The sequence below is a fragment of the Falco rusticolus genome, chromosome 5, assembly GCF_015220075.1.
Source record: "Falco rusticolus isolate bFalRus1 chromosome 5, bFalRus1.pri, whole genome shotgun sequence".
Lineage (NCBI taxonomy): Eukaryota > Metazoa > Chordata > Aves > Falconiformes > Falconidae > Falco > Falco rusticolus.
In genome coordinates this window covers 2,002,048-2,123,943 of record NC_051191.1, presented here as the reverse complement: position 1 = coordinate 2,123,943, position 121,896 = coordinate 2,002,048, and the positions used below count along the sequence as shown (strand labels likewise).

At 41.9% G+C, this 121,896-nt stretch overlaps 1 protein-coding gene and 1 long non-coding RNA gene across 5 annotated transcripts; one reads left to right on the top strand and one right to left on the bottom strand.

Moving 5' to 3' along the window:
• Window positions 1–19,696: 19,696 nt before the first annotated feature.
• CERK (ceramide kinase) lies at window positions 19,697–59,197 on the top strand. 4 transcript variants are annotated; one of them, XM_037388705.1, is made up of 14 exons: window positions 19,863–19,976; window positions 21,243–21,374; window positions 29,230–29,343; window positions 30,510–30,632; window positions 32,621–32,746; window positions 33,277–33,340; window positions 37,157–37,302; window positions 44,449–44,523; window positions 44,604–44,756; window positions 45,565–45,670; window positions 48,275–48,345; window positions 52,819–53,024; window positions 55,341–55,549; window positions 56,482–56,601. In XM_037388705.1, the coding sequence occupies exons 2-14, from the start codon at window positions 21,359–21,361 to the stop codon at window positions 56,579–56,581; spliced, it is 1,509 nt and encodes a 502-aa protein (XP_037244602.1). In that variant the 5' UTR covers window positions 19,863–19,976; window positions 21,243–21,358; the 3' UTR covers window positions 56,582–56,601. The 4 variants fall into 4 exon arrangements, with proteins under 4 accessions (XP_037244601.1, XP_037244600.1, XP_037244602.1 ...); XM_037388704.1 differs by lacking the exon at window positions 21,243–21,374 and having other exon boundaries at window positions 19,697–19,976; window positions 52,822–53,024; window positions 56,482–59,197; XM_037388703.1 differs by lacking the exon at window positions 21,243–21,374 and having other exon boundaries at window positions 19,835–19,976; window positions 56,482–59,197.
• On the bottom strand, window positions 36,741–55,333 carry LOC119148484. The gene is made up of 4 exons (XR_005104400.1): window positions 54,769–55,333; window positions 52,267–52,276; window positions 37,538–37,543; window positions 36,741–36,751 (listed from the first exon to the last, which is right to left on the bottom strand). It is a non-coding gene; the product is annotated as an uncharacterized LOC119148484 (long non-coding RNA).
• Window positions 59,198–121,896: the final 62,699 nt, after the last annotated feature.

The window sequence follows — 121,896 nt, the reverse complement described above, 5'->3', positions numbered from 1 at the left end:
ATGATCACAACAGTCCCTTGGGCTGTGCAACCTATGAATTACTCTCAAAGCTATTCCCTTTTGAATTTCTTCTTATTACTCATCTCTTTTTTGGCTTGTGTTAAAATCTCTATGACAGAGAAAGAGTTACATTAAACTGTTTTAGACATGGCATATGTATATATATATATGAATGCACATTAGATACAGACGCTTAATATTATAAAGAAATAAAACTGTAATGTGATATTGTTCCTACATCACCAAGAGTAGTGGGCTTTTCTTCTTTGTCACAAGAGGAATTTTAATGGAACAAATTTATTTACATTGCTGTGTCTAAAAATGAACTTTCCTGTGTTTGTGCAGGTGAAAAAAGGGGGCCACGTCTGCACGGTCTTTAGTCCAGCTGAGATCCTAACTACTGTCTGGAAATGTGCTCTGTCTGTCTTCACTGAGAAGTCAGGAGAGCTGCCTCCTTCTGTAACATGGCTCATGAGAGGGGGTCTGTATCGAGGCCTTTTCCTTAGGAAAAAGTAACACAAGCAATTTCTTCATAGCTCGTTAAATAATTAGCCAGTTGAAGTGTGAACATAGAAGTGCAGTGAAGGAATAAATCACAACAGCAGCAGCTATATCAGTTTTTTATAGTATTCCAATTTTCTGTCTGTTACACACTGCACAACAGAAGAAAATGTCCATTTTATTTCAGTGCTAATAGTTGGCAGTATGCTCAAACCAAGTAAAATTAATGAGAAAATTATTATGGAAGAGAAATAGCAGTCAGTTTTCATCTAGTGCTTAGAAATTATAGATCTAGGATTAAACTGCCTATGGTAGGCTTTGTGTTTGGCCGTGATGTTTTTCATAGCACCCTTGTTGTTCAGTAACCTTTCGGTATCTAACTTATCTTAGGAAATCTGTTGTGTTTTATAAGCCATGTTGAAGCTTATGTGCTTTTGTTTTCATGCATCTCAAAATGTGAAAGAAGCATTTATATTAACAAGTCCTTGTTTGCATTCAGGTTCTCCTTTCTTGGAAGCAAAGGACTATTCATCAGTACTCTGCATCTCATTGCTCTTTTCAGTGTGCTCAAGTGTGTCTGGAGAGGGGCTGAGGTGCCCTTGGCTCCACTGGAAACATCATGTCATCATCTCAACGAGATATTGTAATGCCAGAAAAGGATCAATACTTTGATAAGGAGCTGCTGGCTCAAAACCACATTGTTATTTGAAAAAGGACCACTTGGAACACTCTCCAAAGCATTTCCCATGGTATGAAGCTCTAGGGAATTGATTTGTCTCTCTGCCTAGGAAATTGTGTTGATTCATCTGCAAATATGTGCCTGCCAACCTCAGATAACAAGAAAAATTGTACCTTCTGCCCACGTTAGGCTTCAGCCTTTCAGCCATTTCAACAGTATACTGTCTTTGTGAAGGAAGTACTTCACTTTCCAACATTCAGTGGGGAAGGGAGGAAAAGGTTTCAGCCTTTTTCCTGCTGCTGGCGCCGGATGAGTCTGGCCTTTAGTCCCTATGCCCGCACAGCCGCAGGAGCACTGCATTGCGTGGGGTGCAAGGTCTGGCAGGCCCACAGGAGCTTGACTGGGAGAGGGTGCTGTGCTGCAGTCCAGCCACCTGCCCCTATAGCCAGCTTCCCTGCCAGGCTGCAGTGCCAGCTGCTGTCAACCACGTCCACCTCAGGATCTCCAGCTGAGACAAACTAGGGCAGCTGCATGCCTCTGGGTCAACGTGTTGTGAAAGGCAGGACAGCTAGAGCCAGAGGGCTCTCTATTGAAACAAGCTCAGTTCTCTGCCAAGAAACAAGTCTCAAAAGAGATTAGAGTTGTTCAGGGTGCTAAACCAACATCACTTTGTGTAATATCACTGGTATACAATGATCAAGGATTATGCAACTGGTGAGTGAAATGGACTGAAAAACTTTTGGTTTCTGTATCTTCTTCATGAAATCAGTGTTGGCTTTAGCAGAAAGGCTGCATGGAAGTCCTGTAGCTCCGCATGAATAGTCAGTCATCTGAGGGGAAAACACTACCTCGTTAGATATTACAGCTTCATTTAACCCTCCTGTTGGCTCAGGTCCTAAGTAACTCAATTTGAGGATTTAGATGCCCAAAGACATGGAATTATTTTGTGAAGGTTTTTTTTTCTCTTCTTTTTTTCGTTGTAGCGGGAAGTAATGACTCCAATAACCTTAAGAAATATGAAAGGGGAAAAAGGGAGAACTCAGCATGTTCTCAGTTTATATAGATGTACATATTGCTTTTTATGTTAATTGTTTATACTGTGGTTGATAAAAGCTCAGTGCAGCTTTAAATGAATTTGAATTGTTTTAATAGGGAGAAATTGCTCATTGGTGTTATCATAGTAAACAGATATTTACCTGGACAGAGGGCAAGCTTTACAGTGTCAAATCACTTCTATCATACTTGTTCGTGTCTAATTTGCCAAAAATGCTCCCTGGTTCTTCCTTGTGTTCTGTGGTGCTGAAAATCTTGAAGTATTCATGTCCATTCTAGCTCAATTTAACTGTTACATATCACTATTGAAACACTGATTATAACATTGGGATTGTAAGAGCTTCAGAATTATTGACAAAACCATTGCTTCATCTTATTTTATGCAAACCTAAACAATGCAGAACCTGTTTTTCATACAGAAACATTGGGATTCTCTACATCTGGAAGGCAAGTGCAGCCTGAATATGTATTTCACCTTAAAAGAATTGCTCAGTGTTTATTCACTGTTTTGTTTCTTTCTGTGGTGAAGCCCTATGATCTTTTCCTCTGGCAGAAGAAACAGGCAAGCAACTTTGTCAGTGCTGTTATGAAAAGCCTTTCGTAGCATCCGTCAGCTCCCGCAAACTTCAGTGGGATTGTTCATCTCTTTGATATCAAGGAAAAAAGAATCAATATCTGAGAGATCTTTTGTAGACCTAGGAGTCCTGGAGAAATCAGCCAGCAATAGCATCTGTGGTTCTCTGAATATTTATTATTCCATGCAGCCTTATTTCTGATGCCACCTGCTCATCTAACCTGCACTGCTATAGATTTTTCCCTGCCAGGTAGGCCTCAAGGTATGCCTATACAATGCCTGGGAGAAACTGAACCTAGGTAGTGAAGTTTCACCTCGCTCTGAGAAACACTGATTTTTATACCAGTCCAGATACAGATATTATGGATTCTAAGGGCCGTAACATTGAACAAAGACATTTTTTTTTCTCTGAAATATGCTGAGAACTTTTATAGACGCCACAAGAAAGAACAGCCTTGTGTACTTTTGAGAGAGGACAGCGCTTCATGACTTGGTCTTTTTCTGTTACAATTAATCTGCTTCATTTGTCCTCTATTATGCAATAAAATGAACTCACTGTAGCATCACTCTGTAAGTGGCTTTCACTATAATTTCATGCAGGATCAATGCTTTTTCTCAACTAATCAGGCAAAAATAAAAATTCCTCTTACTATCCCTCATACAAAAGTATCATCAAAGCCCACTGTCTTGGCATCAGTTTTCTGTTATCAAGTATTGGACTTTCAACATACAACTTCTCCTATTGAAGGAAGCACATAGTTCAGGAGTGTCTTCCCACTTGCAGAAGAGGATCCAGGGAATGTTTTCCTTGTCACCAATGTTTCCATCCTGTACAGTACAGTAAATGGAGTTTTACAGTTACTGATAATTCCTCTTCGTGAAAGAGCAAGCAGTTTCCTCTGAGGCTGGTATTAATGCCTCGTTATGAGATTATGATAAGAGGTCTCCCTGGTATCTGCCAGCAAAACAGCTGTTAGAGTAGATGTGTTGGTACAGCTCAGTGCTGTAACGTTCTGGTAATCTCATTCTTGAAGATCAATCCAATTTATCATTTGCAGCATGTCCAGGTGTCAGTCAGCTGAAGACCAAAGAGTTCTGGCATGATGTTTGAACCTGGCCTTTTTCATGTCAGCATGACCACTGGACTGCTAATGGGAATCAGCATTTTTGGAACCCACAAAGTTTGATAGTAACACTAGGGTATTAGGAGGAAAAGTCTGTTTATTACAGTAACTGCAATATTGATAGCGTCAAGATTATCATTGAAAAATTTTAATATGGGAAAGGAGAAACACAGTCCTTCATTAAGTTTAAAGAGCACACCCTACTCCATCCCACACTCAGAAATGTTGCCCTTATACATAGATGGATGACTGGAAGGGGGATTTCTGCTAGAAACAAGTGAAAAAATCTGCATGTTTGTTTATCTAATTTAAGAGGCTTTTTGCTGAGTCATGTTTTCCCTATACATGCTTTCCAGAGATTTAGCAAAAGAATATTGACTTAAAAAACGAATTCTTCCTAATTGCAGTGCTATCATAGCTGTGCCCATACAAACCCATATGAAAGCTGTTTGAGCGACAGTAGTAAAGACTGTGCCAAATATATTCAGCTGTTTACTTTCGAGCTAAGCAGTGCTACAGGGATCTTGGCATATGGCCCCCGCTATTTGAAATCTGAGGAAATTCCCACCGGGCCTGAGACCAAACACATTCTTGCTGCCATTTGGTGGGCTTTTACTACTGCAGTGTTGTAAAAGGCTGATGGTTAGCAAGCCTCTTGCTGCTCAGGAATCCAGCTGAGCTGCTTCACAGAGTGCTGTTCAGCTTGCCTTGGCTGCAAACACAACTCAGCCACTCCCAGCTGTGTTCTGCCCACTTATAGCAATGATTAATTTCTTCCCAAGACTTCAATATAAAAGTCATCTGCACTGAGTGATGTGCAATGCTTCTGTTCTTCTTTGCTACATTTTTTAATATCAAGGCACTGAATGATTATTTTTTACATTAGATTTTTTAGAAATATCATCTCTTACATTCCTGTTTTTATTCTTGTGGCCCTACAGAAGCAGGCTGAATACAAATCTGTAACTGAAAATTGTATTTTTACCTAAGAGGCAGATTTTAATCCCTTTAAACAGTACATATTACATATTGATTAATAAATAAATAATAGATATTAATTAAAAGTGTTCATAAAGTCTCAGTAAAATTGCTTTCCTTCCTGATTATTTATTTTTCACCAGTTTGGTGTTTCTAGTATGTGTTTATTCTAAGCATGGCTCAGGGCATTATAGGGTTTAACCGGGCATAATGCCTGTAAGGGGTGGAAAAGCTGATTGTAGATTGCAAAGTTGATAGCCCAGCACTTTCTACATTTGTTCAAAATAATTACGGGTGCCAAAGGCAGACTGCCTACAACTTCTCATGACAACTGCGCTGCTGCAGTTCAGACTAATGCCCAGCCATGTAGGGAGGTCAACTGCACTACAGCCAAAGAAATTAAATACAGTGATTAAAAACTATTCATGTTGAATGTCCTAGAATATTGTAATAAAGAAAGCTTCTGTAATTGAAACATGTTCCAACAAGCCATGAAACTATTCTTAAAGTTGCATCATTTTGCATCCAAGAGAAAAATCTTATTATCTGTTGGATATTCATTGATTTGATGAAAGCTTTTGGCTACTTAGAAATGAGCTGGATTTTTAAGCATGATGGAAGAACCTGGCTGTCTGAGGGAGCTTCGCTCAGGTGCTATAAAGGTCACCAGAATTCCAAGTCAACCATTTCCTCGCAACAAATAATAGCAAATGAGCTTGCATCTTAGGGACTGCATTGTTCATGACTTTTTGTGCATTGGTGCTAGGCAGTGCCCTAAAACAATCAACAGTATTTACTCCTGAACTATTCCAGACTACAAAAACTTATGTAGGGTTTGATCATTCACTAGTAGCCTGCTCTAAACAAGGTATTTAGTTTGCAAGCTGATTTTCTGCTTCTACTGTCAGCTTTCAAATATTGGTAACTCCAAGGAAAACAAAAGATTATGTGCTAAAGAGGAAAATGCATTATGCCTTCCAAATTAATTTGTAGAAATAAACTTGAAATTTGATGTGCTTGTGCACTTTAGCTATTGCATCAGCATGAAAGTAGCTTCTTCACCAAACTAAAGTGACTCAGCACTTCTGATTACCATGCTTCTCTATGAGTCAGAGATTTTGCATAGAAAATGCATCTACCCATGGATTTCTGCCATGGAAAACTGCCATGAGAGGATTCTGTGCACCTGCTCTTAATGAAATTATACCTTTTTGGTTTTAGTTGGATTGATTGAATGCTTATTGATTCATTAATAACCATGTCACAGCAGCACTGGGTAGTAGGTGTGGTTTGGATAGACTATACATAAGTGAAAAGCAGTTCCCATACAGTGAGCTAGAACACATGAAAAGGAGAATGAATCGTAAGATAATACTTCAGAGATACCCCAGAAACACATTGGACTGAATGCTCCCTGCCAGCTAATGCTTCTGGATTCCTAAACCAAAAAAAGAAGTCTTCTACAAGGGGTTAAAAGTAGCCATAGGTCTTGGTGTGTTAACACCTCCTTCCTTAAGGCAACAGCATCTTTGACTCTGAGACTATGATAATGATGAACATGATTCTAATTTCACAGAACTGCCATTTCACTAGCTATTCTTTACATCTTCAATAAAAAATAGATAAGAAAGGAATCAGAGATTCTCTAGTATTTATGTAAGGTGCTATGGAAGATCATTTGTAGAAGTAGACAAATAAGCAGCATGTGCTGTACTATTGGTGGACTGAGGAAGAATAAATTGTAAGTTACACAGCCAAATACTGATGCTGTAGAGGATGTCTCTGTAGATTCAATCCCAGCTGGGTGAATACAAGATTTACTTGGGCCTGATAATAGCTTCACCATTGAAAAACTGTTAAAACCCAGGATATTTTAATTTGGTGGTTAACAAAAGGTTTCTACATTAGCTGCTGTCTCTTGATGGTACTGAGATATCAGCTTAAGAGTCTTATAACTCAACTATCACTATGTTTGAAACCTGTTGGGTTTTTTGAATACTTGTACTGTGGCAAGAACTTGAAATGCAGTTTCTCTAACAACTTTGATACAAAGGAGGTACCTTTTGCCAGTTGCCCATGGAGATTTGGAGCCTGGAAATTCCTCAGGTGACATACAAAGACAAGTAAAGGTACAAGAGGGTTATTTTTAAAATTTATTTTCTAAAACACAGAAGCTATTGCACTGAGCAGTGAAGCTGATAAAACTATAAAAGTGGTGTGGCCTAGTGGCCCTGGGACAAATCTGAGTTTTGAATGTATAGTGTAACTAGGTCTACGTTAGCAACTTGATTCAGAGCAGTAATGCAGTTTTGAAGCAAATACTTTGATGGTTTCCGTATACTGTGTATTCTTAGTTCAGTTCTGAGGATAGCCGTGGTACCCATGAAACAGATTCTGTTTGGTAGGAAGCTAAAGTAGAAACATTGCTCCAGAAGTACTGCACTGCTCCTCAGGAACAACAGGTCCCTACCTTGTGGACTATACCACTGAGAGGTCTTCCAGTTTGTCCCTACGACTTTTCCCTTAGCATTGAACATCCTACATAGTGGAGATGTTTGACCTGGGGAACTAGCCAACGTCTAAATCAGGATGAGCCTCCAGAGCCTCATACAATGGAGATGTAAGGAGCTTAACAGCACTCTAATCTGCCGATTGCTCTTCTAGAAGGGGACAAAATGTGTCTAAATGATTAGAAGTTCCCTTGGCTAAAGCATTTATCCTGGGATTTAGGTGACAAAACTCTTGAGGTCTCCCTGCTAGACAGTGTTATCAGATATGAGGAGTGATATTCCATCACCCAAACCTAAGCATTTAGTGCTATTCTACATGCGGAATAGCTGTAGGGTATCCATCCACCCTAGCTATCAGCTGCCGCTTCAGAGCGTGTGGGTCTTTCCTGAGACCCTGTGTCATATCTGCCAGTCCCAGGCAGACATCTTGGCTACCCAAAGGCCTCTCAGTTGGCGTTAGGCACTTTTGTTTAGGCATCTAGATCACAACTGGGTTCAGCACCCAGGTGTACACTAAACTTTGAACAATGAACTCCACAAATCAGAGCAGCTTAGAAATCAAATGGCTTCCATGGCTTGGGTCCAAACACAGCGTTTCCATGTCTGTCCAGGAAGTAGGGCAGGGATAGGGAGTGATGGTGAGGACTTCCATTTTAAGTCTGCTTTATCCACAGGTGTTTATGCCTTTCCAAAGAGCAAAGTACTATTTTTTCATACATTTGAAATTGTAGGAGGCAATACTCTTCACACTCTCATTAGTCTGTATTTCACTTTCTGTGAAGCAAGCATTATTTATTCTCATGTATCATACTCTTTGTACAGCTAAATAGATTACCAGAGAGAAGAATACAGGAAGGAGAAAATTTTAAGATTTGTAGGATTAAGTTTCAGGGGTGAAGAAGTCTAGCTGCATTATAGTTTCATTACTCTGAAGTTTAAAGTAGTGGGTGAGGTGTTAACATCATTATTACCAGGTGAATTTGGAGATTCATGTAAATGTTTTTTCACCTGGCTGTGCATACATACCTGCACACATACCCATATGCTTTATAGTCATAGTGCCTTCAGAGAGTGAAAGGAATGAATGTCTTTCTTCAGATTTATTTTGTCATTACTCATGTTGCTTTTTACCTGATAGTTTTCAGAGAACCATGTTGCCATTGATTCACTTACGTAGAAACAGTTTGTGTGTTGTAAGCCAACCTCAAGCTATGGTGCTGTCGACACTGCTATGTGTGTTTAATCAACTGCATGCAACATTGCTTGTCTTCTGAAACAGTGTTTTGTGAGTATGGGGTTTTGTGCTGGTAAAAAAGGGAAGGTGTAGGGTTTTATCTCCTCTTACCCTTGTCCTGTTTGTAGTTGGGCACTGTCAGCTTCTGTGAAGCCTGTAGTTGCATTTCTGTTTTTTTACTGAGACAGTCTATAGCACACTTCTCTATTTCTCTCTCCCCACTTCATCTTCTATTCCACAGTGTTTCAAAACACTTCCTTCCAAAACCAGCATGATTTGTGATGTTGAGATTATAAACCATATGGTATAGTGAGTAAGTCACATCTTTTCTCAGTAGCCAGTGGTTGCTGGCTGTGAAAGACACACATAGCATTACATTAGCTTCTGTCCTAAGAATTTGAGTCGCAGTCTCAAGATTTACTAAAAAAAAACCAAGAGGAATGAAATGTTGTGTGAGTCCATTTTAGACTCATTTTAGATTTAGAATATTTATTTCAAGTCAGCACTACTTCTCTGGTTTCTATTACAGTTGCTGTTTTGGCCCTTCATAGATTTATTGTATGCCCATCCTACTGTTACAAGGAAGTTTTTCACAGCTAAATCTAGTCTGAATGTGTTATTAGTTCAAGTTTCATTATTGCATTTCCTTTTCTAATCAAGGCAAAGAATCTGCCATTAACAATGTAATCTCTTTTCCTGTTAACTTGCTCTTACAGATACAACCATAAAAGCAACTGGTTTGAATGGTTCCTTTGCACTCATGTGGGTTTTTTTTGAAACATTGGTTACTCCTAATTGTCATTTCTTAGACACAGTGGTTTAGAAATACATCTTTCAATCATGATTTTTGCAGAATTATTCACATTAAATCATCTAGAGATAGTTTTGAGGTGACTGATTTCTCAAAGCACTGAGTGAAGTTTGATTCATAGTTCTGACTAAATGATCTGGCTGACTAAAACCCAGTGCAAACTTTTGAAATTGTATCACTTTTGTCAAAATCTACAGTTTCTATAAATTGTATTTAGAATGGCATGTAGACTAGTCAGCTCTAAATATGTTTCCAATAAAATGGTGTACTCCAAATTAGTCAGACGTTGCCACCTGGCAAGACAGATTACAAATGTTTATCAGATTACTCCTCAGTCTTTGAATTTTCTTTTCAGTATATTCACAACTACTCCAATGATGACTGGCATCCTTTTAAACCTCTATGAAGTTGGGTACAACAAAATTCTGTAAATATATTTGTTTGCTAGAATTAAATATTTTACTTCAGTTATTAACAGATCCTCTTTGTATACCATTGCCATCTCTTTTGGGTAGCTGTGTCTGATTTTATATTCTGTTCTTAGCTTTCCGTTTAATTTTGAGACCAGAAAATCAAAAAGAGAGGACACCAATTCAAGTTAACATGCGTGCTGAGATGTCAAAAGGCCTAGTGCAGAAATACCTCTGCTTTGTGGATTTTACGCGAAGTATTGGCATGTATTTGCATTCTAGTATCACTGATTCAGTCAACTTCATATGAGCTGTCATCATCACAGTAGTCAGCTGAAAAACAATCAAAGTGAAAATTACTCTATTCAGACAAACTACTTCAATCCATCTCTGATCTGATCATTCAGAATCTTCAGTCTTTGAAAGGGAATTTCACCTGCATTTTTAAGCATTTACTTTAGGTTTATATTGTGCTTTTAAAACATTGTCCTAACCACAGAAAGTAACATTGTTAAGTAAATCACATGAATTAATTAAACCAGTTTCAAGGACACAATTCACTGTCATTTAAAGACAAAAACCTTCTTCCTTATTCTACCTTAAATCCACAAATGCAATTTCAAAAGACTTCACAAACAGTGTCTTTGTCTTTGCAATGGTAGATGTTATTAAAACATAAATTTGTGCATCTGTGAACTTTCCGATTATATATAATGAATCAATAACAAGACTGATGAGACAGTGTCCAAAGACAAATATGACTGAGAAAACCTATATATATATTTTGTCCAAAGGCAAATAAGATTGAGAAAACCTATATATTTTTTTTAATTTCATATACTCTTGTATGTTGTGAATTAATATAATTCTGATATTGTGTACGACTGCCATCTTCTGCTGAAACTGAAATGGGGGGATAGTTTGAATGAAAATATGAAACTATAAATCTTGAGTATAAACCATTAATTTTTTTGACATGGACTTTCAGGAAAGTCAAACCCATGATCTCGCCACTTGTCTTCAAAATGGCAGTATTCACAAGAAAGAGTTTAATGTGTCGATTTTTTTTTTAGTTTAGCCAAATGTCTTTGCCCTTCCGAGGATCCTCCTTCCTCATATAGTAACTCTGCTATCTTGTAAATGGTGGCTATGTCTTATAACATCTCTTGCTCTTATAAGAAGATGGACCTCAAGATACATCTTTAACTGCAATTATTCGTAGTCTTGTAGAGGTACTGAAAAAAGCATGAGCTTGTGGATATCAGGTCAAAAGTAGATGTCTTCCAAGAAGCCTGGTGGAATGTTTGTGTTTCAGGGTACGTTTGACAGGTGATAAGTTCCCAAGGACAAAAATTGATTAAAGTGTTGAAGAACCTTCCAAATATCAAGAAGGGAACAGGAGGACTTTTTTGTCATTAGGCATTTCACTAGCTTCTGGGTGAACTCAATGTACTTGTGACCATAGGCATAATTACCTTTTTAGTCAGAAATAACAGTTCAGTGTCATTTCCTCAGTGATAAGAAAAAAATAGTGGAAAATCATTTAAAATAGGAATATAAATTAAGTTTATGTTTGTCTGATTCAGTGTGTATCAGCTAGAGTTTTAATACTGGCAGCTATACAGAGTCAAAAACTTTTTTAAAGAATGTAGATTCTTCACATATACATTGATTTCTGTGTTGTTTATGGTTTTTCAAGTTGCTGACATTGGGAGGCTACAAATATGTCCACTGATTCTTGGAAATGAATAAGTGATTTGAGTTTCTTGGATAACATTGCTGTTCAGATAATTTCTATTTTAATATATTTTAGATGATAAAGACCACAGGCAGTACTTACAGAGATGCTTCCATGGTTGTCTAGGTATTAGGTACTTTATCTGTTTTTATGAGCTAGGTTAATTAGTCCAACTAAGCACATCTTAGGTAATAGTTGGTCTGGAGTGTCATGATAAGTAATGGGGCTGTGATTCTCATATATGCTTATTTGCTCATGTTGATAATCTGATTATTTGTATTTTTATTTACTTTCTGTGTTGTTAATAAGGATATCCAGAACTGAAGAAAGTAAACCAAATTTTTCAGTGTAATGATTTCTATACTAAGATTGGTTTATTTTCAAATTATTTCATTAGTTGATTAGTTTAACATTTATAAGTATACTCTCCAGATTTTCCTCTTCTGGTTTAGAGATACTTGTTTCCAATTTAGTTTACATTTTCTTTGGAAGGGAAGGGACTGTTTTCTGCCTCCATAATCTGTGATTTTTTTCCCCACTGTGCTTTCCTATTCTTTTACCTGCAGTGTTCACTAGCAGTTTTGCAGCATATTCTTCTAAAAGTAGCATAAAAATATGTCTCTCCATCTTAAATGGAAAAATAATGTTAATTTATTCTTTAGTTTATGAAGGCCACACTCCCTGGTATAAGTTAGAAGAGCCCTGATATTGCCTGAGGAAAGAGAGGATTTAGAGAAGCACTCTGGGAATAAAAGTTCCAGTTAAAATGATTCAACTTCGAGGTCTAAAAATGGGTTATGAGAATAAATATATCTTTGGTGATGGTAGGAATATTTATGTTAACAATTCTTTCATCCTGAAGCTCTTTTATTGCATGGATTGGAGCCTACACTTGAAATATGTCAATAGTGTCATGCCGGTGGCACACATGTGCCCTGTAATTGTTTAAAAACCCCTCCAAGCAGAGCTGAAAACCGTCAAAAAATCTTACTGTTCTTATACTCAGTAAGTGTAAGAGTTAGTATGTATGATGGAGGTTACTACTGAACATGATATATAATTTGATAATAGTTTGATACCTGAACTATAAAAAATTGTCTACCTAACCAGAGTTACTGCTTGCTAGAGCTCTTCTTAAGAACTGGTCCATATGCATGGTTTTGTAAAAAAGCACCTGGGCATGCTTCAGGCAAGGGCTGCATGGGCCTGAAAAAGCAATTTTTCTGCAGTTTTGAAGGACTGGAACTATCAGCAAAGCACAGCTTGCAGACAAAAATACACTTATACTAGAACAACTAATATAGTTGAGTAGACAAAAGAGGGAAACTTTCGGGTGTTCATAGAATAATAGAATCATAGAAACATTTAGGTTGGAAAAGACATTTAAAATCATCAAGTCCAACTGTTAACCCAGCACTGCCAAGTCCATCACTAAACCATGTCCCTAAGCACCACATCTACGTGGTTTTTAAACACTTCCAGGGATGGTGTTTTCACCACATCCCCGGGCAGCTTGTTCCAATGCATGACCACCCTTTCAGTGAAGAAACTTTTCCTAATACCAATATAAACTTTTGATAATCACAAGTTAAGGCCATTTTCTCTTTTCCTATCACTTGTTATCTGGGAGAAGACCTACCCCCGCCTGCCTACAGCCTCCTTTCAGGTATCTGTAGAGAGTGATAAGATCCCCTCTGAGCCTCCTTTTCTCCAAATTAAACATCCCTAGTTCCCTCAGCCATTTCTCTTAAGACTTGTGCTCTAGACCCTTCACCAGTTTTGTTGCCCTTCTTTGGACACACTCCAGCATTATTTCATAGAATCATAGAAGCATAAAATGGTTTGGGTTGGAAGGGACCTTTAAAGATTATCTAGTCCACTACCGCTGCCATGGGCAGGAACATCTTTCACTAGATGAGGTTGCTCAAAGCCTCATCCTTCCTGGCCTTGAACACTTCCAGGGATGGGGCATCCGCAACTTCTCTGGTCAACTTGTTCCAGTGTCTCACCACCCTCACTGTTAAAACTTTATTCCTTATGCCCAATCTAAATCTACTGTCTTTTAGTTTAAAACCATAACCCATGTCCCCATTGCAACAGTCCTTACTAAGGAGTCTGTCCCCATCTTTCTTACAAGCCCTCCCTCGACCTGCTGGTTATGCTTCTTTTGATTCAGCCCAGGATATGGCTGGCTTTCTGGGCTGCAAGGGCGCACTGCTGGGTCATGTCCAGCTTTTCATCCACCAGTAACCCCAGGTCCTTCTCCTCAGGGCTGCTCTCAGTTCATTCATCCCCCAGCCTGTACTGATACTGGTGATTGCCCTGATCCACATCGAGGACCTTGCACTTGGCCTTGTTGAACTTTGTGAGGTTTGCACGGGCCTACCTTTCAAGCCTGTCAGTGTTCCCCTGGATGCCATCCCTTCCCTCCAGCATGTCAGTCACACCACACAGCTTGGTGTCCTTGGTAAACTTACTGAGGGTGCACTCAATGCCACTGTCCGTGTTGCCAACAAAAATGATAAATATCACCAATTCTAGAACCAACCCCTGAGGAATGACACTTGTCACTGGTCTCCTCTTAGACATTGAACCATTGCCTGCAACTCTTTGAGTGTGACCATCCAGCCAATTCCTTATCCACTGAGTGGTCAAATCCATGTCTCACCAGTTCAGAGACAAGCATGTTGGAGGGACAATGTCATATGCTATGCACAAGCCCAAGCAGATGACATCAATTGCTCTACCCTCATCTACCAACACTGTAACACCATTGTAGAAGGCCACCAGATTTGTCAGGCATGATTTTCCCTTGGTGAAGCCATGTTGACTGTCACCCGTGACCTCCGTATTTTCCATGTGCCTTAGCATAGCTTCCAGAAGAATGTGTTCCATGCTCTTGCTGGGCACAGAGGTGAGACTGACCGAGTTCTCCAGGACTTCCTTATTTCCCTTTGTAAAATGGGGGTTATATTTCTCTTTTTACAGTGGGAACTTCACCAGACTGCCACGACTTCTCATATATGATGAAGTGGCTTATCCACTTCATCCACCAGTTTGTTCAGGACCTGCGAATGCATCTCATCAGGTCCCATGGACTTGTGCACCTTCAGGTTACTTAGGTGGCCTCAAACCTGAGTTCTGCCTCTTCAGTTATGCTTGCTTACAAGCACTGCAGGGAAAGATCTACTTTACCTATTCAAGCATTCTCACCAGACCAAACATTTCTTATACACCCCCTTACACGCCCTGTACCGTGCAAGGCCATCAAGAAGATAACTAATCTCAGATTCCTATACTGTTCTCTTAAAATGAGAAGGAAGATCAACAGTTCCTGTCCCTTTCAACTAATAATAACAGTTTCTCAGCTTAAGACCAAAGTTGCACACTGCCAGACAGCATTATCATTCTGTCAGGAAGGAAACTTAATTTCATTGTTTCTTAAAAGGATGTAGTTGGATGAGAGTGGGGTCTCGCAGCTCCTCAGGGACTCCGGGTGAGGCTAATGATTAAAATATGAATAAGGAACTAAACAAAGAAATACTTATCAATACTTCTGTGTATATCTGTGGGTTGGAGCCACAGCTATAGCAGCTTGAAACAAATCATATTTAGTATTTTTCATAGTGATAGGTAGGTTATGCAGAGAATGTGGAGATAGGTTGAAACTTTGGAAGAAAGGAAGGAGTCTGTAAACTCTTGTGGTTCAGGAACAGCATGCGACATTTCCTTTCACAAGAAAACAAAGTATCTTGTGGATCCATTCCTGCATCCTCCAGTATATGAATAACTTTCAATTACCTTTTGGCTCAAGTGAACAAAGTGCTGCAATCATCCTTTCTGACAAGCTTTTAAAACTCCGTTTTTCCAGATCATTTCCAATAATAACTGTAATTTAAACTTTTATGATAAAAGCATAGAAGTGCTTTAAATTAGCTCAGGTATTTTTCTAGAGAAGGTGATGTCATTCTTTCCATCAGCAGCAAGAATATTCCACTCATGCTTTAGTCTTTGTTTGCTGATAAGTAGAAAAGGAATTAGAACATTAGTGAGTACTTTGATATTTGAAATGAATTATTTTCCTTTGTTCTATTATCTTTGTCAGTTAGTTTCCACTTTCCAAAAGTATTTCAATTGGCAGATTTGGTCTTTGGGTGTATTTACACTGTTCTAATGGGACTTGCATGTATGTACTTGAGAACAGAATTTAACTCATGTGTAAGTATTTCAATTTGCCTGAGATGTACTGAGGTAAACATTTTTTATAATTCCCAAGCAGCTGTCTAAAAACTTTCTTGGCGCATTTTCACCGTGGAAGAAAAGAAACACTTCCTAGTTATCTATGGGCAGTAAAAAGCATGCAGAAAAGAGTAAAACCCTCTTCTTGATTTTGATTCCAGTTTTAAATTCCTGAGCAATGAGATTAAAGTTTCAGTTCTGCACTAGCTGTCACTTGGACAAGACCACGTCTGGCTTTCAAATATGTGTTCAAAGGATGATATTAGGAACATCTTCACTGATCTTGGCCTTCCTTCTCTTCCCTCAGTGGGACTAAGTACCATTGCAGATGTTCCTTGGGATATAGAGGAGTCCTTCAGCCTGGAGCCATCTCCCTGGGAGCACGGCATAGCAGCTGAAAGGGTCCATCACATGTCTGTGACTGGCTGTGTTTTCCAGAGTTCTTGGTAAAAATCTGTGATTCCCTCTAAATCTCCAACACAGAATGGAGTAGAGTGGGAAAAATATGGTGGAATATATTTTCTCTTTGGTCACCAGTGCACTTATGTGGGTACTATCCAGCTTTCAGTTTCATTAAGATATTTTACAATTTTTCGCTTTAGACTCACTTTGTCAGTTAAGGTTGGAGACACAGTACTTTCTACTTCTGCCAAGGTACTACAAGGGCCTACTTGATTTTCAGTCTGGAATAAATTAGTTTCAGGGCCCTAATGAAGAAGTACACCTCCAAAAGATATAGAAGAGAGATAGCTCAAGTTTGTAATGATTTAAAGAAGTATTTTAGTAATGCAGGTCACGCGGAAGAATACCTGACTTCTCCTGTTGTTTAGGTTGATGTACCTGCTTAGGAGTGTTTCTTAATTAATTGCCTACATTATCATGTAACGATCCTCTTTAATACAACACAAAGTTGCTAGAAGTACTTTTTATAGAGATTATAGACTTATAGAATGGTTTGAGTTGGAGGGAACCTTTAAAGATCACCTAGTCCAATCCCTTTGATTCAGCCCAGGACACGGCTGGTCTTCTGGGCTGCAAGTGCACACTGCTGGGTCATGTCCAGCTTTTCACCCACCAGTACCCCCAAGTCCTTCTCCTCAGGGCTGCTCTCAATTCATTCATCCCCCAGCCTGTACTGATACTGGTGATTGCCCTGATCCACATCGAGGACCTTGCACTTGGCCTTGTTTAGCGTCATGAGGTTTGCACGGGCCTACCTTTCAAGCCTGTCAGTGTCCCCCTGGATGCCATCCCTTCCCTCAAGAGTATCAACCACACCACTTGGCTTGTCATTCGAGATGAATGACCTATTATAAAATCAGACACTGAGGAGAGAAAGCTGGGTTTAAGAGTTGTTTGCTATATAGGTAGTAGAAGGGTCATAGAGAGAAACCTTGTAAGTTGTGTTACCTTCCTGCATTCTTTCCATTTGACATTGTGAATTGTACTCATTATGCAACATATTATTGTTCCCAAGTTAACTGCAATTGCAACCCTTCCTGTGGCCTCTGTGGACCTGTGAACAAAGTGAGGTGCTTTTAAAACCATGCTATTTTACAGGGTGGAGCCCTGTGATCAACCATCTTTAGCACCAAGATTTTAGGCTATAAATCCTGCAGTTTACTGGTGTCACTGCATCTGCAGTTCTGTCCCCTCAGTGGTAATTAAAGGCTTATGTAATAAGCAGTAAAACAGTAATTGACATGTGTATGCTTCAGTCTACCAAGTCAGTCATCCTTTAGAAATTCTTTCCCTGTTAGAGTCAGGGAAGAAAATCATAAAGTATTAAAACTGATTGGAAAAAAATACTGTGTCAGCTCAAATTTTACCTTTACTTTCCAGAGTCAGAAGCAAATGTTGCTATTCAGGGGACTGCCAGGGAGTGCTGGAGCAGATCAAACAGCATCGGCAAGAATTCCTGCAAGACATTCCTATAGTAGCATAGAGGTCCCAAATCTTGGACCAAAACACTGTTATGCTAAAATGGTGTGCAAGGAAGAAATAAGTGGCTTCTCCTTATCCAAACAAACAAGAAATGTGGATGGGGAATGCCATTCCTACTAGCGGTGCTGGTATATCTTTGTAGGCTTCTAACAAACCAGAGACTATTTTTATGTGGTTTACAGTTGAAGGCTTTAGACTTAGCTAAGCCAAAAAGAGTTGTCAAATTAATAAGAATAAAAGGAAAAAATCATAGGCAAGAGTGGTAAAAAGAATGAATTTTTACTTCTTCAGATAGCACGGATCACAGCATAAGAGTATTGATTCAGGTGACTGTGGGCTGTAAAAGATTAGATCTAATTTGCCCAGTGGAGAAATGATAAATAAGTACCCCTATGTAATATTTTTAAAATTACAGCTTTATATTAGCGATCCATTAGCTCCTGGAGCATGTCTGTGGAGGTGAACAGCAAAAGTCTCTGTTGCATTCTGAGTACAGCATTAGGCTGTGGTTTCCACACAGCTGTTCTGGCTTGCTGAAGTGGTTATGGATAGTGGAAATGAAATGTGCTAGATATGGTACATCCCGAAGCAGAAAGGACGTTCCTGGCCCAGGGATCTTACCATCCAAGTGCAAGAGGGATGATAACAGATGATGTAGCTGGCAAAATGCAAAGAACCAGTGAGATGCTAATGACTGCTCAGCAGTGGATTTGGCAGACTAATGTTCACAGCAGACTTTTGCAACGAACAAACTTTAGCCTCAGACACTTTACAGGTGCTTGTGGAGGGAAGGATGAAAAAATGTAACAACCGACAGAAACAAAATGTTCCTTGAAATTGTGAAAGTGTGGCATATTTAGGTACTTTCAACAATAAAGGGGGGCAATGGCATGTCTCTCAAAGCCAGAGGAAAGGATGTTGCAGTAATTGAGATAGACCGTGACAAGCATTCGTGGATACAGAACTTTGTTGACAGTGCCTAGCTCATTTGTTTTCAGAAAATGAAATGTGAGTACATTACAAGGTTCAGAGCAGAGCTCATGTGCAGAAGCTTTCCAGACCTGCAGCGGCTCTGAGCAAAGCCAGCTGGAGTGTCTCTGGATGGTCCTCATGAAGCAGCGAACTGGCCCCGGGCTGCACCCCCATAATAACAGAGCAGTGACATTTTCCTCAAAACTCTATAGGAAATACTTAGCACCACGAGGCTTGGAGTATGGTCAGAGCAACTGCCACTGCCGCTGGCCTGTATTTTGGGTAGGATGCTGGCGGTTATTGTGGTAAGGTTCAGGCACACCCTGGAGGAAAGACAGCAAAGAATTAAGTGTTTCATTATAGTGAAGTATCTTTTAAGTGAGACCCAAAATGTTCTCATGGGAAAGGCGGCAAGGTTAGATGGAGAGGTTTGCGGTACCAGACGTTTGTGGCAGATATACTCATTGCCTTTGCACTGCCTTGATAAGGACTCGTGCACCGTCACTGCGGTAGGTGCTTGAGCCTCCCGCAAAAAAAAACCAAAAACACGAAAACAGCCCAAACACGTTAGGGTGCGAACCCCGCTTTCTTCGGGGAGCCGTGCCCGCGGCCTCGCTATTTCCCCCGCGCCGGCCGCTCCCGGGGCTTCGGGCCGGCCCAGCCCCCGCCGCAGCGGCCGCGCACGTGGCTCCCGGCGGCGGGGCGAGGACACAAAGCGGGCGGCGGGGCGGGGTGCGGAGGGTCCGCCGCCCCCCCCAGCGCCCCGGGCAGCCCGCCCGCGGGGGCCGGCGAGGGTGGTCGCTGCCCCGGCGCCGCCAGCGCCCCGCCGAGCCCGGCGCCGTGCGCGCCGCCGTGCCGGGGAGCCGTGCCCGGGAGCCGTGTCCCCGCAGGCCCCGCCCCGGCGGCGCTGGCGTAGGCGCTGACGCCGCGGCCCGCCCCGGCCGGCGGACAGGCCGGCTAGCGGCGGGCGAGGGGCGCCGTTAGCTGCCGGGCTCCCCCCGCGGCGGCCGCCCGCCCCGCTAGGCCATGCGGTAGCGGGCTGCGGCGGGCCCGCGCTCTCGGCGGCCATGGAGGAGCTCCCGGGAGGCCGGCGGCCCCGGCTGGTTTCCACGCTGGGGCTGGGGCAGCGCTCCTGGGAGGTCACCTTAGACGCGGAGCGGGGGTGGCTGGCCTGGCGGGACCCCCGCCCGCCGCGCCGCCGCGGCGGCGGTGAGTGGAGCGGCGGGCCGGGCTGTGGCGGGCGGGCGGCCGTTAGCGCACCTGCCGCGGCCTGGCGGGGGCCGGGGCCGCCTGAGGGGCTGCCTCCCCTCCGCGGCGGGGCAAGGGCGTTCGCGACGTCCCCGGCGGCGTGGGGCAGCGCCCAGGGCGGCTTCGGGCGCGGGCGCCGGCGGGGACGGCCTGCACCGGCCCTGCCTGCTGGAGCCGGGTCCCACGGCGGCGGCGTGCCGCGCCGGGTGCGCTCAGCCTTCGGCGCCGAGTGTTTCCTGTACTTGGGCGCCTTTTCGCCCTGCGAAGGGCGGGCGGCAGTGGGCGGCAGCCGGTGCCCGCAGCAGCAGCCGCCTCCGGGGTTCAGAGTCCGACGGTGAAAGAGGACGGGGCCGGGCCGGGCGGTGCGGGAGCGGGGCAGATGCAGCCGTGACAGGACTGTCACCGGCGGCCGGGCGGCCGTGCTGAAGGGCTCGGGCGATTAATCGGCTTGCGCGTTTCGAAACGAAGCGGAAAGCTGCTCGCCGTGAGCCGCAGATGCTGCGTGCCCCCGCAGCAAGGTCCCTGTCGGACGGGGAAGGCAGCTCCGGCGTCCGCTCGGGAGCGGGGCCGGTGACCGAGGGGGGAGCGCTGGCCGGGAGGGCGGGGGCGTCAGCCGGACCCCGCTGCTTCTCGGCGCTGTGAGCAGGGAGCAGCGCGTACTTTGTAATCCCGTATTTAAAACAATGGGAGCAGGACATGAGAGACTTGCAGAACTCTAAAAGCAACTTTTTTTAGTTACATGACCTAGTTGTGGCTAAAAAACTCTTTCATACTGAGCCAGTGTTTCAGGCGATTGTTATTTTTCAAGTAAATTGGGGTTTTGGTTTTTTTTTTTTTTTTAAAGCTCTTTCTAAATGGCTTCATGGAAATTTCCAACGGAGATGTAACTTTTTCAAGTTACAGTTTTGGAAATATTTAATATAAGCCAATAGTTTGTAGTGGGGTAACAATGCTGTTGATAGTTCCCCTTTTGTGCAGTTAGAATAGTGCTGACCGACAAAACTGCAGCTGGGAGGTGTTACTGGTGAAAATACCTGACAAAATTTCAAGATAACTTCAGAAAAAGTCTGTATATGCAGTATCTCAAGCTTTCTACTACACTTTAGGTGGTATTTTATCAGTCTTTGGCCTTGGTTTTTTTATATAGTAATTATTCCCATTATTAATATAGCCCTATTAGCACGATACGCGAACATCTGAAAATGTGTGATGTCCTTCTTTTCACAGCAGCTGCCGTAGAGTGGAGAACTGCTGTCATCCCCATTTTAGAGGTTGGAGGAACTGAAACAAACTAATAATAGAAAGGTTGACTGGAAGTTTAGCTGAGGAAAGTTTGAATATAGATGTCTCCAGCCCCAGGCAAGTTCCCAAACTTAAACAGTTAAATAATTTTTCCCTTCTTACCATGTACCTTAAATATTCTCCTAATTTTATCATACTATCTTATTGGCCTAAGACCTTTTGAAAAAAGGTGAGGGGGAAAAGGAGGACAACTCAACAAGAATTGTAAGAATTTGATGTTGTAGTTTACATAACTGAGAACTGGTCATGTTTTAAGTACATCGCTTATTATTCATGATAACATAAAAATAGTTTGTTATCTTTCCCCTGCTATTGTATGGATACAATTTGATACGATCTAGTTTTTATCAGCACTACTGCTGAAAAAAGTATTTGAAAACTCCTGAACTTACCTCAAGAAATCTTGAGCTAAATGAGCTTAAGACTTTAAACACCAATTAGTTCTGTAATTCTGCCAAGCTTAATATATTGTTGTGAAAAATAAGCTACATGCTTTTAAAAATGAAATAAAATTAATCTAGAGAAATGTGGATCTTAAATTATAAACTTTCAAAACCTTTTGGTACAGTTGCTCTCAGTAGGTAAACTAGCTCCTGCTTTATAGAGAATTTTGTTGAATTGGGTAAAATCCTTCTAAAAATGCTTTTGCAAAATTAATAGTTGACTGATCTGTAGGACAGAGCAAGTTCAATGGGAACGCCGCCATTCTACTCTGTGATGGCTTCTTTTAGACCGTGCAAGTGACGCAAAATCACGCTAGATCTCTTACTAACACTCCAAAGTTTCCAACTGCTTACAGTTGTAAGTTGTTGTAAATTTTTTATAACTTTTTAAGTTGTAAATTTTTTTGCCTTACTCCTGGTAGGCCAAACTGGGTGTGAACCTGACCATCGAAGATTGTTCCAAAGTGGATGTCAGAATGAGGGAATGATGCAAGGAGGGCAGGATGGATAAAGTAGACTCTTTTTGAGGCAGTTTCTAAAGCAGTACTCAGTTAGAGATTCCGCAGGAGGCGAGTCTGGTTACTGAGTGTGGCTTCTGTCCTGTAGTATAGCTATTTACAAGTTTTTGAAAAATATGATGTGGACTCAGAACAGAAAAGCGAGGGTGGCAGAAGAAAAAGAAATGTCTAAGTATTCTGGAGGCATAGGTATAATTTATGTAGAGAGCAATACAATAAGTTATGTACCTGCTCTTTTTAACACCCCGATTAATTCATGCGTTTCCTGCACATCACAGTTTTATATTATTGCTGCCCTGTTGTCTTTAAGTTCTTCTAGGACCTGGGATGGCTCATTGTGTTCTCTGCAATTATTTTCAAAATATGAGCAGCATACATGACTATATAAACACACTTTATAATAGGGAAGGTGGTTAGTTAGAAACGTATAATTTCAGAGGAGTTGCTTCACCAAGATTGGTATCTTTCTACCATTTAGCCTTTGACTACGTGACTACTGTGCATTATGCCTATATACAGACTTAATTATGTAGTATAAAATTTGCTATATTTTTTGTTTTAATAGGTAGTTATTACAGTGAAACAGTTGTCTTTAAGCTGAAAAAACTCAGAGCTGCTTATTTTCTGAGTATTTGTTACTGTCTTGGATTTAGCTACATAAGTAAAAATGGTTGGTATATATTTTCCCAAGGTTTTCAGATTTTGGCAGGTAAGGAACTAGAGCCCTAGTTAGGTATATTGCAGAGGTGTTGAAATATCTGCCTCTCCCTGTTGCATCCAAATCGAGGAATGGATAGGAAACACCAAAGTGTTTGTGCTACTGTCCAGGAAAATATAGTTTTACAGAATATGGGGAAATTCTTGTGTTTTCTTATCTTTGTACAATGATATTAAAATACATGTATATTTTTGAACAGTGTTCTGTCAAAAGGCATTTTGTGAAGAAAGAAGTATTAATTTGGGATAATTATTTTTAATTCTATCTTTGAGAAGATACCAATAACAAAAAAAATGTTTGTTCAATTCATGGTATGTTTTTAAAACCTTAAATCCTAAATACTGTTTACTTTCCTTCTTACTGTTAGATCTTGTTTAACAGCCTCATACTTTCAAGTTTTGTCTTGAGTGTAATGAGGTCCCCGTTTCCTGTTCTTTGGTTGGACTTGTTTGAACTTAGAGGGAGAAGTTTCGTGTCAGATTTTTCATGTTTTCTCTGTTGCTTTTAGCTAGGCACCTTTTTTTTCCTAGGCATGCCTTCATCTTCAAATGTTCTGAGGAGTGTTATTTCTCAACCTTTTAACGTTTCTCCATGATATTTGCTTGTTAATGATAAATAGTGTATGCAAAGCTGGGCAGATAAGTCATTTTATTATTTCCTCATGTTGATGGCACAATCAGATTTTTCTCAAGTAACACATGATGAAATTTTGTGTACCAAATTGCGTAGCAGATTATATATTGCACGTATGTACTTACAGGTATTTTAGAAGTATTGGCTCAGACTGTATTGTGCCTGGTACTAAAACATTACAGATACAGAATGAGATCCTTTTGTCGTTTTCCTGTTTTTTTTATTTTTAAGTACAAGCATGAAGGGGATGATCAGACTAGATACTGAACTGTATGCCTTCGTGCCTTCACTTGTGTGCACTTTCTTTTAACCTTTCTATTTCTCTCTTCAGAATTCTCTCTCAGCATGTCTCTTTTCCAGCTTTCCCCCCACAACAACAACTTGAGGAAGCCTCAGTACTAGCATTCACAATACTGATGCCATTCTGATGTTGTGGATTCTAAAGAAAGCTCAGTTTCATAAACACAGTACTGAGACAGCAGAGGTGGGCCTGCTTGGAAATAAGGTCTGTCTGTCTGTCCAGCACCTGTAGTGTGTTGGCACATCCTTAGCAAGGTCATTTTTCATCGATTGTTTGCAGCTGGCAATGGGCACATATAGAAATCTGAACCATGTTTTTCTCTGGACAGTTCCACTGACTACATCGAACAGTACGATGTGGGGAATAATAGCTTTAGAAGGCATTGTTTCTTTGGAATGCATAATCTTCTGGAAGATACGTTATTCAAATATAGGTGCATACTATGTTAAACAATACATGTTTTCCAGCATACACCTTTTAGGTGTTTTTGGGGTTTTCTTCCCCTTAAGGTGTAGAAGTGCATCTTAACTCTTGCTTTACCATTTAAATATTCATAGTTGAGTTGAAAAGATTTCATTTGGAAACTAAAAAAATAATGGGAAAACATTCAGTAGTGTGATTTTAAATATGCAAATTGATCCAAGTTCAAATTGCTGTGATTTGATTCAAATTCAGATACGTTGATGTGAAGCAGCAATGGTGTGTCTGATCGTAGTAGGACCTGATCTATTTTATGTTAGTTTACAAAGTACTTGAAGAATTATGTTGGGGAAAAAAACCCCAAACCAATTTCACTGTACATGGCTGTATGTTGTGAGATCATGTCCTTCAGATGTTTCCCTGACTCTTCTACAGTTTTAAATTAAATCGTTTAGTCATGAGGTCTGTTTTCTTCTCCCTCCCATAGGATGTGAATTCTCTGTGATTCTGTTCTGTAACCCTATCCACCATCTTCTCTTATTTTGGTCTTTGTTAGACTACAGCTTTCTGTAGTGCATGGGCAATATAATGCAATATAATTTCCTATAGAAAACATTCTTGTTTTCTTGCTTTTAGGTGAAGGCAAAGCTTAAACTTAGGGCAAGATATCTTACCATTCATGAGCTCTGTAACAGTAACTTAATTTTCAAAGTGACTGAAAAAATACTTTTTCCTTAAATCTGCACCCCAGCTTTCTATTTTTTTATATTTTTAAGTCACAAGAGTATACTAATACTTTAAATAAATTGTGAATACCACTCTATAACTATGGGCGATGCTGTGATCAGTGACATTTTTATTCTTTTGCACATGTGTGTTGCTTTGAGCTAACATATTTCTGAGCGAGTGATCTGGCCTGTAGGATGCGTAGCTGGCAGTGACAAAAGAACAAATCTTGACTGTGTTTCTGAGTGAGTTTGTTTGTAAACTCAGGAAGTATTCTGTGGCAGCAGCAGACAGCAACAGCAATGATGCACCAAAAGGCCTTTCTTAACACAGAATAACACGCTTCACAACTGCCAGCTACTTTTTTTTTTTTTTTTGCAAAGAAAACCACTGTTATTGTGCTTACCTTGGGTACTTTCTCCCAGTTGCTTAATGTGGGCAAAAGTAGTATGCATCTAATGCAGTATTTTACTGATTAGTCAGTTTGCACTTCGAGAAAAGTTTCTGTTAAGACTGTAAGAGCGCTGTGACCCAGAATGAGTGATGACTGGCACAGCCAGCATGCTGGGAAGGCTGTCACCTGTACATTGGTGTTTTGTTTGGGTTTTTTAAAATTTCTTTTTCTTTCCATGCCCCTTCATCCAGCTGCTCTGGATGGATAACTCATTATTTTTAGTGTCATGTATGCTAGACGTTGAACAAGGTGAGACGTGAAAACATAGATGTGTAAAGATCTTTAAGCTTAAGAATTTGATACGTACTTCAGTATTTCTGAACTTGGAATTCAGTCTCTTGAGTTTAGATGTGTATGTTGAAAAAGTCATGGTATTTTGCCTGGAGTTTTGTCAAGGAACTGTTGTGTGCTACTTGGTTGAATATTGTATTGAGCCAAGTGAAATTCTTGGTTTGTTCAGTATGTTCTGAGCCTGTAGTTCAACTTTTTAAAGTAATGTTGATCTAGTAGTGCTGGTGTAAGTACCATCTTTTCTTTTCCTTTTTTTTTTTTTTTTTTTTAATGTGGCAATAAGATTTGCCATATTTTGGGAGAAATTCATATAGGTGAAGACCTAGACCTTTATGAGTGAACACAGTTATGCTAAATCAGTGAAAGAAGTGGCTCCTGCTACTTGGTAATAGGTAAATGCTACAAAAGTAGGTGTGGGAAAGGGCTTTGATTAGTACATATGTGAACCTTGTCAACCTCTCAAAAGAGGCGGGATGACCTTCTGCTTATTTTTATGTGGTGGGTTTTGGTGATTAAATGGCAGATGAGGGCATTGTGTTTATAGGAGAAGGACTGTACTGCTTGTACTGAAGGTCTCTGATTGCTTCCCGCTGGAAACTTCTCCCTTCTGGGGAAAAGGAAGGGTGGGACTAAGTAGTTCATTTGCTTTCTGATTAAACAATATGCTGTATAACACTAAGTTGAATAGTGATAGTCATATTTGGGCTGATAAAAATTCTTGAACTCTATTCAAACACAAATGCCACTGCATTCAGATTTCTTTTTATAAGCTGTAGGGAGTGTTCTGAATAATATGTTTATATTTGAGACAGCTTTGTATCTTTCTGGCTCTCTGTAATTGCAGTATCAGGTAGCGTGTGGTTTTGACTGTCTTGAGTATACTCGTCAGGGCAGTGGAGTTGCTTGATGCTTGTACAGTACTGAGGGCCACAGCTGGCATAGCTGGGTATTCATAGAATAGAAACTTCTCAGACTTTCACCAAACCCAAGGATTTACAGAGGGAAGGTGAGATGGAAGGTGCGATCGCTCTGTTCTTTGCTTTGTTTTTTTTCTCTGCTCTCCCCCCCCACACCCCCGCCTTGCTTTTCAGGAATCTGTTTTTTCAGATATGTGACTCTTGGGGTTTAAGATTAAAAAAAATGCGCATACATAACTAAAACATTTACTTTGTGCTTTTTGCCACATCTGTGAAGAGATTTTCTGGAAAAGTAGAACTTCCAGTCATGCAATTGTCAGGGAGAACACATCTGAAGAGTTAGGAGAGCTTAGTAGAAGTGGTTTCAAGGTCTAGGGTTGTTAATATAAGCTGTGTAATATGTGCTAAAATATGTACTCCAAAGTAATGCTTTGAGTGATACAGATTTGGCAATGCTTTTCAATTTGTTTGCTGTTTGTACAGTTGGACAGCTTTATGTAATAGAAAAGTCCTAATAAAACAATGACTTTTGCTGCTGCTCCTAGCATATATGCTGATAAGGATCTAGTATGTAGAGCTGTTTCCCCCAGTGTTAATTAAAGCAGTGTCATTTAAATTTTGAGCTACTTGTACTTTGTCAGTTTTGTAGCATATCCTTGAGCAACAACAAAATTAGTTACCACTTAACTGCAATCTTTGTAAATGCAACAAGCTTTCTTTCATATTCTGGTGTGTGGATAGGCGGCATAGCCATTAGGAAAATTACAACTAAAAGAAGTTCTGGGTAAGAAAGGTTAAAGAACATGCTCCCTTTCCTTAATTTATTGTTCCATCTCTGGTCTGTATTTTTTTAGTGTTGGATAAATGGATAATCTTATTGAGATCTCATAGCAGATCTTTTTTCTGAATGTTGGGAAGACCAATGAACTGTTACTATCCAATATTAAATAGTTGATACAGTCTTACATGTATATGTATGATATCTATATCTGTATACAAGTAAAGTGTTTTTAGCGACTTCATGTCTGCTGTTGGATCTTTTTAAAGACATTCGGTGACTGCTGCATTTCCCCATCATGCCTTAAATATAGTAAATGCAATTACTATAAGCTGAAATTTGTTTTGTAAGTAGTTAAAACATGTGAATACAGCCAGATTCCTGAAAGACTTCGGAGGCTACATTTCTTTAGTATCAAGCTAAAAACCTGTAGGAAGATAAAAATCTCTAAAGGAATACAAATAAAGTCAAATACTAAAACACATGGTAAAGGAAAACAAAAATCATGTGTGTAGTCCACAACATGTCAATAGAAATCACAATAGGTGACAGCACTGTTAACTAAAGGAAAGAAATAGGACAGGGGAGAAGAAAAACTGAGCTTGTGGCAGATGAATTGTAGTCACCACTGTGATAAGTTCAGGAAAATTTTTTGCTTATTTTACATTCCTCACAGTCACCACCATGGTACTTCTGCAGAACAGTGAGGAAGATGAAATGTAAGATAAACCCCAGTAACAACAGTATTAATTTCTGTATTTTGTGTTTAATGTATCTTTATATCTCTCTCTTCTCCCCACCCCCATTTGAGAGAAATAAGTATATTATACTTGTTACTATATAAGAGATTGTAACAGTAGAATATTATGTAATTGCTTTGCAGGTGTGTATCTATACACAGAGCACTTGCTTATCCATGAATACAATGCATTTTCAGTTCCACTTTTTTTTTTCTAGATAAGGTAAAAGCAGAGGAAATTTTGAAATCAGTAATGAAAATGAGACAAAATCCCCAGTTTGATGGGAATTAAGACTGAGAAGATACTGAGGGACTGCAAGTGAAAAAAGAGTGAAGGTGGAGGGCATAGTTTCATAGTGTAAGAGCAAGAAGCCTTTAATTCTGAAAAACACTAGTTTTGAATTTGATACAAGGGAAATATATTTAACAGTACATATAACATCTAGGATTTTCTTCTTAGGAGATCCTGAAGTTTTAAAGCTTAGTGGGATTTAAAGTCTTAAGAATTCATATGAGTGCCCTTCTTTCACAAGCCAGCTGCTTACTTGAGAATAACAAATAGCCTCAGTAGTCTCTCTGTGCTAGATTTAGTTGCACATTCTTTGAAATAGCTTGGGCTATTCACTGTCAAATATCTGGGCTAGGTGTCATTGAAAGGGCAATTTCATTACTCTGAAATCCATGTTGCTGGATTTTGGCTTCATGCAAAAATGGTCTTATACTCAGAATACTTAATTTTCTGAGAAACCAGACATTTAAAATATTATTTAAGGTAGTTCATAGGTGATTATGGGTTATGTGCTTTGACTAGAGGATAAAGGAAATTCAAAATATTCAGCAAATTTTTACTTATGCTCTTGGTTGTGCTTATTGAACAGCTACCTTAATTGTATGTCTATATCATATTATGTGTAGAAATAATCATTCTGCTGCTGTTTTAAGATGTTAATGTGTAGGATCTTGTGTTCATACAGAAAACTATTTTGTACCAACCTCTGAGATCATTGCTGTAGAAGAAACTGAACTTAATGAGAAACAGCGTAATATTGGCAGATGGCAAAAAATGGCAAAGCCACATGCTTTCACAGGTAAGACAAATACAGTCTCAGGATGCTTGTGCTAATTATTTTGTTGGAGGTACTTTAGGGCATACTCAAAACGAATCTTCAGATTCCTTTTAACATTTTAATTATGCATTTAAAAAACCCCAAAACATCCTCACCCTGCCAAAAAAAAAAAACCACAACCCAAACCAAAACAACTCGGAAACAAAGGAACGAACAAAACTTAGCAAAAATCTGCCAGTTCACATTTAAAGATTCTTATTTTGGAAAATAAACCCCTTCCTTTAAGAACACATGCTGTGTTTAGTTATTTAATGAGGGCCTAACAAATGTCTTATGTTTCTGCAGCAAGACACTTGCTTTCTACTACGTGATAAGAAAGTCAAGGGAGAGGCTAGAAAAATGAGTCTTAAACGTTTGAGAGTTTAAAAAATTATCCCTAACCATCAGAATGTGTGCCTGTAAAGGTTCTTTGCATTATTGACTGCATTCTTAAAACAAAGTGCCAGAAATAAATTTCTGTTTGTTTTTGGGAAGAGTGGTGACTTCTGTGCCGCAAAGCTGGGGCAAATGCGATTGCTCCCATGCCAAAATTCTGCGTTGTGGAGTACTTTCCTCACATGTAGTCCTTCAGTAACAATGATTAGTGATATTGTAGGTGGAAAGGTAAGAGTGCTTCTTGTCTCACCAGCCTTGTCCTTAATGCACAAAAACCCTCAACCTCTTTTCTGAAATTTCAGCTTTATGAAATTGAATTCACCCTTGTTGGTTACATGGGAGCTGATGTGAGGGTTTGGTTTATCCTCTTAAGCTTATGGCATTTTATCTTATGTAGACATTGCAGACTTTCAATATGGATGAAATTATATATCAGCTCAGTGAACTTCTATGTAAGTACGTCTATAATCAGTTTGTGGAAAATGGATTCTATTTATTTTAAAAAGAAGCTTATGTTTGGGTATCTGCTGTAAGGTAAAGACCTAGAGCAAGTGTTTTCATTTTGACTTTCAACAAATGTCCTGTTCATATTCTCTGAATGGCTCTGTTTTTTGCAGAAATGTGTAGTGGGGGTGAAATACCACTTTTTTTTCCAAGGGTAGATATTTTGAAGATCTCTCTGAAATGCATTTGCTATTTCACAGGACTGTGTCATTGTGCCTTTTTATTTTTTTTTTTTTAAATTTAAATAGTGTATTACGTGAAGAAAGACCGCAATCACCGCTGGCGGTGTGGTGACGTGACGTTTTCATGTGTTGATGAGTACTTGTATGATCAGTGGATGCAGGCGCTCAAACAATTACTTGAAATGCAGAGTAAGTCTGACTAAGCTACAAACATTTGCAGCATCATTTTACAGGCTTGTATACCAATTAATGCTGGTTTGATATATCTGCTTTTTTTAACTCTTCAGAGGAGCTTACATTCAAAAGTTGAGGGAGCTGAAAGCTGAAGTGTCTCTTCTTCACTAATTCTGTATCTCACATATTTGACAAGTTGTACCAAGTGTTTTACTGTATAATCAGTCAGGACTACAGGTGTCATAATTTTGCCCAGATGTAAATTATTTTCACAAAATATGAACACATTAGAAGCTTAGAAGAAGCTTTAAATGACTGTAGCTTGGGAGAAAGAAAAGAGCACATGTAAGCTCAGAGATATGAGGTACTTGGAGATCTGAGGACAAGGACTGCAGTGATCATAGGATTTGTGTGTGGCTTTTTGTGTGTCTGTCTCGCCTTTCCAGTCTCTTTCATCAGCAACATGCCTTCTGTAGTAAGAGTTCCATTAATTGTTTCTAGGACTCTTGTACATCTATTTCTTGGAAGACTAAAAGCAGTTCTGCAGGAGTTATTCCTGAAAGAGATACCTTGACAGATGTCAGGGAGCGGCAGGAACAGAGCAACTCCATGGCAGAAGGGAGGTCAAGGATGACCATATCACAGGCAGTGTCCCCACCAACCAGGGTAAAGTCCCGCTGTATTTGAGGGGTGGGCAGAGTAGGGATGGGGTTAGCAGCAGGTTTGATTTACAGCTCAGATGAGCTCATCGGGTCTATCCAGGGAGGCCAGACAGGAGCAGCAGGAGATGGAGATGGAGGCAGGACTGGACATAAATTACCTATAGCATAGGTCTGAGGTCCATCTGAGACACCAAGCCAGAGAAGGGATTGGATACAAGTATACCTATGATGTGACTCAAACAAATACTTAAGACTCACAGAATAAAAATGGCTATTTAACAAAAAATATTCTGAACAGGTATTGGAAGCATACATCTCACACATACAAAACAAAAACGTTATTTACACAAGGTATGTGGCTTCCAGTAAAATATTTTGAAAAATGAGGTTTGTGCACATTCAGCACGCCTGTGAGAGATGTGACCTGGGCGGTTATCTTGATTTGAGTGCAGGTGTTCATTCTATTGGTAACAATTTCAGAAAAGGTGTCAGACGTTCTTAGAGAGGGTGAATGGTGCTTTGGGTGAGTGGCAGCTTGAAACCATTCAAAAGGTGTAGCCTGGGTGCATTTATTATGCAAGTGTGCTGATTTAATAACTGTTTATTCTTTCATTTTGCCATCTGAGGAAGTACAAATCTTGTAACAGATCTCTCTGTTCTATACAAAAAAGGAAAGGTCTCCAGGTGCAGCAAGAAGTACTGTTTTGTGTATCTGTTAGTACAGAGGTGTAACAATTGTTTCATTGCTACCACCAATGTAAATCCATAACTATTTGAACAAACTTGAGATAGTGATATCAAAGGTATTTTCTGCGGGGAAGGAGTTATGCTATAGGACAAGCGCTTGTGCAGATATAGTTCTGTGAGGTATTCTTACTGTATCTTTATCACAAAAAGGAAATACATTTTAACTATGTTACCAAAGCAAGAACATTGTTTAAATAAATTAACGTAAAAGTATTTCTATATGTGCTTTCACTCATAAGTGCCTTTCCTATTGCTGCCCTTGGTTTGTCTTTTGTCGTTTATGCCTGTGATACTAATGCAATTTAGTGGGAAGGTACTGCAAGAATAGTACGCTCAAGAATGAGACATGGGGTCTGATGAAATGATTCTGAATTTCATCTGCTATCTTATTACCAATTTGTTCAATACTGCCAGTATCCTCAGTATAATAAAGAGGACAGATGAAAACAGGGTTTTATAGCTCTTTCAGAAAGAGTTATAAAAGGCTTACATGCTGTGTTCTCTTTGATGTTTACATGTTTGGTTTTGTATAGCTTGTTGAATTTTTGTTTTGTGTAAAAAAAGTAGTAAACAAGAAATTTTTCTTTACTGCAGGGTCTAGACCAAAGCACTTGCTTGTGTATATTAATCCTTATGGAGGAAAACGACAAGGGAAGAGGATTTATGAGCAGAAAGTTGCTCCGCTCTTTAGTCTGGCTTCTATCTCCACTGATGTTGTTAGTGAGTAATGAACATTTTCCTTTCTTAATAAATGTAATATGAGCTCTTTAAAACATATCTGAGTATCTTAAAGTTTTTTCTGTTAGTTTCATTTTCTCAGTAAGAAAAGGTATGTAAGTGGTAGAGAAGGAGTGTTTTCTAATTAAAGCATAGGTGGCCATAAAATGGCAACCTTATATCAATTTTCTGCTTACTAAACTAAAACGTCTGGTACTTCTGAGCTATTTGAGCTCTTCATTTATAAGATACTGCCTTTTTTATTTCTTTCAGTTTTACTGTTAAAACCAGTTGTTCATTTGCACAGTTTTTTAGTGAAATATTTTTCCGTATGTACTGCAGTGCATGTTTCTTTCAATTCTTTCCTTGGCATAAAACTTTTTTGAAACACATTTTATGGGCAGGCTGTTTATGGTCACATTGTTAATAGAATTGTGGTTATTAATCAATTAATAACACTTTTATAATCATATTTATATACAATTTTCTAATAATATTTTTATAATAGTAATTTTTAATGTGTTTATTCATAGTAACTGAATATGCTAACCATGCTAAGGACAATTTATTTGAAGTTAATATTAATAAATATGATGGGTAAGTAACTTCATTTGCCTTTTTAAAATTCTTTCTCTAGCTAATATATTCTGTAATTTGTCTGTTCTTGTCTCTAACTTGAGTAGCCTTCATTGCTGATATGTTTATTGCCACATCTGAAAGTTCTGGGGCATATTCCTTTGCATAGGAGATCCTATTTAGGAGTATCAAATTAAAACTAAACTGTTTCAGTAAACCAGTTCAACACACGATACGTTCAAGTGTAGTATAACAATATTTGCATGAGATCTGTGTTGAAAAGGTGAATGTAAGATTAATTCTGCTCGTCCAGATGTTGAGCATTCTATAATGGCTCGAAAGCTACCCTGAAGTGTTTTGTGGTATAGGTGTTCTTGACACATACATCAGTCCAGAACACTGCAACAGTGGCATTCAGGCTGTGTGTAAAACCCATGAACTGTTTAGAAATGTTTGAGAGGTCCTCTTGCTACAGGACTGTTCAAATAATGGCTACATCATTTGGCTTTATTTGTGTTTGTTCTGTTGTGGAATTGCTATTTTAAAAGAAGACCTAACTGAATGGTGAAATTGCATTCAATTATTAAATCTGCTGTAGAAGCAGAATATTTTAATAAATAAGTTAGTCATTCCAGTTTCCAGTTCATGACATGAGACAAGTTACATGACTCAAAATCATGAAAATGTATGTGGTACCGATGCAGATAAACTCTCATAGCTATAGTATTTTAAAATAGTATGTTGTTGTGCTTGTTGCCATTTAAACTGGTAAGCTGCAAAAATAAAACACTTTCTGTCTTTTCAGAGTACTTTTGCTAGGCGAGCAGATCTGTATGCATTGTGTAAGTCAAGTGAGGCCATGACGTTGACAAATCGTGGTAGTAAGAACCTACATTCACAGGCTGAGCTCCTAGACTTCACCTGTCTTAAAATGAGTTGAATTTAAATAAGCAGTTTTGACTATTCTAGGATTTTTCTTAATAATGCAGAAATGCAAGGAAGGGAAACTTGAGATCCTAGAAAAACCTAGTTAGTCAAATCAAATGAAAAGGAAAAATCTGAAGTGATTTGAAATAGATAGTACTGGTAGTTGATGAAATCCCAGTACAGAGCAGAAAAGGAAAGCAAGTGAGCCCATGTCCACTCCTACCAAACCGTTTTTTACAACAAGAGGCAGTGACCAGTTGTAGTTGTACTTGAAGTGTTTTGGCAGATTCAAAGTCTTTTATTGCAGGGGTTTTTTTTTATTATTTTTATTTTGGTTTGGTGGGGTTTTTTCGGTTTTCTCTCTAACATGACTGAGCTAAAAATTTGGCCAGAGTGCTGCATCTTTTTAGAATCTCATGATTCTTCTATTCCCATTCTGGGCCTGAAGGGCGGTTATCTTGGGAACTACAACCTATCTTTCCAAGCCTGATTTTTGTCCATCATGTACAGGTCTGTTTCTGTTGTGAACAGTGATGTTAGTATCAATATAAGAGCTCCTTCCTACTTTTTAAATAAAAGATCACGTGGTTATAGGGAAAGAAGATTTTTTTAAATGGTTGAACCGCATGCATGTATGTATTTCTTAAAGACTGACTTTTCTCATGTACAGGAAAAGCTTCTTTGGATTCCTACATCAAATTGTTGTTCACCGGTTCTCTTAGACTGGTTCTAATGAGTGGCTTTCCCTTCGTTCAGTGATGGGTTTCTTCATTTAATCTCCAGATTCCCTATTTGGCAAAGCTATACCTGTAATTTTGGAACTAGATGCAGGATTTTTAATAACTGCTTCGCTGCTTTCCAAGTGTATTTACTTGGGACAGCTTATTTAAACTTCTTACGCATGTTTCCTGTTCTTGCTGTTTTCCCTTATAAGAATTTCTGATGGTGGGTTTTCTAATGTAACAGCTCAGTGGTAGAACAGCTTCCCTATAAAGACAGTTAGAATATAACAGGTTTTTGTACGTCATTGTGCAGAACAACTAGAGCATGCTGTAACATTGTGCAGGTAATGACCGTGTTCAGAATAAGTCTGACATGTATGAATAGCTCTGCTTCCTTATCCATATGCCTGTTGCACAAGCCTTTGTAAAACTGTTTCAGGTTGTTTTCCTAGTTCTTGAGTTAGTTCACAGTATGGCTGAGATTAGAAGGGACCGTAGTTCTTTTAAAACTCGTTTGTCTTGTGGACTTGCTTCTCCTGAAGTCCTTTAGCGTATGTAGTTAACTGCTGTCATCTGTCTGAAAAGTGAAATGCTTGTCCATTAGAAAAATAAACCCCAAATGTAAGAATCACTCTAAGGTGATCTCTTACAAGTAGTTCTTCGCTAGGGGCCTTCACACATGTGACTTGCACATTGTTGATCTGATGTGTCCAATGAATTTGGTCATGCTGATATTGTGTATGTAAAGTTCTTTATCTGTCAGTAGTTACTTTTGATTTGTATAGACGTTCATATCATTGTCATCTCTGAGCCTGGACATATTATTTGTTATAAATAGAATACTACTGAGACAACATTGACCTTGAACTGATATGGAAATTTTTGTCCACTTAACCACTTTCTTAGAGTCTGCAGAGAAAGATGAGGCACACTAAAGTTGAGGAATAACGTAGTTAAGCTATGAGAAGAAAAATTAATTATAAAAATTAAAAACAAACATCCTTTTCGTCCTTCTCTCCCAGTTTCTTAGGTCTTGACTTAGAGTTGGACAGTGTGTACTTTTAAGACTGTCCTCTCCATTCATGAAAAAATGACTGGGTTTTTTCAAGCTTTCCTTCTGCTGAAAATACAATAATAAGTGCATTTTAATCATCAATACTTAAAAATTAAATAAACTAACTTTTCCTATGAAAAAAAGTGCTCATTCTGCAATATCTGTTGCTCGGTATGTGGAAGAGTAAGTATTAGTTTATGCATTAGCAATGATTGCTATAGATAACAGTAAACATTCCTAAACATGCATGCTGGGGACTACATACATAACTTTGGATTTGTCATGTGTTTCTTTAAAGTGTATTTCAATTAGTGTTTCAGTTAAAGAATGTTTATGCTTTTAGAGTTCAGGGTGTGCATTTGATTATTGCGCATGAAATGTATACTGCTGTAAAATAGTCTTTTACTTCCTAGTATTTGCTTGGCTGTGGACTCTCTGCTGAGCTTTAACATATTGAGGATCTGTGTAGCTGCTGCACCAGCTCTGACCTGAATTAAATTTGCAAAACAAAGTTTTGCATCTGGTAACATTTAGAACTCTGTGTTTTATTATGAATGGTTATGTAGAGATACATGACTTCTGTCTGTTTGATGGGCTTTCAGCATGTTCAGAAGAGCATGCAAGCATGCACTTTTCTGTTTTTTGACTTTCATATAATGTATATACCTATTAAATTAATAGTGTAAAATATGATTCTGCCTGAAGTCATGAATATTAACTTAATTTTCCCTTTTTAGTAAAGGTACCCTATTTCCATTTTATTTACTTAGAAAGCTGTATGTACAGTCCTGTTCAGTGTTTTCCTTGTATAGTGAATTTCCACTGATACTTGTCTGTCTGCGCACAGCAATAGAGGATAAAGATATTTTTATTTTTTTTAGGTTTCATTCCAACTTTTTTTTTTCTAACATGACAGACGTGTCTAGGTGCATTTGCAGTTGTGTAGCTTGATTTTTTTTTTTTTTTCTGCTTTTTGTTAATGGCCAAGTTGACTGTGGGCTACTATATCCTGTAAAGATGGAGGAGGAGAATAGAACAACTATTTTTGATGTGTCCAGTGCATGCCCTAAGTAGAACACTTGCCGTGTTGTTTATTGACTGTTAGTGTGCATTCTAATTTGTGTTTCCTGGCAGTGTTGTTTGTGTTGGTGGGGACGGCATGTTCAGTGAAGTGATGCATGGTCTCATTGGAAGAATGCAGAAGGACTCTGGCATAGACCAAAATAATCCCAAAGCACCATTAGTCCAGTGCAATATAAGGATTGGCATAATTCCTGCTGGTAAGAAAGGGTTAACTTTCAGTTTACTTTATCCATTTATTCTTGAAATTTCTTTGCAGTCAGAACTTACTGAACATAGGCTGAAGTGTAAGATATGAGCAATGATATTGCATAAAGACACCTAGCTAAAGCTGTTTATATCCTGGTATAATCATTGATCACATGCAACTTTATTTGGGAAGGATACTTTGTAAAGGAAATCAAATCTTAATGTTCAACTTTAGAATTTAATTACTACTTTCTTTTTTTTTTTGGTGGCTTATTGTGTGGTAATACAATATAAGATGTTGAAAATAATACCTTTGTCCATCTGAACACATTAATTTATGAAATTTACTGAACAGAGACTGACTTAAATATTTTTCCAGTTCCAAATGCTCAACAAATGTAGTTAGAATTGTAATGAGAACCTCCCACTGGTCTGGCAAACTCCAAACAAATGCTAAGATTTCTCCTTTTCCACTCCCTCCACCTTCCCTTTAGTTGTCATCACAGAAAGCATGAATCAACTACAGCTGAGGAACAGTCCTCGGGTTCCAGGCCAAGTTGCAGGGTTTGCCCCTTTTTAGAGGTGCTGTACCTTCACAGTTCTCACTTTTTCAGGCAGTCCTGACTACTGTCTTTGAGAGACAGTAGTCTTTGTCTACTTTGAGAGACATTTGAGAAAACTCATTCTTGGAATTCAGATCTTTGGTGATAACATAGTTTTTTGTTGGCTATAGGTACTCTTTGGATCAATCTCGCTGTTAGAGTCTAGTGTCCTGGGTTTTACCTCACCCTGCCCAGTTGGTCCCCAAGGTTCCTTCAAAAGTGGACTTACAAGATGACCCTCTCTTCCAGGACTGGCTTCAGTGTTACAACTCTTTTTAATAGCATCTGCAATTTTAAGGACTCTGTGGAAAGACAAATGGACAATTTGGTGTCTTTTCTATGCTGTTCGCTTTTTCTTGTCAGATGCTTGAGCTCTGAATTAAAGAACTGGGATATGAAATAAACATTATGAGCTTCTGAGTAGAACTAAAACACAGATGTTATGAGAAGATTTAGCACAGGTTGTAAAAATACACCAATGTAAATAGTGTATTTGTACCCTCAGGCTTTAGGTGACTAATTTTATATTCCTTATATCTTTGTTAAGAAAGTATTCAAACCCAAATGGTCTGAATTGTTGCTTGGAAGAAGCTTGGCTCTTTCTGCTTGCAGTACTATAAGGGTTAGATATGTAAAAGTTGCAGTGTGAATACCCCCTTACAGATTTTCCTTCTCCTTGTTAGTTAGCACATTAAGGGTTCTGTATAACAATTACGATATTCAAGTATATTCTAATTTTATTTGTTAAAGCTTTGTATTAAAATCAGTTTGTATAGTACATTTAACAAGAATGGAGTTTGAAGTGTTCCACCCTTTGCTTCCTTTATTTGGGCAAATTTCTTGAACTAAAGGTTTTTGCTTATATGGCTGGTTTCAGGAGATTTTGCCTACTGGTGATACTAATGACAATAGAACGTAGAATAGAAAAACCAGAATCTCTTCAGAACTATTTCTTTGTCCTTAGGAAATTAACTATAAGCATGTTAATATTGAAAGATTAACCTTGCTTTTTCAACAATTTCTTAATGCATTTTTTCCAATTGCAACCCGAAAGTATGATCTTCACCGATATTTTCATATTGCTAACATGTATCAAGTCACTTTCTTCTCTTAAATACTGCAGTGTTTTGTTTGTTTTGTTTTGTCCATTGTAGCTGTTTGCTATTTGTATGTATACTGCATGCTCTATTCCTTGAACTAACTTGAGGTACAGCCTTGTAATCAGTACTATGATTCAAATATTTTCTCCAAGTTATTACTCAGATCCCTCAAAAATTATTTGTAATGGTGTATAAGGAAGCTGGCCTTTCAAAATTCTATTGATTTAGGTTTTGGAAGTACAGAGTATAATACATATCTTGGTCTGTTGTATATTGTACAATATTTAAAACAATCCATTACTAAAAATATGGACAAGTGCTTATTTACTGGAAAAGGGGGTCAAATCACTGAGCAAATCGTAACCCTTTCTTAACAGATCTAGCCATCACAGGGACCTTAAATTGTGTATGAATTAGACAAACCCACGCACTGCAAGATGGTCAGGAAGGCAGCAAGAGGGTGGGTTTTTTTTCCAGCCCTTGGTGAAGCTTTGTTCATCTTTGCTTGATGTAATGGAGCTCTGACCGTGACCTCAACAGATCCTCTAGTTCCAAAACTAGTGTAAGAAGTCTGTTCCAAAATAAGTAAGATACTTAAAAAGACTTTCTCTTTTTTTAAATGACAGTCCTAGAATACAGCAACTCAAGAGGAATAATGAAATATAAATCATGCATCTAGAAGAACATCCATGGTGCTCTCCTTAGTTCTTTATAACCAACCTTTTTCTCAACATCCTAAGAACTCACAGATATCAAAACCAAACACTACCCAGAGTTTAGAGGTTAAGTTCTAAAGCTCTGTGTTTTCTGGTACATGGAGACAGTGTACTCTGTTAGGACAAGAGCTTGTGCTAGGGCAACGCTGAATCAGTGTTTTTCCCTTTTTTATCATTTAGTTCCTAATGTCAAGCTGTGATAACAGAAACATGGCAGGTTGTGGTTTGTGGTTGTGACTAAACAGTGCCTGTATTCAAACTAATGCTCAGTTCAGCACACTTAATCTTTGCTTAGAAACAGTCAATTTAATTGTACAAAGGTTTGAAATAACAAATGAAACAGATTTAATGCTAAAACACTCTCATCTATGTGGCCATGTTTGAGTAATTTAGCTTTATCTCATAGGCAGAATCCCATTATGCAGGCTGGTTTTTGTAATGTTTGATGCTACTTGCAAATCTTTTTGCAGAAAGCCCCTTCTTGGCTCGTCTGGTTTTTTTGATCAGATGTGTCTCTTTCCAGGTAGTCTCCTTTCTTAGTGTGTCTTCTGGTTAAAAAATATCACTTATTCTTATGCTTTATGGTACATTTTTATGAAATAACTTGGGTTTTTATTCACATGAATAAAAGCTAAAGGCTTTACTCAAGTGGCAGTTGTAACTTCTGAATTTCTCTTAATTGCAGCCATTCTTCAAATCCGGCAGTGTAAATTGACTGATTGCTGTTGTAAACACATTTGCTTTTAAGAGTGCTTGGAGGTTGTAGCAACCTGACAAAGTTTTGCACTGCAATGTGGTAACTACAAGTCTGCACACCTACGAAAACTTCTGTTTAATTATTACTTCTAGTGCCATCTAGCCTTAAAAAGTGTGTTCAGCCACGGTTTCTCGCTGTATTCAGAGCGGTATTATGCTGCTATAGAACTTAAGAACAGAGAAACATTTCTCTTACGACATGTGGCACTGAGGTTTCATCCACATGTTTTAGTGTTAAAATACTCCCTCCAGAGTAAGTCAGAGTAATTAGTTCTTCTTCCTAAACCTGGTGTAGAACAGGAGGATAAAGCTGTCAACTGCGGTTGGAGGACTCTTTAGTAAAAGACAAAATACTCTTGTGATCTCAGCAGGTAGAGAAAAAAAAAATCCTACATCACTCTGTGCTGTGGTGTGTTAACAATACATTCATTTTTCCAAAACACAAGTCTGCCAACCTAACCGGGGGATAGGGTAGAAATCTTCCAAGTACTAGGGAAGACAGGGTAAAGTGTAGATACAAAGTGTTAGTTGCTACAGTGATTTAAGTTTCTAGTGTATCCAGATCCCTCTCATTTTTGTTGTAGCCAAGGTATGCACTCTGTGATATCTAGGATTGAAGCATGCAGTATGATTATAATCAGCTCGTTGATGTGTAGCTGTAGAAGAATGCTGAAGACAGTACAGGCTTCCTGTGTGCAGGTAGTATAGAAAAATGTGGGAGGATTCGTTCACAAACAGATGCAAGTAGAATCATAAGGCATGACTGGACTCTCATACTACTGTCATCTAGGTTGTAAAATTTCTTTTTGAAAAGGTATTAAAGCATAGCATAAAAAGCTACCTAATTCTTTTTTTTTTTTTTTTTAAGTGACTCGAAGTGATGTGTCCACAGCCTTCTCTGTTACAATATTAGTAATATTTAATGATATTTGCAGTTTAGTATGCATCTCATTTCAAGGTTCGGTATGTCCTGTTTGAAATCTGAAGTGCAATGTTTTGTGTTCCTCCTTCAGCATTTTGAATCTGTTGTGCTTCTAGAAATTACAGTCTTAGAGCTAAATACTGCATTTAACATGGTGGGGGCTTCTCTGTGATGTTAATTTCATCTCTTAAATTTACCATTATTGTATTAATCCTTTTTTGTTGTACTGTGGTACTGAACTTCTGCTGAAGTGATTATGTACCAAAAAACCAAAGTCCTGCTGAACTGTTCCATTTTAAGCCAGTCTGTCATTCTGCGGATGTTAAACTTGATCTCTTGGTTTCTGGATGCAGAAAGGAAGTTGTATAAAACCTTGAGTAAGAACGTGACTGTATGCCCAGGCCATTAATTTCTCTTTGTAACAATAGCTTCTCCCCTTGCTTTTAAATGCATCAAATCAGACTGTTGCCCTTTAAAATCCCCAAAGAAAATCTGGCAGAGTATGTATATAATTTTTCTGTTGGTTTAACCAGAACAAACAAGATCCACCACCTAACATGAGTCAAGAGTCATGCTCTGTGAAAACTTCTTGGCCAAATTAAGTGCTCTGGAAATCCTAAACTATTAATCAAGGGATATTAGTCAAGCTATATTCTAATCCTGCTTTCTGTATCAGATTTGTACTGATGAAATAACCCAGACTTTGGTGGGGTGTGGTATGCATCTATTCAGCGTGCTGTTTCAGCGGTAATAGATTCTAAATCTATTCACGAGCCACCTAGAGGTCTAGAATTCTTGTTTGGTTATGAAGTATTCAAAGAGATTCAAATCCTTAGTCGTCATGAATATTTTTGTGACCTTTAAACTAGTACCATTAGGTTCATGCATGGTGTGGTGTTACGACTATGTATATTGTCTTGGTATGTAAGTAAGGAATGATAGTGGTTTTGTTGCTCCGTACTACTGGCTCTGATAGGAAAAAAACCAAACCCAGTGATATTTTACTGTTTGTAGTTGGTACTCCACTGGCATTTCTCAGAAGGAGGGAGGATTGGACAGTTGATAAACACTGGTGTCTTTGCCAGTCTCCCATTTTAGAATCTCAGAATTAATTTCAGACTTCAGATTTCAGATCTCCCTTGCTACTTAATGAATAGAAATGAAAATAAGTTCTGTAGAATTACCCAACAGATAAGTTTGAGTATAGGGAGGTAAGTCTCCAGTGTTAGACTGTAGCTTGTATCAATTCCCCTCTTCTCCTCCCACCTATAGTGTAAGACTGCTTGGGAGCTCTGTTTACATCAAGACAAACATAGCTAAGGTAATTCTAGCAGCCAAATGCAAACAGATCCTGAAGAAATGAGAACGGTTGGATGAAATGCTAGGCTTGTACATTTAGCAGTAAAAGCTCACATCAGATATTTTAGTGGCGCTTTTTTTTTTGGTGCTTGGTTTTCTTTTCAAAAGTAGTAATTTTCTTTTTTGCTTAGCTGAGTATAGGAGGCAAAATGAAACTGAAAAAATTTGGCAGTAAAACATACCTTTAGTATCTGAACTTTACTTAATATTTTCTGCTGTAAAACTCCAAATGTGGCATGATAATGTCGTCTACCTTGCCTGTTACGATACTGAAACTGGAGTCCTGTTTCCTGTGCAATGGCATATCCTTGTGATGGTACACTTGCACCATCTTGAACCTCAGCCTTTAGAGACAGATCTCTTTAGTCACACTGTTTCTTTTGTTCTGCAGTTTGTTATATTTCTAGTCTCTTCAGTCAGCTCCTAGAGCTGCTTCTTACTCACTGTGGCAGGGTTCTGCACAGCGTTTACTTGATAGAAGATCCTCTTATGCCCTTCACTGGTAGGGAAAGTGGTGTCCATTTCCTGGGAAGTGAGTTGGATGAGAAAGGACTTGCTTTGCTCTTATTCATAATTGTATATGACCTTACTGTTTTCAAAGTGATAAAGAGCCAAAAGTGCATTTTAAACATTGATTGCTCACTCTTCCATTTTTAATTTTCTATTTCAATTCAATTAGGCCTCAGAAATTAAATGCATTAGATACAGTGTATCTGAGCTTCTCTATATCAGTAGCAAATCTGAGAATGTATATGTGGACAAAATAAGTTTTTGTTTTCAGATATCCAGACTTGATTTTAAAGGAATTTAATTTCAGGGAATGGATGGGAGAAACTACCAAATAAATTTGGGGTTAGGGGCTGCAACAAATATGCTTCAGTACATCTGGCCCTGACTTCCAATTCCCTGCTGCAGAGTAGAAATCGGAACCCTACATTTAGGCTTTTAGATTGTTTTTTATAGGGATTGGGGAGAATTGCTTATCTCTAAACAGCACCTAAAATACTGAACAGACATAGTGACTGAGGAGGGCCTAAAGGTAGTTAGGAACAAAGAATATGGGTGAAAGCTAAGGCTTCTCCCTTTCTGCTTGTAGGTATTTTGCTCAAAACTGCAAAGGCACATCTCTGTCCACTTTGCTCCCCTGTCTATGAACTAATTCCTGAAAACAGTTAATGACTAACCTTAAAATAATAGGACTAAGCAGGAGTTTCTGGTTTAAGGTGCAACTGGAGGACGAGAGGATGTTGACAGCTTAGGATTTAGATCAGTCCCCCAAAAAACAAGAGACTGGTCAATGTCTCTCTTTTTTTCATGAGATCTCAGTGAGTAAGAAATCTTAAGCAATGGAGAATCAATGTATGCCTGCCTTCCTCTCCATCCTTAATTGATACAAAAGCCGTAATGTACTCCTGAAGTTTTTCATGTGACTTACGCTTCACTAACTGCTATTTATTTATTGCTTAAATAGTGAAAATCTTCATATGGAGAGAAAGACATTCTACTTATTGGGGGGGGGTGGGGGGGGTGGCAGCATTTGCAATTTAAATCATAGTATTTGTATCCTTGTATTATTTACTTTGTTCCATAAAATAGAAAGAGGCAAGCCAAAGGAGCATTTATTTGGAGGACCATGCCAATAATACATGTTTTCAAAAGATATGAATTAATCTCTAGTGGGTTGTTGTTGTTTTTTTTTCAGGATCAACAGATTGCATATGCTATTCCACTGTTGGCATTTCTGATCCAGTAACATCAGCTCTTCATATTATTGTAGGTGGGTGGTCACAGTTCACAGTTTTGTTATGAAAATAGCCAAACAAAATAAGCCTTAATAGAACCTTCTAATCTTCACAGGTGACTGTCAGCCTCTGGATGTGTCTTCTGTACATCATAACAACACGTTTTTGAAGTACTCTGTATCATTGCTGGGTTATGGTTTTTATGGAGATACATTAAAAGATAGTGAAAAGAAGCGGTGGATGGGTCCGATGCGATATGATTACTCAGGTAACTTGTGTAACCGTTACATTCTTTTGTCAACATGGAAATGTATTGGAGCAGTTGATGTACTGTCTCCAAACCAATCATCTCTGAAGCTTTTAAACATCAGAAACAAACTGAACCTGATTTTAAACTCCTTGTAGTACCCAGTAGATTGCACAACATTATGTAAAGTTCTGTAACTTTGGGCATAAAATTAATGGTGTGCTTATTAAAGTTGTGGTGAATATATGTCACTTAGTGATAGCTTCCTAAAAGGTAGTGACTCTTCTGTGCTGATCATTTTGACTTTTTTTTTTTTCCAATCAGTTAGAGCTCCTCTGTCTTGGATGTTCATCTGACTGAACGAATTGTTAATTTTGTCCTTTTTCTAGCACTGATTGTAAAGAGATGAGTGGCTTAGCCTAGTTAGCTGATATTTGGATAAATTCTATGCTACTGGAAAGTATTTTTTGACACCTTTGTTTTGTCTTGTGTTAGGGAAAGAGGATGCAAAAGCAGAATTTAAGTAATGTAGACCGATTTTAAGATTAAGGAGTGATATATAGCTAATATTTTTAGTTGACTTTTAAAGATGTCAAGCAAAGTAATGGCTCTATTGGCAAATGTTAAAAAGTTGGATGGCAGGGGGTGGTATTTCGTTGTCCTTTACAGTCTAAAACATCATAATACCGAGCTATGAGCTTGGGGAGGGCAACTACTGTTTTGCAGTCTTTAAAAAAGGAAACAGATGAACAGTCAAGGTATGTGTGGAGAGATTTTTGCAATGTGAATTTGTAATGACTTAATGCTGCTTAATACCTTTTTTATGTAGGCTTGAAGACTTTTCTTTCACATCATTACTATGAAGGAACAATTTCTTTTCAACCAGCAAAACATACGCTGGGATCTCCACGAGATAAAGATAGCTGCAGAACAGGGTAGGCTAATGTTTATCTCTGGATATTTGACATGAACTATTTGAAAAGGCCTGTACATAAATAGAGGTCACCAAAATGTTGTTTTTAATATCAAAACACTTTCTCTGAAAGAGACAAGCCTGTAAAAAAGTTTATTGACTCATTAAAGAGAAAACCTCATTTTATCAGGTCAGTAAAACAGCACAATACCCAGTCATAAGATGCTGAGGGTGCTATGCTGTGTTACTGCTAACAAATGAAAAGTCTGGATGTCTCATAGCTTCTACAAATGGAAATAAATATTCAAAAATTCTCAGATGTTCACATTGTAATTGGATCTAGCAATTTTAGTGATTGTTTTAGTGCCATGACAACAGCTGTCATGCTTGTCCTGAGGATATTTAGCCTTTTTTTATAGACTTTTATAGACTACAATGCTCTACAAATTCTGTGAGACATTTTTCAGTTGTTTCTCTAATCAAGGGTGCCGACCTTAATGTCCTGGTGTGCCTTCCTTTCTTTTTGCTTTCACCTGCTTGAAGTTACTCATTCATTATTTTTCTTTATACATGAATGTAGGTTTCAGAGATATTGTAGTTAGAGCAGCCAGTAGCACAGCATGATACAGAGGAGCCAGAAACTTTGGCCAGAAACTACACGGAACTTGTTGAGATTGTACTGTATTAGTGCTGTGACGTGCTACGGGGCATGGTCTCCAGTACTAGCTGGAGCAACTATCCTGATCCATCAGGTGCCTTAATACAGGGGAAACTGCAGAGAGAGAAAGCTGTCATCCAGGTTTTAGTCGGGGAGTAAAGAGTGCCTAGTGTCTCCTGAGGGATTTTATATATCCTCATAATTGCTGGAAGGGCAGTAGGTCTGGGCACAAGCAATTTGGGGGAACCCTCAAGTGTGGTGACGATCATCGTGCAGGTGATTGATAAGCTGAATAGGACAAATGCTCTGCTAGTCTTGTTACAGAAAAGGAAAGTGGGGGGTGTTACAGTTAAGGGCAGTCTTGACAGTGGTGACTGTGAGATTATAAAGTATAAAGTCCTAAGAGAAGCAAGCAAGACAAAAGTAGAACTGCAGCCCTGAACTTTAGGAGAGCAGATTCTGGTTTATTCTTATCTTGGCAAAATTCCATGGGAGACTACCCTGGAAGACAAAGAGGCCCAGGAGAGTTGGCTGGTACCTCCTCAAAGCACAAGAACTTGCGATATTAGAAACTTGAATAAGCGTGATGGAAAACCAGCATGGGTGAGCAAGGATCTGAGAAGTCAAGAGAAGTTGGAAGTGGAATGGGTTACTTTGGAAGAACACAGAGACATTGCCTAAATGTGCAGGGATGAAACTGAGAAAGCCAAAGCTCAGGTGGAGTTGAAATTGGTGAGGAATGTGAAGGGTGTTACCTCTTACAAAGAGCTTATAGAAGAATACCAATCATAACAAAAAGCTGAAGGAACCATGGGCCTGCTGCTTAGTGGTGCGAAGCACTAGTGATAAAAGATACGGAAAGGGCTGGAAAATTACTCCTTTGCCCTAGTTTTCACTGATGAAGTCTGCCCCCAGGCCTTATGGGTCCCCAGGCCCATGGATGAGGGGGAAATGGTGTTACATACCTTGACTTTAGCAAGGTCTTTGGTACTGTTTCCTGTAGTATTCCTAAAAACAAATTGATGAGTTATGGACTAACTCAGTGGATGGGTGGAAAAACTGGCTGGACTACTAGAAAGGTTGTGAGTACCTTGTCTAGCTGGCAGCCAATTACTAACCATGTCCCTCAGGAATCAGTACTGCGCTTAATACTGTGCAACTTCTTTATGAATGACTGCTGGGGTGGCAGAGTCCACTCTCAGCACTTTTATGATGATATGAGATTGGGAGGAGTCGTTTACACGTTGGAAGTCAAGGCTGCTATTCAGAGGGATCTTGGTGGGCTGAAGAAATGGCTGATAGGAACCTCCTGGAGAAGTTCAGGAGAGGCAAACATTGTGTACCTGGGGTGGAATGGTCCCATGCAGCAGCACTGGCTGGAAGGCAGCTCTGCCAAAAAGAATTTCAGGATCCTGGTGGTTGATAGCTGTACCTGAGTTCACAGTGTGTCCGTGCAGCCAGGAAGGCCAACCTTATATTGAGCTTTCTAAGCAGAAGAGAAGCCAACGGGTCAGGAGGAGTGATTCTTCCCCTGTACTCAGCACTTGTGAGGTGAAGGACTGGCTCCAGTATGTCAGTGTCTTTCACTGTGACAGTAGTCACATATTGGAGCAAGCTGCCCAGAAGTCTTGCGGACTCTACTCTTGCAAATACTCAAAACTTAACTGAACAAGACACTGAACATCCTGATCCTATAAGACCTGCTTTGAGCAGAGGTTTGGGCCACATCAGAGGTCCCTTCCAACCTATGTAATGCTATGGCTCTGTGATGCTGTTATTTCTGACATCCACTAATCTTCAACACTGTACTTAAGTACCTATACTGCCGGCAAGGCTATCAGGAGTCATGCCACATCAGGGCTGTCAGTGCCATGCTGCATCTTGTGGTGTAATGATTGGACAAAGCAAAAAAAGTTGAAGTGAGTAATAGTTTTGTTTTCAGGAACTGAGTGGTATTTTTGTTTTCAGGTGTTACATTTGCAAGAAAAGTGAGCAACAGCTGGCAGAACAGCACAAGGAACGTGGGTTAAAACATGAAGGTAATTTGTCATAAAAAGTAAGATGGTGAAGTATCATACAAATTATTATTTTTCAGGATATATCAATTCACGAGTGTGTGTTTTGTTTTTTAAACATTGTGAGTCACTAGATAATCCATTGTTTAAGGAAAATCGATGTAAATATGCGAAAAATACATAAGGTGTCTCTCCACCCAAACATCAGACAATGCTGATAAAATTATACTTGTATATTTCAATCTGTTGGGTTTCTTTCCTTTAGGAAAGATGTGTTCTGTGAGCTAGGACTCTGATCTTTTTGTTAGAAGGATTTCACTTTAACACTTGTGGCACTGCTGGAGTAAGATATGCAGATTCAGTTGGCCAAGTTTCACCTCTGGTCTCAGTTTGTTGTCTTGGATAAAACCCCTCTTAAACAGCAGACAGCCTTCCCATGGGTGCTTGCTTCTGCGTTTAGTTTGGTTTGGGGTTTTTCCCCTTCCCCTTGTAAAGCCCAGTGCATAAAATCATAAAATTCTTACGCACACGTTGGTGCTTATGACCTAGATTATCTTATAATTACAGTTAGTTTGCACAGTATCCGTGCCAGGTTCTAGACTTCTGTTAGCAAAAAGAGTATCATTTTACTGTAAGAGATGCACTGGTAGCATAAAGACTGTACGTGGATTCCTATGTCACTTTGAATCCCTGTTACACATGCTTATATATAATGCTTTCATCCCAGCTACTGCTTTCAGATCTTTGATGGCCAGATTGGAGTATTTCTCAAGTTGTTTTAGTGTACGCCCAGATTCAGTTAAAGAACTTGCTTTACATAATATTTGTTTAGGAGCTAAATCTGGTAATAGGTTTTTTGGTAAGGAAAAAAAAATCTGTCTTTTTGAGAAATAACTGTAGCTGGAAATTGCCAACCTTTTTTTCTGTGTTGTTTTTTTTCATTTGGTTTGCGTTTGTGTGTGTGGGTTTTGTGGTTTTGTTTTGGTTTGGGTTTTTTTTAGTTTGGTGGTTTCGGTTTGTGTGGTTTTTCTCTCTCTCTCTTTTATCTGCCATTTTGTTAGCTTTGATCCAGCAAAGCAACAAGACAGGTACAGGTTAGGGAGCAATCAAAACTGCTTTACCCAGCATTGCACAATATGTTAAGCATCTGATTATGCAGGATATTGTTTACTTAAATCCATTTTACTTCTGGTCACTTACTGTCTTTGCAGTCCAGTCTCTTCTCCATGCAGTACTGGTAAGCAAACAATGACAGTCAGCTACTCCTGATTTGCAATAAAAAGGATTTTAAATTGCCGCCTCAGATAGGCTCTTTACTCAGCAGGGTGTATTGGCTGCCTCATTCTGCCTATTTGGTTTGTGTACAATTCAGGTGAGTTCAGAAAGATGTTTGCACTGACTGTCACTGAACGTATTTCTTTGTATTGAGCAGAAGTCTATGTATGTGCCGAGTAAACTTTTGAGCGTTTAGCACTTCACGCTGATTTCAGTAACTTGCAGCATATATACACAATAGACAGCTGAAGCGAGTGCTGTTTATGCTCTCCCTGCTTATGATTGCTCTGTTGCATGAAAGATATTTTGGGAGAGTAATTGTGCTATTACAGTGATGCACCCTGCAGAATGGTTATGAAAGCAGTTGGTCATTCAAAATGTGATAAATACCCTGACTTTGTTCTTACTTGAACAGTCAATCTTTTTTTGAGTAACATGCTGAAATTTATGCTGAACAGTACTTTCACATCAGGTGAAAACAGTCTATTACAGTAACATATATAAGCGTTCTAAGTAATTTGAGACTTTTTATTAAGTAAGCGTACTTCAAAACTAAACACATACCTAGACACACTATAGAACAAATTATTAATGCTTCTTAGATAAAACCCAAAAAGGATGTGTCGCTAAAGGGTGGTGTTTTCATTTTGTTGTTTGTATGTCAGAAAATGCCTGGTTTACTTGTGAATAAGCACTTGTGTAGTTCTAGACACAGATGTTTCCAGTTCCAGTACTTTGTTCTGTTTGGTTACATTCATCTCAGAGCAAGGCCTCATCATTTGCCTACAGACTGACCGAAGTAATTCTGTAGTTTGATGTTTAAGTCTTTCTCATCTCTCTTAAGATACATATTTTTAATTTTAAAGTATTTCTTTCTGTAGTGTTCTGTTTGAAAGCAACATATAAAGAGGACAGTAAAGCAAGAAATACTAAAACCACTCTGGCAAATAATGCAAAAATGTTGAATGTAAGAGTTGCATTTTTTTCTTGCTATTACTGATTTGTTTATCAGGAAATAGTGAGGATAGTCTAGATAAAGGAAACTAAAAACATTATTCTTTTTCTAAGTCTTTTGTCTCATAATCCTAATTTGGTTTTCCTGGAATTCTGTTTTTCTGTTACTAAAGAGTGGATAGCAAGAAGTTCCAATGAATAAAAATTCAAGGGAGTAAGAAAAGTTCAAAGAGCAACTACAGGTTACTTTCCAAACATTTTTTTTTCATGTTTATTTTAGTTCTTTTCCTGATCTATAAGCTTGGAAGAAGTCACTTCAATATAAATGCATCATAGACTGTAAAATTGCCTAGGTTGTCTTACATCTAATAATGATTCCCTAAAGTTAATGTGAAGCTCCTATAACTAACACAGTAAAGACTATCAGAATTTCAGGACATGAAATGTATAGCATAAATGTCATCTAAAGTCCCATCAAAGCAGAACCTTGAACATACGTATAAGTTAACCCAAATGTGGGGAACTGAATAATGTTAGATTTCTAAGTCCATACCAGTTAACATGCCTCAAAACTTGTACCTTGCTCTGGTTTGATGCTCAAACAAGCTTATATAAACAAACCTTTTTATCCCTTTTTGTTCATTCCTTAGTTTTACCTCTATCATCAGCAATGGCACTTCACTCCTGAACTGTCTGGAGCCCATGTGTATCTCCATAGACTATTCTGCAGTTGTTACTTCTGTGGAGTTGTTAATTTGAAATATCTCAGTCCACTTACCTTGGGAGGAGAAAAGGAGTGTTAGGGCTGCTTTATGGCTTTTTCTTACCGTAGTGAGGAAAGTGATGGTGTGATATAAAAATGCAAAGGCATTTTTAAATCTGTTTTTATCCGTATTCAAGAAAATACAGTTTAGAGGATAACTCTATGCAGTGCCTGTGTTGTGGTTTAACCCCAGCCGGCAACTAAGCCCCACACAGCCACTCACTCACTCCCCACCTGGTGGGATGGGGGAGAGAAACAGAATGGTAACACCGAGAAAGCTTGTGGGTTGAGATAAAGACAGTTTAATAGGGAAAGCAAAAGCCCACGCACGCAAGCAAAGCAAAGCAAGGAATTTCAGCCATCTCCAGGAAGGCTAGGGCTGCATTACACCTCGTGGTGGTTTTGGAAGACAAATGCCATAATGCCAAATGTCCCATCCCCCCCTTCTTCCCCCAGCTTATATACTCACGACATGACACCATATGGTATGGAATATCCCTTGGGCTAGTTTGGGTCCACTGTCCTGGCTGTGTCCCTTCCCAGTTTTCTTGTGCCCTCCAGCATTCTTGCGGGTAGGGCCTAAAACTGAAAAGTCCTTGACTTAGGGTAAGCATCATGTAGCAATAGCTAAAAACATCAGTATATTGTCATCATTGTTCTAACCCCAAATCCAAAACACAGCCCTGCACCAGCTACTAAGAAGAAAATTAAATCTATCCCAGCTGAAACCGGGACATCCTGCCAGTGTTTCTTCATTAACAGAAAATTCCTCTGCCTCTTGAGAGTATTGAGGCCATCGAACGTTTAAGCTGTCTAGGTCTAATCTCTTAACAGAACAGTTTCACAACAAAGTTGAAAGCAGACTTTTGTGGTGTTTTCCAGAAATCTCTGTTCAACTCCCTTGTAGTATTCATCTTCAGACATTTGGGCTTGGAGTTTGGGTGGAAACAGACTTCTGATCTGCTGCCTGCTGGTCCTTGCTAAACCCCGAGTCATCTCTTCCCTTTTTGTATTTTTTTTTTTTTAATATAATTTGTGGCACTGAGGCAGAAGAGGAATATTGATTTAGACACCAAATACTAAACCACTGTCTTTGTGTCATTGTTTATTTAAGATGAACATGTGGGAGAGCAAGAATAAAATCTTTTAAAACTTAAAAATCCCTCTGAACTTTCACACTACAAGAATTTTAACTTGCCTCTGTCTTTTTCCCTGCCTAAGGCTTCATGGGTTTACCTTAACGGCATTGATCCTGAATTTGACATGCATCTATCAGAAATGGTGGGCAGTTTTAGTACATAATCGCAGTCTGTGAAGGGAGAAAGCAACTTTTTCTATTAGTGTATGAAAAATAGATCTTTTAAAATGCAATGTATTTTAAGTATTTATTGACAGTGCATGAATATGCCCAGTGAATACTTTTAAGTTGCCAAGAATGATTGTTTTTAGTGTGCTTGTGAGTGGATCAAGTAACAGTCTATCTCTATGCCTTTAATATGTTTCAGAAGATGAAGAAGAATGGAAGGTTATTAAAGGGAAATTTCTAGCCATCAATTCAGTAAATATGAGCTGTTCCTGTCCACGAAGTCCAAAAGGTCTTTCACCAGCAGCTCATTTGGCAGACGGTTCAGCTGACCTCATTCTAGTTCGTAAATGCTCCAGACTGGATTTTTTACGGTATCTTGTCAGACATAGAAACCAACATGATCAGGTGTGTATTCCCTCTGACAATGAATTCTCCAGAGTCAGTCTAAGTTGTAAATATTGATATTCTTCTATGACAAAAAGAACCTCTACAAAGCAGGTGTTGTGGGTTTTTTTTGTTTTGGTTTGGGGTTTTTTTTGTTCTGTTCTGTTTAGTTGGTTCTTTCTGGATGACACAATCTCAACATGTGTACCATTTAAAAAAAAAATGAAATCGTTTCAGCTAGGTCAAGTATTTGGCCATAGCATTCTAACAAAATTCCACTTTTGCTAATTGAATTCTGTTTCATAACATTTTCCATATATTTGCTCTTTGGACAATATTTGAAGTGATTTTATCACAACTGTGCCCCCACATATTTGTCATGAAACATTACACTGCTGTGAGCAGTTTATCTGAGATAGAAGGTATAGTGAAGAATAATAAATCACTTTTTGTAAACCGTATGAAAATATGGTTTAGAAGAAAGTTGCCAGAACTGCAATTTGATTGTAAACTGCAGACTTTTAGCAGGATTTTACTACATGCATGTGGCCAGCATATAAACTTTATGCATTCAGCTTCAAAGTTATTCCTTGCATATGTCGTAGCTGTCAGGATAGACTACAAGAGAAGATTCATCGCTGCTTTGGATTGTAGTATCTGCTGAAACCAGAGCTATGGCTGTGAATACACACATTTAATATTTGTCACAGCCCAATACTATTAATGTGTTCTGGAAATTATCTAGCAATGGACTAATGTTATACCTAGTTATAAAAGCAATAATAAATCTCACTTGTTTATGATGCTATTCTTCCTTCTCGGTTGAAGAATTAGTATAGATTGTCTCCTGCATTTCCTTATTACCACTCCCTGGGACATTGTGTATGTGTATCTGTATTCCTCCTTCCCGCTGTTCTCAGTCTCCTCTTCTTCCCTTCACTCCTTCCCACTTCTTCTCACTGTTCCCTTAATATTTTTGATTATTTGAAGCCTTCCCTGGCTACCTTTCTAGTGGCCTTCAACATTTGCCAAGAGACTACATTCTGCTTAGACTTGAAACACCCGAGCATTCATGGGGGGCTCTGCGAAGCTGTGGATACCAGGTTTTGCCACTAAGCTGTTCGGACTGGATTAGTGCTTAGTGAACTTTGTTGTGTCCGTGAGCCACTGCTTCCAAGTGCGGAGTTTGACAACTTCACAGTTTGTTTATGGTTATAAGCCAAGGGAACTTAAGACCTAGGAGGTCCCTTCAACTCTGATGCTTTTTGTGATTGCCACTGTGGCCGTTTGCCTTCCAGTGCTTCCCAGCTGTTCTCTCTGGGGTACGTTGGTTTTGCAGTGTAGATTAAATGCAGGGTTGTACGTATGTCCTCACTTCAGGTTAGTGCCTATGATAATAGTGGGAAACCCTGTTTGAAAGCTTAATATAAAAAGAAAGACAAGGGTGACTGTATATTAATACAGACTGGTTTATGAGTAAGCTGTTTCTTTGTTCACTTTTGCTTCCTTGCCATTCCCTTCCTATAGATGCACGCAGACATACTCTGTTGCTTTTACTAAATTACATGCCTGTATTTATTATAGCTTGCTAAATGTTTAATTCCATATCATTTAAATTGCTTTCGGGGTGTGTGGGGGCACCCTTTACTTTGATTGTTCCTTTAATTTGCAAAGCCTAATTTAAAGCATGTGTACAATATTGTAGTGTAAATCCACAACCTCTATTATAAGAGCAATTTCTTAATTCAGCTAGAAAAAGTAGGACAATTAACTAGTTTAAACTGTTTTTATTTTGTTGGAATGTAATAATATTGTCCTCTAATTTTCACATACACCCAGCTCTGTGGTGTGTGATCAGACCACCACAGGGATTCTTACCTCAGAGCATTGTTCCAAATGCAGAAGCAGAAGGATTTCAGAAAAGCCTTCTTTGTGTCTTAAGAACTGAAGTTGAAAAGGTCCTGAGGATGGTACAAAGATCCAATCCAAACCTTTTTGACTTTGATTCCACGTTATTATAGCTTTTATAGATTATTTTTAATAGTTTTTATACCCCATTTACTCATAATCTGAGAACGTGTTACCTGACTATAAAGTGGCAATATTGCAGCTGCTTGAAGAGGACCAGTGAAAAGTAAGGTTCCATTTTGGCTATATTGTTTCTGACTTGTGCAGTTTTTTAAAAACAAAAATTACTCTATGCCTCAGGTAAGCTTGTCTAGAAAATTGGAGTGGGCAGACTCTCTCAGATGCAAAATGCTGCATGCTGAGATTTTTACATGTCAAATGTATTTAACTAACTGTAATTGCCTGTTTTGATTTATTTTTTCTTTGTAGTTTGACTTCTCATTTGTAGATGTTTATCGGGTGAAGAGTTTTCAATTTACATCAAAGCTTTCGGAAGATAACGAAAGCAATGTCACAGTCATAGGAAAGAAACGTTTTGGCCAGTTCTGCAGAGATCATCCAGCCTGTTGCTGTAATATTGCTAATAGCACCTGGAATTGTGATGGAGAAACTCTGGACAGTTCAGCAATTGAAGTGAGGTAAGCATTGATTTTTCTGTCCATATACTAGAAAACCTTAAGCCCTTTCATTGTTTTTAAAGAAGCTCATATATACATCCAAAAAAAGGTGCCTCTGTATACCAAATTTGAGACTTCTGATAATAAACTTAATTATTTTTGTTACTTTTTTGGGTCCTTTCCAGAGAGTGCTCCAACCATGTATATTGTAAGGGATCACTCGAGTGGCTGTACCTTTGAAGCCATACTTACTTCCTGGGAAACTGGTATTATGTGCTTTGAAGTACTGAAGGTGAAGGTAGTGTTGGGAGGATTCCTATTAAATGAGTGGAGTACCTCACTACTCTGAGCAGTAGCTTTTCCTATTAAACTTAAGCCTTAGTAAGCTGCTTTGTCTTACAGAAATTCTGAGTGTGTCCCATACTTTGTGGGTTTTGACACACAGCACAGAATCTTATCTCCAGCCTTGGCATACAGAGAAAGAAGTTTGCAATTGTGCAGATAATCAAATTAGGAAGGGAACAGAGATCTATGAAACTTGAAGGTCTTTTTTTCTTTTTTTGTTTGGGATTTTTTTTTTGGTGGATTGTTTTTGGTTTTTGCTTTTAGAACAAAGGGAACCAAAACCACAATATGAAATATTTACATGCAAATGTTCCATTAAACCATAATTACTTAGCAGTCCAGCCTGATTTTTATAGATATTGTGTATCGTATAAGATTAGCTTATCTAAGTGCCTCATAGAACTTTTTGTGTGGAAAAGAGGAGTAACAGGGGTGATGGATGCATGAAAGCATCCAGCCGCCTTTGCAGGGCAGGATTGTAGCAAGAATGGGACAGTGGTTTCTGTAGTCTGGAGCAAGGAACTTTGCACAACTGCTGGAAATTAATGGATTATGAGAACTGAATATGCTGTACCCATTTATTTCTTATTGTTTTCCATATTTTTCAGGGTTCACTGCCAGTTAATGAAACTGTTTGCAAGGGGAATTGAGAAAAACTGTAATGATGAAGCTGCCTACAGCCAGAGTAGTGTTGAACAATCACTATAGACATTGTTCCTCCAGTGGGGAGAAGAAAACATAAAAGCTCAAGGAAATTGAGTAAATATGCATTTTAGTCAAATTGACAAGTATTTTAAAATTTTAGATTTTTTTTTAATGGCTTCATAATAATTTCAGGCATCTTACTGCATTTTGTCATTTTTTAAAAAAAACATTGTAATAATGAAAATAAATCTTGGAGCAATGTAATCTAAGTTACGTTAGAAAAGAGAGGATTGGTGTATATATACGTATTTATGATGACTGATGAATTCTCTGTGCTTTTCTAGAGAGCTAATTTAGGAGTTGTGTTGCAGTAATATATAAATGTTATAAAACATTGGTCTTTCCATTGTCATCAAACCAATATATCAAGACAAGGTATTTTCAGTGTCTAAGAAGGCATTTCCTGATGGGAGCGTTATGTAGTTGCATGTGGCTTAAATGCTGGACAACAAAAGTGTTTTTTATAAGTAAAATCTTTCATTTTGTAATTCTGACTATACCTTGCAACTTATCAATGCAATTCAAAACCACATTCCTGGCTTTAAGTAATAACAATAATGGTTTAGGAATACTTCGAAAAATAAAAGCACATCTGTATACAGATGGTACCTTATCTATATATTCTATTTACAAAGGCTTCTTTGCATGATGCTTTTTGGGATTAGAAAAGGTTTTATGATGTCTTGGATGATACCAAATAGTACACACTGCAACTGAAATGTCTTGCAAGCAACTTGCAGGGATAGTTATATAATAACGGGAAGGAACAGGCTAAGGAGAAAATATCTTCTGAAACACCAGCAAGTTTTAGGTTTTTTAAAATATCTAAAATTAACATATGTGAAAAGATTCCCACTTCAGTTCACAATTCTTTGGAGATTCTACTACATATGTTAAAATGTCTTTGCAAAATAAGATGTTTGAATGTTAAGTTTAAAAATATGATTTGATGCTTGAAAGTGTTTTTTAGTAATTTTTATTTAAATATGCAATAATTTGTTTTGTGAAGTCAAGGGAGGAAACTGGCATCTGATAAATCACAAATTCACTGTGCTGATTTGTTTTTATAGCAAAAACCCATTAGACTATCAGATGTAGCTATGGAGAGATTATTTAATTTGTGTATGGATTTGTGTATTGTGCCACATACATGTTCTGTGTGTAGGCTTGGGGCTAAACTTTGCTGCTGTTGTGCAAATTTATTCCTGTTTGAGGATCAGAAGTTAGCCCCTGCTCTCTTCTATCTGAAGTGTGTAGTTCTCTTTAAAAATTGTATATTTTTTTTTTTTTGTCTGAAGAGCTAATGATTCTCTATTCATGTGTATTTGTTGGCACTTCTGTCATTCAGCTTGTATTAGTTTCATGTCTCTTGTGTATTTGGTCTGTGTAAGCCATAGTGATTGGTCATTTTATTACTGAAGCACTTGAAAATTGTTATAAATGGCAATTTTTTCTATTGAAATTACTTGCATTCCATTTTTGTGTAGTATCAAAATGGTGTGCTACACCTTTGCTACAAAGTATTATTCATACTGCTCTATATGACAAAAAGCACTTGCAAATTATATTTGCTTAAAATGTAGTCATACAAAGTTTAGGAGCTGTTCTTTGTTTATATAGTATTTCAGAGAAATACTATAATATCTTTCCAAAAGTACTGCTGTTTACTTTCCTTGTTAACGCAATGGGTTGAAACGTTCATTAATCCAATGCTTTTCAGACATCTGTAATATGTGTTATGTATACTGTATTTTTAAAGCCATGTTTAATAAGTGAAATAGTACTTTTGAACCAAGAACCCCATTTAAAATGAGATTATGCGGTTCTTAAAATGCAAATATTTTTGGAAAGTGTCATTTGTTTTAAAAGTTCTGCGGTTATTGGGGTCTACCCATGAATATTGTGAGAGAACACAGACTTCAAGTTACTGTAATTCTTGTGCAGGATGTGATGGCGCACGCTCAGCTTACCAACGGAGGAGGGCATTTATGAGGCATTACAGCTATCCAGATCATGTTTTCGTAAACGAGAACGGGAGTAAATACTAACCAGCTCTTTCCATTGGTTTATTAGCAAGTTGTGAGGCCCTTACTTGAAAAACGGAGGCTTAATCTCATTGTGAATGTATATTGAAATGCTCTGAATATTTTTAATATCTGGAACAGAGTGCTTGGTGTTTCCAAAGAAAGCTGCCGTGAAAAGCCCTCTTCTGAGAAGCAAGCCACCAGAAAAGGAAGAGGAAAGATCATTCTGTAGTATGGTAATGAAGTGTGAAGTAAATAATAAAGGCATTGCAATGAAAACATCTTAGGAAATAGAAAAGCTGCATAGCTGCGTTTGAATAATTCTATTTGTAGCATATTGTACTAGCAAAGTACCGTATGTGAGTTGTGTGACATGTCCAGCTTATTTTTAAGAAGAGGGCCACATAAGTAATGTTTTAATTCTAGTTTTTTTTCTCTGAATGTAGCCTCAGTATGGAAACTATGTCTAGGAAAACCAAGTTCAAGGTCGGTGGGTTTTTTTCCCAATCTTGCTGGCTTCAAGATTAGAAAATGTGTTCAGTTGTATGACATTAGGGCATTTCATTGAAAAAATAAAGTATGTCATACAGCAATACAGTGTGGGTTTTTTTTTTCTTTTCACAACTTCATTTGAAAAATATCTACCTTTCTTCAGCAGAAACCTGGCTGAAGTGTGCTCAGTGTAACCAGTGTGGGCAGATGAAACTAGGTGGAGAGTAATCCATAAGTTTTCATCTGGGTTGACCACAGCTCTGTAGCAAGTGTGAGTGTGGACAAACACTGAGGGAAGGAAAGCCACTAGTGAAGCTGGACTTACACTAAAACTAAGCAACTCTACCAAGGTAAACTAAAGATTGAAGCGGGGAGAAAAAACTTATAATGCAAGTATTTAGAGTTGCTTCTTATGGAAAAATCTAAACTACAAGAAGTGAAAGAAAACTACTGTTCTGAGCATCAAATACACGTTATACGATAAAGAATATATAGTAAATAGGTTATTTTTAGAATTACATTGCAATAATTATTACAGAGGCAGCACGTATTCTAATAGGTAAAACATGTTCAACGTTTTTGATGATGATGAACATCGTGCGCAGAGGGAAAGCGTGGTTTTCAGAGGTAGAGACTTCTGTTTAAGTGTGTTGCGTTTATGTGGCAAGGTTTTGCTAGCGGGGGGGCTGCATGGGTGGCTTCTGTGCGAAGACGCCAGGAGCTGCCCCCATGTCAGACGGGGTCAGTTCCAGCCCGCTCCAAGGTGAGCCTGCTGCTGGCCCAAGCTGAGCTGATGGGTGATGTTGGTAGCACTTCTGTGACAGCATATTTAAGAAAAGGTAAAAAACGCTGCACAGCAGCTGTAAAAGGACTGAGGGGGAAATAAAAAAAAACCAAACCCAGCCCTGCAGCCATCCCCGTCAGTGCAGAAGGAGGGCAGGAGGTGCTCCAGGCACCGAAAGAGATTCCCCTGCAGCCTGCGGTGGCAAAGACCCTGGTGAGGCAGGCTGTCCCCCTGCAGCCCACAGAGATCCACGGTGGAGCAGATCCCCACCTGCAGCCCATGTCGGACCCCATGTCGGGGCAGGTGGATGTGTCCTGAAGGAAGCTGCAGCCTGTGGAGAGCCCGTGCTGGAGCAAGTTTCCTGGCAGGAGCTGCAGATGTGGAGAGGAGCAAATACACGAGCAGCTTTTCTGGCAGGAACTGTGGGGGACCTGGGTGGGAGAAGTTCAGGAAGGATGAAGGAGCAGGAGAGATGAAGTGTTACCAATTGACCCCAGCCCTCATTTCTCATCCCCCTGCACTGCTCAAGGTGAGGGGAGGAGGTAGAAGAGTCAGAAGTGAAGCTGAGCCTGGGAAGAAGGCAGGGAGGGAAGAGGGGATGAGGTGGTTTTGGTTTTGGGTTTATTTGTTATTTCTGGCTATCTGTTACTAATTGGCGATAAATTAAACTCTCCCCAAGTTAAGTCTGTTTTGCCTCTGTCTGTAGTTGCTGAGTGATCTCTGTGTCCTTATCACGACCCACGGGCTTCCAGTCGTATTCTGTCACCTTGTCCTGCTGAGGAGGGAGAGGGACAGAGCAGCTGGGCAGGCGCCTGACCGGCAGCCAAGGTCAACACACCACATGCAGTTATGCAATGAGGCAATGTTTGCAGGGAAGACAGTATGTAAAATCAGAAATTTCTGTGTCTTGCAATTCCAGTATTTCCCTAGAACTCCTGCCTTAATCCCTATGAAGTACATGAGTGATGTGAATTCATCATTTTTATTCTCATTAGTCACATTGCTCTTATTTCGAATTTTCAACAGGATAGTTAAACACCGGTTAGAATCTGTTAAATTTACTTAAGTTGCAGTAAATGAATTCTGTCCATAATGAAGCAAGTCTCCCCAGACTTCTGTCTTACCAACTGACATGCACATGATGTACATCTTGCAAAGGCTTATGCATGTTCTTAATTAATGCGTGACTAGTCCTATTAATTAGAAGGGGGTGGGGCATTCACTCTGCAATCAGTCATGCCTTTCAAATCCTCTGCAATGAGAGGATTAACAAATTTTTTATTATTCTGTTTCCTACTGTTGAGAAATAATATGTGCCTACCAATATTGCCAGCGAGAAGTTGTCTTCCAAAAAGATGTTTGCTCCTTTAAGACTTAGATGTCTGAAAGGGTGACTTGCTCTTGTTGGTAGCTATTTCACCTAAAGTGCAATTTTGTGCCGTATTTCATAGTAATCCTCCAGCAATAAATAAAATGAATAGGTTTTTTTCTCTTTTTTTGTTATGTACGGAAGACTTCGATAGCATAGAACAGGGAAAAAATAGAAGGGGAAAAATAATTATTCATAAAGGAAAAATACTGAAATGATAACAGAGGTGATGCAAATTAAAAAATCCATGGAGAACTCATTCTGGAAAGGATGAGAGAGAACAAATGCAAAACAAATTTTAAAAAGAAGAGGAATGAAAAAAGAAATAGGAAACCAAAATACAGATACATTTATTTATTTTGCTGGAAAGCACTGCCCAGGCACGTGTACTATAACTGCACAGTAAAGCTAGCACTAAAGGTTTGAGTGGATTGCTAGAAGTTTGACTGTTTACAACTAGTAGACAGAATAAAAGGTTTATCACTGTTGTGAAGACATATGTTTAAAAAAAATGTTGTGTCATGCTCTGTATCTCCGCTCACAAACTTTACCAAAATAGCGGCAGCGCTAGAAGAGGTGTTAGAGGAGAGCAGCTTCTTGTAGCAATGTGCTGCATTCTGAAATGACTGTTCAGTCAAATCTGCCAAATATTTATTTTCCATGTTAATATTTAGCAGCTGTATTTAGGGAAGGGGAGATTGTACAGCAAGAAGAAATGCGAGGTTAGTACTTCAGTGCTGCTGAGGTTAAGGCGGTGGGTTAGCAACTCACACCAGCTAAGGGTCTGCTCCATAGACCCTGTAACATCAAGGAGTTCCCCACGGAAAATGATTGCAAACAGAAATACCTGTGCTATTCCTGGTGCATGTTTGTGTAACCTATTCTTCTGAGCTTTCAGTGATGTATATTCTGCAAGTCAGTTTAGCCATCACAATAGATTGCTTAAATATTTTTAAAGTTAGATAACTTTGGTTTCTTATTTAACTGAATCTCCCTTGCTGTACATAAAGCATGCTTGCTCTGTCCTCGGTGGGCACAGAGAATGGCTCGTTGCCTTCGGGGGAACCTCTTACCTATGCTGTTGTGTTCCCTCTCAGTCTTTTGTTCTTTGTCTAAACAGTATTAATATTCTGACAGAGAAGGGAAAAAACCCCGTCAATATTCGAGCACATATTGATGTCAAGAAAAACTGTTTGAAGCTGATTTCTGTTTACCACCAGAGAAGGGAGTCTATAGCAAGAGAGCTGGTATTGACAGGGTTGCTCTGAGAAAGGAACGAGCATCTGCATAAAGTCTTCAATCAAATCAGCCACTGTTAGTTCCTAGCTATGTTTTCACAGAATGCTGCCTGAAGCTCTGATGGGTGCATTTAGAGTAGATACCTCCCCCCAGCAATACCTATCATATAGATAACTACTCTGAGGGTTACACTGCTGGTAGGTGCTGCCCTGCTCCTAGCCCAAGAAGCATCGACCCAATAAAATAAGTAGATCTCGGGTGGCTGGAGCTTTCCATTTCCATTTCATCTCATAATGCTGGGATCTTCTAGGGAAAACAAGCATAACCTGAACACCCAGGTGTTGCTGTGGTTGCAATTTCCTACTAAAGGCTTTCAGAAAATCCTCACCAGATTGGTAGCGGAATCAGGAGTAAACGTAGGTGTATTCCCTCACCACAACAGCAGGTTCTGTTGTTTGCTCTCCTCTGAGCATAGGCAAAACTTAGAGCTAACAAGAACTTGCATTTTTTCCTGCATAAAAGAGTTTACAGGCTCGGTGGAGGAAGGTGAGGTGAGGAGGAGCAGTCCTGCTGCTGTCTGTGCTCAGAGGAGTCCATCCTGAGGCTGTTACGGTGGGAACAGCAGGCAGTAATGCTTCCTCTGGATGGACTCGTGTGGAATGGATGAGGCGAGCAGGAAGATCAAAAGATCTGTGGCTGTGCAGACTCAGCACTCCAAACTCACCCTCCCAGCCAACAAAATGTTGCACTGCGCCTGTGTAAATTGCTCAGGTTTTGGCACTGAAGGCCATTGTTGTCTGCCTTGCCTTCATTTGTGCGAGGAAATTTCACTGGTCTGGGATAAATCTGTCCTGTAATACTGCTGTGAAAAAGCACGGCAGGAATTTATTAGCAGAGTAGACTGTGTTCATTTTTTTCACTGGCGCTAAAAGAAAGGAAAAAGGAGGTGATGAAAGGGTTGTTGATTCACCCTGTCCCTTACTGAAGGAACCTGACACAATGCATCTTAAATTACATGCACAAGGGGAGTTGGGAGGCTACTGCTACTCGAATTGATTTCTACCAGAGTTCCTGATTTTCACCTTCCAACAAAGGCTACCGAGATACCAGAATTCCTTTCTCCACTTGGCATGGGTGGGGGCTAAGGAAATTAAGGCTATACCCATCTAAAGGCAGAAATAGTTGTATTTTAATTCCCTTCAGTCCCAGGACACAGCATACATCCCTCAGTGGTGACAGCCAGAGCTTCCTGTGGAGAGGAAAATGCCTCCCCGTGCTCTTAGTGCAGGGCAGCGGTGACAGGATCTACAGTTACTGTGGTTTTAATGTTTCTCTTAAAGCCACTTGCGTGGGAATGCCTCTCTGCTGTCTTCATAAAGAGTGAGAAACACACATCAGGTCACGATGACCCCTGCAAGTGCCCTTTCTGCTGGCACCCACTGATGTCTTAGTACCAGCAGGCCGTGGGCCATGTGAAGGTGAAATCAGAAGACATCCACCAGGAAACAAAGTAGCCATTACCTTTGAGCTAAGGCCACAGACATTTTAGCAGAAGAGGAGGTACTGTTGCCAGCGATGCAGTTTTTGTCTCTCACGCGTGTTGAAATGTGTGCTGGGAAATGCTGGTATGTACCAGGAGAAAGGCGTGGGTATCCTCCACAGCTGTGCAGCCCATACTGATAAGCAGGAGTGGCCTGTACTCACCGGGAGCACTGATGTGCAAAGGACCTCAGGCTAGGATGTGCTTCTCATGGATGGTGCTGATACAAGCCACGCTCTGCCTCCAGAACACTGAATTGACATTGGGAGCAACAAACAACAGGGAGAACCAGGTTATACAAAATAGAGGAGATGATGGAGATCGTATTAATGCTGTCTGTAAGAGACTTTGCAGACTGTGAACTGCTGTGCGGCAGAGTTGCAGGGGCTGAGCACGGCCAGCTCACTGAAGGCAATGCCCACTCACCTAGCTGAGGGTGGGGGCCAGGAAACAAGTGCGCTGGCACTCCAGATCTTATGGCAGCCTTTGGCCAAAGATCTAAAAATTAACCACTTGTAGGTAGTTATGTAGTGCCAGGGAAGTTGAGAGGTTCTGTTGCAAGTCCCAGATCTGTAAGGCATAGCAGGTCTGATCTCATGAGTGGTGACCTCCAGCTGAGCCATCCTCCCTTGTTTAAATAATGGCTAAGGCAGCATGACTCCCGAGATGCACTGGGACACAGTGTGGTGGCTTTCCTACCTAAAGCTCTCTTCAGCCTCCTGTTTGCTCTTTTGCCCCTCTCTGCTTGCACCAGTACCAGCCTGTTGGCAGCTACCAATAAGCAGGAAGAACATCAACGCTGAGAGGTTACCACCTCGGAACCTTTTATACAGGGCAGAGGCATCTGTGGTGCAGAACAGTTCAGATGGAGGAGCTGAGTCTTGTCCTTTGGGTTTGTGGCCCACGCCAGGTGGCATGGATGTGGCGTGGAGGGCCCCACTGCTGTGAAGCAGCCCTCAGGAGTGACCACAGAGCAGCCCTACTGCTGCTGCCCCAGCGTCACAGCATATTTGTGATTGTGGGTATTTGGGAGCAGTTTGACATGATGAATTAATTGTGAGAAAGGTGTATTTCTTTTAGGTGGGTCTGCTGGAGGATATGCTCAACTCTAAATAAAAATTCAGGCACATCGTTGGATGAAGTCTGAGACCTGTAAATAACATCGGATATTTTGTTGTAACCTCAATTTTCCTCTGTTCAGGCACCTGTCAAGGTCTTGTTTTTCTGTCTTGGCTGACACTGCCGGCACAGTGGTGTCAGTACAGAGAAGGCTTACCAACACTGAGCGATGCTCAACATCTGTAAACGACAGTGTTTCAAACATCACTAACTGGCCTACCTTGGCAGAGCAGTGTCGAGAGGGAAAAGGCTCTGCATGTTGAGTCTAAAGGATAATGCTTGAAAATGACACATCTAGGGAAAATTGCACACGCACAAGATTTGCCTTTGGGTAGAAGTAGATTATTTTGCATACAAATACGAGGGGATGGAGACAGCACAGATAACTCTGCCTATTGCACGTTGATTCAATCTCTGAACCTGCAGTCTACAGTTACCCTGTTAGAAATATTGCCACTAACTTTCAATAAGGAAAGAAATATAGCTTTGTTTTGGTTTTGGCGTCTTTGTATCACAAATCAGTGCCTATAATCCAGGAAAAGAGAAGATTATTTTTCAGTAAAACGTCGAACAATGCCTTTACATGCAGTTATATACGTCACTTGCTTTCTCCGCACCCTAAGCTGCAGTGGAGAGTTCTAAAGTTTAAATCATTTTATGACAATAAATTCTCTGGTACACTGTTTAATAATTCTGCATGTTAATGTAAATACTTTTTTATCTACCTTACTGCAGTGGCTGCTATTCAGCGTTTTCAATCTAACTTGGTCCTACAGCTCCCTCTACTGAAATTTATTTCCCTTGAAAATAACGACATTTCAAAACACAGCAGTCATTTTTAAGGTAGTCTGGCAAATCCGTTTCCTACAGTTCCCTATGGATGAGATCTGCAGTAACATGCTTCGGTTCAAATTATGTGTTGCTTCACACCAGTAATTTCTACTTTTATTTCTTTTTTTGCAGGATTCAGTATGATCAAATAGTGACAGATGCTGCACATCTTTTGTCCCAGACAACTGAACGATTTGAACAATGTCTTCATTAAAAAAGAGCAGAAATATAGGTTAAATAGGGGAAAAGTATAATTGTAAACGTTAGCATCTGCGACCCTTAGATTCTTGTTTATATACCAGCTTTCTCAGCTCAGGAGAATTTGCATATGCTGCAAGTGTGTTGGGCACACTATTGAAGATGACTTAAATATTTGTTTCCACCAAATCTCAGGTAGTTCTAGTGCTCAGTGAAGGGAGAGTTCACTGTGCTGTGCCCTGAGCAAAAGTGGAAGAATGTCATAAAGAAAGAAAATAAGCTGACAGCCTGCAAGGGCAAACCACGTAATGCATCATTTTCGGTCAGTGCCATGGGGTGTAGGAGAGGCCGGGGCAAACCTGACTACATCTGGTGCTGCTTTTCCTCTCCCTGCCAGTTCCTGGCTCTTGGGCTCAGCCCCATTTGCTCCTTTCATGGCTGTAGCAGCATTTCTGAGTGTTCCTGGTCTCCTCCAGCTTTTCCTCTTCCTCACTGCTATCCTGACCTTTCACTACCCTCGCTGCTTTTGTTTACAGGCTCCTTCTGGAGTTCAAGTACGGTACTGTAGTACAGGCCCGATGAAATTTCTCTCTGTTCCTTTGACCTCCTTTGCTCTGCCTTTGGTACTCACTCTGGCTGGCTGCCCACTGCTCCTGCACATGGGCTATCAAGCTCTCCTCTATGTTATTTCTGTTCTGGAACTTTTCTGTTTAATTTTGTGATGCAGACTTACACCTGAAACAAGGGACTTACTCGTACATCTCTGAGAAGAGATGTTTGACATCTGGACACGTCCTTGGGCACCCAAGTGTTTTACACTATAGCATACCCAAGCCATACTGATCAGCTTTGAGTTTGTGGTTTTGTGAGTGTTTTTCTGGCTGCATATTTGAAAATTCTCCAAAAGTCCTCTTACCAAGGGGAAATACTGATGCATAATAAATGAATGACAATAGCAATAGGAAATTATTATTCGTTATGTGGAATTCGACTACAAATAAGTGCATATTCTCCAAGGAAGCGTTTAAAAGCAGAGTATCGCTGACATAAGGCTATGTAACATCACCATCGGAGTAAGACAGTGCTATAGTCATATTTCTTTCCGGTTAAAAAAAGCACGTAGCTGTGAACAGTGAGCTTTTCTTACTTATTTCTACATTAAAAGGAATCTCCAAGGAAACAGAAGTACTCTGTGGCACTGCTAAGATGTTTGTTCCCTCTCTTAACCTTACAACAGCCATCTTTATTGAAAGCCTTTAAAAAAATAATGATTTCTTTAGCATGCTCAAGTATGGACAATATAAATGTCAATATTTATGCTCTACATATTTTCTCCTGTATAGCAGAGCAATGATGTATGTGTAAAAGCAATTTTGCAGAAAATAGGATAGAGTGATTTCAGCTCAAATGTTCCTAGCATTTCTTCCTATGAGCTGGCTTGTTTACAATGGGATCCGTAATCCACACAACACTTGATTGAAGTGCATCCTAATGTTTGTAACTGGATTTCATCACGAACCATAAGCTGTAAAAAGGAAAAAGGCTGTTCCTACGGCCAAAAGGGCTGTGCAGTCTGTGCTGCGTGTGAACGTCTTTTAAATTCAGGAGTATCAAGATCCCTGGGGCCTGTAGTGGAAAATGATGAGAGAGAACACAACGCTATCAAAAAGGTAGCAGGAGAAGTACCAATCCCTCTGCCCTGGGGGGAGCAGTAGGGGAAGGATACATAGCAGAGAAAAGCTCAAACTGAAGCCAGACCTCTGTGTGTATATCCCAGGTCGTGTTGAAGGCTCAGCCAGTGGCATGTTGATTACAACATCCAAAGTGACTGTACTTTGGAGCCTTTGGCATGTGACCATTCCTCTTCAATAGCCTTACAGAAATGTTTTGAAATTCAGTTGCTCCTCAACAGGGCCTTTGGAGGTAAGCACTATGCTGGACGCCAGAGGGTTTCCTCCTCTTCTGAAGGGCAAAGGGACAAGACATGAGCGTACACGTACATCTCAGCAGATGAAAATCAGCTCCTTTGAGTTTTAATAGAGCTAACCAGTTTACCGCAGGTGAAGATCTGGTGCTCTGCTTAGCTGATATACATGCTTAATCCAAGCACATGTCAGGAGCTATTGCACCAAAACTAAGAACAGACTTTGCATCTGTGCTGGGACCTCTAGAATTGTGTTCTATCGGCTCTGACAAAAAAGTAACTTCTTATAGTACTTCAGTATACCCTGAACCGGAGGAACTAGAGTAATAGGAGGGTTAGGTTCATTTCCAGCTGGGTCTTGAGTAAGGCAAATTTGCATTTTCTATTGAATACACAAGCCCATCTAAACAGAGGCAAGGAGAAGACAGTCTATTGACATTATGTAAAGGCGGCATATCAGTTTAAAGGGTTCTGTTTGCCTAGAAGAGTGTGAAGGAGACTATTTAATTACCTGTCTAGGGTTGACAAAGATAAACACCCTGTTATTATTCTATGTATTTGCTTGTAACTCAATTAAGGATGTGTACTTAATTGTATCACCAATATGAAGAAATAAGTGTTAAGGTGTTTGAAAGCTAGAGGAAATGAGATGTCCCTCAAGAAACATGAAAGGTCAGGGAGCAGAGAAAGCAAGGAAGCATAAAATTATGGCATTGGTATTCAACTAAGATCAGAAGTGAAGGGCTGTGTTCTCTGAATTCCCAATTGTAAGGTTGAATTGAGGAGTTAACAGAAAAAGTGCAGACTTACAAAGCAGAGCGACACAGCACAGCAGCATGAACTAAATCAAACACGTCTAGCTGTTCTGTCAGTGCTGAAGGAGAGCTTATGTTCTCAAGTTATTTCAGTTACACTGAATCATGCCTGACATATCTACAATATTTGCTGTCTTCTGTGTACAACACTCTCAAACGATAACATTTAATGCATGGCACTAAGTGGTCAGCCTATTTCATTTCTCTGTTTCCCTATATTAATTTTGCCATTAAAAATACAGAAACAGCAAAGGACGTGAGTTCTTAAGTCTTTTTTAAATTTAAAATTAATGCACAGGGCTGTCTGATCATCTCCCTACGTGTCCCTTTTAACGTGCTGTGTCTGTAGTGTGGATTACGGTGGTATTATGTCATATAAACTAAATAGGTTAGCAAACCCGAAGGTTTTTCATAGCAAGCGGAGGGGAACGCGGGGAGGTGCACTCTGTAACGCTGCCCCTCGGACACCGGCTGCTCCTGCCAGCATCAGCGCAGTGAGGTGACCCCAGCCCCTCAGCACCAGGGCAGTGAGAGGAGGAGTGGTACGACATGACAGCAAAGCACAGCTGTACGATGCCCCTGTTACGTGGCCCCGCAGCAGGACAGCCAGTGCGGGCTGATGTCCCATAACGGCACCCAGAGTTGTCACTTTAGGAGCAAACTCAGGAGAGTAAGTCATGAGGCGTCTTACCGTTCCTGACTATTTTCCCTCTTTCTATGGAATCAAGTGTTCTCATCGGTGCAAGTCTGAGGGGGGCAGAAAGCAGGCAGGGGGTGTCACTTGGCCATGCTGGGTGAGAGGTGGCACTTCTGGGATGCTGTGACAGCACAGCACTGAGGGAAAGGATCTTCCCTGCTTTTCCCCTGCCATTACGATTCCTCCATCTAATCTTCCTTTTGACACACCTGACAATATAAACATTTTCTTTGCAACTACAGGAGACTTCCCCGCTGCAATTTATCATTGACACAGTTTGATTAAATTTAGTTTTGCTCTTTATGATTTTATTTCTTAAATTATCTCAGCAGTTTCAGAAGAAACTTTTTTTTTAAAATCCATCTGACAGCTGATTGTTTTGAGGTTTTTTTACAGCATCTGACACAGCTGACACCACTGTTCTTACCATAAATATCTGCCACATTAGTTTAAAGCTGTGATCAAAGCTGCTTTGCATTCTGCTGGCAAGGCAGCTGGACCTGCACAAATTACGATAATAACCACAGAAGCTCCTTCCTGAGAAGAGTGCTGTTTCTGTAGCCATGTCAGACAAGCGCTGCCTTTTAAGAATGATTGCTCAGCTCTAAATGACATTTTGGCTTTCTTTTAGAAAAGTAAGTTATTTATTTTCCTGTGATTTTAACTAAAGAACACTATCATCCCTAGAGAACAATTCTGTTTTTCAGCACTGAAGCAATTACTTTCAGCTGTATCAAGCGTCTGATGTTAAAAGTCTGTGTGCTTTCACGGGTTTGAAAAATGCCTTTTCTTAAGGATTCCTAAGCTAGTTTCTCTGTGGCTCTCACCAGTCCCACAACATCAGAAGAAGACAGCTGCATATCACCTGGTCAGCACTGCCTGACCCTTTGCCATTCGTGAGCAAATATGTATGTACCAGGAAATGGTTACACTCAAAGCTGAAGCAGGAGACAAATGTATAGGGTTATGATGCCATCATTAAGATGATCAAAAGATCATCTGATCCAACTTTTTGTAGGAAAGGGAGCCTGGATGATATTATCTAGCATCCTGTCCAGCCACATGTTGAAAACCTCTCATGATGGGGACTCTACCATGTCCTTGGGGAGTTTGTTCCAGTGAGTGGTTGTTCTCACTGTAAAAAATTTCTTTCTTATGTTGAGATAAAACCTCTCCTGGTGCAACTTGGAGCTGTTGTCCCTTGTCTTCTCCATGTGGCTTCTTGTAAAAAGAGAGAAGAGCCTCTGTCCTCTTTGTAGCAGTCGTTTAACTACTGGAATACTGTGATGAGGTCCACCCTGAGCCTTCTCTTCTCTGGGGACTAAAACCTTAACTCCTTCAATCAGTCCTCAAAGGGCAGGTTCACCAGCTCTTTGATCATCTTCATGGCCCTCCTTGGGACCCTATCCAGTCTGTCCACAACTTTCTTGAATTGTGGGGACCAGAAGTGGATGCAGGGTGGCCTAACAAGTGCTGGGGGGTGTCACAGAGCCCACAGGAGGACAGAAAATGGAGAAATTACAAGTTCAGCAAGAACTGAAGAGCCTTGATAGCAGTTTGTCTTTCTGAGAAGCAATATCTCCCACTTCTCGCCTCTGCCAAATTTCTGCCAGCCAGCTTCCCCTGCACTTGGGAAGGCTGCTGGGGGACCACTGAGCTGCCAGGACTCCGGCAGGTCTGGGAGAGCTCACACACTTTCTAAGCAGAGAGTGATGGCACCAGGTCCCCTCCCAGCAGCTGGCACAAGCTTTAGTGCTGCACTGCCCAGAGCAAGGAGGAAACAATGAGACCTTCAGGGGCTGTGTCATGCATGGCCACGGCCACTATATAGGTAGCATGTATGTTCCTCAATAGGGCTGGTCCCTGACAGTGGAGCAAGGAGAGCAGGACCTGAAGGAGCTGAAGGGAAAAACCCCTGTCAATGGCAGAGCACGCACCTGCACTGATAGTTGGTTTCTGACATGAATCAGGATCGTATTGACAAACAATCCACCAAGGAAAAGTCTTAAAAGCGCAACTCATAACAACAAAATACGTATATATCCAGATCAATCTATAATTCATACTTACCACAGGCATTTTAACACTCAATTCTTGCCACACTGAATAATTAATATATTTTTTTGTGCTAGAAGTAAATAACATACATGAAACATATCATCCACAAAATAATATTAAATGCATAAAACCATGCTATTGCCATCTTCTCCTGCCAGCATCTAAAAGAAAAAACACAACCCCCAAAACCAGAGCGGTAAATAATGACAAAGCAAAACACAGTGATACTTTTAATCTGGGTTGTTCTTAGGTTCTTACAGGTTTTCAGACAAAACACATGGTCAGCAGCTAGAGCCAACACTCGTGGCTTTCATTCTGTGGCAAATCAATTTGTTGTCATGTCTTCCCACCCTTCAGCAGCACCCCCCTTCGGTGTCTGCCCCCCAGCGCTACGCAGCCTGGTGGCCCCGACGGGTCACCCCGGTGGGCTCCACAGCACTGGAGCTCACAGCTCTGGCCATAGCAGCTGCTTTGGGTCCTGGGCTCAGCTGAAAGCTCAGCCATCACTGTGCTGGTCTGTTTAGATCACTCGGATTAGAAAGTATTAGAGAGGAAAATATAGCGATGAATGTTTTGAGCAAATTAAATCAGTTAGGTTGGTGATAAGCTGGTTGCATGTGCTGACGGGGATTCATTGTGTTGGGAGAGCACGAAGGGTGGGGGGCAGGGCGGGGGTGTATGGTCTGTGTGGGGCTGGCGTGGGAGGGGTGGTGACCTGGGCTGGGGAGCAGAAGGAGGGCACTGTACATGGAGACACACGGTGGGAGACAAAAGGCAGGTCCTGAATACAAGCTGCCATACTTGGCCTGGTGCATTTATCACTAGTTACCGCTCAGAGGATCTAAAGGAGCGCACTTGGGCCTGGCGGGAGACTGTCTGATTGCTAAATCTTCTGACTCTTATCTGCGATCCAGCTTTCGGGTCTCAGGGACGAGGTCCGCATGAAAAACCTCAGGCCAAGCAGGGCATGTGCATTATGCAATGTCTTTGCAACAGCCTTTAGACAGGCTGTCAGCAACTGTCACCACCTCTCCTGAGACATCTGTGAAACCTCCGGTAAGTATTCTGGCCGCTGGCTCTTTTCCGTGCATGCCCAGGCTGATGACTAGTATCAGTTAGTGTGTAGTCTCAGGAAATTTGTGAACGTGCTCTGCAAGTAAATCAAGAAATTAATTTGTTAGCGTACCTTCTAATATAAGGCCAAAGTTATACCATGAGATCCTTGTCACACCATTAACCTGGGGCTGAGGGATAGAAAGGACTCGTAGGTGAGCCGGCCCCATGGTCTTCTTTCCACCTTTAGACACCATCCAGCAATGGCCGGTTGCCGTGAGCAGTGGTACTGCACACAGGCACTTACACCACGTTCCTGCTGATGCCTCCTGTCCTTCTGTGGCAGGCAGTCCCAGCCCGCTGTCACTGAGTCAGCCTGAGTGACAGCCACGACTTCTTTTTCTTCTCCTCCATGAGCTCCTTCCACAGGTACCCTCTCCGTCCTTGGCTCCTCACCTGCTCCAAGCTCTTCGACACGGTGCCCACTGCTTGCTGTGGACCCAGGCAGGCTGGCTCACATGTGGGTGAGCGCCTCTGAGCACAGGGCAAGGCAAGCTGACCGTCTCCCATGAATTCTGGCCTGCAGGGATCCACGGGCTGTGCAGGTGGCTTGTTTGTGTGCCTAAAAAGTCAAATGCATGGGAGCTTCTGCCAAGAGGGGAAAAAGATCCAGTGTGGCCTATAATAGCGGAATATTTCACGACATAACAGGGGTGGGGGAAGGCTTGCTAGAGATGCAGCTGGGTTGGGGTATGAAGCTCCTATGTGACTCTCTGATGCATCTGGGGATGCTGCTCAGGAGGACTTCTGCCTACCTGGGTTCTTCTATGGGCCGCACCTGTGAGGAGTGGGGAGCTGACTATGGGAAACTTTATTTCCTCCATAACTTCCAAATGTCCTCCATATTTCCCTCCTTCTCTTGGCCCTGACTGACTCCAGGAAAGTCAAAGCTCACAGCGTGCGCACGTTCTCATCTTTTTCCAGCAGTAGCCTGAAAACACAGAAATTACAACAGGGATGAAGGATGGGGTCCCAGTGAGCCAAGATGGAACGCGTGCGGTGGGGACGGCTCGCCGCTCCAGAGACTGGTGCTGGAGTAGCACTTGCAGCTGGGGAAGGCAGCTTGCCAGGCCACCCCATCCTTAATCAGGCTTTCCAGCAGACGGAGAGCTGTGGCAGGGCTTTCAGGTCTGTGGCCAACCCTTTCTGTCCACACTGTGCGCCTGCACTGCCTGCGGGGCACCTGCGATACGCAGGAGCGGGTCTGTGCATGGAGCTGGGGGAAGGCAGGGGTGAGAGTGCCGGGTGATGGACGGCATCTTGCAATCACCTCTCAGGCGTGAGGGTGCTAGCTAGCAAATGAGCCTAAATGGGGCTGAGCTGCTGGAAATGAGTGCCTAGACAGCTGGGGTGTTATTGGCAATCCAGGGGAATGAGATCTGTGGTCTGGGGCGATTGCATCGTAACTGAACATAGGCTCATACCCAGAGGCAGAAGTTTACTTTACTTTGGGAGCCTAAACTAGGGCAGGTGAAACTCAGTTGCTGGGTCTATATACAATTAATAATACTCTCAATAAATTTAGGTCATTTTTCAATTTGTCATTTATTCCGGAACAGACACTCTTTATTATAATTGCATTAATTTCCTTGTATTACTTAAAAAAGTAATTCACGTACAGAGTAGACTGCTGGTGATGTTTTTTCACTGCCAATACGGCTTGATGAAATGGCTACGGAGCGCGAAGGGCCGCGTGAGGCCGAACGATGCACTCAGAGGTGCTGCCTGCCCCAGCCGCAGCATGGGAAGGTACCGGCGTCAGCCTGCTGCGTACCTAGCCTGGGGCCGAATTCTACCCTTAGGAGGAACACAGCAGAATTCTATCCTCTCAAAAATATTACAGATATCACTGGCTTTCATTGATTCTGTGACTTCTTATAAATCGGGCAAATAATTCTGTTTCTAATAGAGTCTACGATGTCTCGAGGGGGCTGGGCCATTTAAAGGCAAAAGGGTCAGGATTTTGCTTCTTGTTTTGGGGTATATTATGTCACTTCAGCTCGTCAATTTTCGCTGCTTTGCCCCTGTTCTTAAAACGCATTTCATGTGGGTGCTTTGACCTCACAAACCAGACGTCTGTATAACTAACTCCCTGCAGCTTTACAGGGGGGTGGAGGGCTGCCGTTTTCTGTGATTATTATGGGACTTTATGACTTGAGCACAGTTCGTGGCAGGCTAACACACATTTTCTCCACAGCCATCACTTTCAAAGCATCTTTTAGATTTGTTCCCCTTCCTCAAGCCCTGTGCTCAAAGGTTTCTATTTGTGCTTTCTGTCTCCCATTGGCTCTGCAGGCCAGTTCTCAGAATGAAGACAAGCACTTCACTGGACATAGGCTGCACTGGACATACAGGTGTACAGCTGTGGGCTGTGTTGTGTAAGAACCATCATTTGAATAGCCAAGAAAACAGGAAAATGCATCATCATTCTTTTTTTTCTTGTTGTTCTTTCCAAACACATCCAAGCAACAGGTCATGGACTAAAGCAGTAATTACAAAATTACAAACTATTATAATAACAAAGCAATGCATATTTATAATTAATTAGAAGTAACAAAGGAAGGATTAGGATATAGGAGTCATCTCAAACAACAGCGGAGATGCTGTCTGCAGCAGCTGGATGTGGTGCGCTGCTCCTCTCCCAGCGTGAGATCTTCAGAGTGTGCTGGGGTGCGGATTGCAAGTCCCCCTCTGTGCTGTGCTCTGGGAGGGGGAAATTAAATATGTTGCCAGACACAACAAAAAACAGCAAATGTTTATCCTTCTTAATTAGACTGTAGAACACTTATCTCCAACCTCCCCCAATGCTTGCTGTTGAAAGCAAATTATTCCGAGAGCATTTTTAATGCAAATTTTTTGCATCTTGCTGAAATCCTTACTTCTTCCTTGGTACAGCTGATGGCTTCAGACTGATCAATAGACCCCAGCAATGGAAGAAAACTCACATAGAGTATAAAACCTAGACAAGCAGCAAAAGTATTTCAAAGAAAGCAATGGCCCTGAGCTGGCTTCAACCCACACACTCCTCCTTGGTGATTGGGAACGTCCCCCTATTGTGACAGTGAGCATGTTATAGAGACTGGTGATGCAATTGAACTGTGTATGGCGATTGCCATATTTTGCTAAATGCATTTTACATTTGTATTGTGTTTTCCGTGTATTTTATATCACTCTGCTAAATCAGAAATCCCATGTAACACCTTCAAACAAGTAACTTTGACATTAAGTGTTATGTACCTGTGGCATATCCAAAAGAAGCTGGTCTGAGAGTATTGGCCTCCAGCATGGCTTCCAATAATAAGACTATTTTGTAATTATGTTGTTCATAAATTTACATGGCTTTGACTTTTTTTCAGATAGTTTCTCATCAAGAAACTTCCTTAACTAAATGCTAGCAGCAATGACAACTGGCAACTCTAATTACACTTGACAGAGTACAAGACAGTCTTTTTTTCTTCCTACCAGATGCTTCCAGCGCTGCGGGCTCCCTCGTCTACTAATTCCTGCCCCCGGTAGAACTTATTAAGACACGCACCTGTCATTTGGGACATCACAAATATCTGGCAAGACATGTAAAGTGTAGCAACGTGCAGCAGAAGTGCCAGCATAAACAGCCTCTCCCTGTCACAGAAGACTACCTTCAGCAAGTGAGGAGTTACATAGGGTAGACGCTTGTCACTAAGGTGAAATGATGGTTTCGGCAGAGGAAGCAGTTGGGGGGGGGGGCGGGTGGCGGGTGTCGCATTCGAAAAGGTAACAGGGTGCCTCCCTGTCCAAGCGCTTTAGGGCTGATGTGCTCCTCTGATCTCCACGCAGTCATTTCTGCGCCTTAACTGCCCAAGTGGTCTCGCAGACTCATGCTTGATTAACTAGCAGAGGCAGACAGGATGATCTGACAACTGCTGTGGTATGATACCGCAAGGTAGACTGGCTCGATGTTTCTATGCCAGATAAATCACAATGTAACAATCTGTCAGCATGCACAGATACATTTTACCATTTTTCTTTAATGTATGAATTTTTTTAAATATCACATTAGTTGGCCTCCGGTGTGTAGAAGGAACTGACGTAATTTTTGCTGCTGGGCACAGGGCAGGCAGGCAAAGGTGTTCTGTGGGAGCAAGGAAACACAGCATATTCCAAAGATCCTGGAATAATGTTCCCAATGTGAGGCAAGACCCTAAGAACAAGAAATGGCTGTATACTGATGAGGAGGTTTGTAGCGAGACACTGGCAAGTTAAAATGTCACATTATTAGGAAAACCCCAAGCAACACCTCACCAGCTGATTGATTCATCTGTGATTCTGTTTAACATACACCATTGTGAAACATTTTCCACTCGTCCCAACTGCTGTCTACTGGTAGTGTTTACCAGTGAATTCTGGAAAGCACTGAGACATGCAGATCTTTAAAGCAAGTTTGTTTGCCTGGTTTGTCTGAGTACAAATTCACTGTGATCTAATTGGGGAAGAGGCACGTGCTGGTGGAGAGGCAATATTCCCTTACTTTCATTCCTTCTTCCTAATAAACCTGCCCCGAACTATACTCACAATGCAAAAAATGAAACTGAATTTAAAATTATGGGCTGTTATTTGTTCCACTTTATATGGAATGAGAATTTGAGAAGTCTAGAAGAACAGGTCAGCAATTTTGTGCCTTCTGGGGAAGCCACATCAGTGCTTCTTCTCTTATTTATGTACTGCAGGCAAAAATCAGGAGGTTCCTCCTCAGTTTTGTTCCTGTGGTAGTGAGATCTGTCGGTCCACGAGCTTGTTACAGAGAAACAACCAACCAACAAGAAAGTAAAATTAAAACAACCTACTGAGAAACTTTTGGAGAGATTTTGATAGTCTAGAAGGTATATTTTTCATATCTTCCCATTTCAAAACCCAAGAGCTTTCACGATTACTAGTCCAGATATTTTGAGCCGAGCAGTAGCAGTAACATTTCAAAAATAGGTTTTATATGCTTAAAAATAATTCATACTTTAATGGTCAGATATCTTAAAGCCTTCTAGACTTGGGATACGGGAATTTTTCCTTTCCATTGGCATAAAGGTTTCCATTTCTAGTCATATCCAATATAGTGTATATGGGGCGTTAAACCTCTGACATTTCTAGGCAAAGAAAATTTGTCACCATTGTAGCACTGGTTTTTACCTTTCTAATAGCTCACACAGGTGTCATTTTAGGACAAACTCCATGTCCGAAATGAAAAAATATTAGCTATAGGGAGCTGTTCCTATTTGGAGAGTGCTGAAATAAATCCTAGGTGATCGGGTTTGAGAAGCAGATAAAAGTGGTCAAAGGCGTACGATAAATTCAAAAATAATGTATCGCTGTAATTTAACACCCCGTCTCAAAATGTGCCACTGTGTATCATCAGTCAGAGATCTGTGTGTGAGCTCTGCTGACTGACTCTGGAAGGACCGAGAGAGGCAGCAAACACAAAATTTGACAGAGGACAATTATGGGCAGATGAATCTAAAGCAGCTGGGCAGGAGGTCCTCCTTCCTCCTTGCCCACGCCCTCGCCAGCAAAGCAGCCGAAGCGATGCTGGACTGGCAGGGTGCAGAGCCAGGGCTGTGCCGGTGCTCGCTTTGTCCCCTCAGCATGCCAGCCCCCGCGCACCCAGCCAAGCACGCTGGCCTTCCACAACACCCCCTTTCTTCCTCCAGCCACTAGCTTCTGCTAATAGCCTCAGCAGGCAGGCAGGGTTTGAGTAACTATTAATTACCCATTACAGCAGTGCCAAATGGGTTTCACTGGTCAGGACTTTGTGAGGCTGGACAACACAATCCCTGCCCCGAATCTCACCCGAGAGAGCTCGGTGGCTGTACTGATTATACTGATTATTTGTTTACCCTGCCAGTACATGCTTCCAGTGTGGAGGTGAGGAGGAAGGTCATACATATGGGCTTTCGTACTTGTCAGCTGATGCAGATTCCCAGGGATGGCCTGGGTAAAATGGGAGAAATTATTTTTTTTGTGATAGCTTCCCCCCCCCCCCCCCCCCCCCGTGCTAAATGCATACAGAATACATCTAGGTTTCTGTTTCTGGGTAATTAGATTACTAAATTGCTATGATATCCAAAAAAATTAAACAGGTAGAAAGTAAGCATATAATATTGAACACACATGTCTCCAGACTTTTTACACATTTAAATACAGCCCAGCCCTCAGAACCTTTACTTTATCTACATGAACATACTGCTTTTAATGATAATGCACTCCCTAATTTGTTCTCTCGCTTGTTTACATTTTCTATAGCTAGTTTTTCAAATACGTAATGGCACTGTAAAGCTTAGGCAATTATTTGCAATGTCTGGGCATATTTATCAAGTGGAATCAAGTATTGATCATCTGCAGAGAAGGTCTCAGCATTCCTTCACATTTTCCAGCCGGCCAGCTGTTGGTGGGGGTGGGGGTGGGGGAGCTCATTTTTATCAGTGAATTGAAAGTTGGGTTTGTATTCCTCGTTTTAGACAAAACTCATCATGCCTTGTGGTTGCAGGTTCATAACAAAACCCAGTCATATCACCTGCTTTTCACAACTGCTGCCATTGATTTATTTGGCTGTTCTGTTTCAACTTTGGCCCATCATGATTAGATCAAAAGAGTTAGTGTGACAGGAGATAACGGCTTTGTATGACAAAGATTATTCTAAGATTTTAAGACTAAGTACTTAATACATTTTTTGTTCATTTCTTTTTTAGCTGCATGTCAGCTAACTCAGCCGGTTCAGACTTCTCTTGTCTAAACACCTCTTGCCAGGAGAATCTTGCTGCTTTCAAGGATGAAAATTTACTTCCCAGCATGATTTGGTAGGTCCAGCATCACACCGGTACTACTAACAACCCGTGCTGGCTCTGCTCTTCAGCCTTCACCGCTGAAGTCCTTATTGACAGAGGGTTTAAAAGAATTGTGAGATCACCACAGACTCATGTCACTCTAATACAGTGAATGTGTGTCACTACCTCTGTTTTACAGATGAAAGACACAAAAATAGAGGGAAACAAGAAATTAACCCCCAATCTTACTGGATAGCCTGTGGGGAAACCATGAGCCTGTCTCCTGCTCTCCTTACTCTGTGTCTTAACCATAAATCCATTATTTCCGTTCATTTCAAAGATGTGTTTGTACCATTACTGCTGCTACTAATACCGCTGTTTCAGCAGATGCCCTGCTTTTCCTGGAGGAAAGTGTTCTGCCTCCAAATGTTCTCCCCTCTGTCCTGCACATTGCAATGCAAAGGAATTTTGGAGGAAAAAAATGCTCTCTAAGAACAGCTGTAACCAAATCCTTGGGGCATTCACAAGGACAAACTTTCATTTCTGTAATGTGCATTCCGTGTGATATTTCCTCACATATTTCCACTGAAAAACCCTCTCTGCAGCAGACTGTTTGCGGGAATGGAGCATAAGAAGTATTAACCCGGGGGATGCACGGAAAACTTTAAACTGACATTATTACACTGATTTCCTGAGATTTGTTGTTTGTTTTGTGCGTATGTAGCCACATGTTAAGAGGTGGGGGCATTCATAAGAAGAAAACAGAAGCCACAGCAGAGCAGCTCACAGCTGGGAGGTGTCTATCAGCCAGGGAGAAACTGGTGAGCTGGGGGGGCAGACCCCCAGTGCCGCCCAGACTCCCAGCGCCGCTTGGGCACTGCTCTACACAGCAGTGTAAGGACTATGCTGCCACTGCTCTGCCTGGAGGGAGGGGCACAGGCTCCCCTTACAGGCACTTAATTTCTCATATTCCACTCAGTTACCTAATATTTAAGCAATAGAATCATCTTCTTTGGCCAGTAAACGTTTGACTGTGTCTTTCTTTCCCCACCGGTGGCGCAGGGTGCTGCGCAGGACCTGTGGCAGGTGCTGCACCTGCAGCATGGCAGAGCGAGGGAGGCGGCCAAAGAAGTCACAACCAGGGGCGTTACGCAAACCAAAAGCTAGAAGTACACCGCGAGCTGCTTCTGTAATTCTCCATCCATTATAGTATCACATGATGTGTCCAGTCTGCTTTTAAATCATTCTACAGATGTGACTTCTAACACTTTTCTTGGGAAGCTATTTCACAGTCTATTAGATGTCCTTGTTAAAATTTTGGCTGGATAGTCAACTCAAATCTCCACTTGCTCAGTTTCCTACCTTTATATGCAATTATGCCCCTGAGAAGTGCTCTAAACAATCTCCCTAATGCCTCATTATTTGTATCTTTCAAGCATATGTAAACAGTTAATAGCAGTTTTTGACACTATGTGGGGCATCCTAAAATATTTAGCTCTTACAGCCTTTCTCCATGGATCATCTGCAATAGTCCTTATGTTAGGCATTTTATTCTTAAAGTCCTTTATAATTTATCATCATCTTCCTAGGTAGACTGGTGCCCAGGCCTGCATGCAAGCTATAATTTGTACAACAAAGATTTCATATTCATAATGTTTCTAGACTGCATATAGTTTTAAATTCTGCTCGGTGCCCTAATTTCACTAGTAATTGTATCTTTTTTTTCTTTCTTTTTTTTTTTTTTTTTTAACCTTACACAGAAAAAGAAGTGAGCAGCTTTTCAGTTTAATTAGTTTGGTTTCTGACAGTTATGATGTGCAATGCTGTAAAGAACTGCAAGGTTAAAAGATTTTCCCAGGGTCCATAGAACTGCAAAGAAATATAAACACATTTTGCTTATAAACCAGAAGCAGTGCTGTATAGGATATTAAAACATTTTCCTCCCTTTGTTTTCTTGAAGCACAGAACTGCTTTAGGAACATGGGTTTGACATCCTAGCTCCTAAAATAAACCATGCATAAGCGTATTCATAGTACCACCCAGATATTTTTCACAACAGCATGACAGTCAGATGTCACAGGCAAGATGCTGTCTGTTGGTACTCAGAACATTCGGTGTCACTGCGTGATAGGAGCTCTTTCTGCATAACAAAATGTGTAAGGACTCTATAGATGCTCCTTGTAATGTTTTGGTAGAAAATTCTGTCTGGGAATCAGTAAATGACACATTTCATTTTGGGGCTGGGGGGGAAGGCCATGAATTGGTAATAATACCTGATTCCAGTTTCTTAATAGGCCTATTCTTAATGTGAGAAACTATGAAAAAAAAAAAAAAGAGAGAAATGTAGTTCCTGGTTCAAATTTTGGAAATGAACCTAATTTTGCTAAAATTGAGCCACACCAATACCCCATGGACTTCACAACCATATGGATGGTTTATGGCAATCAGCATGAAAATAACCTGGGATGATTCTGTGTAGTTATTAATAACAATGATGATGATGATGAGTAGAACAATAGTAATAATAGTAATAATCAGAATAAAATTATGCAGAAGCTCAGGTCAGGAGCTGGGCTTCACAGTGTCAAACAAACAAAAAATGTTGTCATATACCTACCAGAGGATCACCTGGACTCTCCAGTTTCTCACAAGAAGGAAGATAGGTATTTTCTTCCTTCAGGTGTGCAGCATTTTTGGAGTGCTCTAAGCACAGCTGGTATGATATGCATCTTCTCCTTCATTCAGTACAGTAAGATAAACAAATATGAACAAGCATGTGAGGAAAAAATATACGAAAACCACAGATGATATCTTTTTATGAATAGCATGGTACAGTCCTGCTTTTGAAAGACATTGCTTTGTTAGTTCTTCCTACTGTACTTTCACTTAAGCATATTTCTACCTCTGACCTTTTCAGCAAAGTTTTACTCTCCTTAATATTAATTTCCTGGTGTCTGGTTTCCGCCTTGCTGCAGATTGACACCCCAAAAGCCCTGCAAATTCCAGCTCACTCAGAGCTACCCAGCTGTGTCAAGGTGCGTAACCTGCCCCTTTCACCCAAAGCGGGTCGCAGAGGCAGGCAGAAGCGTTCTTTAGCAATCCCTTAGATTAGCCACGTGCTACACAGTGGGGGCTGGCTGCAGATCACATCGTGATCCGAGCTGCTTCTGTGAGAAAGTGAGCGGGGACTGCAATTTCAGGAGACGGTCTGATTAAAGCAGATGAGCCTTTCATCTCTGTTTTGATGCTTGTTTTCAGATCACAGTGCACCAGACAGCTGTGGAAAGCATCCGGACAAAAGACACCCAAGCACCTCTAAGGTGGGAGATAAGTGTGAGTTTAAAAAGGAGAAGAAGATTTTTTTTTTTTATTCTTTCAAATGGAGAAAAATAAGCTTTGATTTTTTTTTTTTTTTGAAAGAAGGGATACAAAATACTGATATGGGAACATAACTTGTAAGCCAAAGAAGAGATTCACAGAGGCCACGTCTTCAAGGTATGTTACAAAACAGACTCACCTACAACTCTTCCCTTTGCGTGACTGTCCCACATGAGTCATACCTGCTCACAAACTGCCAAAACCTCTACTTGAGAAGACAAACATCTGCACAGCCCAACACGGGCCTTTTCTGAATGGGATTTACCCGGAGGCCTTTCTTCTTTTTGAATAATTCTGAATGCCAAGAGAAACTCGTTAACAAGAATCATCCTCAATGGGTAGCAATCATAAGCAGAAAGCTGCAGACAGCTCCTGGGTAGTGCTGGAAGCAACACCAACGCAATGCCACTATTTTTCCTAAGTGATATGGCATAAGGCTGGATACTGGCAGGGTCTGGTGTTCCTCAATGCTTGGGTTGGCTAATTCAAATGGGACAAATATTCAACCAATTATATAAATGGAAGACAATGAAATGCTTTTTCTTCCCACGGAAATTCTTTATGTCATATTTGAGTGAATTTACTTTGACAAAATTCTTGCTTCCCTGTGCTTTCTGTAAACTCTCCGGTTACTAAATCTGATTCAGGTGCTCACGGACAGTATATTTCAATACCTGTTTTGTTCTATATCAGGTCTTATATCTTACTCAGCAGTGTCAAACTCAAAAGCCTTCCCAAAGTGCACGAAGCAATTTGATGACTATCTATCTGTCACATTTACTCTGTCCATCTTTCTCTAGAAAAAGACGTTTGGTGTCACAGCACTCTCCAAACTCTCACGCTGCAGCAAGGTCTTTTACCATCTCATACCAGCATACTCTTCATACCGTTCCATCTGCTGCCTTCTTGTCTCTCCTCACCCAGGGCATGCACTCTCTCTCCTTCTCCTCTCTGCTTCTTCTTCCCATCTCTTCCTCGGCTGCCCTCTCTTCCTTGGCTGCCCAACCTCTCAACAGAACCAGCCACAGCTGCACCTTGTCTACATCAGCCAGCCCACCGCCCCTGAAGCCAGCCCACAGCTGGATATTATCAATAACAATTAACCCAGCTTCATTCCTCTACAGTTTGGGGTGCAGCAGGTAATACTCCCCTGCACACAACACATCCTTGCCCCTGACGGGGTATGTTGTGGCTGGCAGTGACAAGTGTTGGGCAGGGCCCAGGGGATGGGACACCCTTTCCCGCCCACTGGGAGGAAGAGACCTTCTATCAGCATCTCACCATCAGTTCCACATCCCAAAATGAATCCAAATTTCACTGAACCTTAGATATTAGCTACCAGTTGACAGCAATGTTTTCATAAGCAGATGCATATGCTGGACAGATCAGAGCCAGCATCATGGTCATCAGTGAACAACTCCTCCAAAATAGTCTATCGATTATAAATGAAAACTGCCTAAAAGGAACACCTAAAATGTTCAGATACTTAGAACAGAAAGAAACACCTTCTTCTGAAAAGTCTGTGAAGGTTTGACCTCTTGTATTTTGTGCAAAGCTGGAATTAAAGAAACCTAAATATTGTCTTACCTAAAAAGTTGTGGAAAAGGTGAATCTGTAGGTGAGAACAAAGATGAAACTGCTCTGATACGAACATTTTGTCTAATATGAAATTTGTATTCTTTCCAACACTGCTTACATCCTGATCTTTACTATAGAAAAAATTAGCATTGGAGAGAAGCCTCACAATCCACTGAGATGGATACTCAGAAAATAATGACCGTTAATCCAGGAAATGAATTAGCCTCTAATTCATCATAATTTCTCAGCTCTAGCTAGTTAAGAGAACTCTATGCTCAGTTCCCTCTTTTTTTCCTCCTTAGTTTTCATTAGTCACTTCTGTTTCCCTTCGGAACCTTGAGGTTGTGTTTAGCAAAGTGGACGCTTTAAGTACAGGGCTCCTCTTGTAACCCGGAATGGCCAGGAGTTTTCCTGCAATTAGTTTTGCTAGTGTGACTGTGCATTTTAATTTGAATACTTGACTGCTCTTCTTCCACTTCTGAAAGGTGGCCTTCGTATGTACTTTTTGCAGGTACAGAGACACACCAAAAAAAAAAAAAACAACAAAACACCAACAAAAAACAAACCAACCAAAAAAACCCCAACTAACTGTGTTTTCTCTTTATCTTACCATATTTTTTGGATTAGATCTGGCTACCAGGTTTCTAACAGTCCTCAAAGTATTCTACGATTTAGTTCCAGTGTTTAGTTCTGCCATGAGACCAAGGAATGAATACACCAGGGAACACGGGAGCCCAGTTCATGCCGGTTTTCCCAGTAAAGATCTGTTTCCTGGATTCTGCCAAGAGACCGTGCCAGTGGCAGTCATTAAGATGCGCACAGAAATGCTGCTGTCATCGCCGTTTGGCAGGTGTGCAGCTCCCCATCCGCGCGCACAGCACGGATAACGCCGAGGCTGCTGTGCTTCCCGTAGCAGTCCGTGGGAGCCTGGAGCTGCTAGCAAGGAGCAAGGCCCAGCCCTCGTCAAACACACCATCTATTTCAAATGTACACAGCATGCAAAGTTGCTGGGAGAAATCAGCACCAGTGGGTGGTGCAATGCCATATCTTTTAATGTAAATTTACTCTCTTACTGAGTTTGTGGAAGTAATCGAGAAAGATGGGGTAGAATCAGATTGCCAGTAGGCTTTCACATCCCAGCAGCTAACACGAAGCTAACACAAATTTAAACAGTTGCTCCTTCTAGAACTGCAGTTGCTTAGCGAGATAGATGCAAAAATGCTTGACAGATGATGTTTTTACTACTAATGAGCAGGGCTGCCCTGAGCTGGAAGGGCAAGGTGCTGGAGCCAACAGCTCCTGGGAAGTCAAAGGGCTGGAACAAAGCCTGGATAGTCCAGGCTGTGCTTTACCGGTAGCTTAGCATCTTCAGAAGGTAGCCTGTCTGTGCTGCAGAAAGGCAGGCAGCTGTGGGGGTTAAAGGCACTGTCAAGCCCTGCAGAAGAGGTGGTGATGTCCCCCAGGGCAGCAAGAGCTGGACAGGGTACACCCCCCCGCTCAAAGCGTGGAGCAGCCCGTGTCTCTGACACGCAGCGTGGCCAGCGGTGCTGTGCAGGGCAGGAGAAGGCTTCACAAGGCTTCGGCAACCATCCTTCTTCATATCCACCAGCCCATGCTGAGCCTGTGTTTGGCTTTAGGGACCTGCCTTAGCCACTTGGTGCTGCAGGAAGGTCAAGGAAGCCACCGTGGCTTTGGCCATCCTCTGTCAGAAAGGAGAATCAGACTGTACACATGAAATGCAGAATCTTCCTTACGTGGCCAGCTGCCCTCTGACTTGCTACCAGAGCATCCCAGGAGCGCGGGCCGAGTGCAGGGTGGCGGACGGTGCCTAGCCCAGCACCCTGTGGGCTTGCTCCCAGGGCAGCATCTCTCCCCGCTGCAGAGCTGTTGTCCTCACGCCTGTTGTCTCTGCTAAACCCTGACCTGCCATATGCCACCAGCGTGCTGAACAGCAGAATACAGTGACTCTGGTGATACTTTGCCCTGCAGGGTAACTACTGCGATTTGGAAAACTGTAATTCCTACGTTGGGTCTGATGTGTGGCAAAGCAACTTCTCATTATTGTCATCCGTAGTGTTGTCTCACAGGTCCAGCCTATTATATAGCATATGTCTTTAAGTGCATATGGACACAAACACCAGGAAAACAGGTTTCAGCTCAACCTGGATCTTCTCCCCAGGAATGCAATAATCCTGATTAGTTGACACTGCAGACAGACTTCACTTACATGTCAAACAAGCTCTGCTGCTTGATGAAATGAACAAATCCACTTCCAGCCTCAAAGGGAAGTTTAACTTGCTGTTTCTTTAAATTAAGCCTGCACTGCCTCAAACCTCTATTGAAGTGTCAGCAGGTATATTCCAAAAATGACATCTGTAAAAATGACTGCCTTCCCCTCCTGCTGTTTTCTGCTCACCCATGTAGAATCTAATTCTGAAAAATAAAGTTATCTGCTAATAATGGTGATCTAATCTCTATTCTGAGATCCGGCAGTCTGCAGGGCTGACTATAACAACCTGGGAAAAGGGATTACAACTGAGTCACGTACCGAAACATGGAGCAGATCCGCACTTCATGCAATCTGCAATTTTGTTCCAGGCTACCCATCAAAACCAAAGTTTTATGTCGCAGTACTGTCCAGTCTTGTAGCAAAAAGATTCCTAGATGATTTTTTTTCATAGTTCTGTGAAAATTAGTTGCTTTATGTGCTGCTATATCTCAAACCTGTCATTATTTGAAGGGTTGTGTCCACTTTTCAATTGTTCTTATGTTGATGACGTCTTAGTAATAATTACAGTGAACATCAGCCTCGGGAAGCATTAGTATGAGCGATTGCAGGAAGGAGGAAGGTGAGGTGTTTTCTCCCACTGGCACACGGATGATGTACGTACATAATTGCCATGAACGCTTAAGGATTGTTCTTGTATGTCTGTTCCCCCTGCAGAGATGAGACACACTGTCTGACACCTGCATGTCTTTGATTGCAAGAGCAGTGGTTTCTTTTATAGCAACCTGGAATGAACAAAACCCAGCAGGTTCTCTGGGAGGTTTAAGTCAGACAAATCTCCAAGGACTTTCTGCAGTCAGGCTTGAGGTGTGCATCTGAGCGACGACGCTGCGGTGAGAAGCTGCACAACTTTCAGTGAGACTGTTTGGCTTTGGAATACATTTCATGCCAATTAAGTGCCCTTCGCCTATATCCTGCGGGATATGTGCCACGCTGAACACCCCCAGCACCGCTCTGCCCCTCTCTTCTCAGGGAGGCTTGCAATACTGCTTTCTGTGAGATTATGTTAGAAACCTCTCAAAAGAAACAAAACCTCCTCATCAGGTTTGTTACACTAGGAAGAGGGGAGGTGAACACACAGATGTGGGAAGGTGCAACACATCCTCGCATCTTCCCAGCCTGGGATGTGCCCGTCACCAGCTCTCCTGGCTGCCCAAGCTACTGTCCTGGCACTCGGAGGTGTCTGCTGGTGGGGGCCCCTCTGCCCCAGGGCCGTGGTTATCTCCTGAGGGGGTCTGCAGTGACAAAACCCTCTTCTGGGCACAGCACTGAGCCACTCTGTGCTGCACAGGTCCCACTGCTGTAACAAGGCTGAGAAACTTATTTTTTAAGAAGTCAACTTTCTTTGTAGTTTTTGGTGGCTGTTGTTTTTTTTTTTTCTTTTCCATCAAATAAACATCTCTGCTTTAAATGAAATGGAAACCCAGTGAATATCTATTTCCTGAATAGCTATAAGTCTAGGTGCAATTTTTCTGTTCTGAGGATGCTTGGGATTTTGCTGAAGTGCTTTCCGGCTGTACACACATTTTGGTTTATAACGTTCTTTAGTTTCTGCAGTTACATTTTGCAAGGCAATCCAAAGACTTTTGGGTATGAGGTCTATTCATATGCCTCTACTATTCATAAACAATTTAATGATATATGCCAGATCGTACCAAGAGATGAACATTTCAGTAAGCAAATTTTCTGAGGAAGGCTATACTACACTACTCCTGCTCGACACCTTAAAACAGTTTTAAGAGGGAAACATATTCTGATTTGAAAAGACTAAAACATTGTATTGTAGGAAAGGTAAATCAATCCGTCTTTCAATTTACTTAATGCTATAAAACGCTATAGTTCTCTTCATTCCTGCTTCTTAAAGTATCAGGCAGCAAGAAAAGTGAAAAATAAATGGCTGCTATTTAAGAAATTACGATATTACTGAGGCTTTGGTGCTCCCTGGGGCTGTTCAGTTTGTAAAGCTGAAGTCGGGGAGCAGCTCCAGGGGGCTTTTGGCACCAGGCGCATCAGCCCGCCAGCAGCAGGCAGCACCCAGCAGTGGCGTGGGCACTGCCTCCTTCTAAGGCAGGAGGTAGAGCTGGGCCAAAAGCAGGGAAAGCCAACAGGGATCTCCAGAGCCAAGCTCACTGCTGAAAAGCTGCAGCACAAACTGCAGAATCAACGGAGGCTGAGAACATAGGCAACACATAGGCAAGCAGGTTGTCTGCCTGGCCACCCGCCATCTCACCAAACACAGCAGAAAACCCCATCAGTAGCGCAGCTGCAATCAGCAGAAGAAATTTACTGGTGACGCTTTATGGTGCAGCGTAGAAAATAAAAAATACTTTTTCCCCCCAAAGATGGATATATTGCAATGTTCCTTTAATAGATATTGAATTCGGCTTGGATAAAGTTTATCAGAGGACTGAACTGCTTGGCGAAACTGGATACGCACAGGTTTAAAGAAAACTATTTTCAGGCATTTATGGGGATGATATCTATCTGTGTATGAAAAAATGGTACGGTGGCAAAATACACTAATCTGAATGGATCCAGCTTTCCTATATGTATTAAAAATGTATCTGAGATTACTTGAATAATCCTTAAAAATTCCTTGGGTGTTGGGCTTTGAATAAATGCAGGACTTTTTCTTCACTGATTTGTGTTCGTCATATCCTGGATAAGAAAGATCATGTTGTTCTGGCTGATTTGTGTGATTCAAAATTTTAAATTCAAAACACACAGAGAAACCCATCTTTTTTAATAGAAGTTTTAACTGAAATATCTTAAAATCAGCCACAAAGAAATCACCTCCTGTGACTGAATATTAAAGCTATATCCATAGCAGTGTGTAATAGTAACTTCCCAAAGATCAAGTACTGTGTTGTGCTTATCCTCCTGTCACAGAATCACAGAATGGTTGAAGTTGGAAGGGACCTCTGGTCCAACTGCCCTGCTAAAGCAGAGCCACCTAGAGCCAGTTGCCCAGGCCCATGAATATCTCCAAGGATGGAGGCTCCACAACCTCCCTGAGCAAACTGTACCAGGGCTCAGTCACCCTCACAGTGAAAAAGCATTTCCTGATGTTCAAAGGGAACCTCCTGTATTTCAGTTTGTGCCCATTGTCTCTGGTCCTGTCACTGGGCACCACTGAGAAGAGCCTGGCTCCATCCTCCCTGCACCCTCCCTTCAGGTATTCATGAACATTGTAAAGATCCCCCTCAGTCTTCTTCTTCTCCAGGCTGAACAGTCCCAGCTCTCCCCATGGGAGACACACTCCAGTCACTTCATTATCTTTGTGCCCTTCAGTGGACTCTCTCTGGTATGTCCATGTCTCCCAGCACATCCCTCTGGGACATCAGCTACTCCTCCCAGTTTTGTGTCATCAGCAAACTCTCTAAGGGTACACTTTGTCCCATCACCCAAATCATTAATGAAGATGTTGAACAGGATCAGATGCCCTCTTGGCCCTTGGGGTGCGCCACGAGTGACTGACCTCCACCTGGACTTCATGCCACTGATCACCATACCCTGGGCCTCACCATTCAGCCAGTTTTCAACCAACCTCAGCATCTGCTCATCCAGCCCACACCTCATCAGCTTCTTTATAAGGATCTTGCAGCAGACAGTGATCAAAGCCTCACTGAAGTCCAGGTAGACGATATCCACTGCTCTCCCCTCATCTACCAGGCTAGTCATTCCATCACAAAATGTTGTCAAATTGGTCAAGTGTGGCTTCCCCTTGACGAATCCACACTGACTGCTCCCACTGCCATTGGAGATGTTTGTCTCTTAGATTTTCTCAAGCTTGGCTATGGGCCTGGAACCTTCAGCTTTGCATACACTCTCACTTGTAACAGTAAATTGCAACAGACACAAAACTGTCTACTAGTCTGGTACTACTGATGATATTGTGTATTTCTTCTCATTTTCTTTGTGTGCTCTTCATTTTAGGTGGCTTTCCCAGTCCCCAATTATCATTTCTTGTACCTGTTTCATGCAGTCAGCTACTTCAGAAAGAAGACTGTTTATATTCAGCGTATTTGAGGCACTGCAGCAGTGTATGTTTGTCATGCTTTAAGTTTAACGTCAGCTGGCAACTAAACCCCACACAGCTGCTCACTCACTCCCACCCACCCCACCCCCGGCTGGGAAGGGGGAGAAAATCAGAAGAGTAAAAGTGAGAAAACTTCTGGGTTGAGATAAAGACAGCTTAACAGGTAAAGCAAAAGCTGTGTGCACGAGCAAAAGCAAAATAAGGAATTCATTCACCACTTCCCACGGGCAGGCAGGTTCAGCCACCTCCAGGCACGCAGGGCTCCATCACGCTAATGGTGACTTGGGCAGACAAACACCATCACTCCAAACATTCCCCTTTCAACTGCTTCTTCCCCCAGGTTTGGTGCTGAGCACAATGCCGTATGGTCTGGGCTATCCCTTGGTCAGTCGGGACCAGCTGTCCCAGCCGTGTCCCCCCCCAGCCCACCCGCTGGTGGGGTGGGGTGAGGGGCAGAAAAGCCCTTGGCTCTGTGCGAGCGCTGCTCAGCGGCAACAAAACCATCCCTGTGTTATCAACAGTTTCCAGCACAAATCCAAAGCACAGCCCCACACTGGCTACTGTGAAGAAAATTAACTCTATCCCAGCCAAAACCAGCACAAGGTTGCAATAAAGACTAATACAATTAATGAAACAGATCTTAGGTTGAATTACAACCGTACTCAGTTTAGATCTATACTGGTACACCACAGGATGGATACAGGTCTCCTCCCGAACTACCTGCTTATGAGGCTATTTACAGGCGGCTGACAGCTGCAGTTTATAAACTCATAACCAACACCCTGGTTTGCAGTCTTTAATTTCACTACTGCTTTCCATGTAGCTTATTGCTGTACAGTTTCTGTATTTTGCTTTCATTGTTCCCTGCCTGCATTTTCCAGACTGAGTGTCATTTTATTGCCTACTAACGTCTCTAAATTCTGCAGGTCTCTTTTTATTACTTTGCCATCTACCCAAGGTTTTGCAACACCTTACTATTTAGTATGATCTGTAAATTTAATTAATGTCATGTTTGCCAAAGACCATAAGGAGCCAAGTCAATTACACAGCCAAAAAAGAAAAAAGGAAACCTTTATTACACCGTAAATGCTCTACTAAAAATCCCACTCAATGAGGAAACATTATACATTTCTTGGTCTTCATAGATGTAATTGCAAATGGGGCCTAGATGTTTTAGCCATGCCATTTGTGCAATTTTTAAATTTAAAATATATTATTACCGAAGTAAATAACAAAGAAAATGAAAAATGGTAACCTAATTCCTTTCTATGTAACTGAAATGTGCTGGACAGGGTTAGACAAACATTCGTAGTACACATTTTGCTATGACATGTAAATTAAACCTACCACAGCGTTACTTAGGCAGAATTGCCTTAAATTGGTTCACATATTAGGGCAAACGCAGACAGCCAACCAATAATTGATTTTATTTAGAAAGTCTGCTTTTTGTTTCTTTCCCCACTATTTCCAATGTGTGTTATGTTTATAATGCAATTGTATAATGCCTCAGCCCAGTCTGACAACATTTGAGCAAAGTCTGTAATTCTCTGTCATTATTATCTCTGGGTTATTATGACGCTGGTAGGAATTAGAGCACAGCAACCTCCATCATTCGACTAGGAACAACAGCAATTACTACTTTGGTCTCTGACTGAGGTTAGAACAGATAAATTGAGCTAGATAATTATTACCATTTCTCAAATTCATCATTAGCTGTAACTGCATTTCTAATGCAGAAGGCCAGATTATTGGGCCTGACCATGATAACTACTCCTGACTTACGCTACAGAAACATTACTAAGCTCACTCCCTCTTTAATCAGGCCTCTTGAAGAGCTCCACCTGAGATACACTAATAGGTATTAAAAAGCAATTCAAGACTTTGAAAACCCATTTTGAATGTTGAGCCTGAACACCTGACTTTCAAGCAGGGCTACACGCCATTGGCAGAGAAAAAAAAAATAAAAAAGGAAAAATTTACTCTTCCTTTAGTATATTAAAAATGGATCCCACTTTCAAGTAAGATAAAACACGTGCAGGATGTTGTTTGGTTAATGAGAGTATGCAAACTAAGATGTGTAATTTAGCACATGATGAATGTGTCTTGGTCCCACTGACATCAATGTCTTGCCCATAAATTCAGAGTGCATGCAAACTTCTCCACGGAAAACTTGATTTTATATCCTTGGTTTAACCTGTAATTAATTGCACTTAGCTTTTAAGGATTTGTTTCTTCAGCTTATTTTGCTTGCAACTATATTCCAAACACGGGTGTTTTATTGATGGAGCGATGCAAAGTTAAGAGTGTGAGAGAAGGGCAGTCAAGTGTTGGGAGCTACGCGAGGTCAGGACACCAGCGAGCTGTCTTGGGAGCCTGGGCTCCTGCAGCTGCTCATGTCAATGTCTGTCTGTCCTGCAAGGACTGTTGGACAGGGTGTAAAGAAACACCCTTCCATACTGCCAAGGGTGTAAAATCTCAGGCTTTAGCGGCTTGATCCAGTTGCCCAAACACAGGTATCCAGCGCCATGCAAAACCCCCAAGGGTCTGGGGGACATTCATACAGGGCCCATGGGAACGACACAAGTTCCCCTTTCCCTTCCAGGTTTGTGCTTCTCTGTGGAGGCAGTGTAAGGTGAACACCCAAGGGTACCACAAATGGCACCTGATGTCTGTGTTTAGAGCTCTCAGTAGAGCTCCAGACATCACGATGGCTGAAAAGACTCAGAGCATTAAGGCACGTTAATTTCATGCTTTTGATAAATGTTTTCTCCTATTTTTTAGAGAGAGATAGCTGACACAGACATAGAATTAGCAAATTGTCCTAATCGATACAAGCGCCTACCATCAGCTTAAAAAACCCTAGGTGTTAATTATGAGACACCGCAAACACATCACTCAGGCGGCTCCTCAGCAGAAGCGCCTGTGCTCGGCTCAGCTCCCAGCCCACGCTCCCTCCCCCCCTCCCTATCACCTCTCAGTCAGTGACAATCGCTTTTGTGAGGTGCTCATTGCTTCACATTTCAAGTTTCTGATTTGAAGTTCTGCCCTTCAAAATGAAGTGATGGCTAATTTCTGCTCTCACCCACCGGTGGTACTGGGTAAAGGGCGCTCCTCGTTCCAAAACTCTTTGAGAAGGATTCTGCTGGGCTTTGACTGGTGCGTGTTTACCAGCCTCTCATGGAAGGCAGTACAGATGTTGAGGACTGGGGAAAGCGAGGTTATCTAGGATGTGTGAGGTGGAAAGCATTTAGAAAACTATAGCCCATCAGCCTGCAGGAAAGGAGGTATCTTGCAGGAAATATAAAGATGTGGCATGTGAAATATGAAGGTAAGATGTGCGCACAGTGAAACCTGTGAAAGACGGGTGCCCGCTTTATCATGTGCTGTCTTTTTGGAAGGCATTCGGATACTGTGGTGATAGGCGTGATAATCAGGGTAGGTGAGAGAAAGCTATAAACTAAAACCAGTCTTTCTGCAGGTGCCATCTGGAGGGTCCTGGAGGGCTCTGGTGCATTCAGAGGTTGGAGGAGCACCCTGGGGACAGGAGAAGGTCAGAGGCCAGGTGAGACCTGCCAATGGGCACGCACGGAGAACAGAATCAAACACTTCTTTCCCTCCTTCATAGACAGGCACAATGCGCGTGGGAGACAATGGGAAAACTGGTGTGTTACAGAGTGCTCTGATGAAAATGCTGCAGCTGTCACTCAAACACCTCCTCTCTGCTCGGAGACTCGCTGGCTGCGGACAGCAGTTGTGCTGAGCTGCTGCAATGCGTGAAGGGGTTGCAGGCAAAGTTCGGCGTAAGCTGAGTTAAATGTGTTTTCAGAAATAAGCATCTAGGTGTAGCCCAGACAGAGCCACAGAAACATTACGTGACTTGCCCAGGTCTTCAGGTCTAATGTGTGGAAGGAAGACAAGGTCCTGAAAGCCTCAGCTCTCCCTGCCACCCACTGAGAAAACAAAAGAAATTGAAGTTGATTTATGTATTGGGAGAGCTGGCTTGTTTGATTTTATAGATAACAATAATATTTTAGCTATTCTAATTACAAGTAGTAATTAGGCAGCTGGACCAAATCAGCGTTGGAGTACAAACACCTGCTTGTGTGCTTCCATCTGTTCTTCACTGGAATTGCTAACAAATAATGTTGCACAGACATTTTACAGGCATTGCAAGATCACCACCATTTTCTTTTTCACCTCTTTTGAAGAACGCGCTCTGCTCTAGAGTTTACTCAAAGGAAGAAAGCGTGTGCCTGGGCAATGATAGCATTTAAGAATTCACCAGCCTTTCTTTCTTTTGTGTAATCACTTTATACACCTGAAGGAAACATAACATGAAAAGGCGACAGCGGCAGCAGATAATGAAAAAACAGCTTAATTCAAACAGGTGAGGGTAGTTTATTCATTTCTAAATGAGAAAGGATGCCAAAAGTCTGCTGTAAATCTGAATGTCAAAATTGCTCAGAGCTCCATCTACTTCCACAGCAGCAGCCAGCTTTCTGTGCAGCTCTCTGACACTCACAGAGCTGTTCACAAATATTTCTAAGCAAAGGTTGCAGTCACATATTATTCTGTTTATCCCAGAAGCGCTCAGGGACTGGCTGAAAGCAGAACCCTGTTGCGCCAGGCTTTGTACAGACAAAGCCATGGAGACAGCCACTGCCTTGCTCACTTTACTTGTCTACCGTTTTGCTGAAACACAGTTTAAAATGTGATGCAATTCCTGCTATTAACAAGAGGAGAAAATACCGATTCTTGATTTGTGCCGGTCTGTTAGATGGGTTTAGGGCAAGCAAATACAAATGAATCTACATACTTCTATGTATTTAGGACAAATGTTGGATTAAAAAACAGTAAGTGATGTGGGACTTAAATCATTTAAGGCTGGAAGTATTTATTCAGAAAGCTGCAAGTAGGGAGGTGATGGAGGTGACGGGGAGGCATGATGATGTTCAGCCCTGTGCCTGAATGACTCCACATTGGTTCTGCCCCAGAAAGAGCTCCAGTACATCTCATGTGAAATCTTTTATTTCTTCAACCAAAATACACGTTTTCTACTGTTCTTTTCCACTGGGACCAGGAGTCCTGGTACTAGCCATGAGACTGAAGGAGAACGAAGTCAGCGGGGCTAAATCCCACCTTTCTAACACGCCTCCCAGAAGTGTCCCAGCGAGGTGTCTTTCAGAGATGGTCCCGCGTGATACCCTGAAAACAGCAATCCTATGTGTTAGCATGAATGACAGCATCTATCTCGCACTATTTTCAGACCAAGTCCTTTGGCATCAGTGGCAAAGGAGACAGGGTAGATGCACATGGGCAGACCGACCTTCCTGAGATTTACACTATACAAGGCTTTCTTGCACTGACAGTCACTTGGCACTGAGACCCAGGCTCAGAGCAGAGTCTGCCATGCCCTCAACAAGCTCCTTTCTCAAAGGAAACCAGGAGCCCATGGCTGCCAGACTCCGCTGGCAGTGTGGGGCTGGTGGAGGCCATAGGAACTTATCTGAACTTCATTCATCCTCACCTCAGAGGTGAGTGTCAAGAAGCAGAAGTATGAGGGGTTTTTATTTTATTGAGGCAGAAGTTGTAGGCACAGAGAGGTACCGTGAAGGATGGGGTATTTTCCACACTGCTTTTTAACCCACTGTTTTACTGTAATGATTTTTCCTGCCATCTGACTACATAGAATCTAGAATAAGAACAAATTTCATAAACAAGTGTAAAGCTTGGGCTCAGGAAGGCATCCAAAGGGTCTTTTTATTGTACAGTTTCAGGCACAACTGGGTGAGGGAGGTTCCAATGTCTCACTGCCTGAGAGAAAGGAACCAAACCTCCACCCTCCCACCCATCTTTTCACTTTTTAATGATATTTTCTTATCTGCTTTCTTTACATGCACCATGCCGCATCATTTCTTCACATTTGCCTTTCTATTCATGCGCTGGCAGCGCTTGGCCCAGCCGGAGGGAGTGGAGCAGTGGGAGCTGCAAGCATCAGCCCTGGGGACGTGGAGGTGACAATCACGCCAGATGTGAAAGCCGGTAACTGAACGCAAACTTATCTCTTGGGAAAGGTGCCAAACATCCCTCCCTGAGCAATGTGGTGTGCTGGGAACTCATGCCAGCTTGTCTCAGCACCTGGGACCTTACCTTGGTTTTAGCAGAAATGTGGGGACAGACTGGTAGAAAACAGATCTCAAAACTCCCATCTAGCTAATAGGCATCTAAATTTATTTGTCAGAAGCACTTGAATGTCTGTCAAACTGCAGGAAGAGAGCACTGAAACAGTCTAATCATCTGGGGACACAGGTATCTACAGGGCCTCGAGACAGTAAACCATCACTTCCAGCTAGCTGAAGCACATCCCCGTGTGAGGTCCTGGCCAAACAAACGCAAGGGACTAATTCTGGTGCCCCTGCCCTGGTAATGCAGATCCAGAGCACAGAGAGGAAGGGAGTTTCTTTTGGCCTGGTGGGCAGCGTGAATTCACCAGGGTGAGTGGCGTGCCTGTGCTGGCTCGGCCATGGCTGTTCTCAGCCATGGAGAAACCACTCCTCTTCTCTGTTCCCTAAGCAAGACAGAGGCTTAAGGCGACTGGATATCAGTATTGACCAGGACACTGCTGGAGAGGCAATTTTTAAGGTGACAAAACTCACTGCAAATCATCCCTTTTCATTACTTCTTAAAATATCTGCCCACGACACAGTATCATGATAGAGCTTTTTAAAATCTCTGCCATGCAACTTCTGGCACGGAAGTGACCCTGGCATGTTTCTCAGGCAGGAGGATTTTGTTCAATAACTTTCTGCTGTGTATCAGTTTGTCATGAAACGTTGAACATGTGTTGTTTAATGTCAGGCAGAAGCACAGCTTGGATACTGCTTATGCTCCTTCACCATTTCCCTTCTCATCAAAGCCTGCTCTTTTCCTGAGCAAGCGTGTTCATTTCACCCGTGTGCTTGCAGTAAGCACCAAGCAAACTCTACCCATTCTAACAAAACCTTATGGGGAAAACCAACACAATTATAATTTTATGACTAATGAATTTAAAATGACCCCAGGAGAAGCTGCTGGCAAGATCAAAGGCAGAACTGGGATGTGTGATGACTTTCTGTTTACCTGCCTTTGCAAAGTGTGTTGGGATATATCCTCTAGCAGAGGTACCATCTCCTTTGGGATTATCGAGGGGAGATGCTAAACATTCAGTTAACATACAATAGCAATGGAAGTTTTTCCCAGGTAGCGGATCTCATATATATGTGAAGTACTTGTTTACAGCCACCAGAAGCAATGGTGTCTGTACTTGTGGGATTTCTGCATGTTTTTCTTCCTCCAGAATAAGGGAAAGTAAAAATGTTTTGACTGCAAGATCCAGGGATACAGGCATCTGTGACACTGGTGAAAGATGAGTTCTAAATAAAACCTTCTCAGAACCAGAGAAGGGATAATCATGACAAGCGAAGATTTTTGTTTTCTAATAACAAATGGCAGCTGGATTAAGACATCAGGTCACCCATGCCTGGAGCACTTACTCAAGTCTTTCATTTCCTAAAGTTCAACTGGCAGCAAGGGCCTCTATTTGAGTTATTTTGATGTCTTCAGTATTAATCCTTGTGGCATGCAGTAAATGGCTTTTTTGCAAATGCAGTTCACATTATTCACTCACCAAAAGTATTCAAACCTCGGTTCTGAAGGTCTGCAAAGTGTATTTGACGTGGCTTGAAGTCATGTGACAAATTTATCTTCCAAACCCATCTGTGCTTAAATTGCCCACTAAGGTAACACACGCTGCTTCCTATCCAACAACTTTTGCAAATTGCTTTCTTGCACTAAAAAAACCAAAACAACAGAAATGCTGATTATTCTAAATCTGAAAGACATAGTGAAAACACATTCTGCAAAATGACAATTAGGCAGTAGAACTTTATTTATAGTTGTGAAATAAACATCAGTTAATCATCACCAGGAGCATCAATTTCTAACCTCCTTTTAGGTGAGATTTCAGATGCCTAACTCATTATCAGCTTTCAGCAATGCCTGCTCATCAGCAGCAGTCACATTAGACAAAATACAATGCATATGATATGGCAGTAATTAAATCATACTCCAGGGAAGAGATAACAGTGAATTATAAGGTATCTTGAGAAGTGATAATAATTACTCCGTAGGGGTTCTATTCTATTAGGTTTTAAATAATTTTTAAGACTTTGTAGAAAAGACTTAATTTGAAAAAAAATGGTAAAGAGGAAAGTAAACAAAACCTAAGTGCTGTCGCATGCATCTCTGGCAGTATTTCAGCTCTTTTGTTTTAACTTTAGCCCCAGCGTGCTGGAGCTTACCTTTGGAAACTACTGCATTCCAAATACGCACCAAAAGTGAAGCATACACATGAATCCATTTAACTGATTGTGGCTTGATAGCTCCTGTGAAGATGAGAAGCTTGACCAAAGCCAAGAGCACTCAGCCAAAGGTAAAAGCTCCACCAGAGACCGGAGTGGGGACCCCAATACCTAGAATTGGGATCTGAAATTCAGAGAGAAATAAAGAGGTAGGAAAATCCAGAGTCTGGGAGCTGGAAGAAGAGGCCAAACCTGATGCTTCGTGATAACATTTAAGTTCTTCTGATCTGGAAAAAGGATAAGCCTTGTCTTGAGTCCCTCTGTGGAACAGCACCGGACCTCTAAGAGCTGCTCCTGCATTCACCATGTCAGTAGGAATTATGAGTCTTATCCTGCTCCATTAGCATCAGTGGTTTGGGAGTTTCTTTTCTTCTTGGTTTCCTTCAAAACAACACTAAGTGCTTAAGGAATTATCATAATGTGAAAATTAGATAAGACATTCCTACTCATGTCATTTATACAATGTTCTAATATAGAGCAACTGCACTAGATGCATATTGGTCTTGGATATTTCTTATTGAGTGTACAATGAATGGGAAAGAAAAAATATATATGTCTTTTGTCAGTGTTTATTGGAATTAATTTAAGAAGCTCAGATCTTACCATGTGTTTATTGGAATTAATTTAAGAAGCTCAGATCTTACCATGCCTCATTTGATCTTTTTCAAAGAGTCCTTTTCTCGTAAAAATACCAGACTTGGCTGTTTCAGAGACCTGGAGCCCTGACCATACTTGCCCCCTTTTCTTTCTCTGGTACAATGGACAGTTTGTGACGGTTACTGCACAACTCTTTGGACAAGCACTTTGCGACCCTGGTGATTCCCTACCACTAATTCTGTCAGTTTAGTATAAAATCACCTCAATTAGCATTTCAATGTGAGATGATTCCCCTTCCATGATAAACTCTGATGCAAATAATGCATTTTGCTCTTCCGCTGTGTCATCACTTACTTTGAATGAAAGTCTTTTTACACTTTGATTATCCGTCAGGCCCTCTAATTCTTTGGTTGGTCAAAAGTAAATGGTAAAAGCAAGTTAGCACAGTTAGTCCCAAAAATCTGTAAGAAGTATTGCTCCAATTGTTTGCTTTCAAACTTTATGAAGTAATGTGTTTCTGAGGGACTCTTTGCACATAATTTAAGTGCATTTTCAACCTATAAAGACCTGTTAACTTGAAACTATACCACCTCCTTATGAAGAATTAAACTTACCTAACACCCTTTTATATCAAATACAAATAGAGAGAAACCTACAATGGAAGAAAATACAGTAGAGTCCAAGCAGGGTTGGATATTGGATATTAAAGTAATAAATATTCTGTGCCACGCTTTTTTTAACAATATGGAAGAAATACAGCACACTTTCTTCTGAGGCTCTCCTCAGGAGAGGAGCATTTTATAAATCACATTCTTCTGATGATACAGCAGTATTTCATGCCACTAGTGGCCAGGCTGGATCTGACTTATTAATATTGCATGAAAATAGGTAAACTCTAAAACAAACACACCGCTGTATAGGTATAACTTTGTGCAACTTACCTGTGCCTGTGTTTATGAGATAACACTGACTATGCCATAACGTTGTGACATCTGCCAAGTAAAGGACATCAAACAAGTCTAGGTAGATGAGAAAGAGCCACTGGGCAAAGCGGGGGACAGCACCCATCACAACGGAGGAGTCAGCCAGACGCTGTCTTACTTCCACTGTGAGCGTTTTGATGCCGCCTGCAGATCTCTGTGCACTAGTGGTGCCAGCACTTCAGCTTCTGCTCAACTACAGCTACACCAGGCAGTCTTCTGATAACTCTGATGAGAGACATGCACATCTAACACTGTCAGAAATAAAGAGCCATGTACACACTTACGCCAGGCTTGTTTGATTCTCCAGGCATGTGTTTCTCTCCAAGGGTCCATCTACTGCGGTCTAAAAAAGATTTTTATTTTTTTTAAAGTTAGTAGTGCTGTTCTCTAGGCTCATATATGGCTCCAAACTGCTGTAGCTGTGTTAGGTGCCAGGCCATCAAAATGCATTCGCACCTGACAGAGGTGGTTACTGGTTGACTCACACAGAAAATAATGAAGCACTTTAAACTCTGAGGAGATGAACAAGTCTTTTCACTCCTTAAGCCCACACTAGAGAAGAACCGGGAAATGATAAGCATAGCAAATGCTGGATGCCTCATAACACAAGTATGCACGGATGCTGAGGTTCATTCCTCATACTTCATAAGCCTGCTTGTTTAATGACTCTGTTTAGAAGCACAAGTATCAAAACACACAGAAATCCTTTGCCTGAATATTTTTTTGACAGAGGAAACATCAAAATAAAACCTGATTAAAGCAGCACAGATAAATGTCTGTAATATTTCCCTGACTGATCTCCTTCTGAATCACCAACATACACATTACGTGCTATCTGAGTGCAGCCTTGTGCCTCGGGTAGATATAATGTATATTAGTACATCCTGTCAGATTGTCAAATCTGATTTTTCCCTAGTCTTTTTTTCATTAAATATGTAGTTTCCCCCAACTGATATTAAGGTTGAATTCACTGTTCTGTGAACTTCCCCAGATGAGCAGAGCTGGGACCTGAACACGGTGTTGGCTGCACGCTCTCAGCAGACCACGTTTACTCCAGTGTCCGTTCCACATGCTCTACAGGAATGGGTTTATCATTCAGCCGTTCAATACACTCTTAACTGGACTCACCACTTGGGATCTTTATATTTTGATGGGGGTTGTGAATGGCATATGCATTAATGCGTTTTTTTTGGGGGGGGTATGAGGCATCAGGTAGCATCACTGATGTGGGGCAGATGTGAATCTTCACTTCCAACTGAAGTCTCCGTCATCTATTACCATGACTCCATACTGCTGATCTCCGTTTTCCCTATTTTCAAACCTTCTTCTAACTTAAATGTCAGTCTGGCTCAATTCTCAGTACCACTTCTGGACATCTGACTTGTCTGTAAGCAACCAGCCACCATTCAGTCCTAGAAGCCAGCTGCCTACATTTACAGCTCTTCTTTTATTTTCCATTTCCCATTAACTCAGGTAGCTGTGGTGGTCATCCAGTGTGGCCCTATTACCCCAGCTGGCTGGGCAGGTGCTGAGGTGCTGGGCTCTGGCTCTGGCCCACAGCTCAGTGGGGAGCACAAGCTGCCCCATTTTTTCATCCCTCTGCGGTGCTCTAGTAATAAACTTTGGCTGCCAATGGGAACCTCTGTGCAATACTGAGGAGTGGAAACAAACCCAAGCCCAGGCATATGCAGCACATCTGCTTTCACCCCAGCGGTGGGCAGCTGGCTGGAGTCTGTCGGGATGCACTCAGCAGATTTCACACACGAGGGGAAGCTCAGGTTTTCCCTTCATTAGCAGGGTCAGCCCTGGCCTTCCATACCCTCCTCCAGAGCGCATGTAAATGGCATCGCTTCTCCCTCCTTCCCACAAAGACGTGCCAAAGTCTTCTCCTCGAATCACTGCATCTCCCTGTCACTGGCCAAGCTGTGTCAGCAAGCGCCGCCATCAACGCGGCTCCGCATTTGGGCAGCCTCCCAGGCAGAGCACTTCCCCAGCACGCCTGAGGCTCTGGTGGGCCCCTTGCATCCCAGCTCCCTTCGCAAAGGGGTGAGAAATGGTAGTGGAGCATTTGCTCTGCATGTGACCCAAGCTTCCTCCTCCACATTTCTGCCTGTACCCATCTCCCTTCATCATAAAGCAAAACGAGCATCACTGGAAAAGCACTTGTGTTCAGGTGGCCGTACTGGCTGGCTCTGGGGGGCATGGGTTGTCAGGCAAAGGCTAACAAGTCTTGTTGGCCAAAACACCCACTATTAGGCCCATTTCTGGGGCCACATTCTCTCGCGTGGCTGCAGCCCAGCCTGGTGTGGCAGCGGGCTCTGCTCTCGCCTGTTTGCCTGTGTGGGGAGCAGGGACGGCACCTTTCTCCAGGTCAAGGGCCAGCAGGGCTCTGCTCCTGCCCCCGTCCCCAGAGCGGAGCTCTGCCTGCCGGGGACTGCAGAGATTTTGAGTCAAGTCCTCAGCTGAGCATCACTCTGCATGGTGCTCAGCAGTGCACTGGGCTGTTCTTGCCAGAAGCAGCCTTGTTTTAATTAGAAGATGAACATCAGTCAAAAAGCAAAACCTGAATACCCTATCTCCAAAATTTCACCATTTACTCCAGGTTTAATTTTCATGTTTTAGTATTCTCCCACACAAGATAATTTCAGCCAGGCAGAAGCAGTGTCTTTTTATTTCTCTTGCAAAGGTGCTGGAACAATTTCAGGAGCTGGGAAATAATGGCAGTGAGGGTTGGCCCCATGCGGGCAGCCAGCTGGGCAGGCAGCACTTTGCTGCGGTACCAGTGCGAACAAGGGAGCACAGCCCCACGGCTGGGACCAGAACAAACCTCATCCCAGCCTGCTCAGCTGTGGCCTGCGTGTGATCGCGGGGACCTTTGTTTTGCTGTTCTGTGACGGAGTTTTCCCAGCCATAAAATGAGGAAAAATTACATTTTTGCAAATGTCTGGCTACACATACATAAACAGTGCTCAGCATTCTTGGCCCTCCCCTGCATTTGATTAACATGTATTTTAATGGCTGCATTAACACTTGTTCCACTGCCTCACTCCCACTCTCCAACGCCTTCACGGACCATCTTCCCTGGGTAACGTTTCTCAAAACCACCTTTCCAAAAGAAAACTCCCCACTTTTGGGGGAGGTGCAGACAGGTTTGGAGATTGCTGTGGTCACTCCCGTCCCCGCATCCCCCTGGTTCCCTACGCTGCCAACAGCTTGTTCAAATCAGGCGATACTGACCGAGTGCATTTCTTCAGAATGCTACGCTCCCAACGAGGGCTATTTATCAAGCCTACAAGATTCAAAACTGCAAGACCCTGAATTTCATAGCCATTTGCAGCGTCAGAAGCTGCTAATGGCCCATAAAATTTAGCAACTTCTCCATAAGCTGCTGGTTAATGAAAAATCCGTTAAATTGTCCACAGATCAGCTGGCACAGTGCCCTCTGATTCATGGGATGCTTTCCCTGGCAAAGGTTACATTAACTGTGCTGGGGAAGCAGGGAGAGGAACTGGGGTGGTTTGTCAGAAGCTGCGGCTTTTCCTGGGCAGGATGGGGGCAAAGGACCTCTGCGCCAGCGGGATGGGTGCAGAAGACCCCACACTGGCTGTGCAGGATGGAACCCTCTCAGCCATGGTGCTGAGTACTCTCAGGCACTGCCTCAGGACAGGCGCCTAAGCTGCTGATGCTGGAATTAAAGCCAGGCTTCATGATAGCGGAGGAATTCAACTTCACAAGGCAGTTTTGTTTGTTGAGACAAATGCACACCCGGTGAATCCCTGTTCTGACTTTCAACTGAAACCATAAGGCAGAGCTGACTTTCCCCTCTCTGGGACAGCTGCGCACTGAGCAATGGGGAGTCCCTGCCTGCATATTCCTACAGCTCTTTGGGTGATGGAGGCTGAGACAAAGGACATTGCAGCACTCAGCCGGCTTCCCACAGAGCCTATATTTGCCTTTTGCTGCTCCTGCTGCTGCTGCTGCTGCCTCTTACAGCAACTGCTGCTGTAACTCGTGCCAGTTGCACACAAAACACCCGCTGCCCTGTGCTTGGATGCAGTAGTGTGGCTGCAGTACAAAGCAAGGATTTGGCATCCGCACCAAGGAATCAGTCTGATGTCAGCACAAATTAATGCTGCTCACCACTCTGACATTGCAAGGCCTCAACTGTCAATGCTGGCATTTATGATGCTGTGTATTTTAACTAATTAGGCACTCACAGCCCAGCCGGTGCAACCCATCCATCTTATGAACACTGGATGTTTTTGCACCAGCATATGCTACAATAATGAGAATCAATGTTGCTAATGACTCTGTGCAGCCCATTTTTCAGTCACCTTTGCAAATCTACATTATGCTGGGAATGCACACAGGAGAAAACACTGGCTTTGAAATGCCAAAGGTGCATTTCTGCAGGACAAGCCCCAGACTGGCCTCACTCTGGCACGCCTCAGGCACTGTGGTAGAGGAGCTGCTGCCACCAAAGCAGCTATGCAACGCTGAGAAAACAATTTCTATTGCAGGCACTAGAACAGATGAGATTTCTGAGGTCAAAGCCTTAAACATGTTTCACTGAATTTCCTCAGAGTCAGTCTTTCTTTTCCTTGGGCAAGCTTTCAAGTTTTCTCTGTTGGTGAGTAGCTGTCCCTTTTTCTTCCCTCAACCTGCAAGTTAAAGCTGTCCTCTTTCCCTGGTGGGGGAGCAGATGCAGGGCCAGCCCATGGGGTGGCAAGGATGCTGGATATCTTTTAGTGTTACGGGCTTGGAAAAGCAACAGCTGCCTGCAGCAGTCAAGAAAAGAGAACTCCTTCCTTCATCTTCAGAAGTGCCATCCCCTCCTCAAGAGATTTGCCAGATGTTCTGATTAAGGCAGTTCAATTGCAGTGTTTAAAAGCCTCTTCCACCTGCTCCCTGCAAGCTCCTCTCTGTGGGCAAGAGTATCTCTAATTAAAAATTCCCTCCTGCTGTAAGGACTCCTCCCTCACCTTTCCAGAAACCAGCATTATACAGACAACCCCCTGGGACTGCTCTGCAGACTCATCTCCCCTTTGTTTTCTCATCCCCTGCAACAGAAATAAAAATTTAAGGGACTTGAAACCTGGGACATGGGACAGGAGAGCTCCTTCCCGAGGCTCTCCCTCCCGCGCTGACCACTGTTCAGAAGCCCCCTGCCCAACCTCGGGTGGTGCTTGCCCTAGGTCTTTTCAGCAGCCACTGCCCCCTGGAAACGCTCCGGGCTTGTAGGGAGAAGCCTGCAGCCCCACACCCCTTCAGACTGCCATCCAACGCACAGTACAACCCGCCAGCACAGAGGCTGCTTTGTGGCAGTCCCCACCTCGCAGCAGAGCACCGTGCTCAGGCGGTGGCTCTTCAGAGGCCAGGGTCTCGCTCTAGCTCACCCCTTTGGGGGCTGACTCTGGAGGGAGGGACTGGACTGCGTGGAGCACCACAATGTAGCGTGAAAGCAAGGGAGGCAGGCAAGCCAGCTGCAAAATTTGCTGGCACAAAACTCAGGCTGCTCTTGTCTTTGCAGGGGCTTCCCTGCTCTGGCACTGTCCAGAAGAACAGCTCTAGCTCTTCCCTCCTGAGGAGCCCCACAGCCCTGATGCATGAACCAACGGATACAGTGGGTCCTACTCCTCTTGCTGAAATAAATGGGTATTTACCCAGAGTCAGAGCACAGAGGGAGCATACCCCATAAAGTCCCCCATAACTGTTGGTCCCTTTTTTCCCATATTCCAACAGAAATCAGACTCGGGTGTGCTTTAGATGTGCCGTGGAGACCCTGGCTCTTTGCCTCTGAGGGTCCCTCCACTGCAGAGGGGGATGCGGCAGGATCAGTAAAACACCATCCCTGGCCTCGAGCCCCAGCAGCACCACAGGGCACAGCCAGGCAGCCCCTCGTCTCCATACACACTTGCTGGGGCCCCCTCCTTAGCGGAGCATCCCTTGTTATTTCTCTTGGTGGACAGACTTCCCCGAGCTGCCCGCCGGCTCCTGTGCAGCCTCACCCCTCCTTGAAAAGGTCAAGATAGAAAATCTTCTTAAGCGAATCCTCTGCTGATAAGTGCTACTCAGATGATGGGATTAATATTTTCCCTATTTTGGAGCCACTCAAGCATGCAGGTGCCCATTTAGCATGTTTTTGAGCTGCAGATACGCTTCCCCCCTGAAAAGGGTTCTCTGCCTTTTAACCCTCCAAGGATGACAAGGTGCAGACCTGGGATTTCACTGTCGCAGGGCTCAGTGGAGCCAATCCCCATAGTAACGGGTCGTCCAGTACTGGTCCCAGCACTGCAGCATTCAGTCTAGGCACATATTCAACATCAGGGTATACATGTGCGTAAATATACATAAAATTAATCTGTGCTTGCTATAGTATGTGCGCAAGACAGAGAAATGCTGGCGAAACCGCAGCCCCTTGGCGTGCAGAGCTGGTGCGTGCTGTGGCCAGTAACGGTGAAAATGGCTAAGGGATCGGCCACCGCTCCGCCAAACGCGCCTGTCACAGCCCTGAAATGAGGAGAGGATGATCAGGATGAGTTCCCAAGCCGTGTTGTTCAAATAGTTTATATTTGCGTGTTTTCACGAAGGAACATAACCCTTCAAAGTCGTACCCGGCGCAGCCTCACGGCGGGCTGCGCGGCAGCGCTGCGAACCTGGGCAGCCAGCGCCGCTCACTGGCGGAGCGACGGGCACAGGCTGCTCGGTAAGCTGCTCACACTGGAACGCTAAACACAAATCTTGGTGCTAGCGTTCGAGGGAAATAAACAAATGTAAAACATGATCTCTCCCTTTCCCTGCTTAAAAATGACCAAGAAAATTAAAAAGGAAGAAACCGAAATTCCCCTCCAACGCAGCCTCCAGACAGCTCCCAGTAACAGCAGTCCTTGCGGTAAAGGGGCTATAAACTTTGACTCAGTCCGTTATATTCCTGCGTGCTGGTAATACTCCCACTTTCAGTCCTACCTCCACTTTCAGTCCTACCTCCACAGCAATGGGCAAAAATCCCGCTTGGGAGCAAGGGACATAGCTCTGCATCTTTTCTTCCAATACTTCAAAAGGCTTGTGTGTGTCCCTCAGACGCATATATATTTATGTGTGTGTGTGCTCGTCTGCCAAGGCCATAGATGGGCAACTGTGTCCATCATTTTTAAAATCCTAAGAAAAACAAACTCCATTTTTAAAACCCCAAGAACATCAACCTCATTTGGAGACATTCTCCTCCCCTGAACTATTCCTCATGACTGATGACCCAATGAGTGGCCTCATGGTCCCACTTGTGGGGCAGATGCCTTCAAAGTTATTCATGTTCCTTTAAGCACGGCCAACAATTTCTGCTTCTTAACGGAGTTTCTTTACAGCCACCCTCTAAGCTGGCTCCTCCTTTAGTAGGTGTGATTTATTTGAGAAACAAAGCATCAGTTCACAGGCACTGTGGTGACTTCAACATAAAGGTCCCTCTACTGCACTTGGCTGCTCCTCTGACTTCACTTTACAAGCACACCTTCTTCTGCCCTATGCTGTCTGCACTAGGCTCCTTTATTTAAATTCACGTAAACAGGGTAATAGAAAGGGAAGAAGTTTAAGGTCCTTGAAAGCTTCTGCTTAGGACAGAACTTACCCCATTTTTGTAAGATTTTACCTGTATATACTTTAAGCTGTATATACCATTTCAGGTCAACATCCATAGAGGAGGTCCACAGCTACCTGCTCTCCAGGCTGCCTGGACCCCTGTGCCCCGTTCATGCCAACCAAGCAGGGCATCAGTCAGGCTGTGAGTGTCATTATTTTGTTGTTGTTCTCTAACTAGAGAGGGGGTTTAGGTGTCTGATCTCCAACGAATATGAAAAAGTCACATTTCAGAGCTTTGTTGTTTAGAAGGATCATCTTGAAAAAGAAGATTCATTAATTAGTTACACTGGCAGTCACTTTAATTAGGCATTGCTGAGTGCCTTCAGTCTTTGTGATCTTTAGTGTTCTTAGCTTGTTGTACTTTATTTAAATATTTTTTTTTTGGACACGTACGTAATTCCCAATTAATATTGTAGAGCCTATTCCAGCTATTTCAAGATGTCACGTACTGTAGATCTTCAGATGTGTTTACTGGATGTCTTCTGAATTTAAATTACTCCTTTAATCAAACCAGAAAACCTACATCTTTTTTGGGGTGTACAAGAACACACACCAGAGACATCCAGAGGAAGGTAGTCCGGTTTCCAGGAGGTTTCAGTATGGGAGCAAATGAAAGACGCTTACAAAATGAAACCTTTCAAAAGACATTTCTGTCAGGAATTTTAAAAAGAGAATTTGCCTGCAGGGAAATCCTTCTGACAGCCGGCTGTCAAAAGCACATCCCCACCAGGGTGGTCTTTGGGAGAGAGCCGAACAATGCGGATCATGTTGGGATTTCAGGAGACTCGGGTGAGTGCAATGTTTCTTAAAGGAAGTGGAAGCTTTGTAACCTGAAGGAAAAGCAAGTGTTTGTATATCAGATGTGAGCCACCGCCCCTGAACGATAAATCCTAGCAAGGAGGAACCTGAGGAAAGAGGTGCTCCTCTAGTTTTGTGGCATTTCTCTGTATTGAACTAAGCAGTCCTTTAAAGAAAGAATCTTCTTTTCTTTCAGCTGTGTCCGTCCTCTGCACCAGTTTGGCCAAAAGCATTTTTGTTAATGTCTGCACCCTGATATCCAGTTTCTGTCTACTCAACTTCTATTTTTAGAGGCAGCAGAGAGGATGTTTTGCAGGGGACAATAGTACAGAGACAGAGAACTGGAACAGAGGATGAGGATATTATGTCTCCTCCCTGTCTAGCTTACCTGCTCCTAACAAACCTCTCTTGCTAGCTTGCTTTGATCTACATGCCCCAGTGTTAGCCGTCAATGCAGTACTCTCTGGTCTTTACACTTATTGGTAACAGTGATCAATATACAATACCAGCATCCTTCCGAAACCTCTGTGCTCTTTGTTTCTCACTACTTGCTCCCATTGCTTTCTCCAGGTTTAACTTTGTCTTTCATAGGTGCTTATGTCCCCCCAAGATAGGGCTTGAGCTTACACCTTACACTGGCTGGCTGCTGCCCTTACGCTAACAGATAATCATACAAATAAAATGGGTGAATATTTCTGTGCCACCTCCACAGCTTACACCATCTCAGTTCATAAGTGCATTAATAAAGCCTGATGAACAGTCCCAGAAAAAGCATTTTCCCTTATCCTCAGAGATAAGAGAAAGGAGGAGAATATGAATAAGGTGTGCAAATGATAAATCCTGCCCAGACATTTACGCAGAACAGAGCTGGAAGGTCTAGACCTGACGATCCCCTCATTGCTAAAAGAAACGAGGTCCTGATTAGAGCGGGGAGGTAAAGGATGCTGTAGCCCCCCCTCAGGTTACTGGGGTGAGTCAGCACCACTGGGGCTGCAGTACTCCACAATTAATCATGCTGAGACAGTTCTCCCTCTGACTTGTTAGCCATAAAAGAAAGCTCTTTACTGCAGCAAATCTCTTAAATTCTGTAAAAAAACCTCGTGCTCAGGCTTCTCACACACACACAGAGCTGCACCTGGCAGTCACTTGGCAGAAAAGAAAATAGTGGCTTAGGATGCAATTGCTGTAGGGAAGGGGCCATCCTTTTATCTTAGTCTTTCTGATGTGTCCTGCACTGGGAACCCTTGTCTGTGAGTGCAATGATAACGCAAATATGTAAATAATAGTGACAGCAGTAATAAGAATATTTCTTGTCTCTGGAACATGGAGACATGAGGGTTTGGCAGCTGACGCTGCTGCCTTCGGTGGAGAGTGCTTCTCTGGCTGGGGCTGGCTCTGTGAAACCAAAGCAAGGTCTTGAGCAAGATACATCTTTTCTCAGCAACCTCAGAATCCGGGATGGCAAAGACTGTTACAGCAGAGTGCTTGTCCTCAGCCATCACCTCTCCCTCGGAGGAGTTAGGTGCTGGATCTGGCTTCAGTTTCTTTACTGCGGTGAAAAGCCTTCAGGCCCTGGAAGTCTTTGGAGGAACACGGTGGAGAGTGGTGCCTCTGCATGTCCTTCCCACTGGAGAAAGGAGGACCACGTCTCCCGTACTCTCCGGAGGCACATATGACATCCTGTAGGGATTTTCCATCTGCTACAAGACAAGGACAGGGGAGGAAGATGGGGAAATCATTGCTGACCAGCCTGATTGCCTCTGCGCTGCAGTGTCTAGCTCTGTGGCAGGGGAGGGCGGTGGGTGCTGACTTTAGCAGAGCTTTCAGCATTCTGTATCATAGATACTAACCTTATAGCCAGGTAGGGACCGGATAGGTGGACAAGAAGGGACATAAAAACTGGCCAGATTACTGAGCTCAAAGGGCAGTGGCTAACATTTCAGTGTCTACCCAGGAGCCAGTCATAGGTGGTACTCCTTGGGGACCGATACTGGGGCTGGTATTCTGTGATGCCTCCATCAGTGATCTGACCCATGGGAGGAGATGCGCTCCCTGCAAGATGACACTGAACTGGGAGGGAGGGAGGGATGTAGGAGGACAGGGAGGATGTTCAGTGCAGCCTCAACAAGCTGGAAAAGTAGAAGTATGGATAAACTGGAGGAAGTCCAGCTCAGGATGAGTGAGATGGCTAAGGGCTGGGACCATCTGACGTGTGAGAAGGGCCTGAGGAAGCAGGGTTAGTTTAGCATGGAGAAGAGCAGGTCAAGGGGGGCTGCACTATTGTCTTCCCCTGCCTGAAGTGGAAATACTGGCCTCCAGTACCACAGAGGAGACAAATCCAGGTTCTTCCCAGCGATACAGAGTCAACTCACACAGGTTGCAGTATAGGAGATGCCAGACTGACAAAAGGAAAAAGAAATTTACAGTGAGAATGTTCACACACAGAAGAGGATGCCCAAACTGGTCTGGAGTTTCCATTTGTGGAGATGTTCAAAGCTCAGGGCGAGGCCCTGAGCAACCTGAGCAACCTGTTTTCCTTTGACACTTGCCCCACTCTGAGACCTCCAGAGGTACCTTCCAAACTAAATCATTTTATATGATTTTTATGAACTGATTTCCCCTTCCAATTAGAAATAATTATTTTATAAAGTGATAGGACATCTGAGTATTGGATACACTTTATGGGATGACACCAGCCTAACAGGGAAAGCAGTGGTTGTACTGCCAAGCTTTCACACAACTTCATCTCATGGTAAAGAGTACCACTCTATCTTAGTCACTAGTAAGTGCCACTAAACATAAACCTGTGTAAAAATGATATATAGCAGTGAATCTCAGAAGACAGCTTCTCCCCATAAATTCCGCACATGACGCATTGTCACAAGAGTTATATATGAAGACGATGGTAAACCTTTTTTCAGACTGATAAACTACACAGGTTGTCCTGCAGAGCTAGAGTATTATTCAGTTGGTTACCAGCATCCTACAGTCTTGGGAAAACTCAGCTGTTACTAAATACGTCATTTTGCAGCATATATGAAGCCCATCTCCCTAGCTTGTCTTTACATTATAGTGCTCATAATTTTCAATGGGGGAGAAGACCACTGGAAAAATTAACCAGCTGTATCAAGATGAGACCCATTACTTTAAGTGTTGCATATTTTAGAGCATACACTAGCTAACAGAGTATTGCTATATGCAAGGGCCTTTCTGATCTAAGGAGCCCATACCTCAGCGAGCAGCGTGGCTGCCCAGCTCCTCACTAGCTGGTTCCTTCAGTGGCACCACACTGCCTACTGGTTTTCCTTAAGGAAAATGAAGTCAGTGACATAGGGTCGAATTGCTTCAAGTGAAGATGTGGTTGATTCCATCTTTAGGAATCTCATCTCTCTGACGTCTGTTTTCTTAGAAGGGTTTCCCTTGATTACTTGATCACGTGCAGTGAAAGAAGAGATCTCCCCAGGGAAATGTGGGTTCTCCAGCGAGGTGGTTTTCCCCCACTAATCCTGGTCCAGAGCAAAGTCTTCACAGCTACATAGGCACCAATTTAAGAGCTATTGCAGAAAGAAACCCAGTCGATCCTCCTCAAAGGGCAAAAGGTTTCAGCCACTCTCTGAGATTTGTTTAAAGCTACCTGTAAAATAAATATGACTTTAAAGTGTCAGCATTATACTTACTAAATCAAGAAAGAGGACAGCCGCTGCTAAGAAAAGTGATATTACAGTCTGTGAAAATAATGCCTGTAGCAGGAAACAGAATGTATTACTTAATTGTTGTGCTCCCTACTCCATACTTGACCCATCACCAGCCGCCTGCTGCAACCAGTGTGGTGGCCTGTCCCTGCCATGGCCACTGCACCTCCTTCCACCGCCACCTGAAACATCACCGCGCTTCCGAAATAGGGGTGTGGGATGGCAGGGGAGCTGCTCTTGTGCAAATCTTCCGGGATCCCTGTTGTCAGTGGTAGGAGGGAGGGGAATGAGTGTAGTTGTTGCCACAGGGGCACAGTGATGGATTCATGTGCCGCTATAAACGTCTGGGGCACCCGGGGCAACTGGATGAGGTGGCTCCAAGGGGAGGAATGTATTTACTGTCTGAAATGCAATATGAAGCAATATGGTCAGAGAAGTTAGTGCCCTAATCACCTTACTGCGTGCTAGAGCTGCCAGGGAGTTATTTAAAATGACTCGAGATTGCAGCTGAGAAAAGCAGCTCTGGCGGAGTAGCCTGAGGAAGAGACTGTGTGTCACAGCTGTCAACCTTCTCCTCTTCTACCGGGAGAAAAATAGAAATAACTCCCTGAAATAAGCACAGCCACCAGGAGCATCTGTCTGCAGGGCAAATGCAACCCAGGTGCCACCACCTGTGTGGTGACCAGCCACTTTCACCCTCCCTGGTGCCACGGGGCTGCAGGGCTGTGAGAGGCAGAGGTTGGCAGGAGCTGCTGACGGCTGGAAACCCCCCGGCCTCCAGTCCCTGGTGCCTGACCGGTATGGCTACAGAAGGAACAAGTCCCCACTGAGCACTCTCCATCACAGCTGCTATCATCACACCAGGAAAAGGACTAGGTTTTCCAGGCCGCAGTTACTGCTCTCTGGGGGTCTCAACTGCTCTGAAGAGTTTGGCCAGGAGTGCCACTAAACACAAGGAGTTTTAATACACCCTCTCCTCTGTCCAGAGAGAGAGGATATCCATTCCTGAGACAAGGGAAGCTCAGTTCTCACTCTTACATGTCAAATCTATTCATTTTGTGACCCAGGGCAGACTTTCAGAGGTTCCTCTGAGCCTTGGTTTCACTCTTTCTGAAACAGAGGTGACAGTATTTTTGACACGATGCTAGATGTCTGTGTGAGGGTAACAGCCTTGAGATATTCAGATGGGAGGGGGAAGAAAGATGTTATTTTTACTAGACTTCAGTTTCACTCTAAAGACCTCATAAAACAAGCACCAGGAAAGTAAGACCAGGAATATTTACTTTCTAGATGTTACCTTGCAGAGCAATTTTGTTGCCTACCAGTGCTGATACCCATTAATGTTTACTAGCCAAGGATGGCCAAGTGGGAGTGCCCAAAACTGGTCAGGAGATTTGGATTGCTTCTCCCTGAGCAGCTGAAGGCACAGGCAACCCTGTATTTTTTTCCTGGGACATTATAGAAATGGTAAATCAAGTACAGACTATTCAGGTATTATTATCTACTAATACCATTTCAGAGCTCCACACACAGAAACACACAAAAGGGGGTGTAGCACCACCTCAGAATGCTCTAGTGTTTAAATAACAGCGTCTGTCTTAACAGAAGACTAAAGCAACCTTTTACTGCACACCGTAAAAAAAGATACCAAGCCATACTGTACCATACTGTATACCAAAAAAAGATGTTACTATTCGTGATGCTATGGTCTTTCTGGCTCTGCAAGGGCATCGAGGTGTGCCCCACCTGAGTGAGCAGGGGGTCCTGAGTTATCCCAATATAATGTGGTGTTTCTAGTAGAGCATTTTTATCCACTTTACAATATTCTCAGTGCGTAGCTTCCTTCTTTCAGGCTCTGTAAATCCCTGATGGTTGTGAAAACAGAGGAGAGAATAGAGATTTTTATACACAGAGATATTATTAGGAGCAAAATAATTGAGAAAGACATTACAGGTAGGAAAGCTGAGACTGAAGGAGCGCTCCCTGCCACACAGACCTGGTCGGATTGTTCCTCGCCCAGAGGGACTCTCCCAACGTGAGCACTGGCAGCTTCATCCCTCAAGACGATGAAAACTAAACCAGACAGTGAGAAATCCAGGGAAAGCATTTTATATACAATATTTCCCTGCTGCTGGGGAATGATAGCTAAGCCTCCTGGGGACACCTGCCCCCGTTCCCTGGAGCAGTGGTGGGGATGGCCAGCGGCACCAATTATGACTGTTCTGTGCCCACCCGTGGCCCTGCGGGGAGACCAGCTGTGGTGGGAGAGGAGTCAGCATTCAACGATAACCACCACCATTCTGTGCATCACCAGGCAGGCTGAGATAACAAGTCACCATCGATGCATTTTTTGGACAGCAAACTGCCTATTGGTTATTTCCCGAGGAAACCGTATTCCCTATAGGAGCCCAGTATACACAGGACACTCTCCAGTCTGAAAGGGGGTTATTTAAATTCCAGTGTGATGCCTGTGGCTACTGGAAATCAGGGGAAAATACAGTATGAGGTACATTTTACCTAGTAACTCAGAAATATTGACGAGCTAGTTCAAGGTCTAGTGAATCCAAAAGAAAAGTCAACAGATTGAAATCCTGACTATTGCTTTTAATAGGAGTTTATATGAAAGTGAGTTTGCCAGACCCTTAAAAATTGTGAACTGTAGGAAAAAAATATTACCAAAGGTATTGCTCCCATATATTTCCATCAAAACTCATATACTGATAAAGCATACGTGAGACAAATCAAATAGCTTAACATTAGTGCAATCCCGTAGTCTTCTCCCAATGTTCATAGCCAATGTATTCCTAAACAGATTCCTAAGCTTGTCTGCTGCAAAACCAGCCTCTGCTCTTTACAGTCAGCTATTGTCCCTGTCCTTCAAGTGCTGACTCAGGTGCAGTAAGCGGGAAGGTTATTTCAGCTTGTGTCAACTGCTGGCAGGACAGCAGGTTTCTGGGAAGGGGCTGTGCTCTGAGCTGCGCTATCGATTCACCTTGATGCCGGGCTTGTGCGCCGGGCGCCGCTCCCTGCCGCTCAGGGACATGGCATCCTGCGGGGGACAGGGCATCTGACCTTGGCGCGCTCTGCAATGGCCAACCTTGATGTAACATGCGAAGCCTTTCATTTCTATTTAGCCTGTACTCATGTGCACACCATCGTTGACACTTTTGAGAAGATGCCATCAGATATTGGGAAGCACTTACGCATCTGGGTAATTGAATTCAGAGTAACCCATTCCTGAATGGAAAATTAATAACTCGGCAACCTCAGACTTTACTTTTTATTAACTCCTTCACTGACACTCAAGAAAAAGTCCTATTATTTTTTATGAAATAAAGAAGCTTCTTAGGACTTGTAAGAATTATGTTGTTTGTGCATCTTCTCAGTTTGTACTTGTATCACACTCATATTCATATTTCATATCCAACATATTTGCCCTAGAAATGTCCTAAACCACCTGCCTTTAATTCTAAAATGAACAATACCACTCACAGCATCCACTGTCTACAGAATGCAGAGACACCATCCGTCTAATGTGGATAATTTCAACATGGCCTGACTATGTAGAAGCTTGTGCTAAAAACATTGTGAATCGTGTTGGATTAATGGGTGAAGTGGGCGAATATGCCCGGATTGCTGTTAACACAGTAACTGTGCTGCCAGTGTTGTCACTAATGCAGTAGTAGGGAAGTTGCTCACTATCATAACTTTTCTTCAGGACAGATGAGCAATCTGGGAATAAAAAAAGCCCAATCCCTCCCACCTCTTACCTCAGAAGAAATTTCATGGAAATGTAAGCAGTTTTCTACCTGAAAAGTTGTTTAAAGCTCTTATCTCTGCATTCAGAAAGGTCCTACAGTCTTGCTAAGCATCATTTTTGGTCTGCTCTAAACAACTAGACCTGGTGTAGTAAAGGTTGCATAGCAAATAAGTAGAAATATGTATAAGGGTAGTAAAAAAAGAAATTGCTTGATTCACTCACTTGGAATTTATTCCCAACATTTATAGCAAACTGAATAATCAAGTGAGTAAAGCTGTACTTCAGCCTCAGTATAAATTCAGCACTAATCTGATTATAGAAATAATTCTTTTGCAGGGGGAGGTAATATGTTGACTGAGATATAAAAACCGAATATACTGGGGAACAGAAACATAGTGCAAGAAAGCATATATCTGTGCTACAGATTATTTACAGGGAGGCACATAACACAAAAAAACCCACCTCCCCTTCCTGAGAAAACAAACATGCAAACTGAGCATGAAACGGGAGTAATCCCGTTTGTCTGAGAAGTATCACAGCAGGAACTCCAGAGAAAATGGTTAACTTGGTCGTCTTCACCAGCTGACCACACAGCCAGGGATGCCTTGCAGCACCCTGTGCATGTCACCCCACTGCAGCAAGATTGCCCCGTATGGCTGCTGCAATCATAAAAGAGAACTGTGCAAAACTCGGCAGTTTTTGTTTACAGGATTTCATCTTCTTTTCATTTGGCATTTTGGATGGATTTTTTTTTGTTGTTGTTGTTTTTTGTTTTTTGTTCTGACTGCTGTTTTAAGAAACAGACCTCACGCAAAATTGCCTTCAGGGACATGGACTTGGGTCAGCCCTAGCTGGGGTGAAATCCCCACAGGGCAGCAAGCTGGTAAGGGGAAAGGTGTTGCTCCTCTTGGCTGGACAGCTTCCATCCCAGGGTGAATGGTGCCTTCATTTTAGGACACAAAGCCAGGCCCCATTGGTGGCCTTCAGCTTAGGGCGTGAAGCCAGACCCTGTTGGATGCCTCTTCTGCACGTCCCACACTGCCCCGTGGGCAAGCAGGTCCACCTGCTCTGGAGGATGCCATCCCTCCCATCGCACACACATCCCTCCCAAAAACTTCTGACTTGGCATTTTTGGCTGTTGCCTCACACTCGGTCTCTGAGCAGCTTTGGGAGGCTGGGCAGTGGAAGAAAGAAATGGTGTCAGCTTTGAAAATGCCGTCGTGGGTGGACCATGCTTTCTGGTCTGCTGGGCAAAAGAGGGAGCCTGCCTGCTGGGACCGTTTTTTTGATACTTCCTTCAAACTTATACTTACTGTATTTTCTATCAATTTAGGCATATATATAAATACTCTGTTTGCCCTTAATCCCAGTTATTTTATGTCACTCCAGTGTTGTGAATCCAAAAAGCCCTATTTGCAGGCTAGGAATTGCTACATGGGGGTTTATAAGGAAAGTCCAGCCCAGGGTTGTTCGGCAAGGCACGGTGTGGCCCATCGTCCTGACCCAGGCACTGCCATGTCACCTCCGCATGGAGCACAGCCTGGCTCTGATGTACACTGGAAAACAGTCCTCAGACACCCACTGAGACAGCATCACAGACCAAAGACTGGGAAATGTGAAAATCGCATCAGAAAGAGGATAGCTCAGCCTGCCAGTCTGCCAGCTGACAGGAAAGCAGCTGAGCTGGTGGGAGCATACGAGCTTGAAACCTCAACCCAGTTAGACGTTGATAGACACAGAGCAATCTCCAGAGAAATTGAAATGGTTGGATGGATGGCAGCATCACTTTGAGACTCCCAGTCTCACTACTGATTTTTCTCAGCCCAGAAAACGAGGAGAAAGTAATACAATAGAATAGAGGAGACGGCAATCCATTAAAGCACTTCTGTATCTGCTCTGCATTTTTCAGACCTGAAGGAAATCTCTGTCAGTGAAATCTGAGACTTTCGGAAAGTATATCTCGTATAATGGTGGAAACGAGGCTGTAATTTCACAGTAAGGCAGGATCTGATGATCTTGTATTAAATGTGATTTAACTTAAATTATCTCATTAAATGTTCTTATTATTGTCATTGTCGAGCAGCAGCAGATATCTGGGGCACTGCTGCATGGTTCCCCGGGAAGAACTCAGTGATGCAGAAAATCTGTGTATATTTTTAGTGTAATATATTTTAATGACACATTTACCGTGGTCCTGGAGTACAGGATCACAGCACATGAGCTAGGTTTGTTTGCCTGCTTGCTTCCTTCCTTCTCATCCCGTACCTGCCTGGCAGGGATCATGCCTGCCCCAGGAACTGACTGTGGTCACAAACCCTCTTCAGAAACATGATCCACAGCCGTCAGAAATCCGTATTACCAAAAATAATCATCCACAGCGTGACTTTCCAAGGCATTTAGGACTTTGCTTACCTATCAAGGAAGCAAACTGTACTTTATCCTAAATTCAAGTGTTGTCTAAACTTTGAGAGGTCTCTACGTTGAGTAAACACCTATGGGTTTCAGTAACACCTAATAGACAGGATAGGAGTCATCCATTAAACATTCTTGCAAAATGCTTTCCTGTACAACACTACATATCCTAAAGGTCATTTAGAATGTGGTTAACTAATCTGCAGTTTTGTTGATCTCCCCGATACAAAGGCAGTGTCTGTTCATGGCTAGGAACTATACAGGGGTTTATTTAAAACTCTCAGAGTTTTCTTATGTCTTTTATATTACTCAGAATATCTCTGTTGTGACTGGGATTAAATTATACCTGAACTGCGCAAGAAAATACACTGCAACAAAAATAATAAATGTTTCACTGTAAAAAAGTTTAAAACCTGTCTGGGGCCAGGTAGCATCTGCCCAGAGCCCCGGTTTATCCTGCCTCATACCTGCTCACCCAAAGCTCAGATAAAAAGAGCAAACTGGGAAGCACTGAAATGCTGCAGCGCTGATGTCCCCTCCTCCCCAACAGGGGCAGCTGGACCACCACCCTCCTTTACACAAGCCCTGATGCACGGCAGGACCTGGTGAGTTTGCAGAGCACCTGCAGAAAGGATGTATACTATATCGCTGGTTTATATCTGTTGCCCTGTCCTAGGCTCTGCTCTTCATCCCACTGGGGTGCTCGGCCAGGTGACGGGCACTGTCTGGCAGCACACATAGCCCTGAGCAGCTCCCTGATGTGGCAGCTCCCTGATGTGGTCTCCAGGGCGAGCAGGAGAGGACAGCGGGCTGTGAAAGCCAGCCTGGCATCAGTCAGAGTCAGCTCGCAAGGGAAGGACAGGAGTATCTCCTCCACAATTCTCCAAAAGCAAGCGCTAACCCAGAGTCAAAACCAGCCCTCACCTGTAAGGGGCATGGCGGTTTGGTCCTCAAAAATCAGACACCACCAGGAGCCACCAGAGGAAGAGTGAGCTAAGCCCCACCGCATGTTGGAGAGGAAGTTTCCAGTGTCCTGCAGGGATCTGTGTCCCAAACTGAAGGCTTGCGGCACCTGAGCTCCACAAGTGCTTCAAGCCCTCGTCAAAGCCTGGTGGGCAGCTCTTCTCCCAAGCAGTTGTGCTCTCTCACCCACCAAACCTGCTCACAGGCTCTGGCGCATGCAAGAGTTCCGAGGGTTAGCTTGGTAGGATTATTTATATTTCTTTATATAAAGAAAGGTCAGAATAAGTAAAAAAAACCCCAACAGCTACAAAAAATCCCATGACAGTAAGTGAGCTAAACAATTCATCACATTATGTTTTTATATTTATACAGTTCTGCTGTAGTACCACAAAGAGGAAAGATAAAAAGCAGTTCATATAATTCACATGTTAATGGTCCACATATTCCAGAAAGTAAAAAAAAAAAAAAAAGGGGGGGGGGGGGAATAACATTGCCAGAGCACAGACATGAAAGGTCAAGGTAGATCAAGTTGCTGGCAATCACTGAACACAAAAGAAGTGCTGTAGAAATTTGTATTTAAAGAAGAATAAAACAACAATAAAGAATTTGAATTAAAACCAGGTGAGCATTTAATTCCCCTGAATGAAAAGTGCTTTTCAAATGTGTTTGTCCTCAGATAAAAAGAAGAGAGCAAAGAAGCAGTGTCCCGGCAAAACCACAGCAGAGCTCAGAGCGTAGTGCTGGCTCCTGGGATGAAAGCTGAAGTTCAGCAGGGCAGGCGGCTGGATCCTGCTGCCTTTCTCGCCTTTACCTGCAACTTTTACTCATTTTCCTTTTTGAATAAGTTACAGAAAGCACCAATGGAGAAAACTAGAAGGATGGAGACTTGCTGCTAAATCATCGGGATAATCTCTGCCCATCTCATCTTTTGCAACCTGATTTTGCAGGGCTGTGTCCGACGGGTGTCATTGCTATTCATCTCACGGCTGCGCTTCAGAACTTTCACCTGCAAATGGGATTACAAATGCAATCATTAGTACAGATTCCCCAAGAAGCTTTCACAGTATTACAATTAGATTTCCCATTCTAGCAGCATCTAAATCAATATGATATGATTAGTTACTCTCGTGGATTACATGCTGCTGTACAAAACCTTCACACACAGAAATCTGGGTAATTTAATCAGGCAGTAATGGATTCTGGGAATGCTCCCACTGTCTAGAAACTTAAAATCATTCTGTCTCTATAATAATTTGCCATTATGCACCTGAAGCTAAATTGCCCGACATACCTGACAGTGGACAGCACTGATTAAAACAGGTCACATCTCATCAGCCAAAGTGGCAACTCCTGCTGAATTCTCATTGAAAACTGAATTTGAGGGAGAAAAAAAATACCATCTATGGTTGTTTTTCCTGAGCTATAACTTAAGTTTTAAGCTGCCTCTTTAAATATGTCTATGTGTATATTTGTGTGTGTGTGAGAGAGAAAGAAAGAGTATAAGTGCTCTCCATTTCTCATCATTTTAGTCAAGGCAAGAGGAATATATGAACTAATGCTCCTGGGGAAATGCAGCCGACCGAGGCAGAAATGAGGACATAATTTTATTCCTCTGAAGGTGCTCAGCACTGCTGTGCAAAATATCGGGAAGGAGGAACCTTTCTGGAAGGGTCTTGAAGGTAAGGAGTCCTTGGCTGCCGTCGCCAGCAGCTCACAGGAGAGAGCAATGCTGCTCGACAGAACCAGAACTGCTGATAGCTGCTTTTCAGGAAAGAATTTGCACCTCATATTTCACCAGCTTGGGTA

Bases quoted from the DNA above. Each gene is read 5' to 3' on its own strand.
- CERK (XM_037388703.1), top strand. From the start codon at position 19,835: ATGGAGGAGCTCCCGGGAGGCCGGCGGCCCCGGCTGGTTTCCACGCTG. The intron at 32,747-33,276 runs GTGAGTAATGAA...GTTTATTCATAG, and splicing joins TATCTCCACTGATGTTGTTA to TAACTGAATATGCTAACCAT. The intron at 45,671-48,274 runs GTAGGCTAATGT...TTTTGTTTTCAG, and splicing joins AAAGATAGCTGCAGAACAGG to GTGTTACATTTGCAAGAAAA.